Source organism: Nyctereutes procyonoides, unplaced genomic scaffold (genome assembly GCF_905146905.1).
Source record: "Nyctereutes procyonoides isolate TBG_1078 unplaced genomic scaffold, NYPRO_anot_genome, whole genome shotgun sequence".
Lineage (NCBI taxonomy): Eukaryota > Metazoa > Chordata > Mammalia > Carnivora > Canidae > Nyctereutes > Nyctereutes procyonoides.
Window position 1 is genome coordinate 28108904 of NW_026575122.1, and position 107067 is coordinate 28215970.

A 107067-nucleotide genomic window follows, 5' to 3' on the forward strand; every position below is an offset into this window, starting at 1 on the left:
GATGGGGGATCCCTGGGTGGCTCAGCAGTTTAGCACCTGCCTTTGGTCCAGGGCACGATCCTGGAATCCCGGGATCGAGTTCCACGTCAGGCTCCTAGCATGGAGCCTGCTTTTCCCTCCTCCTGTGTCTCTGCCTCTCTCTCTCTCTCTCTCTCTCTCTCTCTCTCCCTCTATGTCTATCAAAAATAAATAAATAAATCTTTTAAAAAATGAAAAGAAAAATAAATTCTAGGATGGGGTTTTTCTGTTTCCCAGGAAATATACCATTGGGATTGTGACAGGAATTGGATTGAATTGGTAGATCACTTTGCGAGTATTGTGAGTCCATGAACACAGGATAGCTTTCATTTCTTTTAGTAATGTTTTGTAGCTTTTCAGTGTGTAAGTCCTGTGCTTCCTTGATTAAGTTCATTCCTTAGTATTTTATTCTTTTCGATGTCACTGTAGATGGAATTATTTTTTTGATTTTTTTTTTTTTAGTTTTTCATTTGCTAGTGTGTAGAAAGACAAATGATTTTTGTGTCTTGATTTTGTATCCTATAATTTTGCTGACTTCGTGTATTAACTCTTTTTTGTGTGTGGATTCTTTAAGTTTTTCCACATATAAGATCAGGTCATCATGAATCAAGATAGCTTTACTTCCTCTATAATACAGATTTATTTTTCTTGCCTAATTACTTTGGTTAGGACTTTCAGTCCTGTGTTGAAGTAGAATTGGCAACTTGTTCTTTACGGTAAGGCAAAACACTTTCAGTCTTTCACCACTGACTATGGTATTAGTTGCAGCTAAAAGAATAAATGATAATTTGTTCTTTTTTTCCTCACCAATATAGAATGATTGGTAAACCTTAAAGTTTAAAAGATTAGAGGACATTTTTCAAACCTGTTCTCCCCCAACCCCTCTCCTAAGTCAACCTCAATAATTCTGTTTGTTTCCTTAAATATCTCTTTAAAGCAGATTATATTATATACAATAGCATGTTTTGATGTATCCTATTTAAGGCTAGATGACAACACTTATTTTCCAACTTGTACCCACACGAAGTAAAATTTGGATCATCCCAAGTAAATGGAAGTAAACCAACCCACTTGCTTCCTCACACTTTTATCACAAAGTATTTATTGAACAAAAATAATATAACAGTAAAATTGATACATATATGAAAGTGAATGAAGATATGCACTCATAGAAAAGAGGTGTACAAAGAAAACAACGTTTAGGTTATAGTTCTATAAAACCTTAGCCATAGCAGTTTAACACTGATCAAGCAGACATATAAAAAGGGAAAAAAGTTATTTAATATGTCCTTTGAAACCTATTTTCTGACTAAAATAATCGTTAAAACACACAGAGAATGAGGCAGAGCTAGAAGGGTTATACTTTAGTATCTCCAGTTCTATATTTGTGTCATGATAAGTTTTTTGATCCATAAAAATCATGGCGTTTTTCCATTTTTAATAAACAGCTAGAATGTATGTTAATCATACATTCTATCATACATGTATTCTATCATTACATGTATTTCAAGGAAGGAAATACAAGGATCAGATTTAGAGTCATTTGGGCATTTCTAATCATATACATTTTGGGTTGAGATTTTTGGACATTGATTAACTGGCATTGGTTTCTCTGTAAGAATCTTACATTTGGGGTATATTCTTCTCTTACATTTTTTTTTTTTTTAATGTTCTATCTTTACCTGTTTTTTTCTACCTTACAGTTTTGGGCCAGAAGTTACAGCTAGGTATGGGAAACAGAACCGGACTAAGCACCAATCATTGTTTTACCTTTAATGAGCTGTGTGGCCTTAGGCAACTTCCAGTTGCCTTATCTGGAAACTGTGGTGAAACCTTTTAACGTTTCACGTCAGGTAAATATCAGTTCCCTGGACCAGCTCTTTTGAGTACAGAATTAGCCTTAGCTTATGAGGGAGTGACAGTAGTGTCTGGATTTTATAATTTACTTTATATTCCAATTATGTTAGAGATGTATATACATCCCCATACACAGAATTGAAAATCTCAAGATTTTAAGGATAACAGTTCCTAGATTTTTTGAAAATTTAAGAAATATGTTTTTATAAGCTTTATTTTTTTACCCTTTTTCATAATCTTGTCATTTAACCCTTACTTTGGAGTCATTCAGCCACATTTCAGATTGCCTTGTTACTCTTATATTTGAGGATGATAATCTGATCTTGAAAGCCCTGGGCACTTTCCAGTTCTCTTCACATTAGAACTTTCATGCTTCATGTACAGAACAATGCCTTAGAGTGGCACCTGCTGTTTCTGTTATCACTGCTCTACCCTACACAAAAGAATTTACTGCTGAAAAAAAAAAAAAAAGAATTTACTGCTGAGTGCTCCAGGTTGTTAGTTCAGTTCTACAATGAGATTCCTGAAGAATTTTATATTTTCTTATATCCAATTTCCTTCATTCTCACCATAAACTTTAGTAATACATAAGCAGTGTATCCTACCTCTCAGTTTCCACAAATAAGGCTATGCTTTATACACCTGAAGCTACCTGGTGTTACAAAATTCTTGCATTCATCACCAGTCTGTGAGCCTCTTCAAAGCATAAGATGTTTACATGTTAAGAGTTCTAGGGTTTTAGAGCAACCCTAACTTACAACGATACAGGAAATGTATCGGGTGTGATTATGGAAAACTGAGAGAAGCACAAGTAATTTTTTGAAATAAGAACATGCTTACATAGGAGATATTCCAAGGGCATGGTAGAGTGATAGATTTCCATCTCAGGTTTTTGTTTGGGAGGAGCCTAAAAGATTCTAAACTACTTGGTGGCTAGGCTTTCAAAGTTCGTTCTTTAAAAAATGCACTTTAGAACATTTTCTTTTATGAATGTTTATTTTCTAGATATGGCTTAGTTTCTTTTATAAAAACATTAAATTGAACATTTGCTGAATTTCAGTTCAAAAGAGGTTCTAAGGCAATTCTTTTACAATTGAAAGCGAAAAAGAAAAATGAATATGCTTTCATATTGCCTACTTATGAAAAATAACGATTCTACTAGAGAGCTGTTTGATACTAATTTGTCTTTCAAACATTTTCTCTTAATACTAAAAAATATATAAACCATTTACATAAAACTAAATGCAAAGGAAGGCACAGCTGGTTATAGTGTCTATAAGCATAGTTCAGCATATGCGGAATTAGAGAAAATAAAGCTTCACATCCTTATTAGTTACACTGAAAACCATTAAGAAAAGTTCTTCACTGTCAACAGTGTTCAGTACTTAAGAGATAAGAGAATATAAAAACAAAAACATTAAAAATCACTTAATGCCAAACAGATCTTCATATATACTTGAATATAAAAAAAGTTTTAAAAATGCTAACATAAATCTAGACCATCCATGTTGTGAAAAGTGCAAACCAAATTAACAGAGGGTTTCACAACGTCCTTCTCATGACACAGGTAAACTAGCCCATGGGGACAAATTTTATTTTCATCAGTTAATAAGTCTTTAATTGTGGGCAGATGTCATCAGGATTTCTGAGAGTTCGAAGAAAGCAGTACTGGAGAAGCAGCTCTATCCAGACTGGGGATTGGCACTGGCATGTGGCCGTTAAGCAGTGTTGGAAACTGTAAGGGAACAGAAGATTTTTTTAAATTATTATTGCAGACCCATTGGGATAAACTTGAGTTCTTTACATTCTGAAACAGAGCATAGCTAGGACTATTTTTACAGAATGAGATCAAGATTACATACAGCAAAAAAGGGATAAGGCCCAGAAAATGTCCCTGTTTTATATGCCTAGGCCACTAGAAAAAAAAAATGTATACATGGTGCTAAAGCATGTTCTAATACTCCTTTTAAAAGGCTTCAAGCTACTTAGGATGCTGATTTGCCTTAAAGTAATTTTAAAAACCGCAGACAACTGACTCTGCTGATTCACGTGTAAAATTTCTAATACTGTATTTTGAAAATGGCCCTTGTTTTTCCAGAGTACTATAAAGATGCTTTCTCAGTAACTGTTAAAAATGAATGTTTTACCTTAAAAGATCTGGAAAGCGGAGGGGCAAGATGGCGGAAGAGCAGGGTCCCCAAATCACCTGTCCCCACCAAATTACCTAGATAACCTTCAAACCATCCTGAAAATCTACGAATTCGGCCTGAGATGTAAAGAGAGACCAGCTGGAAGGCTACAGTGAGAAGAGTCTGCGCTTCTATCAAGGTAGGAAGACGGGGAAAAAGAAATAAAGGAACAAAAGGCCTCCGAGGGGGAGGGGCCCCGCGAGGAGCCGGGCTGAGGCCGGGGCGAGTGTCCCCAGGACAGGAGAGCCCCGTCCCGGAGAAGCAGGAGATGCACCAACCTTCCCGGGCGGGCGGAAAGGGGCTCGCAGGGAGTTAGAGCAGGACCCAGGAGAGCGGGGATGCCCTCGGGCTCCCTGGGACACTAACAGACACCTGCGAGCGCAGGGGAGTGCGCCGAGCTCCCTAAGGGCTGCGACCGGAGCAGCTCGGAGGGCTCGGGAGCGGCTCCAGGGAGGGAGCTGCAGGGCGGGAGCGCGAATCCAACAGCGCAGGCCCCGGAGCACAGGGCGCCGGGACACAGCCCAGGATCCGGCCTCCCCCTGGGACAGGCAGAGGCCGGGAGGGCCCAGGACAGCAAGGACGCTCCTGCCCCAAGCCGAGCAGATCAGCGGCCCCGCCCCGGAGCCTCCAGGCCCTGTAGACGGAGAACCGAGAGCCCGAGCCCCGTAGTTCCTGCGGAGGCTAAATCCAGGCTTCCAGAGTTGCCATAGCAACTGCGGCTGATCCTCCTGGGGCCCCACGGGGTAAACAACCCCCGCTGAGCCCGGCAGCAGGCAGGGGCAGAGCAGCTCCCCCAAGTGCTAACACCTGAAAATCAGCACAGCAGGCCCCTCCCCCAGAAGACCAGCTGGACGGACCAGTGATACTCCCCCGTGTTCCAATACAACTTGTTTTTGGCCACTCTGCACTGAGCAAAATGACTAGAAGGAAAACCTCACCTCAAAAGAAAGAATCAGAAACAGCCCTCTCTCCCACAGAGTTACAAAATCTGGATTACACTTCAATGTCAGAAAGCCAATTCAGAAGCACCATTATACAGCTACTGGTGGCTCTAGAAAAAAGCATTAAGGATTCACGAGACTTCATGACTGCAGAATTTAGATCCAATCAGGCAGAAATTAAAAATCAATTGAATGAGATGCAATCCAAACTAGAAGTCCTAACGACGAGGGTTAACGAGGTGGAAGAACGAGTGAGTGACATAGAAGACAAGTTAATGGCAAAGAGGGAAACTGAGGAAAAAAGAGACAATCAATTAAGGGACCATGAAAACAGATTAAGGCAAATAAATGACAGTCTAAGGAAGAAAAACCTACGTTTAATTGGGGTTCCCGAGGGCGCCGAAAGGGCCAGAGGGCCAGAATATGTATTTGAACAAATCCTAGCTGAAAACTTTCCCAATCTGGGAAGGGAAACAGGCATTCAGATCCAGGAAATAGAGAGATCCCCCCCTAAAATCAATAAAAACCGTTCAACACCTCGACATCTAATAGTGAAGCTTGCAAATTCCAAAGATAAAGAGAAGATCCTTAAAGCAGCAAGAGACAAGAAGTCCCTGACTTTCATGGGGAGGAATATTAGGGTAACAGCAGACCTCTCCACAGAGACCTGGCAGGCCAGAAAGGGCTGGCAGGATATATTCAGGGTCCTAAATGAGAAGAACATGCAACCAAGAATACTTTATCCAGCAAGGCTCTCATTCAAAATGGAAGGAGAGATAAAGAGCTTCCAAGACAGGCAGGAACTGAAAGAATATGTGACCTCCAAACCAGCTCTGCAAGAAATTTTAAGGGGGACTCTTAAAACTCCCCTTTAAGAAGAAGTTCAGTGGAACAATCCACAAAAACAAGGACTAAATAGATATCATGATGACACTAAACTCATATCTGTCAATAGTAACTCTGAACGTGAATGGGCTTAATGACCCCATCAAAAGGCGCAGGGTTTCAGACTGGATAAAAAAGCAGGACCCATCTATTTGCTGTCTACAAGAGACTCATTTTAGACAGAAGGACACCTACAACCTGAAAATAAAAGGTTGGAGAACCATTTACCATTCAAATGGTTCTCAAAATATACCCTAAAAACTATAGAACACTTCTGAAAGAAATTGAGGAAGACACAAAGAGATGGAAAAATATTCCATGCTCATGGATTGGCAGAATTAATATTGTGAAAATGTCAATGTTACCCAGGGCAATTTACACGTATAATGCAATCCCTATCAAAATACCATGGACTTTCTTCAGAGACTTAGAACAAATTATTTTAAGATTTGTGTGGAATCAGAAAAGACCCCAAACAGCCAGGGGAATTTTAAAAAAGAAAACCATATCTGGGGGCATCACAATGCCAGATTTCAGGTTGTACTACAAAGCTGTGTTCATCAAGACAGTGTGGTACTGGCACAAAAACAGACATATAGATCAATGGAACAGAACAGAGAACCCAGAAGTGGACCCTGAACTTTATGGTCAACTAATATACGATAAAGGAGGAAAGACGATCCACTGGAAGAAAGACAGTCTCTTCAATAAATGGTGCTGGGAAAATTGGACATCCACATGCAGAAGAATGAAACTGGACCACTCTCTTGCACCATACACAAAGATAAACTCAAAATAGATGAAAGATCTAAATGTGAGACAAGATCCCATCAAAATCCCAGAGGAGAACTCAGGCAACACCCTTTTTGAACTTGGCCACAGTAACCGGAGAAGGACAAACAGTGTATGTTCTCATTCATTTGGGGAATATGAATAATAGTGAAAGGGAATATAAGGGAAGGGAGAAGAAATGTGTGAGAAATATCAGAAAGGGAGACAGAACATAAAGACTTCTAACTCTGGGAAATGAACTAGGGGTGGTGGAGGGGGAGGAGGGCGGGGGGTGGGGGTGAATGGGTGACGGGCACTGAGGGGTACACTTGACGGGATGAGCACTGGGTGTTATTCTGTATGTTGGTAAATTGAACACCAATAAAAATTAATTTATAAAAAAAATAAATAAAAGTACACTGTATAAGAAAAAAAAAAGATCTGGAAAGCAAGAATATATTTTGGAACTGAGGAAGTATTTTTTAATTACATGATAAATAATATCAAACTTCATAGATCACCCTTAAGTAACAAAACAGAGTAAAGTTAATTTCCATATTGTTGGTAACTAAGATGATAAATAGGATAACTCTCGGGTCTAAGAGAAATACCACTGCTACACTCCCAACTGAGTAAGAATAATTAAGGGCCTCCTTTTAATATATTATATTCACAACTAGATTTTCGTTGTCTAGATGATAGGTGTCAAAATGATCTCCTGGGCTATCTTCTAGTTAAATTTCTGTTTATTCTGGAAAAGTTAATATTAAATTTCAACACTAAATATCAAACTATAGAGCCTAGCACAAGTTAGAAGTACATTAAATATAAAATGTATATTTTCAAACTATTTCAATAACCTAATGTCTAGTGCCTTACAGTTTATCAATGGTTGTCATTTCAGTTGGTATTTAGGAGCCTGTAAAGTAAATTTGGTCATCTCCATTTTATAGGAGAGAAAACAGAGTTCAAATAAGTTTGGATTGGTTAGAGACTAGTAAGTAGTAAAGCCAAGTTTTAAACTCTGAAAGATACTGCGCTTTTGTACCAAACTGTCCAACTTGTTTTTGGCAGGGCTTGCTGTGGGTGTGCTCTTTAAATACGATTTCAGTTTCTTTGAGGGTCACTGGCATATTCAAGGCTTTTGTTTCTTTTCTGACACTTTGGAATTTTAGCTGCTTGTAGAATTTTATCCGTTTCAACTGGGTTATCAAATCTGTTTGCATACTGTTCATTAACAATATATTAAGATCCATGCTCCTAATTACTATCCCCATTGACTTAAGAGTGAACTCAGGATGAAGAACAGGCTTTGAATTTTCATTCTCTTATTTGCAATCTTTTTCTTTTTGTTTTTTTGTCCATCTTATTGGTGTTTTCAAAAGAATCACCTTTAGATTTTGTTAATACTACTGTTTTTAAAAAGTATATTCTTGATGTCTGCCCTCTGCTCTTTATTTCTATACAAGCAGTTGTAGTTTGTCTTTGGCTTTTCTGGCATGTTTCATCTTTATTGACTCCCCACGTCCAATTGTTTCAGTTGCAACATTCCTCCCAAACTTCTGTTCCCAGCTTCCTTTCTCCTATATTGGCCTCAGCAATCCTATCCTGCATGTCAGAAATCCCCATCAATGCATCTTCACCAAAAACCTGTTATTCCATGTTCACTCTTAAGTCAGTGAGAGTGGTGATAGGTATATGACCCTAAACTTGAATCAGGGCTCTGCCACTTAATGTCGTGTGGTCTGGGGTAAATTGAGCAACATCTCTGAGCCTTAGTTTCCTTATCTTTTATTTTTTTTAAAAGATTTTATTTATTTATTCATGAGAGACAGAGAGAGAGGCAGAGGGAGAAGCAGGCTGCATGCAAGGAACCCCATATGGCACTCGATCCTGGGACTCTGGGATCATGCCCTGAGCCAAAGGCAGACGCTCAACCGTGGAGCCACCCAGGCGTCCCTGTTAGCCTAATATTGACCAGAAATCTTTCTGATACTAGTAATTAAGGCTTTGAAGAGTCAGAAGTTAAACATGGGTTTTCAACTGTAAGGGGTGTAGTCAACTACCTCCATATTGTTCAAGGATCAGCTGTATTTGAGAAGCCATGAAAAGTGCTTTGGAAATGCTATGAGTGAGAGCTAATGTATTCTAGACATTGTTCAATCTTTTAATCACATAAGTCTTTTGCCTCTTCCTAATCTCCTCAAATCAAACTAAAGTCTCAATTTTACCTCTGGAATGTCTTTTAAATATATTCCTATTTCTACTATTCTAGAAGATGATTTTCCCCTCAGTATTCGCAGTAGTATAAATATTCCTCATATCTTCTGCACCCTACACTTCCTCCTTTCTCTTCAGTCCTTCTTCCACACTGGGATCAACAATATCTTCCTAAAATAGAGATTTTAGGGGTGCCTGGGTGGCTCAGTTGATTAAGCATCTGCCTTCTGCTCAGGTCGTGATCTCAGAGTCCTGGGATCAAGCCCTGGGTCAGCCTCCCTGCTGGCACAGGAGCCTGCTTCTCTCCCTCTACCTTCCCCCGTCCATCACCTCCCTTATCTTCTCTTTCTCAAAAATCTTTAAAACAAAAACCAAAACAGATATTATTATACTATTTATCTCCAGCTAAGAAAGTTTTCCATGGTTATCAATTAAGAGAATACGGTGGACATACTATTCAAGGCTCACAGGTGCTTTTCTAATCACCCAGTCCCTTCCTGAACAGACTGTGTACCTGCATATCCAAATCATGTACATTATCTAGAAGGTGCTTTTCTCTCTGCCAAAATCCTGTCTTATTGTCTCAGCTCAGGTGCCAGTTCTTCCCTGGAGCCTTCATCTAGTCCCCAGCTAGAAAACTATACCCTATTGGGTTCCTATAATGTTTTGCTTATAGATCAATTAGTTCCATATTGTATATTTCCCTACAATCCCTGGTAACAGCACTGCAAATATTTTCTGGGTTAGATTCGAACTACAACACCCAGAAAACATTTTCAATTGAAGACTTAATTCTGCCTTGTTTCAAGATGATATCTGTACTGATGCCAAATTTCATCAAAATTGGTTTCAAAAATGGAACAGACATCTTGTAGATAAGCTCAAAATGCCAAATTGTTCAGACCAATCTCATTTTTAAATATACCTCTTCCAGAAAGGCCAATACCTTTTCTTTCCTTACCTTAAAACAGGAAATTTGCCAAACATCATTTAACACTTATTGTAGCCCAAGTGTACTTCTTTTCGTCCTCCAATACATATACAGTATATATGAAAGGTTTATTTTTGAATAAAATTAATAGTTTATAAAAGGGGCACTGCTGATAATCTGAATTTCAAATGTTCCTCTTACTATGTTTTAAAAAACTGCTAATTTCAAGTTCTTTCACAACTACTCTTATAGGAAGAGTAATAGTCTTAAAAGTACAAAGTTTTTCTTTAGTTTTATGGACCCAGTCACATAAAGAGGGCAGAAGGCCCTGCCAACGATCTAAACATGATTGTATTCCCCATTCCTACCTCCCATTTATGGTTTTTGAATGGCTCTGGTAATCGGTACATTTTGTGAAATTAAAAAATGCAGCAATTTCTTCTGCAGAATTCCAGTTATAAATTAGGAACCATTGGTCTGCTATGGTTCTCATAGTGGATTCCTGGAGCAGCAGCATCACTAGGATCTTGAAAAGATGTCATAATCAGGCCACGTCCCACACCTACCTTCTAAATCAGAAACTCTGGGGTTGGGGCCCAGCAAAATCTTTTTAAACATACCACCCAAGCTGATTCTGTTGCACATTAATCTTCAAGAGCCACTAGTCTACAACAGTGACTGAAGAGAAAGGGGTACGTGGATCCAACACCCAGAGCTCCGAATAGCCTGCAAATGTGTGGAAATGCTATGTTCACCAGCCACTGCTACTGCTAGAAGTGATGGGCTGGAAGAGGCTTAGCATCTAGGGCAAGGGATCCCAAAGAACTCCCTAACAACAGTTCCCTCCATGGCTTCCCTGGAGATCCCCAAGGCCTGACCAGTCAGTGGAAGAATTCCCAGTAAGAGGGGCAGTGAGAATCCATTCATTACTGACAAATACCCAGAGAACCCTACAGAGGCCTTGCTAGAGTCTAGGACCAGAGTACTATTGCAGTCCCTGTGTCCATAGAGCTTACCCTACACATGCTCTACTCAGCAGCTCTGATGCCGAAGTACTGCTGCTCCAATCTGAATACCTGGAGGAAATAAGGTCTTTCAGCTCTCCACCAAAACACTACTAATCTAGAACTTTCCCAGTACTACATTTGTTCACTGGTTCTAGTTTGTTTCCCTGCTTGAGTTCAGAGGGCTAAGAATCCACATGTTGGCTGTGTTTGACCATAGCTCAGTTTTCTTGTGATGATAGGCCAGGAGAGAAACCTGATTACCTAGAGACGTACAGTCATATCCTACCTCAACCTTACTAGGAAACCAGAGAAGCAAGGTAGCAATCAAAACCTCTTTAGCTCCACCCTTCTTCCGAGACCCTAAATCCCAGCATGTATAGCTCCTGGCAGGGAGGACAAACAAAATGACCAACTCAAAAACACAGATACCTGATCTTTTTAACACTTAAGTCAGACATTTCTTACTCTCTTTAACCCTTATACCAAATGTGGGGCTCAAACTCCTGACCCTGTGATCAAGAATCCCATGCTTTACAAACTGAGCCGGCCTGGTGTCCCAATTTCTTGGTGAATTCTTAGGTATCTGCTCAGTGGTAACTACTAAGCATCATTTGTGTGCCACACAATATGCCAGACATGGGGTGGGGAGGGCACCATAATAAACAAGATGCAGTTCTGGCCCCTTGGGGGCCCACAGTCTAGTGGGGGAGATTGCCAGGTGAACAGGCAATCATAACACAGAGTGGTCAGTGCTAGATGCAACAGGAGCAAAAGAACTACAACTAGCTTGGGTGAGCCGCACTGGGGGGCAGGCTAGAGTTTGAGGGGGTTTTCACTTACCCCAGCTTTGCTTCACCCCTGTCCCTAGGACCGTTTCTATTCTTCTCTTAGTAATCTCTTTGTGAAGAACAGTCTTAGAGTCTCAAGGAGGAAATACTGATTACCACATGATCGCAGGCAGTGCTATCGCAAGATTCTAGTGTATGAATGAATAATAAGTGTGTCTACCTAGTAACGGGACTTGTGCAAGATAAAACAGCTAAGACTTAGTTTTTAACCAAATGCTCCTTTCTTACGATGGAACAAGGAAAACTTGATTATGGTTCACGGGATTATACAGATAGCTTTTCTGTTAACAGCGTGGAGACATGCCTTACTGTTTTTCAGTCTATTTCAAGTGATGTCAGTATGTGGCTTAATTCTTTTAAAGTCCCTTTTCCTTAATAAATTTCCAGTTTTCATAGTCCATGAAAATACCCAAATACTTCAAGAATTAATTGTTCTATTTGTGGATATCTGACATGATGTGCCACCTCTGCCTCAGTGAAAATGTCTGCTGTTGAAGGCTGGCTTTTGCAGCCTCATGCACTCCCTTTGGAAGCTTACCATTTTAACCAAACGTAGGGCAGAACTCTTGTTACCTTTGCAGGATTTACTGGGGAAACATCCCTTAGAAGCTTGATGTTTAAACGTTGATTTCTAAATGCTCACCTGGAACAGCGTGTTTGGCCCTTGCAACCGGGCAGGACTCAGTGGAGCAACGGGACTAAGGCTGCTCCAGAAATGTATGCTGGACAGCAGTGGACTCGGGGTCAGGAGCAATCCATTTGGTGTCTGGGAAAGAAAGCACACACACAGATTGTGATAAAGGTGTCACCTGACTCTGGCCCTGATCAGCAATGTGGCCAGGCACTAGCCATGAACCAAGAAACAAGCCTTCCCGTTTTAGGAAAATCTGACAACGTTATTTCTGCAAGGCTGCACACAGTTGAATTTTCTTCAGTGCTATTGTATTAGCAATTTCATAAAGGAGAAGAGTATGGACGAGTTACCTTCCCTAAATAGTCTAGTTATAAGACTCAAGTTCAGAGCAACTTTTGTCCAGATGGTTTCTTCAATTTGTTTCCCTTCCCACATTAAACAAGATCTAGTGTATACAAAATGAGATTCCATGAAGGGGCTTTATTAATTTTTTTAATCTATATTTTCCTACAGTGGACATCCATTACAAATACATTTTTAAAAGGGCCTCTCAAGCTTCACTTTTGTGGGTATCAATGGCCCTTTAAGATTTTAGGATCTGTTGTTAAAATACCCTGTTAGCAGCTTCTTCAAAAGTTCTGAACTGGGTTTTCCAGATTGCACTCCGGATGTGGGGCTGATGAGAATTCATCTCCCTGGCAATGATTTGGAAGAGGAAAAAATTCTTTGTTAGATTGCGTGTAAAGCCAAAACTGTGGGGTTTCCCAGGAGAGCGCCAAGGACTGCCTTTGCTTGCACACACACAGCAGGGGTCCTGGCCTGCAAGCTAGCTAGAGCACAGAAGAAACAACTTGCTCCAGCTGGTATGTCTGCATGGCTTTTATTCTCAGCTGAGGCAAACTCCCTGGCCCATGGTGGTTTTGCACCTTTGCTGACTAGAAGCCCCCTCAGTGGTTTTGTGATGTCAATAAGGTGCTTTGTGTAAGAAGAACCACAGCACAGGCGCCAGCATTGCAGATTGCATCACGCTGGATGCTGAAGTGTTATTTTTTCCTAGAATTGGCCTCAGCAGCTTCGTTAATTATCAAGAACTCTTGGCATAAACCTAAGTTGAAAGGTCTGCTCTGTTCAGCGAAAAGGAGACAAACATCCAAAGGTTCTCAAACTGTGAAGGTGCTGAAAGGTAAACTGATTTATACCAAGTCATTTGAGTCGTTGGTTCCACAGCATTTCCTACACATGAAATGACCTATGAGGTTACTAGGATAAATACATGTTTGGGATAAGCTTCCCACTTCTAATCCAAGGCAGTTTCACAAAGATACCGGGCCATCTGGGCTGATGACTACGACCTAATGGTTCAGCACGGGCTCTGTCAGGGTTCCGATCTCACAACCACCACTCCTGACCTGCGTGACCTCTCTATCCCTCAGTTTCCAAAGCTATAAAATGGGAAAGATGAAATAAGCTCTTCATACGTGTCCGGCACAGAGCAAATGCTCCAGAAATGTTCAAGTGTACCCGGCCTCCTTAGTGAATCTCCTGTGTTCATGGGAGAAATCCTCAGTGTCTAACCCAGAAGTACTCAGCATTTTGAGACCAGTCAGGTCAGCCGGTACCGTCAAAGCTCCTCTCATTCATATTAGGTCAAGTCCACAAGCCCAGGTCATGAGAGAACTACCGTGTTTGCACATTACTCCAGAATCAGATTCTAACCACAGCACGCCACATTAACATTCAAAAACCACGGTGCTCAGGGTCTCCCACTTTACCTGCCAACGGGGAGGTCCCAAAGCTCTTAAGAGACCTAAGTCTTAAAAAAAAAAAAAAGAGACCTAAGTCTTCTAGACTACAAAACATCTTTCTCTTATTCATGGCCATAAATAAACATCCCCTCCTTTTTCATCCTGTGAGCAATACATGAAGTGTAGAATTTTTATTTTAGTCTAAAATATGTACCCAGGTCTGGATGTGAGATGTTTGCACATCTGTTTCTAAGGGATACAGGATGTACTCAGAATACAGTAGTCCTCTGTTTTGCATGTTTAATACATTTGGAATATCTTTTATAATATATGCAAATAAATACTGTGAAGTGATTTCATTCGCTCTCCTCCCTCCCGTCTCTGTTCTCCCTGAAGATCCTGTGGCTGTAAAGAAAACTATTTGGTTGCTCTGTTAAGGAATGTCCCTATTCATGCCCACCCTGGGTAGTCCGCAGTAAAGTGTGTTTTCAGGGCCTCTTTCCGCAAGCTCCTAGAGTCAGGCAAGGGGGGCTGAGCCTAAGGGCTGGAGGCTAAAGAAAGAAGCCACAAGCAAAATGCATGCTTCCTCTGCCTTCACCAAAAAATATTTTAGCAAATGGGCCATTTTGAACGGCAGACCGGGAGTTCCTGATCATCAGCTGCAGGGAAAGGAGATGCCCTAGGACCCGAGGCAAAGGACAGTGATGTTCAAGGGGAAAGACCTTCCGACCAGGATCTCATTTCATCCCTTTCAACTCAGATCTTCCACACAATACAGAGTCGCCTACAAAGCTGCCTGTTTGAGCTAAACCTGGTGAGCTGGCATTGCCCAGACATGCCCCTCCGAGTGCCCTGGTTCATGGCCCTCTGCCTCGGCCAGGCCCTCAGACCCCCTCCTCCTCCCTCCTCTGCCTACCTCTGCCCATCAAAACTTGACCTCCCAAAGGAGACTCCTCTGCTTTTCTTTCAAAATATGACATTTCTCCTCTTCCTGAATCTTTATAACACTTTATAACCACTTTCTTCCTTCACATTTTCTGCCTCCTAGCATGGTACTTTGCATATTCTTATTATACCTCTTTCTGTCACCTTTAAGGTACCTTGCTCATCTTTATTCCTCCTACAGTATCAAGTTTCTAAATACGTGATGAGTTGAAGCAAGCTGGGGTTCTAGGTACATTCCCTCACATGCCACCTGTTGGACGTGTCCACTTGGAATGCCCCACATGTTCAAACTGGAACTTCTCCCTTTCTTTCCAAATCTAGGGTTTCTTACGATTCCTCCATTTCTATCAACAATACCACCTGTTTTTCCACTCGAGAAATACTGGCTGAGTGCATGGTATCAGGTGCCAGAAATACAATGATCAAACAAGACATGATCCCTGGACTCACAGCCCTGTCTCCAACCCAGCATCCTAGTCCCTGAGATGCAGAATGCCTTCCCACTTGCTACCACCTCTGGACACGGCCTGTGGATCCTTCTTGGAACCGACTCTCTTATGCCCCCCTCTCTTTCCATTCCTGCTGCATTCACGGCCCTAACACCTTAGAAATGGCATTCAATAAATGCCACCTAAACCAGCCCACATACCTCTGGTCTCTCTTCCAATCTGTTCTGAGCACCACCACCAAATCAGTCACCCTAAGATACTGTGTTTCTTGAAATTCTTTCAGTTTCAGGGGGAAAAATTCCTTAGCCACAATTCTAGGTTCCCCGATAACCTGACATCATATGCTGCTTAATTTCTCTCTATGAACCCTCCTACTTTGCTTCTAGGTCCTGAACACTATAGGATTCCAACCTACAAGTTCTTTAGCACTCATTCCAGAACTTCCCTGACCACCTAGCCCATACTTCCCTGGGCTAGATCTGTTCCATAGGTGATCTCATCCATTTCCATGATTTTAAGCACGCTTCCGTGTTAGTGACTCCCTAACTTTATCTCCAGTCCCAAACTCCTTAGCCACAGCTCTAGCTGGATGTTTGCTCCTTCATGTCCTACAGGCTTCTCGAACTCGACATGGCCCAAAATGAACTTGTAACCAACCTTTCACCAGGAGCTTATTCTTCCTCCCTCATATTCAGCTCCCAGCTCTCCCCTACCACCTTCACACTTGGTTCAGTCACCAGGTCCTGTGTCTCTCAGATCTGTCTCCTGGGACCACCTCCCACTGCCACCACCTCAGATCTAGATCCTCTTTGTCTTTCATCTGGAATATAACAGTATCCTGACTGGTTCCAGCCTCACCTCAACCCAATCTCCGTCATCAGGTTGATTTCTAAAAGAACTCTATGTCATTCAGCCCCATCTCCCACCCTTTCACCTTTGGAATTTATCCTCCCCACCCCTCACTGAATTACTGTCCTGCCCCTAATATACTAAGCTATTTCACATCTTTGTGGCTTGGCTCAAGCTGCTCCTCTGGCTACAATGCCCTGCTCACCCTATGTGCCAGATGGACTGCTACTGATCCGTCAACACCCGACCCAAGTGTGAACATGCCTCCCATGAAGCCCTCTCAACATCCTTTCCCAGCCCCAGCAAAATTAATGCCTTCCTCCTTAGTATTTCTTTTGTACTGATTTGGGATAGCATATTAAACAATTTAAGGCAAGTTATGAGCTCCTAATGATCAGAGACTGACTAACTCATGTCCGTATCCCCAGCTCCAAGCACAGCAGCTTACATGTAATAGGTGCTCAGTTCTCATGAACTAAATGATCTTTGCCCTCTTCTTTTCCTGATGTGAGCTTCTCTGCACTATGTGTTTGACTCTTGCCCCGTGCTCCTGGGTGTCTGTATGCCTTTTCTTGGCTAGGTCCTACGGTCTTGAAAATAGGCGCTATATAGACTTCTGAAATTCTTGCAATGATTTGTAAATACTACTTGATAATTACCTGTTGAAAGATATTAGTAGAAATTTTTGTTTTTCTTGATTTAAAACCCCAGCAAGCTATTAGTTTCCTATCAAGTCTGAGTTCCTTATCTAGTTTTCAGGGACCTCTGCAATTTCACATCCCCCCCCTAAGTTATATTCCCCACATTCCTCACCTACCAGACAGCAAGCTATAAGCTCATGAGAGCAGGAACTATCTTGCCCGCCTCTGTATACCCCACAATCACTAGCAAACAGGAGGTGGTTAACAGTTATCTCCCGAATGAACAAATGAACATAGTAACCATTTACTGACTAAAAAGGATGTGCATGAGCCGCTCAACCGGAAGTACTTGCAGATTGATTTGGTAATTTGAGATAGTAGTTAAGTCTTTCTCAGGCTTTAGAAAATAAAAGAGAGGAAATCAGGATGTCAGTTTAATATTTTGTTGTACCAACAGACATCACAAATCTCAGTCTCTCGTGGACGCCAACAGAACCCATGACAGTGCTGTTTTGGGGTTAGAAACAAATCCTCAAACAAAAGACAACTATCTCTGGAGGCTTCTGGAGCTGGCCAAATTCAAATAAAATCATCGATTTTAACCCTTAGCCTCTCTCTCCTTGGGAAGCCCTGGACCATTCAGGGCTGAGGACCATGCTCTATGGTCTGCCCAAGGCCCAAGCCCTCCATTAAAGCATCCAGCTTTCCTATGCTCTCCCCTCCTCTGTTTTAGGCCGGTCTCCTGAGGTTATACCCGCACTCTCTCCCCACCTCATGTCCAGGTCCCTCCTCCCCTCAGCCCAGCCATACCACCCTCAGTCCCACTGAGCACAGCCACCCGAAATTCCCCGAGTGCAGGTTCAAAACCCCAGGGCCGGCCTGAGCTGCTCGCCTGAGACCACAGCACTGGCATGGGTTCAGAGATGGTGAAACAGGCTCACCCGCACCCAGAAGGCAGACACGGGAATCAGAGTTGGCCCCAGTCTGGCTTGAGGCCTCCCTAAACCTGACCAGTAAACACAAAGGAGGCCGCGGGAGGGAGATCCTCAGATGGCCCACCCTGGCCCACTTCTCCAGTTGCTTCTCTCAGCTGCTTCAGGAACCGCTGTTTCTGAGCCACTTCTTGAGCGGCCCCCAGTCACAGGATGGTTTTGTTTGATCAGAAGATGCCTGAGAAACCCCTCCATGCTCATTCGGGCCGGTAACTGAGCCCCGAAGCCCTCCCGGCCGGGGCGGCACCCTCAGTACCACCAGCTCACAAGCCTGATGGACACGGGCTCTTTGGGCCACAGTTTGGGAGCAGCCACAGAGGGGAGAACGGCCAAGAGCTGCCCTCGCTTGTTGGGCCGACTCCACGGACGGCTGCGATCAGGGACAACCAGGTGTTTTCCTGCCAATGACATTTTACTGAAGAGCATGGATTCTGGAACAGACGAGCTGGGTTCAGATTTGCCTCTACCCGCTGTTAGCTGTGTGCCTGAGCTGCTCTGCCTCAGCGCCTCGTGGACCTCAGTGGGCCATAACCGTGTGGACTTGGTGGCCCGCGTGAAGAGTAACGGAAGGGGCGCGAGCGACCGGCAGGCGGGAACCCCTACGACGCCGCGGCCCCTCAGGAGCCCCCGCCTCTCGGCCCCAGCATCACCCCGCGACGTTAACAGCGCAGGGCAGCGGCTCCGAGGACGAGCATCCACGGCCACACGCCCCGGGCCGCGGCCCGAGCCACCACCCGCAGGGACGGGAGTCGGCCCGCCAGCGCCCGCCCCGGAGCAGCGGCTTCCCATCGCCTTTGGAGGGAAAGGCCGCCTTCTCGTGGGCGCTCGTAACCCTGGAGAACTTCTAATCCCGCGGGCCAGCCTGCTCTCCTCTCCGTACAGGGACCCGGGTTTTCTCAGGGTAGCGCCGCTCTTCCTGGGGAGCCCGGGGGGAGCCTTCCGCTTCTTGCCGGAGACTGCAGGGCAGCGCAGACCCACGCCGACGGCGGCAGTGGCAGGATCAACCTCGACCTCCTTAGCAGAAGCAAAGGGCCACTCCTCAAGTGCCCCCAGAGAGGACCCCGTCATAAAAATTCCCTTGAGCCCAGGGACGCCTGGGCAGCTGGGTTGGTCAAGTGTCAGCATCTTGATCTCAGCTCAGGGTCGTGAGATGGAGCCGCACGTCAGGCTCAGCGCTCGGCGTGAAGCCTGCTTAAGATTATCTCTCTGCCCCTCCATCTCCCTCTCTCACCCCCTCTAAAATAAATAAATAAATAAATAAATAAATAAATAAATAAATAAATAAATAAATCAGTCCTAAAGCCCAAATGCCTTCATGAAATGTCACTTGGCCTGCTCGACCTTCCCTGGGAAACTACTGTTTGCACCTGCTTTGATGGCCAGGGCGCATGGTGGCTTTCAGCCACTAGAAGCAGGAAACCAGTGAGGCGTTGCACCGTAGCCACTACCCCGAACCTTTTCTCCTGTGGACGCCCTGGTCTGGGGATGGAAAAGTAATTTCCCTTCACAGTCACACTGTGACTTTGGCCTACGGGCCCTGAGATGACCTTCTGTAGGACAGAGGAGGTGGCTTTGCGTGCTCTTTCCTGCCTTTCTGCTCTGCCACCGAGTCAGGGTGCCTCCCCCGTGCAGGGCCGGCTCTTACCTGTGCGGTGAAGAAGGCTGGGGTGAGGGATCCCGAGGGGAGAGCTGGGCTGTTGAGGGCGATAGAGCCGATGTCGGTGCCGGACAGCACCAGCGGGGGTGCAGAGATTTCCAAGCCTTTAGGTTTTTTGGCCTTTGGGGAAGAGATGGAGACCTGGTCTTGGAGCCCGATGACAGGTTCAAGGGCTCTAGGGAATCGGAGTCATGGCAGGCGGCCTCCAGGAAGAGGCTTCTGTGTTCAGCAGGGAGGGGCGAGCTGGGGGACAGGGACGGGGACCGAGACGAGGAGGGCGAGGTGGACGAAATGCTGGCGGCATTTGGCAACATTAAGGAGGAGACCTTGGCTGAGGCCGGCGAGGCCAGGAAGGCCTCCGAGGTGGAGGGCAGGGGCACCACGGGCCTGCTGCTGTGCTTGTCGGTTTTATTGGTCACAAACCTGATGACAGTCCTCACTTCTTCCACGGGAGGGCTGTCTTCCGGCGGCTCCTCCAGCTTTTCCGTCTTGATGGCCTTGAAGGATTCAGGTGGGTTCTGCAGGGAATTAATGGTGAAGGACGAGTACAGGCCTGAGTGGATGTATTCGTTGCGGCTTGTGCTCTTGAGGGCTGACAGCCCATGTCTGGGGGCCTCCCGGCCCTCGGGGGACGCCTTGCAGTCGCTGTCCTGCAGCAGAAGGCTCTCCCGGCTGATCTCCATCGCGTGGGGGTCCATTTTCAGGATCTCCGGGAAAGAGACAAACTTGTACACAAACTTCTGTCCAATCACCTTTTTGATGATGTTCTGCGAACAGAGGAGGAAACAGTGAAAAGATGAGTGCAGCAGGGAGGGGGGACACACTTGTCGCCAGGGGATGGGGGGGGCATCCACTGGCAGGAGCCGCAGGAGGAGGCCTCAGCCTGGCCTGGCAGCCCTGCTGGTGGCGCCGATGGTGAGTCTCCGTCGTCATCGGTGACGTAGGGTCATCGCGCCTAATAACCAACGCCGAGCGGTCACCCTTCGCCGTGCCCATACCACGTGGCCGGCCGTGCCCTGCATCATCTCACATCATCTGCACGGCGACCAATCTGAAAGGGAAGGTACCACGGCCGCCTCCACGCTAGATTAGGAGACTCCCTCTGAAAACTTAAGAAAAATCAGCTGAGAGCGCTTGACTAAGGCTGGGAAGCCGCGTGGCAGGTGCACGACACAGGCCGCCCTGGCTCAGCCCCCCGTGGTGCTTAGGCCTTGACCCGCCTCTGGGGCCTGTGAGGGTTCCACGAAATAATAACAGGAAAGCATTCTGGAAGCTGGATCGCTTCACAGAAATGTTATTATCAGCAGCCACCACAATGTTTTCTTAAGTCGTGAAACCTTTTCTCCCCCTTTTTAATTTTCTGCCAAGAAAGCCACTGGAGGGAAAAACAACTTGTCTCCTTTTAAGATTTACATCACTCCTGCAGGATTTTCGGTTGCTGGTATCGAACTCTGTCTCTTCAGGCTATGGCCCCAGCCCTCACACGGTAGGACGGAAATGAACACCACTAATCACTGCGAAAGTTTCCGAACCCCTTTGGGAGAATGGACTTCGTATGAAAGACTGTCAACTGCCCCTGAGGTTTGTTTCATCGGAACATCAGCAAGTATCTATCAGATGTTTGTGGGGTACAAAGGAGCTGGCGGCGGCGCCATCCTGTGGGGAAGGGACTCAGGATGTTTCCTTGCAAACAGACCTGGGTATCAGTGTAAAGAAAAACAAAAACAAAAAAAGTCACTTAGGGGAGAACTTTAGAACCCCTGTTGGGCACTTACTGGATACCAGGTGCTGTGCGCCAGCTCTGATCTGTTCTCATACTCACCCGTCCTGGAGGGTGGGGGGCGTCACCTACGACCTGAGCTCAGCAAGCTCAGAGATGGGGACTGAGCATCAAGAACCACCAAGATGTTCTCATTCTGAAGCTTTTTCAGATTTCCACAAAAAATTTAGGCGGAGAGCGCCGAAGAACCCCTTAGTTGGGGTGAAATTTCAAAATGGAAACGCAACTGACACGTCACACCGCATCAGTTTCAGGCGTTCCGCGTAAGATCACAAGTCGAGTTAACATACGTCACCGCGCCTAGTTTAACGTTTTCCCCCTTGTGATGAGTACTTTTAGGCTCTACGACTCTCTTAGCAACTCTCCAATATACCACAGAGGCTAAATGTAATTAAATTTTGATGTTCCTTTTGTGATCGTGGTTCAGCTCATAAACCTAAGCATATTATGTTTTTGCCTCCCCCTTGTTACCTTACAGCATGCCCACGTGCACGCTTCCTCCTTAAACAGATCATCAAATCCCAGAGGTGACTTTACCCAGCAGTCAGGAGGGGAGGGCACGGTTACTATGCCCCTGAGGTTTCTGAGCAGGAGTCCCTCAGGAGGGACACACGACGTCCCCATCTAGCACCGGAAATCCCAGTACCGCAAATCCTGGAGAACCTTTGCTCAGCACCAGCACACGGGAGGCTCCCACCCCTGAGCACATTAGGTGCAACACTGAACAGTTGTAGGGCCCGGCATCCTGGTGCTGGGGCCCGCGATTTAACCCACTGAGTGCCATTTACCCCCACCTGACCGCAACTGCACACTCATCACTAGCAAAGCCAAAAACCGCTTACAAACTCAGGAGTTCCACCTCAGCCTCCTTGGCAGCCTCTGTGGGCACCCACCGGGCATGGATAGACAACAGGCCTGGGGGAAGTCCACTCCTGGCACAACGGGGCTAAATAAAGGGTCACTGGTGCTGCCCCACGCAGGGCAGGTTCTTAGTCATATTTCTGGTTTTCGTTAATATTTCTCTCTCTACGTAAAAACCTTATTTTTGTCTTCAGCCAGTTTGGACATCTATCAAAACGGACCGAATGATTAGATCAATAAATAATTAAGAAGTAAATGATAAAATTCATTATTATAAATTTATAAAAAGTACAAGTTTTTAATTTTTATAAATTTGTAAATAAGTAAAAATTGAAAAATAAATAATTACACAGAAGAAAAGTGAAACTGTATGGTCTCAATCATTTCTCCAGGCACTTCTTGTAAAGTTTCTTTTCTTTTTAAAGATTTTATTTATTTGACAGAGAGCACAGGCAGGAGGAGCAGCAGGCAGAGGGAGAGGGAGAAGCAGGCTCCCTGCTGAGTGGGGAGCCCGATGTGGGACTTGATCCCAGGACCCTGGGATCATGACCTGAGCCAAAGACCCCATAAAGTTTCTTTTAAAACCTCTAATTTTAACCTTTAATTTTATTTTGGGTATTCAGAATATAATGTCCAAGCAGGGGCTATATGCATAAGCAAACCAAGGAGTAATTTGGGGCTGTGATAAAAATAACAAAAAGGCCCCTCCCTCCTGAAAAAGTGACTGGGAATTGAAAAGTCGTCTCAAAGAGCAGGGCTTTGATGTGTTCACATAAAGAAGGGGCACCTGGGTGCCTTGAGCAGTGGATTTCTGCTCAGGTCATGATCTCAGGGCCGTGAGATCAAGCCTCGCATCAGGCTCCACACTCCAATTGGACTCTGCCTCTCCCTCTCCCTCCACTCCTCCCCTGGCTCACCTGTGTGCTCTCGCTCTCTCAAATAAGTAAATAAATAAAATCTTAAAAAAAAAAAAAAGAACATGAGGAAGAACTTACATGACTATCAACTGACAGATGAACAAAATGTGGTATATTCAAACCATAGGCTATCATCCAGCCATAAAAAGGAAGGACATACAGACACATGCAACTGCGTGGATGCAACTTGAATGCCTTGTGTTAAGTGAAAGAAAGGCCATGTACGTGACTGATTCCATTTCTATAAAATGTCCAGAATAGACAAACCTATAGAGACAAGAGAGTCATTTCCTAGGATTTGGAGGTGCTGTGGGAGGATGACACTAAAAAGTAAGGGTTTGGGAGGAAGGGTAGGAAAATGTCCTAAAATTTACTGTGGTTTTGGATGCACCACTCTGGAAATATACTCAAAGCCACTAATTGTGTACCTCCCATGAGTCAATGGGATGGTCTGTGAATTATATACCTCAATGAAGCTGTTTAAAAAAAAAAAAAAAAGAACATGAGGAATCTTCTTCCTCCCCCATCTTTACTGAGATATAATTGACATATAACATCATGAAGTTTGGGCCGCCTGGGTGGCTCAGTGGTTGAGCATCTGCCTTTGGCTCGGCATGATCCCAGGGTCTTGGGATCGAGTCCTGCCTCGGGCTCGCCATGGGGAGCCTGCTTCTCCCTCTGCCTGTCTCTCTGCTTCTCTCTGTGCGTCTCTCATGAATAAATAAAATCTTTAAAACAAAACATCATTAGTTATAGATGTACAATATGAAGATTTGATGCATGTGTACACTGCGAAATATTTACCACCGTAAGATTAGTTAACACACCCATCACCTCATGTAATTACTATTTTGCGGTGGCGGCGGCGGCCCCATTTATGGTCTACTCTCTCGGCAGCTGACAAGTGCACAGTACGGTATTAACACAGTCACTGTCCATGCCTCGCCTCTCCAGGACGGACTCATTCTGTGGCTGGAAGTTCCTACCTTTGGCCAGCACCTCCTCATTTCCCTGCCCCTCAGCCCCCCGCAACCACCACTCTATCCTCTCTGTAGGAGTTCTGCTTTTTTATTTATTTTTTAAAATTTTACTTCTTTATTCATGAGATCCCGGGACCTGGGCCGAAGGCAGCCGCTCAACCGCGAAAGTCCGCGTCCCAGGTGCCCCAGATTTCTGCTTTTCTAGATCCCACAAGTGAAATCATTCAGTGTTCGTCTTTCCCTTATTGCACTTCGCAGAAGGCTCTCAGGGTCTACCCGACGTGCTTGCGGGCCTCAGTGGAGGGCGCAGGTGGCGAGGCTGCAAGCCTCCTCGGGGTACACCGGGGCCTCGGCCACGGACCTTGCGCTCGGCTTCGGCCGGGGGGCCCGGCAGGGCTTTCTGGGGACAGGTCCCAGGGCCGAGGATGGAGAGGACTCCGGGAGCTGACCGCGAGGAGGAAGGAGCCTTTGGAAAGAACCGGGCCGGGCCCTGCTGGTGTGGTCCAGCAGGAGAAATGGGGCAGATGTGGCTCCCTGGACAAGCTGGACCCTCCAGGACCGAGGCTGGGCATAGAGGGGGTGCAAGGTGCCAGGCGGACCCCGGTCTCCGTGTCCCCGAAGGCAGGTTCCCTCCCAGGTCTGCCCCTCCGGGGGCTCGCGGAGGACACCCAGGTAGTAGCTGCTGAGCACGTGTCACGGCTCAGGCTGTGGCCCAAGAACCCGACCACCGTTCCCTCACTTAATGCTCTGAGAGGCGGGAACTAGCATGATCGGCGCCTGGGAGCCAGGCAGACTGAGGCGCGGAGGGCGCACGTCCCCTGCGTCCACAAGCTGGCACGGGTGGCCTGGTCCCAGGGCCCCGCCGGGATGGAGGGGCCGCCCAGGCACAGGAGCGCCGGGCCAGGCTCTCCCCATGAAAGGCGACCAAGGATTTACAGAAAGTCCGCGTCTTCACCCCTTCCTCCCAGCCCCGCAACGGTGTGTCGCTTCCAGTCACCTGGTGGCCTGACCCTGCTGCATGTGTCCCCGAGCTCAGGGACTTCGCCAGCAGGGCTTCTGACAACAGCCGTGCACGTCTGCCTCCCTCCACATGCGGCTCGGTCTCCCTATTCGTTCTGTCCCACCACGAGTGTGTCACTCCCAGGGTGGCCTCCTGGGACACCTCGCCAAGGGTCCCGGCAGCAGGGACGGGGGCTCCTGAGGGAGGGACCTGCCGACACCACAGCTGGGGCCCGCACTGCCACCTCCAGGCTAGTGCCCGGGGATCACAGGGGCCCAAGGGTCCGCGGACGGCGGGGCACCTCTCCCCCGGCTCAGGGCTGCCACTTACCCGGACACGTTGCAGGCATTACCGGTGAAAACAGGGGTGCCAAAAAAAAAAAAAGAAAACAGGGGTGCCCGCGGGTGTGTGTACAGCTGTGTGCACACATCCGGCTCCTTCTCGGGCCGCGGGGCAGAAACAAGGGGCCACGGAGCAGTGCACCCGGAGTGGGTCTCCTGGCTACGGGAGCCCTCGACTCGCAGGGCCGGGCAACGGTGGGCTGCTCGGGGAACGCCATTTACCTCCTGGGTGCCCACGTTGTTCGGGTACCCCAGGCGAGCTGCATGTCTGCAGGACCCTCACCGTAAGGAGCCCCGACCCAGGCCGGAGAGCCGAGGCTCTGCCGGAGACGCCGTCCTCCTGGCCCCAGCCCGGCGCGCCTCCACCTGAATGTGTCCCGGGGCAAAACTGCATGCGCTCCCTTGTTGGCACTGCCAAGCTGAAAACCCCAGGACGGCCCGACGGCCAGAGGCAGAAGCCTACAACCCCCTCCTCCCGGGAGGGCTTAACAGCCTGGATTTCCCTTGCCCGCGTGCGGACTCCGCAAAATTGGTGCTGCGTGCCTTGGCTCTGCCCTGGCACCCCAATTTTGATGTAAGGTCACGCACTGGACTTCCCAGCACTCAGGCTTCTTACCGCAGCTGCCGTCTCTCCGCAGGCTGCTCCCGGGCCCGGCAGGAGCCCCTGGCCAGCTGGATAGGCGCCCTCGCCTTCCCCCCACGTGAGGCCTTCCAGGGACTGCAGGACTCCTGCCCTCCGATTTTGCAACCCCCCTTTCTGGTTCTCAGAACTGAGAAACGTCAGGAAAGGTGGTGGAGGAGCGCCTTCCTCACAGCCCAACCCATTCCCCACCCAGGGGCCGCGGCAGGGGCAGCGCGGGGCTGCAGAGGACAGGGTGGTGCAGACCCTTCCATAAATACCCACTTGACTCTTTCACGAAGGCTGCCACTGGGATTAGGAGGGATGGTTCTAGAGCCAACTGCCTGAGTTCCACTGCCACTCCCATCTCTGGGCGGCCACGTGCCTCAGTTTCCCCATCTATGAAATGGGGACTGGTCTACCACCTGCCTCATGGGATTGAATGAGGTAATCCATATAAAGCTGACAGCAGCATACCTGAGACAGCCACACATGACGAGCCCACAATACACAGCAGGAGTATTATTATTATTATTATTATTATTATTACTACTACTACTACTACTACTGCTACTTCTTTTATTATCCCATCTAAGTAAAAACAAAACCACACACAAAATCCACTCTCTAGGGGCGCCTGGGTGGCTCAGTGGCTGAGCATCTGCTTTCAGCTCAGGCCGTGATCCCTTCTGGGATCGAGTCCCACATCGGGGTCCCCACAGGGAGCCTGCTTCTCCCTCTGCCTCCATGTCTGCCTCTCTCTGTGTGTCTCTCATGAATAAATAAAATCTTTAAAAAAAAATCCACCCTCTAGCCACTCCAGAGACAAATGAGTAGTCAACATCAAACCTCCTAGAGACTGTGCTTATCTCTGCTTCTTTGTCCGCAGTCCTGGGAACCAAGCTGGGGCGTATGGCAGACAGAATCACATCTGGTTTATATATCTCGACCAACGAGGGAAACATGATGTTTTATTTAGTTGGGTTCAGCCAAAAAATAGACACCAGGCGTTCAGTATATCACGCCTCGCATGGCGAGCGCCTGCCATGTGCCTTGAAGGACACCTCACACACTCCGATTAATTCAGGGCTCGGGGAGCGGGGGACCAGCCCCAGGGGCAGCAGACATGAAATCTGGGTGTCCCACCCAGAAGGCCACGGCGGCTTTATCAGGAAGGCGGCAAGTGCAGGGGACACTACCCAGACCCCCAGCTGATCCCCTCCACTCCCCCTGGCCTCGCAGGGCAGGAAGGGAAGCAGGCAACGCAGGCTGCTGGCCCTGGGCGCCTGTCACCAAGATCCCTGGGCAGGAGAGGACGGATGGACCTGCTTTGAGCACATTCATCTCACCGTGGTAGAGACTCTAACGTGAAAGGAACCTGTGGCCAGAAGGGGCCAAGGAAAGAAGCCAACGTTTCTGAGCGCCTACAGTGTGCTATGCTTGCACAGCCACCTGCGGGCAAGACGAGCTCTGGGAACCCATTCTAAAGATGAAGAAGTCAAGGCTGCTGATGGGGAGGTTAGACCCAACTTCCTGTGCCACGGGGTTGGTTACATAACGGGAGGGCCTTACAGTGGAAGACCACGTAGCTATTTTAGAGGACAATATATCGCTAATATTGCCCCATGCCTTAAAAAGAACATCACCTGCACTCATGGAATGCTTCTGTTATTTTAGCAGAATAACTATATATGTAACTATGTATGTATAATATATATATAATATATATATTAAATAAAAGAAGAAAAAGTTAATCTCCAAAGATGTATAATAAAACTTAAAGATGGTAGGATTGCCAGTGATTGGTAATATTTTTCACCTGTCTGCATCTTCACGTTAAATAGTGTGCATTTGGGATCCCTGGGTGGCGCAGCGGTTTCGCGCCTGCCTTTGGTCCAGGGCGCGATCCTGGAGACCCGGGATCGAATCCCACATCAGGCTCCCGGTGCATGGAGCCTGCTTCTCCCTCTGCCTGTGTCTCTGCCTCTCTCTCTCTCTCTCTCTCTCTCTCTCTCTATCATAAATAAATTTAATAAATAAATAAATAGCGTGCATTTAATATGCACTGGTTGTCAAAATAAGCCCCCTGCCCCACTTTTCTCCCTCTTTTCAAAAAAGAAGCAGGCTCTAAAAAGCTCAGTAGTCCAACACCCCACAGCTTGTAACTGGTGAAGCCAAGGCTTAAACCAGTTCTCTGGAGAGAGCCAGGCCGGGAGCGCTGTCACTCCCCCCACCCCTCCCCTGCCCGCCCAGAAGCAGTTGCTGTTGGTGCACAGGCTGCTGTTCGACTCCAGCGGCCAGGACCACAGGCTTCGCATTCCAGAGCCATCATGAGCCAACTGCGGAGAGCCCGGGAAAACCAGCTTTGTGCTCAGGAAGCAAGGTCCTTGCTCAGGAACCATCTCCAGCTCCTCCGAGGAGACTGGCCTTCCCTCAGGTCTATTCTGTGCCTGGAAATAGAACTGCCTCTGTCTACCCCCAGGGCAGAGGAGGTGCCAGGTTTGCTGGGTCACCCTGCATGATGCTCCAGGGGCCCGGGGCAGACCCACTGCAGCAGACCAGACATCAAGAGCCCACCTTGAATTGGGTGACATTCGGGAGATAAGGGTGACTGGCAAACAGCAGGAACTGGCAGCCACATACACAGCCTGCTCGTGGCCCCTGCTGAGCCTCGGACGTGCTCCTAGGGGAGCACGGGGAGCACTGCACAGCATCTCTGAGTGTCCACAGGCCTGAGCCTGGATGGGCCAGATGTTAAACGGAACCAGCACTGTGTGAACTGACCTAGGTTCGCATCCCAGTTTCTCTCCTTCCTCTGACCTTGGGAAGGGTATTGACCTTCTACAGGCCTTGGTTTGCTCACCTCTAAAAGCAGAACAAAAATGCTGCACGGGGTAATTTTTTTTCCCCAAAAAATCAATATATGTCAGTGCCGTACTCATACAGATCCTCAAAACATAACCTCTCACCCAGGGCAACGCCACTTAGCCAGCAATGATCTAATTACATGGCATCCCCACTATACCACTGTCTGCTCGTTGTGGTCTGCCTTCCAATAATCTAAATTCTTTCTTAAAAAAAAAAAAAGACTGCATATTTTAAGCAATCTCTACACCCAGCATGGGGCTTGAACTTATGACCCTGAGATCAAGAGCTGCACGTTCCACTGACTGAGCCAGTCAGGCACCCCTCAAATAATCTAAATTCCTTCTATGGGTGCCTCGCTTTATAGCTTCCCGAGGGCTTACAGGTTAGCCCACGTAATCCCTACAACACTCTGATACCCATTTTACAGATGAGGGATGAAGTGCCAGGCTTAGTTCACAAACTAGTAAGTAGCAGAGGCGAGTCTCCGGGCCATGGTTCCCAGCCAACACCCTTGCTTCGGCTCCTCATTTTGGGTTCCCGTCCAGACCACTGTCTGACTCACTCTTTCCTGACACAAAACCTGACTGTCCTCTCTCCAAAGTTAGAACAAGTACTCACTGTAGGAGTCATGCTCCCAGTCCCTCCTCTGCAACAAGCAAGCATTCTTTCAACAACGTTTCAGACGCTCTCGTATGGAAGGCTCCTTGCTAGGCTCTGAGGAACAGAAAAGGAAGTGAATCCGGCCCCTGTCCTGGAAACATGGGACTGCTGCCGATATCTGCGCCCTCTCATTCCCTGCCATCAAACCCAAGGGGACATGGAGCCCCTGGGGCCACACTGAGCTCTGCTACAAACCTGTTGTGGGCAGGCCCACCTCGCACCTGCCACCCTAAGAAGCAGCTTTGAAAGGACCCCCCACCCCCATCAACGGGAGCTGCCTCTCCCTGGGACTGTCTGTGCCCTGCCTGTAGTGAGTTGTACAGTATGCACCCCCCGCCCCCAAATTCATTTCCTCCCAGAGACTCAGAAGATGACTTTATTTAGAAACAGCATCTTGGCACATGTGGTCAGTTAAGGATGTCGGGATGGAATCATCACGGAATTCAGGTGGGATGAAATCCGATGCCCAGAGTCCTCAGGACCAGAAGAAAAGGAAGAGGGCACAGGAGGAGGGAAGTGACAGCGGGGGCTGCCGGGGAAGGCAGGGAGGGGGGCATGCTCCCCGAGAGCCTTCAAAGGGAGCATGGCCCAGCGGACGCCCGGACTTTGGACTCCTGGCCTCCAGGACCGGGAGAGGATAGCTGCTGTTGCTCTGAGCCGCGGGCTTGTGGTGCTGGTACAGCAGCCCTAGGAGGCGACTGGCTCCTGTGTCGGGGAGGGGGCAGCGAGGCCGGCGCGGCTTAGCCACCCGCGCAGCCACAGGCGCGGCGCCGAGCAGGTGAAGCCGGGCGTCCTCCGTCTGAAGCTGAAGTTTGCACCGTGCACTCTTGCACACGCACACACCCACACCCCGCTTCCAACTTCTAAGAATAACGTGCTGCCAGTAAAGAGCTCCAACTCGGCCTTAGAATTGGCTGCCTCCCGGGGGAGGTTTCTTTGTGGTTTGGGGGTTGCCATCGCTTTATTCCCCAGCACGGCTGCCGCAGTGGGAACCCCCTGCCTTCCGCGCCCGGCGCCCTGGAAGGCTCCCAGCCCGAGCCGGGGCAACCGCGCCATCCACAAGGCCTGCAGGCCCGGGAGCCCGTGGCCCCCAACCAGGGACCCCAGCATTCTTCGCCCTCTCTGGGCCCTGGCTGCTCCTCCTGGACTGAGGCTCTGCTCTCCCCGCCGGCTCCCTTTCAACACTCGAGGGTATTTTTACGAGAGGCCTCTGGGTGCAAACCTGTTCCCCGCTCCTGCTTGGCGCGTGCCCTGCGGGCAGGGGGCGGGCGAGCCTTGGGCAGGGCCGCCGGCACCCTCTCACCCCGCCTCCGCCACCGGTTTTCTTGAAAATCCACCCCCACTTCAGTCCGCACTTGCTGAAGCCAGACATGCGGGGTCCTTCTGGGGTCCCTCGCAGCACTGACGCTCCCAGAGGACCGACTTCCTTCCATGCCGCAGAGAAACTCATCAGCTGGGTTCATGCTCGTCCAACCCGGGGCCATGCTCGTCCAACCCGGGGCCACCCCTCATTTATTTGGCACCACTGCATGCCAGGGGGTGTGCGGAACTGGGAACGGTAAGGAGGACGGGCCCTCGACCCGCGGCGCTCGCACACGGAGGCAGGCGAAGCGGGGAATGGGGGGAGCGCCCAGGGGAGGCCGAGGTGTGAGGAGACGCCAGGAGGGCGGCCAGCGGCCGGGCCCAGACCGTGGCAGGGGCTTTGGAATCTCTCCAGGAGGCTGCAGGAGGCTGGGCCGGCACAGGCGGAGGGGTGCAGAGGGGTGCAGAGGGGTGCCCGGCCCGGGCCTGTGGGAAGGGGGTGGGCACTTCTGGGGCTGCCAGAGGCCCACTGGGCTCAGAGCAGGCCGCCAGCAGCTCTTCCGTTGTCATTTTGAACACCCGGGGTTGGTCTCCTCTCTCTGCCTGCCCTTGGGGTGATAATCAGCAATATTAGGAATGGGGGATTCAAGTTTGGCCCCAAGGCTCTGTAGCTGGGCGATCCGCCCCCCTTCACTACCCTGAGCACAGGCCACGGGGTCAGAAAGCTTGCTGCTTCCCAGGGGCTCCGTCCTGGACCCGCTACTGAACCTCCCTGAACCCCCGTATCCGACCTCTACTATGGGCCCATCAGCAGCTATGACGACAGGCGTTTCACGTGTCAGAAAATGAGTCAATAAATGTAAAAATATCTAGCACGGCACTGGCCCAAGATGAATCCTCCCTACAAGTGAGCTTCCTCTCCTTCTGTCACAAAGTGGGGGGTAGGAGCGGAGGTAAAGGGTTGTGAGAGCCCAACAGGAGGTGGGGGAGGAGGAGGCCGCCCAGAGGAGCAGCTGGGCTGGTAGGTGGGTGGTGGGCGGCATGATGCGAATGTCGGGTTTTGTCAGTTTGTCTACACAACCACTGAATTTTCCCGCAGCTAGAAGCTGCCCAGAAGCAGGAACACTCATGCCGGCAACCAGTGTGGGCTTGGGCAACAGCCTGACGTAAGTGCCTTTGGCTAGGCCGCCGGAGCTTTGGCAGCTGAGGGCCGAGCCCAGCAGCCCCATCCACACAGTGCTGAAGGTACTCCCAAGACTCTGGGTGTTTCTTAGCAACTGTCCTATTTGGGGGAACACTGAGTAACACCGCAAAGCTAGCAAAATGGAAGCATGTGCAAGATAGTCAGCACCCCCCCCGAGTGACACGCCGTGCCCCCCTCCAGCCTGGCCCCGCCGACGCCAGCTGCTAAGTCCCGGGGCCCTGCGACCAGACCTGGAAGCTCTTCACGAGGCAGTCAGCTACGCCCAGGTCACTAGGCAGCTTCCAGGAAGGCCCTGGTGTTCCCCTCAGCCCCCAAGCAAAGGTGCAGTTGCCATCTGTTGTACTACAGACCATATGAGCAGCTGACATGACAGAAAGGGGGAAAAAAAAAAAAAGACACCTAACAAACACACCAGACCCTTCACCCTCAGATCCAGGGCTGGGCACCGGGGGGCAGCGTCGAGGTACAAAAGGCTTCTGAACAGAGCCCAGGATGGATGGGTCTCTCGCAGACTTTCACAACCAACAAAAGTCTTCTAGAAATTTCCAGGATGCAAAGGCTGGCTGGACTTTTGTTCCTTTTCCACTCCGACAGAGAATAATACATCACTTTATCTTCGTAAAATTTATTTTGGGGAGTTGGTGAACTCAGCCGGGGCCAGGCATCTTGGCCCAGGCAGGCCATCTCAGATACGAATTACCACGAACACTCTCCTGTCGTGATTGCACGCCCCATTTAAAATGAATTATCCAATTAAGTTAAGAAGGTGACGCGGTCTACTTCCAGGAACTCGCTGCCAATGATTCTGTCTTGACGGTGCGCCCCTGAACCTCTTCCAATTAAGCAAAGACTGTTCGGGACATTGTGAGGATAAGCGGGGATGTTGCTGTGGAGACCGGAGGATTTTTCATCATATCGCCATCGCAATCTCCTGATGAGAAGGGAGCTGGCAAAGCTTCCAGCCTCCCCCCGGGATGAATGCTCCCCGCCAACAACAACAAGGACAAAAGCTCTGTTGGACGGAAAAGGACGGGGATTACGTCAGCTTGCAGGTCTCCTGCAGCTAGCTGGGAGTCTGTGGCTGCAGCTTTCTCGGGGAGCTGCCCGCATGCAGGTCACAGCGGCCCCCCTCAACCCCGGCCCAGGCCCAGGGAGGGCCTGCACACCCCGACCTGAAGGTGCCACAGGGCCAGCCCAGAGACATGGGTGTGTGCTAACCCGGCCCCAAAGATCAGAGCCTGAAAGGCCCGGGTGGGGACCAGAGCAGGACCCCGTCAGGGCCAAGGGCAGGGGGCCATAGTTTTATTTCTAAAATGCAAATCTGACCACAGCACCCTCCTGCTTCCAGCCCCGGCCACAAAGTTCCAACTTTTTCCCTGACGCGCTCTGTGCCCCGTTTCCCACTCTTCCCACCCCACGTTCCCCCTTATTCCCTGGAGAGCCCTGGAAACTACCCTCTGGGGAAACCAAAAGGCAAACTCTCATGCCTCTGCCTTCCTGCCTTAGGCACATGCTGTTCCTTTTGTCAGTGTATCTTTTCCCAACTTGATTCAGGCTGGTAAACCCAGTCTCATCGCTGCAGACCAGGGCAGGTGTCTTGACCTCTGGGGCCCCGCTCTCTGCCTTTACTCCCCTCCTGCCCTATCCTGGAGGATGCTGCTATCACAGCCAGGCTGGCACTCTGTTGTCACTGCCTGGCATGTCTGTCTCCCCAACCAGCCACTGAGCCATCTGAGGGGCAAGGGGTAGGTCTTCAAATGTATGGCTGAACCAGGGAAGAGAAAAAGCAGAGATGAAAAAATGTCTACGAGAGCTGGGTGTGTAACTAAAAACCTCCCAGAAGCTCCTCAAGAAGTAGATCCCAGCAGTGCATCATGCCCCTCACGCTTGGACCCCTGGATACAGGCAGTGCACAGGGCCACTCATGGGCACGCTCTGGGCTTTGACCCCCCTTCTCCTCTCCCTCCAAGATGAGAGGTTTAAGAACCAGGTCTGTCTGAGTTGTTAAGGAGTGAAAAAGAGTCATCGATCTCGTTAACAAAGCAGATCTCTGAAAGATACCCTTACTACTGCATCAAGGTGTGAAGGGACTTTCTGGAAGACTCAGTTTAACCCCAAGAAAAATAAAAACAAACTGTACTCCCAAAATTCCAACCATCAGAACTACAACAAACAAAGCCATGTCCTGGGATGTACAGTGAGACTGGGGGCAACAAGCTGGCTGGGGAGCAAGATCTTGAACTGTCCAGGCACGAACTGGCTCTGCCTTCTGTGCTTCTGGGCTCAGACAGCGGCTCCTCCCTCCATCTGCATGTTTCCAAGCTGACCCGGGACCTTCAGTCTATGCCCAAGGAATGAAACATGCTGCGTCCTGGCCTGAGCAGCACTCCTTTCTTGGAATCCTACCTGGGTTTGCCCAGCAGCCCTCTCAAAAGCTGTCAGCAGGGGAAGCAGGTCTTTGCCAGCATTTCAGTGCAAACCCTTGACCCTCCAAGCCTTCCCTAAAGGCATGTGTGATGGCAATCCCCAGAAACACAGCAGGGGAAGGAACGCCAGAGGTCTCCTACCAAGGCCACCGCTAAGCCAGAATCAGAGCTATCAAGGTGGGCTTTTCTTCTCACCCAGGTCCTCTATTAGAGTCGCTCGCCCTTCCAGAGTGGGGAGCCACTGAATGCCCAAAGACCCTGACGACTCCTTCCAAGGCCAAACTCAACTTCTTCATCTTTGCTTCCACCCCAGGGACCTAGCACCGTGCCTGGCACGTGGCAGGCCCTTCATGATGGACCTGTCATAAAATCTAGCTTCACACCCGCTACGGAGTCTAGCTGCTGTCCATGTCACACAGTTTTCCTCCAGAAAGTGTGGCAATAAGCCATCATCTCCAAGGATCTCCCTTTGTAGTTTTGAAAATCTAAATGAAAGCCTAGCAGTATCTGAAACAGAGGCACATATGACAAATCGAAATATGTCCCCCAAACAGGAATGTTGAAGTCCTAACCTCCCACCCCATACCCCAGACATAACTGAGTCCAGAGGAGGTTATCAGGGTGGTCCCTAATCCAGTGGAACTGGATGTGTCCTCAGAGGAGGGAAATTCTGACACAGAGATACAGAGGAGGAGCATCATGTGACAATACAGGCAGAGACTGGAGCAATGCAGGTGGAAGGTGAAGGACACCAAGGATGAACAACCCCCACCAGAGGCTCGGAGGAGGCCAGGAAGGATCTACCCAGAGTCTCAGAGGGAGCATGGCCCTGCTGACACATCGGGCTCAGACTTCTGGCCTCCACATCTGTGAGATGATGCATTTCTGTTGCTCTAAGCCACACACTTTGTGGTTGTGACAGCCCTCAGTCACTAATACTATACCAGGCAATGAGATTTTGATTCCAAGTTTAGCATCATCTAATGTCACCTTTCATTATAAAAGTGATTTGTATTTGGGGAGTGTCCACTTCATTATGCTACCCAATGGCTTTCATTTCACATTTGTCAAGTGAGAGACTCCTAGGTGCCAGAGCAACAAAAGTGGGTGAACCAGAAGACCACAGTGAAGACAGTTTTGTGGGGCTACATAAACAGGCCACTGCAGCGCAATGCAGGGAGCTGCACAGACACAGCTAATAGAAGGGACGAGCACTGCGTGTGTCCTTAACAGGTGCCTGGCACCATGCTGAGCACCCCAAACACATGCTCACATGTAATCCTCACCCACCCCCTGAAGAGGGAAGGTGCTTTTACCATGCTTCCCTTCCCCATGGCGGTGCAGACACTCAGAGGCTGAGGGACCCTGGACTCCAGTCCAGAGAGCACTGAGTGCAAAGCCCTGGCTGGCTGGCTGCTCAGGGGGTGCAGGGAGGTCTGACACCTGCTCCAGGTGGGGGCACACAGAGAAGGGTGCCCCTCAGAGGAGCAAGGAAGCATCATTTAAATATGAAAGCACCTTAGTCATTGAGTTTCCAAACAGCCTACATATATTAAGATAGGCAGCTGGGTAAAGAACCTGCAGTCACCCATTCTCCGTCACTGAAACACATGATGGCAAAGCACTCCCAGCAGCTCATATGTGAGGGGAGCTGTTAAACCCAGCATCTGACTTCACCCCACTTCTGGGTGTCCTTGTGTGGGAAGGTGGCACACAGGTCCCAATTTCCTTCTTCAAAGCTGTCTGAATTTTTCAAATTGGTGATGAGGAAAATATCATCTGAGTCAAGCCTCTGGCTAATACTTCATAGCACCTACTGTATTTTGAGCACTGTTCTCAGAACTGACCATGTGTGAACTCAGCTAACCCCCACCACCGCCCCATGGTGCAGGCTCTACTGTTATACCCATTTTAGGAAGGAAGCCGAGACCAAGAAGGATGGGGCAAAGCACTCACAGTCATGGAGCTGGATTAAAACCCAGAAGTGTAGCCTAGAGTTCATGCTGTTAACCAACTTGCTATGATGATGGGTGGGGGCTGGGGGGGTAGATTTTTGGAGGAATGATGATTAAAATGTCTCAGCCCCAAGCAGATACAATTAGCCTATACACTATTCTGTTCTGATGCCTTCTACAAAGTACTGCACACGTTTTCCAATTTTTTTCCCCTCTGCCCATGTCTAATATTCTGGAATGAGTTAAAAATATAACATACTACAACAACAACAAAAATTATATTCTCATGCTTGTCTACTCTGGCAGGAAAACTTCCTTATCAGGACACACCAAGGACGTGCAGTTTCAGCCAAGAGTGAAGAGATGATGGTGAGCACTGGACAGAAAAGCCAATGGGAGAGAAGAATGAGCTGTCCAGGTAGGGAGTCACCACATCTATGCCACATGCAGGCTCTGGATCAGTGTCCTTAGAGGATGGGAGACACGGGGGTTGGACAGATGGACAGGAGGGAGGGTGGAAGAGGGGGCTGAGGAGAACTCTGGAAGGTAGAGAGGGTCACACCGAGAACCAGGGGGCTGTGAGGACCGCCTATGGAGCAGGATGGGGTGCATCAAAGAGTGTCCACATGGCCAGGAGCTTCACATTCACAGACTCCTCTATCTGCCTCTCAGGTTAGAGACCAAACCATATGAGCTGTCATTTTTATGGGTCAAAATGGTCAGATGATGGCAGCTTCTTATGGTTCGATGTATACACGCAGTCACAGGGTTACACTGGCACAGTTGAAAGAAGTGTTCATCATGAGGGCTCCATCACTGAAGCACATGACTCTGGATTTCAGCTCAGGTCACAATCTCAGAGTGGCGGGATCAAGCCCCACTTTGGGCTCTACACTTAGCAGGGAGTCTGCTTAGGATTCCCTCTCTCCCTCTCCCTATGCCCCTCCCCCTGTTTGCATGCTTTCTCTCTCTCTCTCTCTCTCTCTCTCAAAAATAAGTAAATGCAATGTTAAAAAAAATGTTTATCGTGAAATGTAAAATTTACCATAATTTTTGTAGCCTTTGCCATTTTTCTTCCTCCCCTCCTCCCCTCCCGCCTTTCCTTCTTCCCCTCCCTAGACTCTCCTTCATCCTCTGCCCCTCTCCCTTCCTCCCTTTGAATTTGAAACTCTATCCAGAGTCTAATGATCAAACTTACTCATCACCTGAGAGTATTTCATAAGGAAGAGTCAAATGCCTGTGTGCACAAGTATCATGGGCACGCCCACATATATTGTGTACACACGTGTCCCGTGCACACACACATATATATGGCATATACTCACATGTATACTGTGTACACATGGGTGTACTGTGTGTGCATGCACACTACATACAGGCTCACATATACTGTGTGCACACACATGCATACTGGCTGCCTGTATGTGTTATGCACACACATATAGTGTGTATATGTGCACGTATACTGTATACATGTACATTGTGCACAGGTGTGTGTACACTGCACACATGTAGGGTGTGTGTACGTGGAGTACACACATGCACAGCGTGTCCATGCACACGTGTACTGTGTACATGTGAGTGTACTGTGGACACGTGGAAGGACGGACAGGAAGCATCTTCCCCTGGTGGCCCAGCCCGCGCGACCTGCCGGACAGGAGCTGCTCCTGCCCTCACTGTGGGCACCGCTGGCCGCTCAGAGGTCATGTGGCCAAACCCCAAGCTCCGCGCCGGCGGGGAGGAAAGGGCCAAGTGGGCGAGGAGGCCACCTGGCCACGGGGACCCGGGGCGGGGCCGGGCGGGGGTGCAGCACGGCTTCGCGGGTCCCAAGTGCCACCGTGGCGCTGCCCGGCCGCCTACCCGGAACCCAAGCGTTCAGGGAGCAAGGGGCTCGAACGGCCCAGAAGGCAGGGCCTTGACTAAGAGCAGAAACTAGTGGTGGGAGGCTCGAGGGCCTCCCTCGGCGTTAGTTACTGGAGTGACAGGTCGGACGCTAAGATCTAGAAAGTCTGTGTGTCCTGCGGCGGGACGCAGGCGGGCCTCGGGGCTGCAGGTGCGGGCAGCTGGCTCCTCCAAGCCCCCGTCCTCATGCCGCAGGCCTGCCGGGCAGTGCTGCCGGGGGCCTGAGGGCACTGCCAGGCTAGAAACGTAGGAAGTCTGCCCAAGGGCGGGCAGGTGCGGACTACACAGCAAGGGGAGCCAGTTGCAGCCCATCTCCCTTCGCGCTGAACACACAGGATCCTCAGTGCCCACACCCAGGTCACAGGAAGAGGTCGAACCGAGTCACAGATCTCAGGCGGGCTCCTTATCTTTGACGCCTTGATTTAAAAACAATGACTTTTTTTTTCTTTATTTTTTTATTTTTTTACTTTTTTTTTTCTTTAGTCTCAAAGCCAGGCTTTTAGGCAACCTGCCAACAGGCAAGAGGACTGTTTTCCTTCGGAGCCCTCCCCCCCCTATTCCCATTGTGTAACTTAGAACCTGGAGGGAGAATGCAAGACAATAAACCATCTGCAAGTCTCTCGCACTGCAATTTGCAAGAAGTGTTTTTTGCTTCTTCATAGGACTCTGCATTAAGCCAGGACTAATGAATTGCTACAGTAAAGGAAATTACCTTTAACATTTCAATGACATAATCATATGTAATTACGATCACATAAAGGAACACTTTATAATTAATGATGTCTCCACTTCCTGAAATGTGTAATCCCTCTGTCTTGAATTCCAAAGAGGTTGGCACAAAGGCAGGCACTAAACATAGATCGGGAACTAATATTTAAATCAGCTTTTAATTCACCTTTCAATATGAACAGCAAACCCAGAACAAAAGCTTACTCCTATTGGCGCTCCAGGTCTCTATGTCCAAGAGGCTAGCTACACAGCAACAACAGATCCACACGGAGACGGCCAAAATCACGGGCCCAAAATGATTACCTCTAAACAGCAATGATTTTGCCCTAGCAGGCACGTTAACTGCTTTTCCAGAAAGGCATTAAAACTCACCCCAACTGTCCTTGCTTGGCAACTGTGCCGCATTACCACTTAACAAAGCACATGGACTCCTCTCGGTGACTTAAAAAGGAAAAACCACTTTTCTTTTAATTAGGGAAGTTTCCCACAGAGGGACAAACCTCCGGGGTGGCTACAAGCATCGTTCTAAGTACTGGACACATTTCATCTTCATCACGACCTTTGTCACCATCCCAACGACATGGTACTACTGGGATCCCCCCGCCACTTGTAGAGATGAGGACGCCCCGCGAGGCCCTGCGCTGTTGAGTGACTTGCCCAAGCCACCTCATTCCCAGGAGAGACCTCTGAGTGATCTACGAACCAGTTGGGTTGCACAGACTTCCTGGATCATAACATTTGTCCTGTCGCTCCAGCAAGTAAGGATGAGGGAGGCCCTAGAGCTTCCCTAACACTAATTTCTGCTGTTAGCCAAGGTCTGCAGCAGTTATAAGGGAACACGCGAAGGGAACAAAATTTTACCCATAGGAACACCCAAAGGGCTTCCAGGGAAAAAAAAAAATCCCTACAGCATGGCTTTCCCTCCACCAGGAAAACCTGCATAAATTGCCTCCATCTGACGTTCCTACGTTGCTTCACGGTCCACGACTATCTGCTCTGGTCGGGGAGATGTGCGGGTGGCGCCCCCACCCCAGACCGGCTCCCGGAGGATCGAGGCTTTACCTTGTCATAATAGTATCGAAGGGCTCTGCTCAGCTTATCGTAGTTCATGTTCGTTTTGTTCTTCCGGAGGCCCCACAGTTTGGCCACTTCTTCTGCTTTGAGGAGCTTGAATTCACCATCGTTGGAGGTCCAGCAGATCAGGTGCTCGTGTTTCTGGTCCAGTAGCAACTGCAACAGGAACTGCCACAGTGTGATTGCACTCTCCATACCTGGGGGAAGGAGGCCAGGGCATCAGCACAGGCGGCGCGGGGACCCCCGCCCCCCCCCCCACTCTGAGCCCAGCAGTCGCTTTCGCCTCCACCCCGCAGGCCCCTCCGACTCAGGGGCCTTCTGGAGGCATCTTTGTCAACAGCCACGATGCTGAGATACAGGGAAGCCCGTGAGCCCCGGAGTGCCCCCCCACCCCGCCCCAGGGCACCAGGACACACTTGAGGACCAGCCGCCTCCCAACCCCGGTGCCTGTGCCCACGCATCCCACCAACTCCTTGGCCCTCAACGCTGGAGCCCACGCTGGGCGCATCGGGGCAGCAGGGGTCCCTTGGTCAGCATGACTACGTGAGGCCCAGGGAAGGGTGTCTGTCGACATTGCTCTGTGTCCTCCCAGGACTTTGAAACCAAGCACAGCACCCAAAGGTCGTAGGGGCCCAGCTGACAAAGGTTTGTGAACTGAAGGGCCGCCACTGCCACCTGACAAGCCCCTTCGCTTCCCTGGACATTTGTCCTGCTGCAGGTCGAACCCACAGCCACATCTGCTTATATGGGAAAAAGCACTTTTCCCTGCTGTGAGACAATTAGGAGATACTCTCTTTTCCTTTGTCTCTGGTGTGGGCTTTGTAAGTGCTCTTCCTTCTGTCTAAATGCTGTTCCCTAGCCCTGGAGCCTGGCAAACGCCCAGTTCTCATGGAGCCTTCTTTAAGAGATTTCTCCCCCTCCCCCAGGCAGTTCCTTATCTTCAGGCATTTGAGGACTTCCACAGCAATGGGTACTGATTCTTTTTTTTTTCTTAAGATTTTATTTATTTATTCATGAGACACACACACACACACACACACACACAGAGAGGCAGAGAGGCACAGACACAGGTGGAGGGAGAAGCAGGCTCCCTGCCTGATGCGGGACTCAATCCCAGGACCCCAGGATCACGCCCTGAGCTGCAGGCAGATGCTCAACCACTGAGCCACCCAGGTGCCCCCAATGGGTACTGATTCATCTACTACTACTAACACACCTATTTTATCAACAGTCATTAAATTAGTAGGCGAAGGGGACTAAGGAGGGCACTTAGCATGATCCGCATTGAGTGATGCACGCAACTGCTGAATCACTGTACTGTACACCTAAAACTAATATAACACCGCATGTTAACTACAGTGGAACTGAAATAAAATTTAAAAAATAAAAATAAATCTTGTCAACTAAGGGGAAAAAAAAGAACATCCATCACATTAGGAAAGAGTAGGCGGTTGGGTTGGTGTCGAAAGCTTCACCTCAGGTCACCCGTCACGGTTGGACACATGACGTGCCCTGGCCTTTACTCGGGGCAGGAGGGGCATGAGATCCCAGCGCTGGGTTGAGGAGGTCGGGGATGACCAGAGGGTGGAAGACTGGCTTCTTCTGGCTGGAGCAAGCTTCAGGGGCAAGCTGTGAGTGGGGGTGAGCCAGAGAGAACCAAGGCTCCCCCACCAACGACAACAACAGGACACCCTGGAGGCGAGGTGCAGAGATCTAGGTGCAGGACTCCCGGACAGCTGGGAGCCAGAGTAACTTACTTGGACGACCCCCTTGTACCAATATTTGTGTCAATGCCTCACCACCTCTCAGGCACTCTTCTTACAAGGGGCAGCTCTGGGACTGACAGGCTGTTTTCCTCCCACACGGGAGACGATGTGAACACACCCAGCCGTCCGACAAGCATCCACGTACTTACTCCTCTTCACTTGTTTAGCCAAAAGCACACATTTTTATTATTTCTCTAAGCAACCATGGGCTATTTATTAAAGGAAAGCAGATTAGGAATGTTCTCCAAAAACCCATAAGGCAGTTTATTTATAGCTCTTTCGATCTTCGCCACGATGGCCCTCGGGGCTGTAAGACAGTCCCTCACTTCGCTGGTAGATGCAAAGGGCCCTGCCTCCCCTGAGCCTTGGCGCCCGCGGGGACAGGCCGCGGCTCGCAGGCCTGCTTCTTAATATGAACCACCCTTCCGATTATTTGTGGATGAGCCACAGACTTGCTTCTCGTCATTGGCACTAACAATTGCTAACAGTTGTCTCAAATTTTTTGGTGTTTTTTTGGCCAATGCTTCAGACAGTCAGCTTGAACACATCTTTGAAACTTTAAGCAGATGCTCAGGGGAACCTGCTCCGGAGGACGGAAGGCTGGGGCGCCCGGGTGGCTCAGTGGTTGAGCGTCTGCCTCTGGCTCAGGGCGTGACCCCGGGGTCCTGGGACCAAGTCCCGCATCGCTCTCGCTGCGTGGAGCCTGCTTCTCCCTCTGCCTGTGTGTCTGCCTCTCTCTGTCTCATGAGTAAATAAAATCTAAAAAAAAAAAAAACAAATACAAAAAACCCTCACAAAGGACAGAAAGCTGCCAGTGGGTTTGGAGGCCTGGAGGGAAGGGACTGCTGGACAAAGCGGTCAGCCACCTGCACGTGAACCAACTCAAACTGTCATGTTCCACACGGGATGACAGAAACCTATTTGTGTATTTGAATGTGCTTCACACTTCCTGCTTCTACCAACCAGGCCTCCCTGGACCCTCTCGTGCTTCCTGGGATCCCAGTTCATGGCGCTCCAACCCCAAGACTTGGAACCATGTTCTCTGGCCATGACTTCAGAGGATGAGATGCCCTCAGTCTTCCACCCCTTCTCCGGTTCACGTGTCCAGGCAGCAGTGCACAGAGGGGGTGCAGTGCTTTCTTCCCACCCCACAGAAATCTGGGCTTGACCACCTGATTCATTCAGCCAATGCAACGTTCCGTAGAAGCGATAACGGTGCTGATTCTGAGCCAAGGTCTAAGAGGCTCCACATGCTTGCACTTTTCCTCTTGTGCCCCTGTCACCGCTGGGAGGCTGCTGCCCCAAAATGAGACATGTGGAGCCAATGTGAACTCAACCCAAAGCCTGGACCCCACAGTGTAAGGCAGGCAGCGTCCCTGAAGCCCACCACAAGAAACGTGTCTGGTATGCCAACGACTCGTGGGCAGTTTGTGAAGTGGCACCCTTGCAACAAAAGTTGACTAGGACAATGTCCAATGTATTTGCTTTAAAAAATTCTCTCTTTTGGGGGGTGCCAATATCTTTACACCGTAGGGCTTACATTCACAATCATGAGGCACATCCAGGCATGAAAACACATGTTGCACGATGTAACGTGTGGGGAGTGTTGCGTGAGTGGCCGACCAGATCTTTACTTCGAGGGCCACCAGCAGGCCAAGGGACAACCTGGGTGCTATGGCCATGGGCTAAGAGAAAGGTGGCAGGAAGGAAGGAGAGAAGGAAAGACAAGGGAGATGCAAAAGGGCAGAGGCACCAATGGTGGTGGTGGGGACCTGCCTCAGGAGTCCCCCAGATTTCTGGGATAGAGAAACTCAGCCAAAGGAAGGCACAGAGCTGTGAACTGGGAATCACAGAGCTACACCCTAGCCCCCAGCTGGGTGGACCCTGGAACGTTCCCCTCCTTCCCCCTCACGACTCCCACATCGAAGTGTCACAGTCATGCTACCACTGGGGACCAGAGAATTCCTTAAGAAGTGTGACTGTCACCACTCTGGGGGAGGGGACCAGGGGATCAAGCCCCCCTGCCTAAAGCACAGCAAACCCTGTGCTGGGTCCTCACTCTCCCATTCCCCAGCTCTGCTGGCCACTCCTTCACCCTCACTGGTCTTCCCGTTTCCACGGTTGTAGAGCACACGAATCTCCACTGTTGTAAATCCCAGCTACACGCTCCCCAGAGGCGAGTCCCAGAGACCTCGCCCTGGGAGTTTACAGTCACACTTACAAACTCGTCACCCCCTTCTGCACTGGGCAGAGCTAATTCTGGGATGCAGCGGGGGGGGGGGGGGGCAACGGGGCTGCAGACCCGCCCACGCCTCGGACCACAGCCCTCCAGGTGATTAAAATGCATGAGTACATGTGGGCAACGGAGGCCACCAGCTGACGTCACAGCTCTGGTTCTCTCCATTCAAGGGCACTCACTGTGCTTCTTTTAGTTCCAATCTTAATTTATTTTAATTATGATTAAATGCAGTTAATCATCATTTACACAGTTGTCTCCACATACAATTATGCTTCACATTCTATCACCTCTCTGCCTGCTGCAAATCTTCCCCCTCTGGGTCGCTGGAAAACATTCTAACGTCATGACTGGGAAGCGTGCCCTTCCAACGATGACCAATACCAAACACATTCGCCAATTCCTCCAAATGACTATGTCTATCACCAGGAAAAAGCCTTAAAATGAATTCTTTTCTTAATTCTTTGACACCTAGAATCTTTAATGAAATGTTAGGTGTTAAAATGCAGGTGCGATGAAGTCCAACACATCTGGCTACCATTATAAGGAACATGGGTAATTCAGACACCAGGCCGTGGCTCATATTAAGCAAAAAGTTCAAGAAAGTTTTGATACCCGAGATTTACGTTTGACATGCTTTTATGCAAATGGAGACTTGCTTTGAGTTAAAAATATTTCATCAGCCTAACCTCCTGAGGCCACTTCCCCACAATTCCCTGTTTAAAACACAAAGAATACGTGAAAGAAATTGCTACAAATCTTTTAAAAAGATTCCCCAAATCAAACTTTTAAATAGAAAATGCTTCTCTTTCCCCTTCCCCCCGCCCAGACCTTATTTTGAACGTATACAGTTTTATCCGGTTTCGTAATGCCATTTTTTAATGCAAAAATCAACCTCTGCACTTTTACATTTAGGAGGATCGGTCCCCTTCTGAAGGCATCATCGCTCTTACAAGAAGAGGCGCCCCTCAGCATGAAACACCCTCCGTCCCGCCACCTGCGCAGTCTCTCCTGGAGCAAGCCAAAGAGGACAGTCACACCCTGGCCAGACCCACCTCCAGGCCACTCCAGAGAACAAGGCCACCTGCTGGTTGTCCCAGCTCCCCTCCTCCTTTGTCATTTACAGCCCAGATCTCACCACACTGGAGTTTCATTCGATATTTAAAACAGTTTGTCCAATTTGAATAACACCCATGCTTCCTTTTAAAGGAGTGAGAGGAAAAAAAATAGGTGCCCCGTGTCGACAAACCATTTTCATTAAAAATTTTTACAGTGTTCACCCTTCAACATAAATACAACTGGATATAAACTTCTCAAGGTTTGAGATTCTTATATAGTGAAAAAATGAAGTTTGTGAGTTAGATTCCTCTCGTGTCCCATTCAAATTGATGATTTTACACATGACACATCTTGTTGGACGATGTCCGCATCCACGGCGAGGGGGTGGCAATGACTGAGCCGTGTAAGCCCTTTTGAGTAAGATGTGTTTACAGCACTAGGCCCTATAAAGATTCCGTTCTCTCCCCACTTGTTTCAACTTTTTTTTTTTTTTTGAGTGTCCACTTTATGCCAAGACACCATGGGGGGGTATTTGGGAGACACCAGTGAAGAGACATGGCCTCTGTCCATAAGGAGCTCGCGTTCTGGGGGCAGAGGACAGGCCAGAGGCCCCCACCACAGGACTGTCAGGAGCACAGCACTAGGGAGAAACCTAGGGAGCCGGGCAGCAGGGGGAGCCTGGGGAGGGGGTGCATGAGCACAGGATCATCAAGGGGACAAAGATTCCCTGTTAAAACCCCATTTCCTTGGGCAGCCCCGGTGGCCCAGCAGTTTAGCGCCGACTTCAGCCCAGGGCGTGATCCTGGAGACCCAGGATCGAGTCCCACGTCGGGCTCCCTCCATGGAGCCTGCTTCTCCCTCTGCCTGGGTCTCTGCCTCTATCTCCTCTCTGTGTATTCTCGTGAATAAATAAATAAAATCTTTAAAAATTAAAAAAAAATAATAAAACCCCATTTCCAAAACAGGCAAAGTCATTGCTCTCACACAGACCTCAAAACGAAGATGCGGTAAAGATTTTATTTAACCCACTAAGCAAGGAGGGAACGAGGCAGGCCTTCTACACTAATTTCAAAATATCCAAATGACAGAAGCATTTACAGATGGGAAATTCCGCAAGGAGCCCACCTGCGGGCCCAGGGCAGCCATGGGAGCCCCGCCCTGGGATTTGCATGTCTACAGACAAGGGCTACCTTGTGTACCCATAATTCACAGAATTGTAAAGCAGCTTGCCTAAAATCAGAAAGTCCAGGGGCTGTGCCCAGCTCATCATTCTCTACAACTCGCAGCAGTGAGAGAGGAGCCCTTCTGTTCTGGAAGATTACAGGCAGTAAGGGCAGGCCAGGGCCAGCCTCTCTGGGTCCCAAGGCAAGGGCTGGTCCTCTGGCTGTGGGATTTTGGGTATGTTCGTTAGCCTTTCTGTACCCCATACTCCTCAGAAGTCAAATGGGGATGGTGACCATAAAGGACCTCTCTTACAAGGCTGTTGTAAGGATTGTTCCCATTACTGATAATGCACTGGAACTACACCTGCTACACAGTGGTATTTGAACCTTTACCATTATTTTTTAAGCAACAAAGAAACTTCTTTGTAGAGCATGCTGTCAGGTTATCTGGCTTTCACCTCGCTCAAAGGCATCGTTTATTTGTTTATGTTTTTTATTTTTTAAATATTTTATTTATTTATTCATGAGAGACACGGAGAGTGAGGCAGAGACGACAGAGAGGGAGAAGCAGGCTCCCTTCAGGGAGCCCCATGCAGGACTAGATCCTGGGACTCTGGGCTCATTCCCTGAGCCCAAGGCAGATAGATGCTCAACCACTGAGCCACGAGGTGTCCCTCAAAGGCCTCATTTAGATATTGTAACACCTTGGTTTTTTGTTCATTAGGCAATGACCCCAGTGAAGTCAGTGGAATCCGGGAAGAATTTTCAGCTGTTTGGTGACTGTTTATAAAGTGATTTGAAATAATGCTTATATTTGTTTTTTTAGACTATCATCATAAATGAAAGGGCACTTTTTTTTTTTTTTTTTTGGTAATTCTGAGAGAACTCAGATCCCTGGGCGTATATTTACTGATTCTAACTTAAGAAACACTGGTTCAAAATGCTTAGCCTGAGGGCTGCAAGCTGCTGTGAGCCCACAGGTGCCCACACCTCCCTTGGGGCCAATTCCGCCCCACTGTTTCGTGCTCCTGGAGGGTGTAGGGCAGGGAGCCACGTAGATGAAAGCCATTGGATCAGAAAAAGAGAAGTGTTCTAAAGCGACGACCCAAGGGACATCTGTGACAACATGCTCACGACCGCACGTGACAGAGCCCACACAGGTACCCTCCCCCAGGCAGGTCAGGGCAACGGATGCAGAGTTGAGGTGGGGGGCGGAGGTGGCCCACAGGGAGAGGGCCTGTCTTCTGGGCCGGACGGGGAGGGACACCGAAGTACATTACTTTCCACCCTCATTCTGTGTCTTCAACTTGCCTGTTTTTAAAGAAGGCAGATACCACCCTAGATTGACTCTTGAGTCTAGACGGAGCCGCACAGAGGAGGATGCTACAGGCTGGACACAGTGAGCCCCCTCATTACCCCGGTGCCCTCCTCCACCTACTTGGCAGCCACCTGGCCACGGGGCACGACTTCAGCATCTCAACCTCCCCCCTCAAGTCCAGGCACTAGGCACCAATCTCCAGCACACTAGCTCACCTGGGGCATACTTCCTCTGGCCAATGGGGGGGGGGGTGTCTAACGAACACCTTGCAAAAAGAAGTGAAAGCTACTCCCTCCCCAGGGTTGGGAAGGACCAACACTCACAAGCAGGCAAGAGCAGTAAGATGCAGTAATCATCCTGATACCAAATCTAGTAGCTCAAACCATAAGCATGATGGGCAGGGCCGAGAAGACCAAAAGGCCACCCAGATCCTCCCCCATGAAAGCAACTCACACGCACACATGGGTGTGAACACGGTCATGCCAGGAATCTCTTCAGCATTTATCATGGCCTGCCTCACAGCATTAGTCACTCACTCATTCATCTGTCTTTTCTAATTCTAAGAACAGTCTTACTTTGTCTTCTCTGCACACAGTGGCTACCTTTATTAAGCCCTCACCATATATCAAGGCACTTTCCCTGTATTGTCTCATTTAATTCCAACATCTCTATGAGTTCAATACATTTATCACCTCCACTTTGTAGATGAGAAAATTGAGGACCAGTTGTGGAAGGAAGAGCAGCCCCAGCCCCACCCCCAGCCCCAAACAGTGTACTCTGTGTGCAGTCAACACACCAGTGCTAACTGTTGGTCACCACCCCGCGATAAGAGGAGTACAGAAATTGAGGATAAGTGTATAGAGACTTCTACTGCAACTTGTCATGATCACTATATCCACATATGTGATCAGTGTGGGCTCATCTTATTGGCACAAGCTGTTCACTGGTTAGAATCGTGAAGTAGGGCCATGCGAAAATGGGTGATATTCAAGGTTTTTCCACAGTAACCCAAAAGTCTACAAAAACCTAGAATTCACTGATTTCATTAAAAGTTTTAACTATGACTTTTTAGGAACAATTGTGGGAACTGGCAACTAACCAAGGAGTGAAGACGGATATTCAGATGCAGCAATACTTGTTTTTAGGTGAAAGTGAAAAAAATTAATACGAGTTTGTGGAAATGGGTTTCAAAGATCTCTTTCCTAGTGCCATCAGCACACTTCTGTGAGACTGGCTTCTCTTCAGAGTAATTGAAACAAAACACAGAAATAGTTTATATACATCATCTCCTGCAAGCAGCATTATTGTATCCAACCGAGATTAAATTCATTAGTCAGTGAGAAACAAACTCTTTCTCCATTAAAAGTGAAGTGTTGATAAATACAGTGTTTGTTTAAAGTGTGCTTCTAGGCATTTAACACAGGGGATCTCCAGTTCACTTACAACCGTTTTATTTGGTTAAAATTACTACATGGCAAAAAGTTACCAGTATTAATAATGATCTTCTATATCAATGGCCTTTGTGTGCACTTTCACTGACTATACCATTTTTTAAAATTATTTTTCTCATTACACTTACTCTAATTGTATTTACTGAAATGTCATTTCACACACGTAAGAATCAATAATTAAAAATTGGGCTGATATTTCGTTGTCTTTGTTCGTTGTTTTTCTTGCACTTCCCAAATTATCAGTCCACAGTGTCTCGGAAATCTTAAAAACCAGTCCTTTCCACTTATGGCTTGAGAGGTACTGGTCCCAAAGGCTGGCTCAGTGAGTGCCAACCTCGGTTTTGCTTGCTGACATACCCCCAGCTTAGCTGAGTGACAAGTCACCCCAGACAGCCAACGAACATTGGTCCCGTGAATGAATGAATGAATGAATGAATGAATAAATGAATGAATAAAACTGAGGTTAGCACATGCCACAGCCTGTGCTGAAACTGCTGTGATACCGCCTGGGGCATGCACCAGAATTAGGATCAGGCTCCTTAGAGGAGGCTTTCTAGAGGGGTGAGCCTGAGCGTTTGGCCTCCTAACTAAAGGGTGGGTAAGATTTCAAAGGGGCCAGAGGAGACAGGCAGATGTCCCCACAGTAGGCAAGGGAGCTACCCCGAAAGCCAAAGCAAGAATCCGGCTGGGGGGCTGGGGGCCCGGGGCGGAAAGGAAATGCACCTGCAGCCGCCCCAGAGGCCCCCCTCCCCCACCCCCCAGCCTCCCCCCCACCCCCGCACTTGAACCTGAATATCAGAGGTCACCCAGGAGCAGGGGTCATGCGCTCCCTTAAGCTCCACCAGGCCTCCAGCCGGGCTGACAGAGGACCTAGCTCTACCCCCACCTGCCCGCGCACAGGGCACCTGGATCCCGCGCCCCAAGGCCAACGCGCAGCCCATCAACAGCGTTAAGCGGGTGCTCCAGGGCCATCTCTCGGCCGCCTGGGGTCCTGGTGATCTGGGATTTCTGATTTGGAGGGGGTGGCACACAGAGGGTCTCTCCAAACTGCTCAGGCCTCAAGCCCCACAAAACCCAGACGCGCCCGGGCCGGTCCTTCCCGCGCTCCCGCCGCGGCCTGGGCGCCTCCTGGGGAGCGGGCAACCCTCCCGTCCGCCACGCGGTGGCGCCAGACCTCGGGCCGCGGCCGCGCACACGGGCCGCCGCGGGCGGCTCGCTGCCCCTCGGAGAAGGCGGGAGCGGGGAGGGCCGCTGTGGTTCTGCTGCTGGCAGCCCGACCCTTCTCTCCGCGGGGTCCTGGCTGCGGCGGGACTCGCAGGGGACGGAATTATTTGATTTTTTCCCTAAAGCTTAGCGATGGTGGGAACCAAAGAAAGTGGCCAGCTTCAAAAACCCGTTTTAGCCAGACATTAGAGGGCCCCCCGGAAAGGAGAAAAGGACCCAGGTAAGAGGCAAAGCAGGTGCTCGCGGAGGGGTGTCTCGTGCTAGCACTTGGACGCTAGAGGCAAGGGGATGGCTGTTAACACCCTGGTGACCACCGGAGTTCTCTCCTTCTCCCCTGCTCCTGATAGAGCAGCACCTACTAGGCGTCTATACCCCATTATGTTACCAGTGCCCGGGACAAAGGGCAGAAGCCACTTCATTATAGAAAACCAAACCTGACTACTTAAGTCTAGGAATTGGAAAACAACAATTTGGGTTCTTTGAGACCAGCAGTAACTCTGCACAGCATACCTTTAAGGCATCAAGTGAACAAGGAGAACCTTGAAGTCTTACTATTTTTATGAGGTGGAATAAAGATTAAGTTTACTTTAAAAAAAATTTTAAAGATCTTATTTATTTATTCATGAGAGACACACAGACAGAGGCAGAGGGAGAAGCAGACCCCCTGCGGGGAGCCTGATGAGGGACCCACTGAACCACCCAGGCATCCCTAAATTTATTTCCAAAAGACATTTTAGTTATCATCAACTGCCACATGTAAGAAAAAAAAAAAGCCAATCTGTGAGGCCAAGTCCCTCAAAGCGCTTTTTACTTATTAACAATGGTTTGTATTCGCATTCACTCTGCGAGTGTCTACGGATTGTCCATGTTTAAAGGGCAGGGTGAACAGGCAGCGGGAAAGCAGCCATTGCTCAGTCTACTTAGTTACTCTTTATAATAAGTGGGCGATGTTCTTCTGCAAGTACAGCTTTACAAATAACTCTTCCATCTGAGCAAAGACACTGGGGGTCGGGGTAAACTAGAGGCAACTTGATTGGTTCATCGGTGACTTTTCCACGGGTGAATCTGCTTTGGAAAAGTAAATGGATGGCTACATTCCCTCTGTCTGGGATAGCATGTTTGAGCCACTCTACTTCATCCCACATCTATAAGCCCTTTCCCACCCCACCCCACCATTATACAGCCCTGCCCCATCACACCCCACATTTTCAGACAGACCTGCATTGAAATGGAAAGGGGCCTATTATCCCTCTAGGCTGCCTCCCTCCCGGCACCTCTGTGCCCCCTAAATTGGCAACGTCCCCAAATTTCCTACTGGTCCTGGTACAGAGTTTGTTCTCTTGGGGCCTGACAAGGAAACCATAACCAATCAATCCAGAGGGTTAATAAACAATTGTTTGGCCCAGGAGCACACACTTATTTCTCTGTACCTCAAAGAGGCAAGTCCACTTGAGTGGGAGGGTGTCTGGGAAAAGCTCAGCACAGCGCCCTGGCCAATACGAGCCTTCAGCAAGGCTTACTGTTGCCTTCATCCACGCCTTCTACGGAGCCTTGACAAGGCTCCCACCAGTGCAGCTGCTTAGTGTTAGCATCATCACACGGGGTCACCCAGCAATTCCAACAAGGCACCTGGCAGGCAGGCAACAGGTGCTCTCCCAAAAGGTGTGTAGTGACTCTCAATTTCTTTGAATCTCAACTTCTTTACCCTTAAGGTGGGTGAGACTCTTCTATAATGTGCTGGTGAGCCCCAAACATAGAATGACCTTATTGTTCTTTTTATCTCAGGAGAAAGATGGACTTGTCCACTTGTCCAGTGTCTTCTGACCCGCGTGATCCCTGCCTTGCCCCACATGGCTTGTCAGGTAGCCACACAAACAGAGGATGTGCTCCGTGGTCTCAAACATACACATCTCCATTTCATCTCTTCTTTGAAAAACATCACACACGATTTTATTGGGCAGTAAAGGGAACACAAACCTGCTAGATCAAAGCAATCAACTGGTCACCCAGCCTTCCCCAGAAGAGGCCCAGAAGAGGTTCATCATAGCCACTCGGTTAACCACATCCACCTCCCTCATATATCAACATGCCCAGGAAAACCAATTTAGAAATCCTGGGCACTGCAGGGAACATCTTTTCAGGTAACCAATTGTATTTAAAAAGCAGACCACGTCTTTAAAGATGAGCAGGGCTATCAAAATCAGAAGCTCCTACAACCTGAGACGGTCCCCAGGTCCCCCTGGGGAAGCACAGGCTCTCCTGACATTGTCTTTTCTTTAAACAGAGGGGTGGCTCCCTTCCAGACATTTCTGTACTAAACCCCCACCATTCACTTTCTTTGCAATTGTTTCTGGTGCCCCTGTTTTGTGCGCATGTCTTGATTCTGGCCCGAAGCACGTCCTCCTCCAGCTCTCATACTTGCTAACAGTCAGCTTCCTCTTCTGCAGGTTGCAGGCAGGAAGGTGGAAAATGGGCCACAGGAAACCTGGCCTCCTACATCTGTCCCACTTTGTGATTGCAGCTCTGGTTTCATTTTGCTTTGTGTGTCAGCTCTGTTTTAACCCTCACCACGACGGCCAAGCTCTGCGTTCTGGAAGAACACTGCTATTCTTACGGCCCAAGAAAACTCATGGAGGCTTTTGTTTCCTCCCCAGAATAATTAACCCTATGACTTCAACAGGGAAAAAAACACTAAGCAAATTCTCCTTCGACAGTAGCCATTTGGATCAAAAGCATATGGAACTAGAAGCACGATTCATTAGATGGGAGAAAGCCACCAGTAAATCCCCGATGAAAATCAAGACTATTTAATGGTACTGTACACACAAGTTAGATCAACTGGATTACCAGGGGCCCAAGGCTCCCTGATGAAGTTTACCTCGTGAGCTTTTGACAAATAACGTATGGAAAGAAGCTACACTCATACCTCATTATAACCTCTTTCATTATGACACTGTTTCAAATTATATGTCTTACTTTTTTTTTTAATTTATTCATGAGAGACACACAGAGAGAGGCAGAGACACAGGCAGAGGGAGAAGCAGGCTCCCCGCGGGGAGCCTGATGTAGGACTCGATCCCGGGACCCCGGGGTCAAGCCCCTAGCCGAAGGCAGACACTCAACCCCTAGCCACCCCAGCATCCCTCAAATTGTATCTCTTAACAGTTATCACCATTAGGTTGAACTATATGAAATTGTTTTCATGGGTCAAAAGCAGCGAAATACAACCTCATAGAGTCAACTTAAGCATATAATCACATACATAGAATAGACACACACATGGGCGTGCACACACACTCACATCCCCAGGGCCCTATTGTAAAGGAATTGTGAGGTATAGCCTCCCTGACCAGCAGTACTGAGATTCCATGGAATTCTCAAGAAAAGGGCTAATATCGCACCCCCCCCCCAAATCTGTTACTTCTTTAAACAGCAGCTTTTCTTTTTTAATGCCAACAGTTGATGAGCATTTATTATGTACCTGGCATTGTGCTCAGTGCTCTGCATACATCTAAATTTAATACTCCATGGGGAAGTCATGACTTCAAAAGGTGAAATAAGATCTTCGTGGCCACAGGAGTAACAGGGACACACAGAGACTCCTATCCAAGGCCATCTGGCTCCAAAGGCCAGGTCCTTAATCACCACACATAGTTCCTCCAGCAGAGGCTTCATGTCTTGTATGCCCACCTCGCTGCTGCTGAGAGAGAGGCCTCCTACTTGGTGCAGAGGCCACATTCCCACTACGAATCGAATCAGGAAATTTCCCTGCCCATTGCTGACTTTGCCTCATCTGTGACTCCAGTTATTCCAATTGGCTCTGTTTTAAGACAGACACTTTGAACCCATGCCACCATCATTTCTTTTTTAAACCAATTTCCCTTTTAAAAACATCTGTATGTTGGTTTAGACACGCTCCAGGTTCATTCAACGCTAAAGAACCGAGACTGGCCCTTGATTATGAAAGACAAGACAGGAGGAGCTGTCCCTTCTGTCACCGCAGAACGAGAGGATGAAAGTCAAGAAGAGAAATGTGAGGGCTCTCGCCTGGCACCAGACACAGGGTGCAAAACCCACACGCGCGCCTCCCCACAGTTTCACAGGAACACCAGACCTGAGAGCAGGGACAGGCCGGGAACCCCTGTAAAACTGCACAACAGTAGATTGTGGGGCACCGATGGAGCTCAAACTTATTCCTTTAAAAACAAGCACCTTTGGGGAAGCCCTGTTTCAGGTTCCAAGAAAACCACATTTGGGATTTTGTGGAGGACCCTGACAAGAGCGCCGAAACACAGCGCTGTCTTGAGTTCAGTACAACTCACTTAAAATCTTGCCAACCGTCCTCACATGGGAGCTCCCACTTCATGAGCTCCCTGATTCCCAGTGGGTATTTTTCCTCCCATACTATCCTCAATTCTTCTACTTCATAGGCCTTTACACGGAAAATCTTTTATCTCAACGTTTGTACTGTTCATATTTTAAAAACTCAATCCCCCGCATAAGTTGGAAATGGGAACATAAATTCCATCGCAGCTGTGGAGGCTGCACGATCTCAGGCAGGGATGTCAACTTCTCTCCATTCCAACTTCTTTACCTATAAAACGTGCATCCCCCTCCATACACGAGCGCTATCAAAGTGAAAGACTCTGTATGATTATTTTGAAATTTAAAAAATCCAAGTCGTCCTTCCTTTTGGTCGATGCACTGTACAAACGGTCTCTTAAAACAGGAATGGAACAATGCCTTCAGCTTCGAATAAAACCTTAATGGAGATATTTTTTAAATCTCTGGTCATCTTACCATCAGGAAATGTTTGTTTGCTCACTTTGTTATGATAGTTTCACAAAAATCAAAAATAAAGGAAATCTTATGTACTGCTTCCACTAGAACGAAACCATCATCTTTCAGATAAACTTGAAAGCTTTTCTGGGCTGAATAATAAGCTGGTGAGGGCCAAAAAGTCTATACCCAGCATAGTAAGAAAATTTCTACATGATACAAAATGATGGTGGATTTTCCACATCCAGAAACTAAAACATTTCCTGCCAGAGCATCCTCCAAAACCCTTCTATTGTGTTGAAACTGTAAAATCTTTCTAAATCAGGACTTCCTCCTATTATGCTTGAGAGGCGTCTTTCTGGGAAGGGTAGATCCAAGGCACAAGGTAGGAATTCCCGCAGCACCACCCAGTGGAAACATTAGAAAAAAAAAACTGCAACTGCAAGATAAAATACGGTTTGGTCAAAGAAAATTCACATTTTAGCTCTTCTAATTAAAAGTCTGGACACTGCTCTTTTCCGCCAGGGGCAACCAGCAGTTGGTTCAAACCAGTGCCCTTCTTTCTCGGGCCTCATTGAATGCCACCCGGCCTGAGCATCACCAGCATTGGTGTCCCTGTCCTTGTCCCTGTCCCGCATGGGCATACACACTGAGCGGACACCATGGGGGGGGGGGAGGAAGGAGGCCCGGGTGGGGTCAGGTGTGGGCTGCGACACCATCTCTTCCTCTCAGAAGGATTCCCGAGGGACCCTGAGGACCGGGAAATCTGCACAGCTGTGCTCAGCATCCTGGCCCTGCTGCAGCTTTGGGCACTTCCTGACACCACGCTAACCAGCTGTGCACCTTCCTGGCCTGGCTGCACCCGGTCTGGGCCACCTCCAACACATCAGCCCTGCAGCCCTGGGTCCACCCACGGAGAGGTACGGAGCCCTTCCTCGTGGCCCCCTAGCTCCTGTCCCTCCAAACCCCTCTCCAGTAGGACCACTGCTTCGGCTCCCCTGGCCCACCAAAGCCCCCACTGGTGGTCCCATGGCCTGTCCATAGGTGGCTCAGTCTCCCCACCTCGTTTCCTATCATTGGGACATGCCTCTCTTCACCAGTGGTGAGGATCAATAGAAATCGAAAGATTTCTCATCAGGCCACGGATCTTAAGGACCCTCCTCCGTCCAGCCTTCCTTCACAGCTCTAATGATGGCCTGGAGAGGGACAGAAGTCATGGTCCTCCCAGGGAAACTTGTCTTTCCTACACCACTTCATGTAATAAAGTATTAGTTCTTCAATCATTTCTGGATGGTTAAGTCGCCAAAGAAAACCATCCCCAACATCAGCACTCCTGGCAAAGTCAGCTTTCTCTCCTCCTGGAATAAATCTACTGAAACCACCTTAGAGGTCTTTTTTTTAAAAGAGTACGACAGAAAATGATCCTGGTTAGCTGATCTCGGGTACTCTTTAGGAGTATACAGTCAGTGTTAAAATCTTGTAACAGAGCATTTTGGAGCTGATAATTTGCAAATGGCTCATAGTATTATAAACCTGTTCCTTTTTTTGAAATTGAACATATGTCAAAATGGGGTGGCTCCCAGAAAGGTCAAGATTCTGCTGGATTATATGGACATTAGCTTGTGTTTGTGTTTGGGTCGTACCCAATACAGAACAGTTGCAAACTGTAGGAGTTTAGGAGTTTACTGGTCACTTGTGACATCTTCAGAGATTGTCGAGGAGCACAAAGTGCCGCCTTGCTTGGGCAGTGGGCTATACAAGGAAATGCACTCCTCGGGGCTTCTCCGTCCTGTGGGCACCTCAGCTGCGCCGCCTTCCTTCCTTTCTCTCAGCAACACTCTTCCCCGGTTTAGGAAATGCAAATGCAAGGCATCAACATTTTTACATAATCTGGTATGATAATATATTCACTTTGCAAGGAATCTATAAAAAAACAGTGACTCTGCAGTCTTCCAAATGTCATCACCTGCTCATGTGGTGGACACCTGTGGGGGATTTCAGCTGCCTCTCACATCGTGAAGGTACACTGTCCCTTTTATGGTTTTACAGTCTCCACATGCATATGTTTCCCTCACATTTTTGCACCTTTTGCTACATATGGTGATTATGGTACCAAATGCGGGGTTTCATCTAAACTTAAACAACTTCTAATAAAGTTCTTTTTAACAGGAAGCAAAAATATCATGGCGTTAGGATAGAGTGGCACACACCAGGCCTCTCATTTTCCACCAAAAGTCTATTTAAAATTGAGCCGGTCTTGTGGACGAACTACAGTAAGTGGAGCACATTTAAAATATCTTGGTGCTCGTGTTGAGTACAGTTACTTCTAAGAAAACTGTTGCAAAAATAGAGAGTGATTTCAAAACTCTCCCAATGCCTTATATTTTAAACCTATTTATTATCCCCCACGTGCACTGAATGAATGAACAGAAGAACTGTAAAATGGTGATCAAGTGGAAGACGGATGCTTTATTCATTTGTGTCCGGCTACTGTGCACACCTATGTCCTCCAAGAGGTCCACAACAGCACGTGACGGAAGAGAGGGCCAACGTACCAACAGCCACCAAACATCAGATACACACCCCAAAACGTCCTTGTGGCCCTTACTTCCCGTTCAGGAATCTGCCACCACTAACTCGTCTTGGCCCTTTACTGAACTGTCATGTACAACCTAATACTATCCTCTTGCAATAATTGTTTCACGAGACTGTATTAACTGCAAAAAACAACAACAACAACAGCCGGGGCACCTGGGTGGCTCAGCGGTTGAGTATCTGCCTTTGGCTCAGATGGTGATCCTGGGGCCCTGGGATCAAATCCTGCATCAGGCTCCTTCAGGGAGGCTGCTTCTCCCTCTGCCTGTGTCTCTGCCTCTCTCTGTGTGTGTCTCTCATGAATAAATAAATAGAATCTTTAAAAAAAAAAAAAAACAGCCACATCCCACTTTAGACAATCTTTCCCCCTTGCCAAAGAAAGTCACCCTTTCTACATTTTCATCATCTAGAGCATGTATGATCGATCCCCTGTGTCAAAGTCTTAAAGTTTCTACTTTCCTGAAGACAAATTAGGTCTTAATATTTAGGTTAAGAGAGAGAGAGAGAGAGAGAGAGAGAGAGAGAGAAAAGCAAAGGATGTGGCAAAGACTGAGGACGCTGTTCTTGTGGTTCAGCTCTGATTTAAATCAAAGCAGGGCGACGCTTTTATTTAAGAGCAGTGACGATGAGCTTTGGAGAACCCCAGTGTACTTGGGACATTTGCTGGATTCAAGGCATCTTCTAACAGATATACGTTTGTCATAAAAATAATTCACTTTAAGAACATGTTAGCACTCTTCAAAATTGCTCAATTTATCCAAGTATTATAAATGCAGAACCGAGGATTAGCACTAGAGCATCCCAAAGAAATTAATTAAGCAAAATCAGGGACTATCGAGTGGCTGACTGATGTTTTTGCCTCGATGATCAAAGATGCATTTGGCCCATCGACAGGTGCTCCTGGCCTCCGCTAGAGGCTCAGCACAGATGTGATGACATGGCTGTGCCTGGGGTTTGGTCAGTTCCAATCCTGGACTCAGAATGTCACTTGGAGAATCTGGATATGTTTGTTCTAAGATACTTTTAAAAAGAAAAAATGAAATAAAAATAAAAAGCAATGTTCTCCACCCAACACCTTCTGGTCTAAGCGATCAGTTTCTCGGGCTTGGAACACAGGCAGAGAGACATTAGCAGAAATAACTTCCCTACCAACGCTCATGGGTTATAGATTCCAGGAGATTTCAAGATGCAAAAAACTACATGAGAACGTCGAGGCACTGCACCCACGTACACGCGCTTCCAAATAATACTAAAAGGTTTGCTCCCTTCCTTATACACTCTTAATGTGACTTGCTGACAATAGGAATCTCTGCTTTCTCCTCTCCTAGAAATTATACATTTTTAAAAAAATCCAAGTCATCTTTGGAGTTCTCACAGCGAAATAATGGTTCTTTTGCATGAGAAGTTTAAGCAAATGTTCCCTTATGTTCCCATCCTCTGTACAGAATTAGGGCTCAAATCCTACATGAGAACAGTGGCTCTGGACGTAGGAGGGGCAAAAAATGAGATCATATTGTCTCACTCTTCGACTCAAGCATCTCTCGTTGCCTACATATGTGGAACCCATAACCCTCCCACACACACACCTCTCTCAATGCTTATCTTCTTCACTTTCAAATGAACTTACACAACCAGGGCTTCTAGTTTAACCTCTAAAAGAGAACCTTCCAAACTCCAAGAAGGAGATAGTGAGGAGTCTGCATTTCCAGTTCACAGAGTATTAACCAGAGAAGTCCTCTTCTGATCGGTGTTAGGAAACTGATCAAAAAAAAAAAAAAAAAAGGAAACTGATCAAACCTATATCCCTTTTCTCACTTAATCGAACATTCTGGTCTTCCTGGACTTTAGTATCAGATGATTCTGAGGATGATGAGAACGTACAGGTGCAGACCCTGTAAGAGCACCCTTGCTGTTAATTCTTACAGAGAATTCCTGAGCAACTCCTGGATAAATGCTGGGGCTTATTTTGTTGTTGTTCTCATCCCTGCCCTCTGACAGTTAAATGCAGGGAGAAAAATCTGCTTCATCACACATTCTGGTTATTTGAGGGTTGACTATCTACAAACTGCTCCTTGGAAAAGCCCAGCAGAATTCACCACTGATCCAGCCAGCCCTCCTTCACCAGGAACACAATGGGTCCTGGTCATTCATCCTTCCAAATACATGGGCAGACTCTTTGGTTATTCTCAAAAATCAATCAGAAACATCATTCATGAATTACAAAAAGTCACAGACAAAAAGCTACACACAGGTTTTTAGGGTAATTGAAGGAAGACTTTGAGCTGCAAATATTATGGAACTCAGCCCCAAAGAACTATGAGAACTTGGTCGATAGAAGTCTCAATGAGAGACTAATGATAGTTGCTGTAGAATGAGCAGTTTCAACACGGAAAGAATTTTACATCAAAAGCCTCTTAAGCTGCACTGACCTATGAGTGACTTCACTGCTAACCAGCCCCTTCCAGTATAAACCTGGGAGCAACAACACGGCTGAACTGTGTCATCCTGGATATTAACAACCTTGTTTCTGTACATCTACTGTGCCTGCAAGTCTGGACAAAAATTCTGGAAAGGGATATATCCTCTATAGAGGCTCTTCTGGGCTGTTGCTAGGATTTAACTGAGAGACCGGCCTCTATTAATCCAAGTAATTCACCCCTAGGAGAGGGCTGGATTTATGTGTAGCAATGAAGTGCTTGATCAGGTCCGATGGCAGGTTTTTCCCCCTTTGGATTGTTTATAATTTACTGAATGCCAGGTACTGGACAATGTGCTGGGATAAATGCGAGGATGGGAAAAACAGAGCAGGCCCAGAGGAAGCTTCTGGCCCCAGGGCCGCAACAGACGGGAAACACATCATGACGCCTCCCTGGGCAGGTACCTCTTGCTCTCCTAACCTAATGGATTCAAAGGTTTGGTAAAGGCTTTGGATACCAGGGGAGGCCACACTAGCAAATCCACTTGGTTCCTGAATTTGGGATAATGAGTATTAATGATTAAGGAGGGACACCAGCCCCACCTCCAGAAATGGAGATCTCAAACTGGTTAGTACCTGTGTTTGGGTCATGGGGATTTGGAGAGGGACAAAGTGCTGAGGAAATCTGTAAATAAATATGGAAGGACTCTGAAGACCAAGACAGCTGAGTGGATGATGATGGGAACGCCAGCCTGGGGGCCCTGGAGCATGGCCACAAGCTGGCAAAGTGCAGTGAGAACAATCCATGGGCGTGGGGGCAGGGAAGGGAATTCCCAGGAGAAAGAACAGCATTTGGAAAGGCCCAGGAGCCTAAGGACACAGGACGTGCGTGAAGAAGGGAAGAACAGCCAGGGTGCCAGCCCGAACCACAGTGTGCAGCCTACATTAAGGATTTTGGCCTTTACCCCGGCAGAAGCCCCTGGGAGATGTTAAGGTGGGACATGGTCAGACCTGTGTTTAAAGGATCACTCTAGCCTGTGTGTAGACAAGGGACTGCCAGAGGGAATGAGGACCCCCCCCAGACACAGTGGAGGATGGAGAGCATTTCAAAGACTCTAGGAAGGGGGCGCCTGGGTGGCTCAGTGGTTGAATGTCTTCTTTCCACTCAGGTCATGATCTGGGGTCCTGGGATCGAGTCCCGCATCAGGCTCCCAGCAGGGAGCCTACTCATGTCTCTGCCTCTCTCTCTCTCTCTCTCTCTCTCTCTCTCTCTCTCATAAATAAAGAAAAACTTTAAAAAAATAGACCATAGGACGGAAGGAACAGGGACTGAACCTGGTGATCCAAATCTTATGTAGGCCTACTGAGCATCCAACCCAGAGACCGTCACTAGTGTCCCCAAGGACAAGGCGATGTGGGCCTTATTAGAAATGAGTGATGCTTGTCACAAACCTTAAACATAGGAGGAAAATGAAGCACAGCCGCTAATACCAACCTTCCCTCGAGCGTTCCTTACTCAACAAGGGGCCAGGATGGGATCGAAGGGGCAATTTATAGGGAAGCCCTTTGCCCACCACCAGATATTTTGCTTAAATCACTGTGTATGCCTGCAAGTTGGCTGTTTGGGGATGGCAGCAAAAATTCACATCACGTTTTTTACCACTCTTAGAAGAAAAATTCCTTACTCCAAAAAAGTAGTACAACAGAACTTTTTACACTTCCATCACTTTACCATCCATCCAGAGAAACTGAGGTGTGGGAAGATTAAGAGCTAGCACCTCAACACGACTGGTTTTAAAGGAATCTGCTCTTCCCTGCAGCCCACATATTCCTTTCGGTTAGCTTATGTGGTAGTAAATAATGTAGAAGGGATTTTTCCCCCTCCTATCATATTGCAGAGGAAATCCACACATTCTAATGATTTATTTTTAACCAAATAGATTAAATAAAAATAGTGCAGTATTTTATCAAGGTGTTCTGGGGTTTAATGACCTATATGGTAGAATCATGAAACTGCCATAATAAAAAGAAATAGCTAGGGAATGCTTCAAGGTGATGGAAATACTTTCTATTTGAAGGTAAGGGGTGGGGATTCCATGGGCATATACAAAAACACTGAGGATCTGTCCATTTCCATGTATGAAATTATACCTCAGTTAAAAAAAAGACATCAAGGATCGCAGATTCCTTTTTCTATTGCTTGGAGTAAAGGATTCCTGACCTCAGTCTAAGAGAAGGCATTAGAGAAGGGTATTTTATTCCTACCCCATCCTCTCCATACTTATACATGGAAAATTAGCAATTATTCTTATAAATGGTAGCTTTAAAAATACTAATGAGACCATGTGCTTTAAAGAGCATCTTTTTAGAGCAGGTAGGTAAGTAAATTAATTTTAGCCCAATTCAAATTAGAGTATATTAGTAAAACCATCATCTTAATTTCTTTAAAAATATACAAGTCTCAAAGACAAATTATAAAATAATTCCCTTTAATTCTTAGAATAATTTAATAATCACTTTCTGGGAAATGCAAACTAAAATACATAATTGATGAGTTAATAATTCCTAGTAGCAATGCAAACCAAATTACAATTTATTGAAATGACCAATTCAAGGTTTATTTTTAAACTGCTGGCACATAGGTTAAGTTTCCAGTAATGGCTGGAAGGCCATTTTTATTTTGGTTATAGGTAGGAGTCAAATTTCTACAAAGAATAGGACTTAAAAGACTGAATGATCTACCATTTTAGAAGGCCTTTAGGATTCATTCACAGAAGGTTACATACACACACACACACACACACACACACACTAATAACTCAATATACTGGGGCTGCACTTTAAGTGGCAAAACCAGAGTTTTGTGCCACAAAACCATGGTCTCTCTGCCGAGGTTTCAACCAAAACACTGGATGATCTTAATTCAAATTAGCCATGGGCAATAGTCGTTTTAAGCTGAAAACCCATTGAAAACATCAGTTTCAAAGTTTGGAAACTCTCCGGATATAAAATGAAACAGTAATAACTAAGAATTGTCACAACGTACAAGAAGCACCTTCCTTCCCCCTTATAGTTTAAGTTCCAGGTATATTTTCAGTTTAACCTAGCTTCTCTTTTTCATCATCTAACATTCTATTTTGATGTGTAGTGCCCTGGACTTCCTGTTACTACATCTTGATACTCTCCTGCAAATCATGACTCATTGTTAAATCATAGAGAAACTCATCAAAATCGCAAATTTCACAGCACATATGAATTCAGCCTTCTAAGAGGTCAGCATTCTTAGAACATTACTTTGAGCCACAGAGAAAAACACTGAACAAGTCCATGTAAAAATTATGTCAATCCTCTGTTGAGTCAACACATTTATTAGATCAATAAATGCATGCTCTATGTGCAGCAATTTTGGTTTTGGTACTAGTTATGAAAACATGTTACATGATATGTTAAGTAAAAATAAGTGACAAAACAAAGTATAGTGTGACTCCAATGAAAAGTTTTATGTATGTGTGCATGTGTGTGTGTGTGTGTACACACCCACACACACCCCCCCCACACACACACACACATTTTAGAAGACTGAAAAAACATACACCAAAATGTTAACAGTGGGATTATGGGAGATGTTTATATTTTTCTTCGTGGTTTTCTGAATCTTCCTAACATAATACACATTAATATTTTTTCAAAACAGACATAAAACCTACCTAACCTTTAGAAAATACCGTCATGCTAGTGCGATCTCAAAGATGTTATAAATCAGTTTACAAAGACAAAGGGGAATTATGGATAAGTAGGACATAAAAAGCTCTCGCCTGAAACCTACAGAAAAGTCTGACAGCACGTGGGGATCTTTCATTCAAATGACCCAGGCCTCTCGGTGTGTATGTTGGTGTGTATGTCTCAGTGCAAGCCCTTAGCAAGGGGCAGAAGCCAGCTGCCTGCAGCCCAGGACGCAGCCAAAACAGAGAGCCCATTTCTTTTAAAGTTTAATGAGGAACCCCAGGTCTGGGGAACATGTCGATGTCTGAATCATTCTCTAGGACTGGAAAGTAGCAAAGCCATTAATTCATAAGCAGTAATTTGCCATTAGTGAAAAAAAACCCTCTGGAAGTCACATTCTTGGATAATTTTCTTCTTCTTCTTCTTCTTCTTCTTCTTCTTTCTTCTTCTTCTTCTTCTTCTTCTTCTTCTTTTAGTGTTTTGGGTTTGTCAATCGATAATGGTTTGGATCCACATTGGTTTTTTGCATCAGATCGGAGAAAAAACATAATTGGGTAGCATAGAACACACAAAACCCAGTATCTGACAACTAAGAAAGGAATATTTTAATTTATATGCACTGACTGGAAGGATTTTAAAACCCATTTCAGGAAAAGATTCAAGTTCCAAAAAGTTATTACAAATATAAATTTCAAAATATGATCTCAGAGTTACATTTACTGCATACTGACAGTTTTGAATTATTAATTTTTTAAATAAGAAGAGGAGGAGGTCTTTAATAAATGTTTTAGGAAATTTCAAAATTCAAATAGGGTTGGAAAAAAATAAGAATCACTGCTCTCCCCATCTGGGCTACTGCCATTCTGGTCTAAAAAGCATTAGTACCAAGCAAGTGAGGTTCTGAGATGGTCTAATTCAGCTCAAAAAGGTAAACCATCACAATTCATCATGTAAATGTCATTCTATTGCATATTACGGACCAAAAAGAGAGCAAGGGAGACAAAACTCATGCACATTGTGTTACATCCATAGCAGAAAAGTACAACTGACAATTCGTAAACATCCTATTCATTGACTTGATGCAGGTAAGAGAGTCATCATCATCACAGTTAATGTAAATGAGAGTTCCTCAGCGTGGGCACTACTGACATTTGTGGCTGGAAAATTATTGGGGGGGGGGTTGTTCTGTACATTGCTGGATGGGTAGCAGCATGCCTAACCCTCTACTGACTAGATGCCTAGGACACCCTGTCTGGTTATGACAACCAAAATGTCTCCAGATATTGCCAAAGGTCACCTGGGTGGCAAAATTATTCCAGAAAGTCTGTTTATCCAGACTGGTTTATAGTTCACTCAAAGGGGCCTCTCTTGAAATTTGGAGAGAGTTTTCTTATCTATTTGTTCTAAGTGCTATTATCCTACTCACAGCTTTCAATGCAACAATTTATTGAGCATCTACTCTGTGCTAGGCACTGTGTTTGGGACATCCTGTCCTCATGTCCACTGACTCACACCCTGGTTGGGCTGTTTTTAGGACATGCTTTGCCACCAGAAGAGAAATACCAACACCTCAAAAAACCCTCCAGAGTATGTCCTCAAGCAGCATGTCTTTGTCAATAAAGGAATGCCACAGGTCCAATCAAGTTCCTTAAAATCCTTTACCCCTTTAAGCAACTCTACACATTTCCAACATTTAAAGGTTTAGAGAGAGAGAGAGAGAGGGCTATAAGACCTTTGCTATATTTGGCATGGAAAGACCATCAGGGGTTTTTGCAGGCAGGATCATTACTGGAAACTCTAAAAACACTTATGGACAGTCTTCTTCACTGTCTGACCCACAAGCCCTCCTAACACAATTTGTAATTTTATAATCCCCATAAATTGAAACTCATAACTGACCTATCCCAAATAAATGTGTGCCACAGACAGAGAAAAAGGGAGAGAGATCAGAGGGTATTTTGTTTGGCAGTAAAGCAATAAGGCTCAGAAATCGATTTGAGCTCATTAACATATGCCTGGATCACGTTTGGTTTCTCACCTCTTCTGGCTCCCCAACCCCCACCCCCCACTCCCGGGCCCCCTCCAACAAAGACACAGGCACAGATGAGAGAGAATGGGGATGACTGAGCTGCCCGGGCAATAGAAACTTCACACACGGGATCCCTGGGTGGCGCAGCGGTTTGGCGCCTGCCTTTGGCCCAGGGCTTGATCCTGGAGACCCGGGATCAATCCCACGTCCGGCTCCCGGTGCATGGAGCCTGCTTCTCCCTCTGCCTATGTCTCTGCCTCTCTCTCTCTCTCTCTTCTCTCTCTCCATGTGACTATCATAAATAAATAAAAATAAAAAAAAGAAACTTCACACACACACACACACACACACCTCACACCCTACACGCAACTGGGGAAGAAAAACCTGTAAGTCTGAAACCCAAAATGGCCAAAGGGACTTCAAAGTTCTCAAGATGCTGCCCTGAAAAAGGTTGTGGGGCAGCTGCACCTCTAAGTCAATAAAGCCGTAACCGCTCTCCCCGTGCAGCGCAGGGCTCCCCCGGCTGACAGTGGCTGCACAAAACCCCTCCTGTGCCGAGCAGCGGAAACTCCTAATGAGATTAGTTGGTGTGTGTGCAGACATTACTTAGCAGTGACTAAAGGGGCTCTCTCTTCCTGCAGCAGCCAGTGGAAAATTCAGGGAACTTTTTCCCCCTGCAGCAGCAGAATCCCTGTAACCCTCTCCCCAGCCAACTCCAACAACAACTCGGCCTCCCCCAGCCCCCCTCCGGCTGGGGTGCTGGGGGTAGTTAAGGACCGGCCAGGGGCTTCCAAAAGCGGCAGGGGAGGAGGGGGCCGGCGGGGAAGGGGCGGGGGACCCCTCGAACACTACAAAGGAAACTGTAAAAGGCACAAATACATAAACCTGAGAAGGAGCAAACCAGTTTCTTTGTGAGCTCCTCTAGTGAGTCATTTTCAAGATGCTGTCTGCTGCCAGTTTCAAAGCGGAAGCGCATGGCAATTAGTCTTGCCGTTTCCAGACAAGCCAGAAACTCTCCCGACACTCGTTTTTTTTTTTTCTAAAAAGCCCCTTTTGCAGTTTCTGAAATAACATTTCTTACTCCCACCCCCACCCGCCACCTAAATGCAGCTTGTCCTCAGGATGATTCGGCTCAGAAAATATAACAAAACGGAGACCTCTTTCTTTTTCTTTTTTTTTCTTTCTTTCTTTCTTTTTTTTTTTTTTTTTTTTGAAGTCTCCAAAATTTTAATTCCTCCTCCCAAAAGTTACAGTAGCGTTACAGGCCAACATCCAGTTGCAAGCTGAAGCTCCCCTTCCTAAGGAGCCGGGGGCTCCAAGCCCATCTCTCCCGCGCGGTCCTCCGCCGAAACCGTGTCCAGTGAGGACACGGCTGGTTGTTAAAGGTCCACCTGGGCGCGCGCCCCGGACGATGACCCGGGCGGGGGTCACCTGCCGGACCACCAGGGACGCGGCCCCCGGCCCCGCGTCTTCGCTCCCCACGCCCGCTGCGAGCCCCTCCTCCCCTGCCGTCTCCCCGGGTCGGAGCATCGGTGCCCACTGCCCCCCCGGGGAGCCCCGGCCGCAGCCCGCTCGGCGGCCGTCCCCCCCAGGCACGCAGCCCGCCCCGCCGCCGCCGCTGCGGGGACCCCGAGCCGCCCCGCGCCGTCGCCCCCGCGCGCCCCCTGCTCCCCTCCCGGCCGCAGCGCGGGGCTCCCGCGGGCCGGCGGGGCGGGCGCTGGAGCATCCCGGGGGCCCCCCGCCCGGGGCCGCAGCGCACCCCGCGGCGCCCCCAGCCCCACCCCCACCCGCACCCAGCCAAAGAAAAGAAAGAAAAAGCACCCCGACGGAACTTTGCAACTGTCGGAGCAACAGGCTGAAGCCCTGCTACCTACCCAGATGTGGGGGAGCTCTCAAGATCCTTCTTCGGGGGAATTTCTAGGAGGAACCGGGCGAAAGCCCCCGACTTTCCATGCTGACAGGCGTCTGCAGACGGTCTGTTGCTCTTGTAACGAGATCCTGATTTTTCCCCCTTTTTTTTTCTTTCTCTCGCTCCTCTTTTTTTTTTTTTTCCTCTGGTGTGTGTGTGAGAGCAGGAAGTTGGAGCAGTCAGGCCGAGCCGGCTCACTTCCTTTACTGCATTATTCCCCAGGCGGTGTGCAGTCTGTGTAAACAGGCTTTTCCGCCCCGCGCCGCGCGCCCCGGCCGCGGCTGTGCGCCGGGACTGGCCGCCGAGGCCCGCGCATACTCCGCCGCCCGCGCCCCGCGCGCTCGCCCCGCCGCGCGCCCCGCTTCCTGCTCGGCCACCCCAGGGGAGGAGCCTCCCGACCCTCTGCGGCTCCGGGCGGCCGCAGCCCCTCCCCGAGGCGTGGGGACTGCTCGGCCAGAAGCCCCGAGAAGCGGGCCTCCTCCCCCCCACCCCCGGGGCGCGGGTGGGGACCCCGGGCGGCGGCGGCGGCGGACCCGGGGTCCCTCTGGACCCTGGGGGTCCCGGCGCCGGGCACCGCGGTGGGGTCGTGCCTTTGCCCAGTTTGGCCCGGGCGGGAAGGCCCGAAGCGGGGAGGCCGCCGGACTTGCCGCTTTTCCTGATGCTGGGTTGGCCGGACTGCGGGGCAGTGGGGCGCGGGGAGTGGGGCCCGGGGGAGGCGGCTCCAGGCAAAGGGCTGCTTTTAGCGCGGATGGGGACGTGGTTGCTTAGGGCGAGAGGCTGGCTGTGCAGAGAAGGAGGCACGGGCTCTGTCTGGGGATGGACACAGTTCCTGTCTGGGATTTTAAAAAAAGAGAGAGAGAGAAAAAAAAAAAAGCCAGAGCCCAAGTAGGGGGCCCACTTGGGGGAAAAGAATGAGGAGCCTTAAGCGGGAAGCCGGGACTCGCCGGGAAGAGACCTCTCGGGCGGCTCGCTCTGGCCTACCAGGGCCCGACCTCTGCTGCGGGCCGGGGAGCCCCGGGGGGACGCGGGCAGCCGCCGTGGGCCGAACCAGGGAGGCTCCAGGGGGAGGCCGGGGTCGCGGGGCAGGACCTGACGCCGCAGCGTCCCCGGGGGCGCCCCCCGCCCCCCCCCGGAGCTCTGGGGCCAGGCTGTCGCTGGAGCCCTTCCTCCCCTTGCCCCGCGGCGAGGGGGCCTGCATCGCAACCCCAGCTGCTCGCCCCGCGGAGCCCGCCGCCCCGGTGCCTCCGCGCGTCGCCTGGAGGACCAGCGGCTCCCCAACTGGCGTGTGCGCCAGCCTCCCGCGGGGCTTGTGGAAGAACTGGCTGCCCCGGCCTCACCTGCCCGAGCACCTGAGGCGGCAGATCTGGGGCTGCTCTCGGGCCCGGTTTACAGTTCGAACCAGCTGGGGAGCGTTTTGAGGACTACTGGCCTCTACACACGACCCACGCTGATCAATCAGATTCCCTGCGGGGACGCTACGCGCTCCCCCACTTTGCTGCTCATTTCTGCCATCTTTTCTAAAGATGACTTGCTTAGGAGTCTCTCCCGTCTACCGGCTGTGGGGCTGCTGAAGGCCAGGCACCGTCTTTCCCTCAAGCTTGTACCGGCGGCTCTCCACCCCTAAGTGCCCATCAGGGCACCTGAGTCCCTTCAGAGCATTGGCTTCCTGGCTGGTGCGGATGGTTGGCGGAGAGGGCCCGAGGCGGGGAGAACGTGAGGCAGGAGCCGCGGGGGCAGGATAGGAGAGCGGAGGAGGAGGACAAGGTATGGGGAAGAGAACTACTTATCAACCCCTGATTTTCTGCAGCTAACTTTCCACTTTAGGGATTATCATTGTAATCCCTCGCTGGTTCCCTTGTCACTCGAGTTGGCTCACTCCGTGTCCCCGTGTGATCCAGTTATCCGTGGACCGAAGGGGGGGGGAGGGGAATATAATATAGCCTTGGGGGGGGGGTAAAAAAAAAATCCCGCACTCACAATTAAGAACAACACCTTTCTGCTTTGTTTTAAAAAGTGCATGCCAAAACCCAACACAAGCCTATTTTAAACCAGGGGCTTTCATGATTTTCCGTGTATTTTTTTCCACAATAAATCTCTGTCGAATCCTAATCTGTATGAGAGAAAAGGTGTACATGTTTTCATCAGGCAGTTTGATTGTTTTGAGGAAACACTTCCTGTTGAAGGCACTCCTGAAATATTTATGGGCAGCCCTAGGGCTTCTCTGGCCAAGTGAAGGCCTCTTAAGTTTTCCTGGTGTTTCAGATCGTCCACACCACTCCTCCCAGCTCTCCGTGTGAATGAGTAATTCAGGGCTGACTCTGCTCTTCCTCTAGGCACAGGGAATAACTTTTACTTTTCGGTGTCTCCAGCTTCTGCCCTTTGCAATCTAAGGGAAAACCGCAGTCTTAGCTTGGACTGCTAAGACATATGCCAGAGACCTGATGGCTTAAGAAACAGACCTTCATTTCTCACAGTTCTGGGGGATGGGAAGTCCAAGACCACGGTGCCAGCAGATGCGGTGCTTGGTGAGAGCCCTCTTCCCAGCATGGTCCCCTCTTGCTGTGTTCCGCCATGGCCTTTTCTCAGTACCTGCATGTGGGGAGAGAGAGAGGAAGCAAACCCTCTGGTGTCTCTTCTCCTAAGAACACTAATCCCACATGGGAGCTCCAGCCTCATGACTTCATCTAAACCCAATGACCTCCCAAAGCCCCAGGCTCCTAATACCATCACATTGGAGGTCAGGGCTTCAGTGTTCCATTTTCGGGAGACACGAACTTTAAGTCCATAACAATTGCTGTTTGTTTTCATGCTTTCCATGCTTTCCTGCCCACTATCAACAAGTAGCCAAGCGGTGTGGCATTTAGTGTTACACGACCCACCCTCTTCTTGTAAAACAAACAGGAGTTAACACTATATATAGGTTAGGAGTAAGATTTCTTTAGGAGCCCTTTTGAGCAAGTAACAAGGCCCAGGGTCATTCATTCCCACTGGCCAAGAGAGTATCAGGCTCTCTCAGCTTTGATAAGAAGAGCTGAGATCTCAACAGAGATGGCAGTGAGCAGTGTGATATGTTGGAGGGCCAGTGAGGAGGGCCAGCCCAACCAAACCCTACGGATAAAAAGTAGAAGAGGGCTGGGTCTCCAGAAGAAAACAGAAGCCCTGGTTCCAGGAGAAGGGATGTATTAGTCAGCTTTTGCTGGGATAATGCAATGTAACAAACAACCCCAAGACTCAGTGACAGCAAACGGGTCTAGGTTAGCTGGATTCTGGTCTGTTTCACACATTTTCATTCTGGAACCTGGGCTAAAGGAATAGATTCTACTGGAGATGTATGGTTCTCTAGGAAGGCAGGAGCTCAAGAGAGGTGCATGAAGACACACGAGGCCTCTTAAAACCTCTGGTTAGGACTCTCACACCCTCACTTTGACTTACAATCCATTGGGGGGCAAGCAAGTTATATGGCCAAGTCTAAAGTCAGTGGGACTAGGAGAAGGGCAGGGTGGGAGAGAATTCTGAACAAATAATACAGTCTACCACAAGAAAAAATGGATGCCGGATGTACAAAAAGAGCAAATCTGTCAGGTCCTTCATAATTTAACATTTCACAATGTATAACAGAATGGGATGCTATGAAAAGTTTTAAAAAATACAGATGGATGAGAAAGCATAATTAGGGCAAGAGGTAAAAAATGAGTTTTAGAAAATATCATCTAAAATATTCTAGGATAGGGACACCTGGTGGCTCAGCGGTTGGGTGGTTGCCTTTGGCTCAGGTCGTGATCCCGGGATCCGGGATCGAGTCCCACATCGGGCTCCCTGTGGGGAGCCTGCTTCTCCCTCTGCCTGTGTTTCTGCCTCTCTCTCTCATGAATAAAATCTTTTTAAAAAATAAAATATTCTAGAATATAGCAGAACAAATCATATATAAAACTTATGAATCGATGGTATTAAACATGAATTGATAAATTTTGGAAAAAACTCAACAGTGGTTTGCCAACACTACTTTGAAGCCTGTGTCAATTATGGAGGAATATGGCTAGGAGCCAGGAACGGAGAGCCAAAGCCTGATGGGAAGGCAGCTCACTCAGGTGGAAAGTATACATTTGGAATCAGGAATTTTGGGATCCAGTCCCATACCTGACTTGTTCTAGCTATGTGACTTGACTAAGACTCTCACCTTCTTTGAACTTACATGAGCATCAGTTTTTACTGATTTTTACAGTAAATGCCAATTTTCCATTAAAACAATATGTGTTATAGACTAAGATTCAAAGATTTTCATGAACTTCATTTGAAAAAGTACTTAAAAGAATTTTATAGATGTGTAGGCAGGACCTCTGTGGCCTGCATTCCTCCTTTTGTGTCCTTAGAGGTTTTCAGTAGAGACATTTGAGAAGTATTGATTTGGACCATCTTTTTGCATTCGGACTGGCCACCCATTGGCAAGAGGTTGGCAAGTTATAGCCCATAGGGTCTGCTGCCTATTTCTGTAGGACTTTCAAGTGAAGAAGAATTGACTTCTGTTAAAAGTTTTAATTGTGGTAAAAAAAAAAAACACATAAAACTTACCATCTTAATCTTTTTTTTTTTCCTTCTGAAGTGGTACATGCAACTCCCACTAATATTTCACTGCTCAAAGAGAGTCATCTGGCCAAGTGTAACATCAATGGGATGGATAATGCTTCTACGGGGAGAGCATGGTGAGGAGGAGCTCGTGGGAAAGGATGATGAATGTTTTTACGTTAATATAACCTACCCAATAATTATTCAAAGCTATGAGTTTTTATTCAATCACCCTTCCACTGTCACAAGTGTTCAAAGCTTTCTCCACTCCTTCTGACTCCAAGACTTCTAATCCCATACTTTTCCTATTGATGACTTTGCAAATCATTTCACTGAAAAAAAAAATAAAAACAATCAGAAGAGAAGTCCCAAGTGATCCCCCCTGCCTGCCCACCTACATTTGTAGCCATATATTTACCTCCCCTTGTAGCCATAGACGTTAACTTTCCATACTCCCACTTAGGGCTGACCTCTTCATTTGTCTACTACATTGTATTGCCTCTACCTACTCAAATTCATGGTCCCAGCTATTCTTTTCTCACTCAGTCAGTTTCTACTCTGTACTGGATTGTTCCCATCAGCATGCCAATATGTTGTATCTTTTCCATCTTTTTTTTTCTTTTTCAATTTTTTTTAAGTATCCTATTTGTTTATTCATGAGAGACACACAGAGAGAGGCAGAGACACAGGCAGAGGGAGAAGCAGGCTCCCTGCAAGGAACCTGATGCGGGACTCGATCCCAGAACCCTGGGATCACGACCTGAGCCAAAGGCAGACAACCACTGAGCCACCCAGGTGTCTCATATATTTTCAATCTTAAAAAACAAAACAAAATACCTTGACCTCATTCCCCACCTTGTGATACTTCTCGATTTTGATTTCTCATCTTTGAGAGGGTGGTTTATGCATGCTGTCAGTATGCTCTCCTTTCTAATTCTCTCCTGAACCCACTACCCTATCAATATTTGTCACCTCAATGTCCTTAGGCCAATAGCTGGTTCTTCCTTGAGCTATCAGCAGCCTGGAAATAATTTCTCCACTTGCCATTTAGAACAGCACACATACCCGGTTTTCATTCTCTTTCTCTGACCATCCCTTCCCAGTGTTTTGTGCTCTCTTTCCCATTTCCCTGACTCCCATGTGGTGGAGTACTTTAGGAAGCAGTTGAGTTTTCCTTTCCTTTTTTTTTTTTTTTTAAATATTTTATTTATTTATTTGAGAGAGAGAGAGAGTGAGCTAGAGAGAGAACATGAGAAGGGGCAGAGGGAGAGGGAGAAGCAGACTCCCCACTGAGCAGGGAGCCCAAGTTGGGGCTCCATCCCAGAACCCTGGGGTCATGACCTGAGCTGAAGGCAGATGCTGCACCAGCTGAGCCACCCAGGTGATTCTTACTCATTTTCAAGTACACAGTGTGATAGTGCCTAGTGTGTTCCCATTGTGACATAATCAATGTCTGAAACCTTTTCATCTTGCAAACCTGAAACTGTAGACCCATTAAACATAGCTTCTCGTTCCCCCTAGCCCCTGGCAACCATCATTGTACATTCGGTTTCTATGAAGTTGACTACTTTAGATACCTCATGGAAGTGGAGTCATACAGTATTTACCTTTTTGTGACTGGCTTATTTCACTTAGCATAACGTCCTCAGGGTTCAGCATTTATATCATGTGATAGGATTTCCTTCCTTTTCAAGGCTGGATAATATTCCCTTGTACATAGAGAGTGCTTTTCTTAAAACCATTATCTGTTGAAGGATATTGGGGTTGCTCCCACCACTTGGCTATCATGAATAATAAAAATTTACATTTTTAACTATTAAAAACAAATCAAAGGAGGAATAATATTTTATAACATGAAAGAATTATATGAAATTCACATTTCAGTGTCCATAAACAAAGTTCTCTTAGAATACAGCCCTGCTCATTCACTTTTGTATTATTAAGCTGCTTTTGCACTACCATGGCATAGTTGAATAGTTGTGACAGACCGTGAGGTCTATCAAACTGGAAATATTTACTTTCTGACTCCTTGCAGAAGAGTTTGTCAATGCCTGGCATAGGCCATCTGAGACAAAGGAGATTCTGCTCTGTTTTTTGGTTTGGTTTGAATTGCATTTTCTCCCTTGTTCCAGAAAAGGGCCCTTCCTTGCCACATTGGTAAAAATCTAGGTGACTTTAACACACTCTACATCCAGGAACTTCATCTTCCAAGGAAACGAAGTCATTGTGCTTCATTTAATTCTTCTTATTTGTCTTCTGATGGGTGGAGAATAGCTGGCTTACACTGTCCCGGCCTCTGAGACAGTCTTCCTAGTCTCTGACCAGACCTGAGCCCTTCTTCCTGTTGGTTCTCAGCCCTGGTTACACATTAAAACCATATGTACTGGGGCCTCCCCGCTGAGAATCTGAGGTTGAGCCTAGGATCCATAGTTCTCCACTCAGGCAACGTCTCTCCTCGTGAAACCCTTGTCAGTGTCCTCCTCAGCCCTTGTGGTCAGCTCAGACGCTGTCTTCTTTGAGAAGTCTTCCAAGATCCACCAGATGAAGTACATGGGCCATTTCTCTTAAACTCCCAGATCACCGTGTTTGAACTTTATGGCTCAGCATTATTTATCCGACTGTTGCTCCCCTCCACATTCTATCTCTAGATCACCAACGCCTGCCAAAAAATGCTAAATGGCCATTGTTGAATCAATCAGTTCGTCAATAATAATTTTTTTGAGATACCATAAAATTTTGTAAGTAATGTTGGACAGTACTGAGATGTGAACAATTACCAGGGGGAAAAACAATCACTGGCTTCTGGAGGGCATTAAAACAGATTCCAAGCCTCAGATTTTTTCATTTGAAAACTGACTGAAATTCACTAACACTGGAACTTCCATACTCAGCCCCAAATTTACACTCTACCAGTAGAGTGGAAGGGAGGATAAAACATGGTGTTAGGATGTCACAACACCACACTATGAGTCATGGCTGTAATTTCCAGGATGAGTAGAGCGAGACACTGTCCTGACCAGCTGCTGCTCAAAATCACTTCCTACGTAATAGAAATAGGATGTCCCGAGAGATGCAAATAGTCTTGGGTCTTTTCCTTTACAGTGATGCCCAGAGTTCCTGTGTAAACAACTGCTTTGGATTTTAAATGCGCAGATCAAGAAAATGGGGCATTTTCTCTCTTGCTTTGATCCTAGGTGTTGCACAGGACTCTGCAAGAAGACAGTTAGTGGAGCCCAGGAGGCACCTGGTGGGTAGGACATCACGCTGGGCATTAATGGCCAAGATAGGTAAGCGGCTATTCAGGGGGTTTCAAAACTAACTCCTTCATGGTAGAAACAGCTAAGAGGTTGATTATCACCTTTTAAAAATCCCTGAAACTCAAAAGAGAATAGTAATTTGAGAGCCGCAAAGGAAGGCCTGGGGCCACAGAGAGGCTTGCCAGAGATAATAGTAGAGTAGGAGTCTTCAGAGCAAGAAGTTCCTGGGCCAAGCACAATGACTTCAATCCCTTCTCATGGGCCTGTTCGCATGGATGGATAGGCTTTGTCTCCAGAGGCTAGAGACCAGCGAGAGTTTTGATGCAAAATCAGAATAAATGAAATTGTTTCACGTGAAGCTGCAGGATGTTCCAAAACCAAGCACTTCCTCCCGTGGGAGCCCAGCACAGAGATGGGGAGAGGGCGTTTCCCCCACAGTGGCATCGAACCTGGCACTCCTTGCCCTCATGAGGAAGCCCTGGAACAAGGAAGCCAGAGAAGAAAGAACATGAGCAAACAGGCTCCTCAGACATAGGGGGACACCCCGATTCCCTCCTGTTTCTATATGGAAGGATCTCCAGTGGGAAAGAGAGAGGGAAGGTCTCTGACAGGGCCTTATGTGTGTCCTCATGTGTGTGACGAGGCACTACATGTAACCCAAAGGTGGAGGAGAAGAAAAACACCATTGTGCAGGCTGCTGGCAGGAGCCAGGCACCATGGTTTGAAGGTAAAAGAAGCTCGATGATGTCAGGCTGTTGAATGAGCTTTAAATTAACCAGCTTCTGTAGGGCCTTGTGAGGGTTCTGAGGACAGATGCTAGAGTGAAACGAAGGGGAGTAGCATCTCCTCCCTGGAAAAGGTCAGTCAATACTCTTAACGAGGGGTGAGAGTTGATAACACTACATTCATCCCCCTTCGGCCAGCCCCATGGCAACATATATTTGTTGAATAAATGCCATGGATACTCAAGGAGGAAAAACTATTATTAGAGAATATATGTAATGCCTCAGTCCAAAAAGTGCCATTGAAGAGACGAATCAACTGGTCTCGAATAGAGTGAATCCTGTTTTATGTCTGATACAACCTGAGGCGTAGAGATATTAAGCGACCTAGTTCAAGGTCACACAGTAAACTATGGGCTGCTGTTAAAATCCAGGTTTTCGGGACCCCTGGGTGGCTCAGCGGTTGAGCATCTACCTTGGGCTCAGGGTATGATCCCGGGATCCCAGAATTGAATCCCACGTCGGGCTCCCCGTGGGGAGCCTGCTTCTCCCTCTGCCTGTGTCTCTGCCTCTCTCTGTGTGTCTCTCATGAATAAATAAATAAAATCTTTTAAAAATAATAATAAAATCCAGGTTTTCTGGCCAAAAATCTAACTCCTTTCCACAAATCTTTGCTGTGTGACAACAGAGGACCCCAGTTCATAAAGAAAAAGAGCACAGGAGGGAGGGGCAGAGAAACCACCGGGAGCCAAGGTTCTCCCACCAACTTGTCTTTCCCCCTTCCCTAGATTCAGCCTCTGCCCCTGGAAATCGGTGCACTGAGGGCGTTGCACCTGAAAGTGTCGCACATGCTTCCCAGCTTGTTAGCTCACCATCGCCATCTCAGCGACTCCAAGCGATTCTTCTTGGGGAGCCCATGCCCAGAATCTGCTCAGGGAAAGGTGGGGGCGTTTCAATCTGCCCCTAGAGCCGCGGGCTGAGACCGTTCCCTCCAGCCTACAGGAGGACACGGAGTTGGCATCTGAACCTGATGCACACATGTATGGACTTGAAACAGGTCTCAAAAAGCAGGTTCTTTTCACCTTTTTCGAAACTTTTACTGTATGACACATGTGATATTGATATTTTCCATCCTTTTTGTTTAGGAGATGTCGGTTGTCGCCCACCAATTTGATTTTATGACCCATTGATCAGTGTGAGACACACACAGAGAGTTTGGAAAGCTGGGAGTTGAGAGGACGGGGCGGAGCAGGACAGGATCACAGAGGTCAGGGAGGGCAGCCAGGGGCCAAGGGCGAGCATGTGGCCACCTACGTGTGAGTCTGTGTCCTTCTAAACATCTCCTCTCACCTTCTCGTTGTCTTCCCTCCCACCAAGCACCTTCCCACCTCTGTCAGGAAGGCAACTTCCACAAGTGCAATATTGCAAGGGTACTTGTAGGTGGGCGGGGAGATGGGGCAACTGAGTGATGGGCTTGAAGGAAGACGCGTGATGCGATGAGTGCCGGGTGTTAGACGCAACCACCAAATTGTTGAACCCTACATCTGACACAAGTGATGTTCTATATGTTGGCTGATTGCATTTAAGTTAAAAAAATAAATAAATAAATAAATTCAGTGGCTTGCAACTGAATAAATAAATAGTCCTTTTAAATGCCCTAGCTTGGCTTCTCGCTGGTTAATCAGTTGCTCAGTCAACGAGTTTCTCGAGGAGTACTCACTTGTGGACATCGCAAGCTGCCATTCTTATTGTGGGACATGTGATATTTTAAGGGGGTGGCACATGGCATGGTCAGGGGTTCACCAGGTAAAGGCTGACTTAGCTAGTGGTCTGTGGATAGTATCACCTTGGTGATGGTCCGAGCTTGCGCTGGCAGGTAGAGAAGTGGGCCTTATGCTTCTGAACGTGGCCCTTCGGTCTTGGACCTCACCACACAGGGCTTCACAGATAGCGCTGATATTATTACCAAATGACCTTACTTAGGCAGTTACAGAGATAGCCCAACAAACCTGATAGAAGGCATTTGTCATTCATCTTTAAATTTCCATCCTATTCTCCAACTACACCACCTAAAGTGTGCCACTATTTTTGTGGGTCCCTAATTTACACATTGCCAGGACAATAATATTGCATTGTGTTTTCTATGTAAAAAGCCACAGTTGGTTCAAGGCAAACAATTAAAATACGCCACAAGTTTTAGAACTAGCTTTTAGCATTTGTTCAATTTATAATATATTCAGAACCTCAGAGAATAGTCATGGTCTATGGCTCCCTCAACTCTGAGAGCCCCACCCCCAGTGAGGACCAGATTTTTGGTGACACAATTTTCTGGGTATACCTGCAAGTGAATTCACCTATAATAGAGAACATTCCTTTCTCAGAATGATTGAAATGCTTGCCTCTTCTGCCCAGAGGACCCCCTCGGTAACCAGAAAGCCAAATTAACATTTGAGACTTGGTTGCTTGGTGATCAACAATAAAAGCACCAGGAAGTGAATATCTTGTCATAGTAAGTACTCTCTGGTAACCAGAAAATACCCATTCCCCGCATACATTGTCCCAGACTCTACATTCTGCTGGACAGTCAGGCCAAAGATGGCCTTTCTCTCTGTGCTCTTCTTGACCACATGATGTTCAGACTGAATGTTCTTTCTTCAGACACTAAACTCCAGTCAAGAGCTGTTCTAGGAGACCTTGAAGATGTCTGTGTTCTTCCCATCACATGTAGAGTTCATTTGTTTAGTTTAATTTTCCAAGTGAAATCTTACTTCCAAGCCCCAAGTCAAATCTCCCTGTAGGCACCACATACTCCCAACGTGACATGGTACAAAGAAGACATGGTGCCTGACCTGGGGGATTTACCAAGCTAAAATGGTAGGTTAAACCAAGAAATCTGTCCTAATCAGATAAACTGGATGTAGTGTGGTTTGGTGGAGAGAGCCCTGGATTCAACAGCTTCCAGCCCTGTCATGTGATTTGGGGAAAACACCTGGCCTCCTGTCTTGAAAATAGTGGGCCAGAGGTGGGAGGTGGTTCAGAAAACTTCTCATGCTTGGGACTCAGTCATTCATTCATCAGATATGATTAGTGCCTCTTATGTGCCAGGGGCTGTGCCACAACTAAATGGCAAGATGAGTAAGATATGAATCCTGCCTTCAAGGGACTTCCAATCTATAGCTTCTAGCTCTAAAATTTCATGCTTCAAAGTACGATGACAATCAGAGAGATTTATTAGCACTGGGGTAGATTGACCAGCTTAGTAAGGCCACGTGCTATTTGGAAAGGGCTCCCACAGTGGATTAGATGGTTCTGGATTCAAATTTGGTCCCATGACCTTGAACAAGTTCCTTTATCCCTTTCAGTTCCATTTCTTCTTCTATAGAATAGGTGTAACAAGATTTACTTTGAAGCATTGGGAGGAATAGAGCTAAGATACACAAAGTACCCCCCACATAGTGAACATTCAATGAACCATTTCTCCCAGTTTCACTCTTGACCCTCAACATCCATTCTCCATCCAGGGAGCCAGATGATTTTTTAATTGATCTTAAACATGTAAATGGTATCCTATCACTTAGAACCCTCCTATGTACCATCCAGGTGTGTAGGTTCTGGGCTCCGTATATGGGGGCCCTACAGGGCCCTGCATGATCTGGCCTCTGCCTCCCTCTACCCCTCACCACTCCTTCCAAGAGACCACATGCATCCTCTCTGCTTTCTCAAATATGGTTAAGTTTACCTCAGGGCCTTTGCTCTTTTCATTTCCCAAAGAATTATTGGCTCCTCAATAATCAGATTTCAGCTTAAAACTCATAAGGTCAAAGAGGCCTCTTGTGGCCATATACCCCTCAGTCCAGTCACCTCTATCACATTTTCCTGTTTCGTTTTTGTAACACCAGCCCCAAATCCTCTTATTTGCTTCCTAGAGTATTGTCTGCTCCATGTCCCTCAAGAATATAAATTCCCCAGGGGTAGATTCCCTGTTTTATTCACTGTATCCCTAAAACAGAATCAATGCCTGGCCCATAATAGGCACTCAATAAGTAGTTTTTTAATTTAGGGTGTTGTAATTATTACCTTTATCATTGATGGCTGCAATTTATCTGAGAATCTTTATTCCTCTGATAATGTCTGAATCTTGAGCTGGAAGAGGAACTAGATTTATGCCTGAAACACAAGGTTGAGGAGGACTAATGAGAAACTCAATAATCAAGAGAAAGGAGAGTGTGAGCCTGGGGGGAGAGGGGCTTACAAGGCAATGATGAGACTGTTGGATCCTTTTTCTTAAGATTTTATTTATTTGTTCATGAGAGACAGAGAGAGAGAGAAGTAGAGACACAGGAAGAGGGAGAAGCAGGCTCCACGCAGGGAGCCCGATGTGGGACTTAATCCTGGGTCTCCAGGATCACGCCCTGGGCTGAGGGTGACCCTAAACCTCTGGGCCAGCCGGGCTGCCCGAGACTGTTGAATTTTAAGCTAATAGGCCTTAATGCTAGGCCTAATTTTACCACAAGCTACCCCAATCCTTAACTCTTCAGGGCTTAGTTTCTTCATATGTATAATAAAGAAAAGTTTAGAACCAACTGGCCTGAAAAGGTCTCCAACTGTGTGCCTTTGGGACAGGGCCTTCTGTGGGAGCCCAGAAAAGTACTTGTGTGAGATGCTACAGAAAAGCAGCTAAGAGGAGAGTGGTGAGTGGAAGCCTCCTGGTGCGTACCCACTCAGATGCACTGCACTGCCAGCCCTTCCCTCGGGGCTTGCTTCCCAGACAGGGCCTGGCACAAGGCAATGGCTCACAAGGTATTGACTGAGTGAATGAATGGGGCCACAGAGAGAGAGAGAACTGACAACTCAGTGACTCAGAAGGAAGGACCACTGAGTCATCATGCCACTTCCTGTCTTGCTCAGTGTCCTCCAAGCCAAGTCCTAAGGGGGTCGGAAGGTGGCAAAGAGTTTTAGCTCTCATGAGTCCACATGCAACAGCACCCCACAAAAAAGGCCCTCGGGGTCAAGGGTGTGGGGGGCAGGGGAGGGAACAAAATGGTCACTTAACCTTTGAGTTCCTAGCAACAAACCCTAACATACGACTGAAAGATCATATAGCCTGATTCCTTTTTCAGAGCAATCAAGTCATTTTCTAGAATGTCAGCTATAAAAGGGGCTGTCTCAGCTATCTAGTCTTGTGTAACAAAGCACCACTAAGTTGATTAAAGCAATAGCCATTTTATTTGTTCACAGTTCTGTGGGTCAGCGATTTTGGCTGGGCTCAGCAGAGCGGTTCCACTATGCTCTTGCATGGGATCACTCCTGTAACTATGTTCATCCAGCGACTTAACCGGGGTTGGGTGGTCTAACTCCACGTCTGCTGGTTGCTGTTGGCTTCTGGCTGAGCCTTTCTCTCCACATGATCTCATCTTCAAGGAGGCTGGTCTGGGCCTGTTCGCGTGGCTGCAGCATCATTCCAAGAGGGTGGTAGCAGGCACCGCAATTGTGGGACCCAGGAAATTTAACAAAATCCCCTACCCCTGGACAAGCAGAGCAGGACTGACTCTATTTTGTGCTTTACCCACCTTGTGCTGACCTGCTTATTACTTAGGGCACTTCCCTACCCTAGTCAAGTCCAGGGCACACCCTAACCGGAAATCCAGCTCAGTGGACCAGCATGACTGTGCAACTTTCTGCATATCCCATTGGCCACTGGCCCCTATAAAGTTGCTAAGCCTCTTAGTCTCGGGGTCCAAGTCCCTGCTCCGCTGTGTCAGGTATACTTGGACCCAAGCTCGAGCTTGTACATAAACCCTCGTGTGTTTGCATCGGTGTCGGCTCCTCGGTGGTTTCTCAGATTCGTGATCTTGGGCACAACAGCAAGGCCTCTTAATGCTTAGACCCAAACACAGTGTCACTTGTACTCCATTCTATTAGTCAGACCAAGTCACAGCACTAGCCCAGGTTCAAGGGGAAGCAAAATAGGTGCTACCTCCCAATAGGAGAGGGAGCAAGCTTACACTACAAGGGAGACAAACATGTAGGGATGGAAGAAATTGTGGTCATCTCTGCTAACAGCCTACTGCAGAAGCCTTGAGGCTCATGCGGGCCCTCATCATACACACACAGGTTAGGTGACTTGGTCAACTTCAGAGAGTTAGTGGCATATGCGGGATGGGAACTTGCATCTCAGTCCAGTGTTCCACACCTTCAAGGATCTCTTCCATTTGCAGCCTTATCTTCTTTATCCAAACCTACTGACAGAACCAGTCTCCAGAAGCACCCCACTTCTCAGCCTTCCCACTTTGGATTTGCAGACCAACCCAGTGACAGATTGAGTAACACAGTCCTGTTTCCAAGGCTACAACTGCATGAGTTCCATGGGTCTCCTTGATAGCAATGGAGATTCCAGTCCATCTTCTAGTCCCCGGGGAGCTGGTCAGGCCCCAAGCTATAGGTAGATTTGACAACAAAAGCTCATTTCACTGGGCTCCGTTACAGTCATTTAATGAAATAGAACTTTGTAGTTACAGTTTTCAAAGCAATATGTCCCCAGAATATCTTGGAAAGGTAGTAAACCAATCTGTTAGACACAATATGACTATCAAGAAATTAAAAAAAAATAAAATAAATGTAAAAAAAGAAATAGTTCACCAGAATAGCTTCTGAAAATGAAAGCTGAGGGAATAATCATCATCTAATATTTATTGAGCTTTAACTCCCTCCAAGCACTGGCTCAGCATTTACACGGACCAGCTCATTCATTCTCACAACGACTACATGATGGAGGTATTGCCACCCCTGTTCATAAAACTGCTCTCTTCAATAACACCTTTGTCACCAAATCCAAGGTCTTATTTATAGCCTTTAGCTTTTTCAACTCTGCATGATTTGAAAATACTTATCTATTCCACACAGTCGTTCTGTTGGGTGACAAGACCTGGTCTAGGTGCAGGTGTTAATCACAGTAAACCAGTCAAAAACATTTCTTGCCCTCGCAGACCTTGTCTGGTGAGATGATCGGCACTGAATAAGCAGCAGTCTGCAGGATTGGTGTTATAAAGAGGGAGGTGTGTGGGCGCCTGGGTGGCTCCATGGTTAAGCGTCTGACTCTTGGTTTTGGCTCAGGGTCCCGGGACTGAGCCCTGGGTTGGGCTCTGTGCTCAGTGAGGAGTGGGCTTAAGGTTCCCTCTCCCTCTGCCCCTCCCACTCATGCTCTTTCTCTCTCAAATAAATAAACCAATCTTAAAAAAAGGGGGGGATATGGGGAAGCCCTCTAAAAGGTGAGTCTTTCCTCCTTTGGTTTCTAGGAATTGAAATTGTCCAGATTTTAGTTCCTACTTACCACTCCATCGTTGCTTCCTTTTCTTCCACAGGACCCTTCAGGCCCAGCATTCTCCAGGGACCTGTCCTCACAGCTCTTTCTTTCCTCTCATTCCATTGCTGAAGCTCCTAGTCCTGCTTCTGCCTTCAGGCCTGCTCCACCCCAGGTTTGGATCGTGTCTTTTTCCCTCCCAGTTCCTTGTGGTTCCCTATGCTTCCCCGGGAGCCCTCCTGTAACCAGTGGCTTCAACCCCTGCCAAGGATTCCTGAACCCCACCTCCGGCCACATCCCGGTCCCAGCTCTGTGTGGGGCACTGAGACCCGCACATCCAGGATCACCAGGTCCATTCATACCCCCTTGTTGATACTTTTCTCTCTGCTTCCATCAACCCTTGCCTCTCCAGCAGGCCAGAAACCCCATTCACCCTCAGGGCACAGGGCTGCACCCTGCAGGTGGTGCAACCGATGGATGCACCCTCCTTCCACTGACCTCGACTCTTTCTCCACCCCTCCCTCCTTCCCCACCTATCACCTTCTAGAATCCTTAGCTTTGTCTGGGGCTGCCTCTGCCACACTGTGTGCTCCCAAAAGGCAGAGACCAGGTCCCGTAAGTCTTGCACAGCCGAAAATGCCCAAATGCCATTTATTGAGCTATTGAATTCAATTTGGACTTAGGAAAGTTTTTCAATTCCCCAGTTGAAATCGATGCTTTTGAAATGAGACCACAAGTCCTTCAGCATTTCTGTAGGGTTAGCTGAGTGTGCCTGTCTCAGTCACAAGACTGCAGGCAAACAAGCTCTTTGCTGACACTGCTCCTCCATTTTATTTGTCTTTTATCCACCAATACCCTCCACTGGGAAACATATAATGAAAAAGTTTGTGGTCCAGAGTCATTTTGCTACACTGGCCCATCCTTGGCCAAATGGTCATTCATTACTTATTTAACAAGTACTAATTGAGTGCCTTCTTTGTGCCAGGCATTGTTCAAGGCGAAATGCTGCCCTCAAGAAATTTAGATTCTAATGAAGGACATGGACGATAAACAAGCAAATAAATAACAAGAAAACATCAGATTGGTAGGTGCTACAAAAGGAATAAACGGGGTGATAATATAGAATGTCAGGGGCTCCCTGGTGGCTCAGTTGGTTAAGCGTCGCCTTTGCTCAGGTGATAATCCCAGGGTCCTGGGCTCGGGCTCCCTGCTCAGCGAGGAGTCTGCTTCTCCCTCTCCCCTCCCCCCTGCTCCTGCACATGCGCTCTCTCCCTCCCTCTCAAATAAACACATAATTTTTAAAAATCTAAAAAAAAGAATGTCAGAAGGAGGGATGCCATTTTAGCAGGCATGATAGAAGGAACCAGGCACAAAGTTGCAGAAGGAACTCCAGGAGGAGAACAGAAAGGGTAACAAACCCAATGCAGGAAAAAAAAAAAGAGAGAGAGAGACCACGGGCATACCTGCGAAATAGAGAGGAGTGCAAATGTGCATTGGGTGGAATGAACATTGGAAGAAGACAGCAGTGGAGAGGTAAGCCGGGGCCAGGGCAGGTGGAGTCCTGCAGGCACGCAGGGACTTCTGGTTTTATTAAGAGCCAAATAAGGAGCTCTTAAAGGATTTTATACACAGGAGAGACAAGATCTGATTGATTTTGTTAAAATGGGTCTCTGAAAAGAATGCACAGAGGGTGGAGTGAGGGCCGCAGAACCAGTTCCAGGATTGTTGCCATGGGCCCGGCAAGTTCGCTGGTGGCTTAGAGCAGGTGCTGGCTTGGGAAGGGGGACAAGACAGCTCCCGTAAGCACCTGGCTCCATCTGGTCAGTTCTCGGTACTGCCCTGGACCCTCCATCCAGCCGGGAGGGTGCTCCAGGGTGCTGTCCAACCAAAGCACCCATGCGTGGCGGCGGAGAAACACCTGGAGTCGGCTGATAGCCCACATCCTCTGGTCTCTGTCTCCTCGGCCTCTGGCCTTCTGGCTCAGCCTCCTCATCCCGCCCCCCCAGCAAGGAAGCCCTGCCTCTGGGCCAGCCCTCCAGAGGAGCCCAGAGAGCTTGGCAGGGCCCGGGCCCGGACGCCGAGGCACCTGCGGAAGCCAGCAGGTGCAGGTAGCGCAGTGGACGGCTCCCGCCTCCCTGGGAGCCCAGCTCCCTTTCCCCTTTTTATTTATTTATTCATGAGAGACACACAGAGAGAGGCAGAGACACAGGCAGAGGGAGGCGCAGGCTCCCTGCAGGGAGCCCGACGCGGTACTCCATCCCAGGACCCCAGGATCATGCCCTGAGCCGAAGGTGACGCTCAACCACTGGCTCCCCACGTGCCCGTTTCCTTCTGGATCTACTCTCAGACTACCTAAATGCTTCGTTGTTGCCCTTGCTAAAACACAGGTTGTTAGGTTGCTTTGCCCTGCAAAAGAGAAGAAATCAAAGGCAGTGGAAGTGAAGTGGCGAGCCGGGGCAAGGGGCTGTGGCCTGCCCACCTGGCCTGCCTACTTCCTCACCTGCTGCCTCGCCCGGCCCCTCACACTCCTGCCTGGCCCAGCCCGCCTTCCTCCCACACATCTGGGGCTCTCCCCTGCTTACCTAACTTCTCCTTCAGGTCTCTGCCTTAATATCACTTCCCTCTAGAAGCTGTCCCTAAGGGCTGCCTGCCAGTCTACGTTAGAGCCCCTGATTAAGTGCATTCAAAGCACCTGGGACTTTTTCTTCATAGGATTCACAGTAATTGTAATTACACACTTACCCAGCAGGGTGGAAACATATGCACCGTGGCTCAGGGTTCTCTAAATGATGAGCTAAATTTTTGTATTTGTCCAAGTGGTCTCATTTGCTCCCACTCCTGCTGATGGTGGGGTGGGGTGTGGGGGGAGGACTTCAACTTGCCAATGAAATGTAACAGCCTCTTCCAGTTTCAAACCATCTGGTTAACTCAAGGTTGGAAGTTGCTGGCCTTGGGTACTCTCGGGCCACCATGGGCTACCACTGCTTCCATGTAAACAGTTTGGGGGTCAGCTCCATCCTCCAGGCCTTGATGGTAAGGCCACGTCTTAGGCTTGCTGGGGCAAGCCCCCAGCCTGGCATTCTGAGCCGTCTTGGGAGCATGTCATGAGGAACTTCTATACCCCCTACGTGCCACCCACAGGCTGAGAGGAAGTGGGAAGCAATCTCAGGCCACTCTCTATGGAAACATGCTCAACACCGTTTCGAGTCCACTGTGGCTGCCCCATGGTTTACGAGGTGCCCAGACAGAGAATTTCCTCTATTAACCAAGTAGAAGGCAGAGCCCAGTCTCCTGTGACCTGACTCCCCCCTCGGCCACCTGGACTGTTCTGCATCCTTGCCCTGACATTGGCTCAGGGACCAGAGTCTCTCTCTTCCTCCACTGTCCTGCTGGTGGGGCAGGATCCTCCCTTTCCTTCTAGTCTTGGGGGGCCTCTGGAAGCTGTGATGTGGTCTCTGGATTATGCATGGCTCACACTGAATAAAGCCCATGACCCAGGTTGGCCTCTCTGTAGTAAGAGCAAGCTTTAGAAATGAACCACCAGTTTCCCCCTGGCCGCCACACCCTTTACACTTTTTCTTTCTCCCATAAAGTTTTAGGATTACTTTCTTGTGGATTTAGAAACCAAGTCTGATTCCCACAGCTGAGCAGTGGGAATCTTTTTTATCTTCTTTTTCCAAACTCGTGTTCAACCTTACTGAATCCACCCATTTGTGGGAAGGGACTACATGGTTTTCAGGACTAGCACCTCAGCTTAATGTCTTTAAAAAATAACTTCTTATTAAGTAGTTTATGTGAGTTTTTGCTGAAGGCCTACCTACCTCTATAATCTCTTTTGCAGGGATCCCTGGGTGGCTCAGCGGTTTAGCGCCTGCCTTTGGCCCAGGATCGAGTCCCACGTCGGGCTCCCACGTCGGGCTCCCGGCATGGAGCCTGCTTCTCCCTCCTCCTGTGTCTCTGCATCTCTCTCTCTCTCTCTGTGTGTCTATCATGAATGAATGAATGAATGAATGAATGAATGAATAAATAAATAAATAAATAAATCTTCAAAAAAAATATAATCTCTTTTGCTCAGTACTGTTCCTTGTGGCTAACACACATGTGATTAACATAGATTTTGTTGCATGATTTAAGCCAGTTGATAGAACTTGATAATAATGATGTCAAAATTGTCAGGGACCGTCGAGATCATTTAGTCCAATTCTTTTATTTCAGGAGAAGAAACCTAAGGGCAGAGTGATTAAACACACTGTTCAAAGTCACACAGATACCGGCCAGTGTGGATCTTGAAACTTTCATTGTTCTACCCCCAATTTATCACTGTTTCCCAAATCAGCCAGCTGCCTTCACATGGCATTTCATTTGCCCGTGTGTCCTAAACCTGAACTATGTGGTTGCATAGAAAACTAGTTGCCTCGATAGGATGGTTTACAGAATTTCTTTCCCCTTCTCCTTGTCTTCCTCTAGCCTGTGTGGATATGTCATTTTCAAAATGGAAAGAGTTCATTTTTTCATGATTACCAAAGTTCAAACATTCTCGTAATAAAAAACTGTAAGAAAATGTTTACATTTGTGTTTCTAGCATTTAACATAGTGCAAGCAAACACTGAATTTGTGCTGAGTATTAACGAAGAAAATAAAAAGTCATGCATAGTTGTGCTACCCAGAAATAATTATTCAGTATATGTGCTTTCTCTATGTCATGTATAATAAAAGCAGGATTAGATATACATTTTTCTCTTGCCAGATTCCTTAAACAAATACAGCAGAACATATCCAAATAATAAGTAGTGGTCCATTCAAGGGGGTCACCTGGAGAGGTGATATTCTTATTTGTGTGATGTTATTGTTGTTCCAAGATTGTTGCTGATTATTTTATTCTCAGAATGAACAAATATTTATCCTTTGATGGATTTTATTTGGAATAGGAATATCATTGGAATAAAGGCGGAAAAACTGGGTGTTACTGTTTTGGATAAAAAGCAAGATGTGAATATAAAATAAGATTGACATTTGCCATGTGTATGCTCATAAGTTGCTTTGAAAATTAGCCCCCACAAGGAGTCCCAAAATGTTTCTGGCAGGGGCATCACAGGAAAAGGTGCACACCTTCCAAGGGGACCACTTAGAAAGTAATGATTTGCATGTGAATGTAAAAATTCCTGTAGATGGGTTTTAAATAAGGCAATCGTTTTGCTTCATAGTAATATTTTGTACAAGATCAGACTCATAGAAAACTGTCGTAGGGAATTTAGCTTGATAAGATTATTTTGTTTGGTTTTCAAGTAAACATTTTTAAGTCTTGCATGATCTGGGCTGGAGGCAATCAAGCTGGCTGCAGCGAGCTTTCTCCAGTGCCCCCTTTGAATTTGTTCATTATTGCTTTGCTTCTCTTCTCAATGTCTGTCTTTAATTTTCTGGTCCTTAGTAACAATCCATAAGAGGGGTGAGCCTCTTATATACTTCTGCACTTCTAGAATACATATTATCAGAGCAAAAATGCATCCTGGCTTCACTTGAGGAGGCCCAAATGTCTCCAGGGGCCAGATTGGTCACATAGAGTGAGTGAGGAGGGTATCTGTAAGAAAACAGTGCCAGCCTGATGACAGTAGGGGAATGACTGGCAGCCTCAGTGTTGGAAGGCAGTTGGGAATGGTGGGGATTGGGAAAGTCAAAGAACACATACCCATGCAAAGGAGGCTAACTTTTACCCCAGGGGAATGAACTCAAGATGATTAGAACTTCTGATCTTTCCTTTGGACAGGCTGGAACTCTGGGTTTTTATCTTACTTCTCTTGATTTTTAAGTGTCAACAAATAAAACAAACATACTAGAGAGGCAGAGGAGTATAAATGGCCAAGAACTTGAATTCTGGAGCCAGGCTGCTTGGGTTCAAATTCCACCTCTGCCTATTGATTAACTGTGCCACTTTAGGCAGGTTACTCAACCTCTCTGTGCCTTGGTTCCCTCATCTGTAAAATGAGGACAGTCATATAGTACCAATCTGGTAGGCCTGAGGTGAATAACTTGAGTTATACATATATGCACATGCCTGGTCTATAGTTAGTGCTACAGAAATGTTAGCTCTTGTTATTTAAAATGAGAAGTCGTTGTGTGGGCTAAATAAAACATGTCTGCTGGCTGAATTCAGCCCATAGATTTCCAACCCGGGCGTTATGGTCTAGAAACAGGAAAGAGAGCTCTTGGTAACCTAAGACAGTTTGTATAAAATCATACTCAGTATCTCAGCATACTCCAAAGCACATCAAGAGTTTAAAATAGGCTGTAAAAGTCAATCTGACCCTTAGTAACTCTACAAATTTCTGATGAGCACGGTGGTCACTGAGCTGATCCATGTGGGAGCGGGGGAGTGGCTTTCCATTTCACCTGGGCCAGCCTCCAGGGGTAGGCAGGCTGAGTTGTTAACATATTCTTTCTTTCTTCTTTCTTTTTCTTCTTTCTTTCTTTCTTTCTTTCTTTCTTTCTTTCTTTCTTTCTTTCTTTCTTTCTTTCTTTCTTCTTTTCTTTCTTTCTTCTTCCTTCCTTCCTTTCTCTTTTTCTTTCTTTCTCTTTTTCTTTCTTTCTTCTTTCTTTCTTCCTTTCTTTCTTTTCTTTCTTCCTTCCTTCCTTCCTTCCTTCCTTTCTCTTTTCTTTCTTTCTTTCTTTCTTTCTCTCTCTCTCTCTTTCTTTCTCTCCCTTCCTTCCTTCCTTCCTTCCTTCCTTCCTTCCTTCCTTCCTTCCTTCCTTCCTTCCTTCCTTCTTTTTTTATTCATGAGAGACACAGAGAGAGAGGCAGAGACACAGACAGAGAAAGAAGCAGGCTGTCTGTGGGGAGCCCAATGCGGGACTCGATCCCAGGACCCCGGGATCATGCCCTGAGCCGAAGGCAGATGCTCAACGCTTAACCACCTAGGCATCCGAGTTGTTAACACAGTGAATGAAACACCGCCATACTGATCTATAAACAGATGCTTTCCTAGCCGACCCCATCATGACTGGTCTAGCCCAGCCACCCCAGCCTCCCCCAGTGACCCCTGGCCCTCCCACTCTGCCTCTGCTCCGTGACATCTGTTCTGATTGGTTAGTGTCCACTCCATACCGATTGTTAAATATCTTGCTTATCATCCCTGCAATTGGGTGCAGTGAACCAAATAAATTGCTGATTCAACCGTGAAAAGGTTTGTCTTTCAAAAATCTGTTATTTAACCTCCTTAAGCCTTAGTATTCTCGTCTGTAAAATAGGGATAATATTAGTGACTATCTCGTGTTACGATAAATGAGACAATCCATGTAAAGTGCTTAGCAGTGCCTGGCACATGCCAACCCTCTCTCCATAAATGCTAGCTGTCATTGGTGTTAATTTAGGTTGTATACCACTAGGTGAAGGGCATGCCTCGAATCTCCTGTAGCCTCAGGAAGGCTTAATCTTGTTCAGATAGGCTTGTTATTCAAGACCTATGGATTTACAGTTATATATAACTCTAACTGTATATAGTTATATTTTATTAATTATTGTAAATTATAGAAGCATAGAAACACATTATAATTTCAACAATAAAGAAAATGGAAGGAAAACCTAACATCTCACCAATCTAGAACACCAGCTTCGAAATAGCATGTTTAAATAGAATTATGTAAGAAAAAATTTCAAATGAATCAAGTACAATTTGACATCTTTCTGTCATTTGGCCAGATTAACAACCCCGTGAGGTCGAGGTCATGTTCATCTTGGTTACCGCTGTCTCCAGCACCTACAGAGTGCATGTTATGATTGGCACTCAATAATTATTTATTGAATGAGTGCACAAATGCTGAATGCATGAGGAAGGAGGAAAAAGCAGGCATAGGACATGAGAGCCCAGGGGAGACCCAGGCTTCGTGTTTGCTAACCAGGAGCTGGCTGGCAGGGACCATGGATCAGAATTCAGGGTCTGGGAAGGTAGAGTGGAGAAGAAAAATGGGGAGTCAAGGTCCAGGAGTGTACTGGGGGACAGAACAAAACAGATCTCAAGGTCCAATGAGAATAGTATCCTCAGCATTGAGGTGGAAACTCAGAACCAAGTGTTCTTGCTTGGCTGGTTGTTTTTGAGACCCCTAGCCCCACCCCCTGCTCAGGCATCTGCTGACCTTGAGTGAGGTGGACCCGATTCCACAGGCAGGGAAACCCCTATCGGGCTAGGTGGGAAACAGGTCACCCATAGATAGCTGGGCCATCTCTCCCCTGGTTCATCATCCTTAACATAATTCCCTGCTTGTTCCAGCTCCCTCTCCTACCCAGCCTTTACCAGAACGTCCTTTCCCCACTCTTGCTTCTACCCTGCCGTGGGAATTAAGGCTCTGTCAGTGGAGCCTATGAGGACTTTAGGCTCAGGTCAGCTTAAGACTGAGAGACCCTTGCAACAAGTCTCTCTGGGAGCTGATCCCAATTTAGAGCAACTGGCCTTGCGTTGTTGGTTTCTAGAGATGAGGAACTATGGTTAGTATATCCTGCTATTCAGGGCTGTTATACAGCTGGTAGGCACTGGCACAGCCATAGTGGTTATTAAAACATTGAAATACACTCAGGCACCTGGGTGGCTTAGTGGTTGAGCATTTGCCTTCAGCTCAGGTCATGATCCCTGGGGTCCTGGGATTGAATTCCGCTTATGGCTCCCCACAGGGAGCCTGCTTCTCCCTCTGCTTTTCCCTCTGCCTATGTCTCTGCCTCTCTCCGTGTGTTGCTCATGAATAAATAAATAACATCTTAAAAAAAAACATGAAATACACTCAGCAGCTGGAAGGTTAACGCTGGGCACAGAAATGGAGGACCCTCCAACAGAATGTCCAGCAAGTTCTCCAAGAACCAATGCCTTGCTGTGAAACGTTCTGAAAACCACCACTGATTGTCCTTAAAATACAAACCAATCCTTAGCACCTTAGTATATAAATAAATGAATACATGCATGCATGCATGAATGAATGAATGAATGAACAGATGAAAATGGACATAAATTTGTGTTGCCTGAATGAGTTTTCCGTGTCAACCGTTTTCTGAAAAGTCAGGTATCCCTTCCACGCAGCAGAGCATCCTTAATATATCTTAATCAATGTTCTAAACTGGTTTCAGAAGTCAAGGTCACCCTCTTGCTTGTAACTAGGCTTTTATAGAACAGGCTTCCATCATCCGTCTGGGGCAATTGTCAGAAAAGCTCTCCTATTGTGAGTAACACATCCAGAGCACAGGCCGTATTTTGCTTTACATACTTAAGTGAAAAATTGGTCCCTTGCTGAACATAATGGAAGTCATTTGTTCTGGAAAAAGCAATTCAGAAAGAGATATCACCTAAAAAGCTAGAGCAGTCCACTCAGAACTCTCTCCTCTGCTGGGCCGTGAAAGATTCTCGGGAGTAAGCGCTGTTTTTCGAGGGGTAAGAAGTGTTTTAATTTCCCATAATGGCCTCATCTAGGAAGTCAGTCTATTCACCGTAACAATTTGCTCCTGCAGCGTGTGACTGGCCCCATCCGAGAAGTAATGGATGTTCCTTTTAGTGCCCGGAGGCCTATACTGAAACCAGTTTGGAAGTGGTTTCCACAATTCCTAGCCAGAGTTAAAAGCATTTCAATCAGTGGGGAGAGTGGAAAGCAACTCCTTGCAATTCAGAGGTTGTCCTTTAGAAGACTCTCTCAAGCCTCTGGCAAAGATCTGGTAACATTTTTTCTATGGGTCACCCATCTCTGCAGCTTGAGGCCAAGGGAAGCCATTTTGGTTTCCTCTCTAAGGACCAGGAAGAGGGGGAGGGGCTTCCCCCAAAGCCACTCTCTCTTTTTCATTTTGGCTCTTTTCTTTCAGATTTAACCATGGAATTACTTCTCCCTGCTAGAACTGTGGTTTCTCATAACTCAGTCCTCAAACCAGAGAGCTGTGTGGCAGCAGACATTCTTGAAGAAACTTCTTCTGAGCCCTAGTGGGTAGAAGAGAGCAAAAAACGGTGGGAGAGGGAAACATTGTAGCCCTCACTAGAGGGGGAATAGATCTTTTCTCACACCCCTTCATGAGTGAGTTTCTCCCGGCACATCTCTGACCAAATTGGGAGGGCCGAACCCAATCTCTTGCCTTGTTGTGGGAAGCAGAGATTTGGCCACTTTCAGCTTTTGTTCAAAGCCTCCTAAAAAGGAGCCGCCCTGTCCCACCCGGGACTTCAGGGAAGCCTGTGCCCTCCCCAGAAATGACAAATGGAAAAGACAGAACGGACTCCAGCCAGGCCAGGATACAGTCTCTGGAAAGAGGTTGTTTTTGTCTCCAATGCCATAGAAAACACATCCTCTTAACTTATTAAGTAGGGAAACAGCACAATCACACACGCTGGAGGTTACCAAGGTGAACAGAATCCAAGATTAAAATCTGCCAACCCAGTGGTGCGTGGAAGCATGGAAGGCCCAAAGAGGAAATCTAGTTCACTGTTGGTAAATTTTTTTGGATGCTGTTTATGTTTGAACTTTTCTCTGTTTTCCTGTAGAAACTTCCGTACCCTCTTCCTGTGTCCCTACAAAAGGCCTGGACAATGCAGTCCCAGCACCACTGTAGGACATGGGCAGGGCCCCACCTTCCTCCTTCCTGCAGGGATATCCTTTCCTATAGAAGAGGTAAGAATGTAAGGTTCATGTGAAAATGTTATTATATTCCTTATCTCAGTCATTTCGTGATTTGCTGTTTGGCCACAGTAAGTCAGCCTGGCCACATTCACAATAGAGGTGGCCTCAGTTCCTAGTTTTGGCTCGTGCTGTTTTCTCAGCTGAAGAGGGCAAACGGCTGTTAAAAATGCTGCTTGTTTTCCAGGATCTTATCAAGAGTTCATGTCTAAGGCCAGAAAGAGAAGGGAGGGCTCCGTTTTTTAATTTTTTTTTCTCTCTCCTCATTGTTTCCAACTGATTTGGCAGGAAATGGGAGTCCTCTACCTGTCCCTCTCGGGAGTAAAATTGATTTGATTCCATTTTTCAGATGTATCCGCTACCACCAGGAGTTGGGGACAATTCTGCTCACCCCAAAGCAAATGTGTCCTGCATTTACACAAATGACATCTTTCAAAATGGGAAATGAGTCCAACGTAAATGGGGAGCTTTGGGATTGGTGATTTCCGTAAATTGCCTCAGAGAATCTCAGCTTTGTTGTACCTTCTCATTCACCCCTTTGTAAAGTGCCTTTGGGGGGCTGTGGACTTTGGCTGACTTCAACGTGTGTGTGTGTGTGTGTGTGTGTGTGTGTGTGTGTGTGTAGCATCATTGGCATAGACACTCAGAGAATAAAAATCCTTCCCACAGAGTTTCACATGAATTAGGACAGCTCACATTAACAGCTGCCTGAGAGCATATATCATAGATGGGCAATGCAGAGCTCAGGAGAAGGTGAGTCAGTTTCTCAAGAATTATAGTGTGTCTTTGGGTAACCCAGTATTTTCCATTTAACCCAGCTCAGCCAATTCAGTCAACTTGGACAAGAATCAAGGCCCATCTAGATGCTTCATTTCATATAAAATCAACCTCAGATGATTGTATTTTGAGAGGCTCGGTTGTTTTATTGTCTATAGACAAAGTTTAAACATAGGAATTATATAAACCACAGTATTCCATAAACAGAAGGATCTTTCCTTTCAATGTCAGTGCTTTGCTTTGGAGCTAAGACGTAGAGTTACTGTGGACAGTTACTAGATGGAATCAGGAAACAATTCGTTCTTAACTACCCTCAAGAGCACAAGAACCTGAAAAAGCTATTTGATTTTGCTCTACGGGGGTCTTGATTTTCCCAGGCTGCCTCATCCTCACTATAGGACCCTGCCCCTGATTGAAGAGGCTCTGCCCCCACCCAGTCTTATCATGGAACTTTATGGCTCTTCTGCTGCATGAGGATATTTGCAGTCAGGGAGAAACTCTCCAGACTCTTTCCTCCTGTGGAAACTACTCCTGTAGTTTCAAGAATTGGTGACCCACAGAGTAGCTTTGCTCCTCCACCTCCTTAGCTATTTGATCAGAGCTATACTCACCCCTAGTGCTCAGCTGGGGGTACCCAACTGCTATTTCAGACACAAAAGTTCAATAGCTCTACCAAGAGCCATCCCAGATAGTTTTTCCACCCAAGTAAGACAACGAACTTTAGATCAGCCTCTAAGGGATTACATTTGTGAGAGAAAAATATTTGACATCCTTGTATTGTATGAACCAATGCTTTCCCTCAATCCCAACATTTCCTTTCTCTCCTTGGTGCTTCCCCCATGCCCCTAACTCCCTTTGAAGCAGTTGGGCAATTCTGTGCTGACTGCCTCAGAGAAAGGATGTTACAATGGAAAACAGCCGGGAAAAGACTCTTCCTGACTTTTGAGTTTCAAAAGCTTAGGCCATTAGGGAAATGGAAAAGACCCATAGAAAGGACAAAACATTTGGCAGCAATGTCATGAGTGAGAACAAAATGCCTCGCCAGCCCTACTCCTATAGTTTCAAGAATTGGAGAGTGTCAGAAGGAAGAGAAAAAACTGGTGAAGTCTGGGACAAGAGGGCCAGATCCGAAGGGGCCACATGCACATTAGCGGAAACAGCATCCACAGACCACCTGTAATCTACTCACACGACCCTCTGCTTCACCCATGCCCAGGGGCTAGACTGGTTGCCATCCGGTGAGGATTTCTTACTGACTCTTTAGCAGGAATAACAGTTGTCTGTGGCCTCAACTTGGCTATGATGTCACAGTTGGACTTATCCCATATGACCAACACAAAAAACAATATCTCAGGACACTTGTAGGCCCCCAACAAGGATGGTGGGGCCCTTGGGCACTTGGCATGGTTTTGCAGGAAAAATCCCTATGTCTACAATTGAAAGCTGAATGGAACCAGTTCAAGATTTTCCTTGAACAAAAATCATAGTTAAGCCTCACCTCTATCCAAGGTCTCCTAATTATATGCTACCTCTAGCCTTCTCAAGGGAACTGCATTGCTCTTACATTTTGAACATCTTTGAACTGTTTCCCACAGAGCTGGTCCAGTGGTCTACTTGGATGATTCTACCATGTGTTGCATTCCTGGCCTCTGACCAAAACTCGACCTTGATCTTGATCTTGGGTAATTGCCTGGTTTTCCAGGTTCTAATGCTTCTCATTGCAGCACTCTGCCCTCCCCAGCTCCCAAGACAGGAGGGTTTGTAGAGCCTTCATCTTTCCAACTATACTAAGGTGCCAATTCCAACACACAAGCCACCCTGCTTCCCAAGGGCTCATCAATCACATACCTAGACGTTCCCTAACTACAAAGATACTCAACCTCTGCTCTGCTCCATCTTCACAAAGATACTCAACCTCTGCTCCATCTTCTCCAAGATGGAGTGAGTTACAGATAAAATGGAGTCTTCAGGACCACACCCTGAGGTATAAGAAGGTGGAGGCTGTGCTTGGGATGAGTCAAGGTATTAGGTCAATAGAACCAGGTTGAGTCAGTGGCTTATCTGGATGGTTTCTCATCAACATGAGAAACCCTTCTTCACTTCTTCACTCTCTTTCCTCCCATGTGACTCATGTCAATACACCATCCTGAGGACAACCCCACTCTCCTCTTCACTTGGGGAAGCATAGTAGGATAGCTCCAGACCCTAAGCAAAGGCTTCTCCTTTAGTCTAGAGGTAAGATCCCAAGGGTCATGAAGTGGCCCCGAGAGGAAAGTGCCAATGGCTGAGGTTTTAAACTGGAGGAGGGATAGAGGGACACCAAGTAAGTCCTCAATGCTAAAGTTCTCAGATCATGTCTACACTGAAAGATCACAATGAGAAACATAGAAGTGTCATTTCTGATTTATGGCACATACATAATTTCATCTTTGCATTTTTCCCTTGCCCTTCCTGCTTTACAGAGGTGTTGTGAGGCCTGATGTGTTCTACAGGTCTCAGATAAAAATTATTATAGAAGTACAAGAATGAGCACCATCACTGACACTAAGTAGCCTGAAGTCAAATGAGTATTAAGTCATTTAAAGGTTAAAGGTCAAGGTATGTTAGTGTGTGTTTCAAAGGTTACCACTGTCTGGGGGTAAGAAATGCTTCATTAAAGGTGATCTTTTTCATGGTGAAATTATAAAAGCATTCAGAGTAAAAAAAAAAAAAAAAAGAAAAAAGAAATGTAAAGAAGCCAACATCAAGGGATTATTATGAGTAAGCATGAAAGCAGATTAGTTAGCAAAAACAAAGCAGGTCCTCAACCAAGGTGACAGCATGACAGATTTTTATGTAAGATTTTCAGACCAAGTCTATTAAAAGAACTGTTAGCTCTGTGAGTGTTCATCATAGTGTCATTTCTCTGGATTTAATACTAGCTGAAACTAATGGGGCATGGGAAGGGGTGAAAAGTTTTTTTTAAAACAGAGATTTTTGGTAAATTATGGTAGCTAGGGGTTTGTGGTTGAGAGTGGGGAATACTTTAGAGTATTTCTCCTACCAAGTGCTCTAGCAATCATATCCATCTTAGGAGGTTCACTGCCTGACTTCTAATCTTTGGTGACCTTGGGGCATTATGTAAGACTTTTGTGCCTCAGTTTCCTCATTTGTGAAAAGGAAATAGTGAAAACCCTTCTAGGGTTGGTGTGAAGAAAAATGAGTTAACATAGGAAAAGCACTGGCACATGGAAAGTACTTCTAAAGAGTTTACTATCATTATGATGAATATCATCATAAGGACCCAGGGAAGAGAACATTGAGAAGAAAAGACACCAAGTGGAAGGAGAGTGGATCTGCCATGAAGGTTTTCTTCAACAGGTTTCACATATTCCTAAAGGCTTTTTACCCTATTCCACCTCATCTGAAGCCATTCTCAAAATAATATCTGACCAGTAGAACCAGACTGTTCTAAGCATAGTCAAGCCTTGTCTTTAGCCCAGTATTTTGAAGTAACGTTAGATACAACAGCATCATTTGGCCCTTCTCTCCTAGTTGTCACAGCATTTTAGAATATGGAAAGTAGATGGTTAGTAGTGATGTTCATCAATTATTTTTAGCTCCCTTCCTGCTGGGTGCATGATGGGATTATATAGTTCTGGCCCCCCTGGGGCATTGGACGGGGTCAAGTGGCTAGTTTTGGCCAGCAAGTTGAGAAAGGCCATGAAATGGGTCACTTCCAGGCTGAAGCATTTACTAGTCAATGCAAGACCTAACAGTCCTCTCCTTCCCTCTGGCTTGGAAGCCAGCAATGCTGGAGATGGTGACTGTCCATCTGCCTACATCCCTCAGTGACTCTGATAAATGATGAAGAGAACCACCAGTGCCACCCCCTGCCAACCAATCACAGGTAGCATAAGTAAGCATAAGTAAAAAATAAACTTCCATTGTTGAAAGCCACCATTTAGGGGGTTATTTGTTATTGCAGCATAACCCAATCTCCGGTGACTGATTCAGGTATCTTTAGCGTCAAAATTTACTTGCACACTAAACAGTGAAGTACAATAGTAAAAGTCCATCTTGACTACTGTCCCCAGGTAAATCTTTGTAAAAGACCTCTTGTGTTATGAGATTCATCCTTTGGCCTGGTATAAGATCCCAGCTCCTTGGCTCTGCTCCTCTTAATCCAACTTTCTGTCCCACAGCTTCAGTAAAGAAGCCTTCTTCTCAAATTAGACTGCACTCCTTGCCATGGACCTTCAACAAACCTGATTTATTCCTACCACCCAGAATACTCATGTTGTTTGCCTAACAAGAGCAGCAATAACTACTATCCTTTACCTATTTATTTATTTATTTATTTATTTAATATTTTATTTATTTATTCATTAAAGACACACACACACACAGAGGCAGAGACAGAGGCAGAGGGAGAAGCAGGCTCCATGCAGGGAGCCCGATGTGGGACTCGATCCCAGGTGTCCAGGATCACGCCCTGGGCTGAAAGCAGCACTAAACCACTGAGACACCCAGGCTGCCCTCCTTTGCCTATTTAAATCAAATCCTTTGATTGTAATTTGTACTATGTCTCCAGATAGCAGTGGAGAAATGACTGTGAAACTTTAGAACATGATTATTGTGTTCATTATCATTAGCAAACATAGATCGACACGTAAAATATAAAAGGGCCACACAAGGACCAATGACAGCAACCTGAAATGGACCAAGGGTCACAGTGTACAACTGAGCACCTGGCACATCAGTATGGATATTATCTATTGGCCATGGTGTCACACCCAGGACTTTATCCTGCAGCTGCACTATTATGACAAGTGTACAAAATTGCACTTCTGAGACGTTCACTGCACAATGTTTATCATGGTGAGAAACTGAGGAAGCCTCAGTGGCTGCCAATATGTCACTGATTAAATAATTATCATAGTTCCGTAAACGGATAGGCTGGGCAAGTGTTAAAAGGAATGAAGTGGAATAAAATGTGTTGACATAGATCAGCATGATACATGGTTGTGTAAAAAAAAAAAAAGCAACTTGAAGAAATATTTTATGTTGCTAAATATATTTTATGTTTGTAAAATCTCTGGAAGGATCTTCACTAAGCTGATAGCAGTGGCTAAGTCTATGGGGTAGGATTGCTGGGGTGGAGCGAGGAACTCTTCCTGGACCTCTTACGAGAAGCCTTTTACTCTCCTTTTACTAGCCTTCGTTGAGCACTTACTACGTGGCGGGATGCCACTACGTTCATCTGATAGTCTGCATAAACCATTGTGATTTTTATTATCCTTTCCCAATGAACAAGAAAACTGAAGGACAGAGAAGTGAAGGAATGTGCCCAGAGCTAGTAGGTGTCAAGATTGGAATTTGAACCCATGTGGTTTAGCTACATGATGTGTGTTCTTAATCAGTACAGTCAAAATAAATAATAACAATTTTGGGAGAGCACCTAGGTGGCTGAGTCAGTTGAGCATCCGACTCTTGGTTTTTGATGCAGGTCACGACTGCAGGGTCATGAGATCAAGCCCTGTGTCAGGCTCTGTGGTCAGTGGGGAGTCTGCTTGCGATTCTCTCCCTCTCCCTCTGCCCCTCCCCCATGCACACTTACATGCTTGCTCTCTCTCAGATAAATAAATCTTGGGGATCCCTGGGTGGCGCAGCGGTTTGGCGCCTGCCTTTGTCCCAGGGCGTGATCCTGGAGACCCGGGATCGAATCCCACGTCGGGCTCCCGGTGCATGGAGCCTGCTTCTCCCTCTGCCTATGTCTCTGCCTCTCTCTCTCTCTCTCTCTCTGTGTGTGACTATGATAAATAAATAAAAAAAATAAAAATAATAATAATGATTATTTAAGTCTGTTCTCCCTTCAGGGAAATTTTCACTTCTGTGACGCCACCTCTGATCACATCAGGCTGTTCATTCATTCAGCAAACATTTAGTAAATGTGTGGTTCAAAGGGCCTATTTCAGATACTGCAAAGTATACGAGTCAAAGAACTCACAACCCTTGCAGCTCAAGAGCTTACGGGGAAGATAAAGAGAGCTTGAAAACTGGAGTGGGGGTTGTGACGAGGTCCTATGTATTCAGAGAAAAGGGGAGAAACTTCCAGCTCTGGGAAGCAGAGTCAAGCCTGAAGGCTTAAGGCCTTCCCGGGGAGCCACTTGCTGGTTTGGCTGCAGAGAGAGGGAGTAACAGACAAGGCTGTAGGCCGTGGAGGGGGGGCGGGGCGAGGCCGGCCTGCTGAGGGCTGGGGGCCCTGTGGCAGAAGGCGAGATCCCATGAGAAAATTGTTTTATTAGGCCAGTGATGTGGTTAGAAGAGCAACCTAATGATATCAGTAAGTATTTATTAAGGGCTAGACAGATGCCAAGTATTTTTACATAAACTACCTCATTTCATCTTCAAAACAACCTTAAGGGGGAAGATATTGACACGTTCCCACTTTTACAGGGACCTGAAATAACCACCTCCTCAAGCAGCACAGCGTGGAAGTAAGCCCAAGCAGTGTGGGTGTGAAGTTTGTGTCTTTAGCTCTTTCTTTCTTTCTTTCTTTCTTTCTTTCTTTCTTTCTTTCTTTTTTCTTTCTTTCTTTCTTTCTCTTTCATTCTTTCTTTTTAAAGATTTATTTCTTTATTTTAGAGACAGAGAGAGCAGTGGAGGGATAGAGGCAAAGGGAGAGAGAGTCCCAAGCAGACTCCCCATGGAGCACAGAACTCAGCGCAGGGCTCAAGCTCACACCCCTCAGACCATGACCTGAGCTGAAATCAAGAGTCCAATACTTAACTGACTGAGCCACCCAAGCGTGCACCCCAAAAGCATGCTATTTCTCTAATGCATGCAACATATAAACACCCATGTGCACACATATCCTGTAAAAGGGCTTGAGTTAATAATTTCTGACATTGTCATTCTCTGATTGCATAGGGAGATCTTGATAATAACTAAAGTAATACACTACACTGTGTGACACTTCATAGCTTTACACTCACTGCAGAGAGCCATTCTAGCTTTGACCTTTAGAACAAACTCCTGAGGCAGATAGAGCAAGTACTACCTTTCACAGAGAAGACAGCTTAGGTGAGCTGGAGCACCCAAAGTCACAGAGCTCCTAAGCACTAGAATTTGGGTTCCAATCTAGGTGTTCAAGTCTGGTGCTTTTATTATTTTAAGATGAAGAAAATTCCATGATTCCTTCTGACCATGCGCTCTTAAAAGCACAACCTAACCTTCACATTAAACTGAGCTTCTGAGAATCTCACAGTTTCTGAAATTGTGTTCATCTTTTTCAGCATCAAAAGGGGCGGGCGAGTAGGACGAAACTTGTGTTCAAGGCAGATAAGCATTAGCACAGTTAACGGGTGCATCGGAGCCAGAGCGATGAGGAGCCGGAGCGCGGACCCTGGTGGGTGCTGCCCACAGCGTTACGTTAGGCTCTAGCTGCCTGCACCTTCACTCCTGGGGCGCATTAATTTTGGTGCCCTTGCATTCATCCATAAACACTTTGATGTGGACAGACTTGGGTATGAAATCACACTCTCTGACTCACTTCTACTTCAAAGAAAACTAATTATGAATGAACTCACCAAGTATGTCCAAAAACTGGAAATCATTGACAATTCCCCCGCTAACTTTTGCAAGAAATCCTTCTGGATATGATTACATGAAATACTGTTTGTGGAAGTATCTAGCACAGTGCCAGGCCCACACTGGTCTTTCAGTAACCGATTCATTTCTGAGCAACACCCTGGGGCAGGCTTTGTTCTGGGTGCTGGGAATAGAGCAGTGAACAAAACAGGTGAGGCCCCTGTCCCCACGAGCCTAGCTGGGGAAGATGGAGAACGAATGAGTAAATAAACAAGAAGGTGTATCAGGTATTGAAAAGGGCTATAAAGAAGATGAAACAGTAAACAGGCTGTGAAGGACGTTAGAGACGGCAGCCAGAAAAGGTCTCAGTGACAACATGTCTTTCTCATAAGGGCCAAGCCATCCTGATGGCTGTAGGAATTTGGGCAGCAGCACCCATGGGCGTAGCCTGTGAGGGATTGAAAGAAGGTAATGGGGCTGGAATGTGGTTACAAGGGAGAGGACGAAGACAGAATTCTAGAATGGAGGTGGTAGCCAGGTTATGGAAGGTTGTCATGAGTTGCAGAACGGAGTGTGGGTTATCTCCCAGGTGTGAGTGGGGTGGTTAAGGTGGAATGGCTTGATCTGTCATCCTGGTAAGGGCTGACTGTAGCTGTTGGGTGGAAAATGGAAGAGAGCTCAGGCTCTCTCATGTCTGAGCTCAGGCTGCTATCACAGAGCACCATAGACCGCGTGTCTTCAACAACAGACCTTTGTTCTTACAGTTCTGGGGGCTGGAAAGTCCAAGATCCAAGTGGCAGCGGATTCAGTTCTTGGTGGCCCACTTTCCGGCTTGCAGACCTGTCTTGCAGGGTCCTCACATAACCACACAGAGAGTGAGCTATGGTCTCTCTGCCTCTTCTAATAAGGATGTTAATCCCACTCGAGGGCTCCACCTCCATGGCCTCATCTAACCCTGGTCACTTCCCAAAGGCCCCATCTCCAAACACCATCACCCTGGGGGTGAGGGCTTCAATGTGTACCTTTTGGGGAGACAAACAGCCCATACCAGGGCAGGTAGAAGTGAGAGGCAGCTGCTGGGAGTCTGGGTAAGAGGTAGGGGACCCAGACCAGAATGGGCAAAAGTAGGTGGAAATACTAGATCCTACTAGATCCACTTGTCCTTTGGAGTCGGATCCCATGGGGCAGACCCTAAATAAACGTTTCCGCATGGGGCTACTTTACTTCCTCTCCTCCCCACATCCCTTGCAAGTGCCCTACTTCATTTCATTTGTTGAGTTTGGGCATAAGATATTTCTTAGGTAATTTACGTCTTTTTTTTTTTTTAACCCACAGATGATAACTGTATCCAAAGACAAGTCAATTCTAGTCAATCCAACAAAACTTTTTTGAGCATTGAAAACATACAACCTCTTCACATCAGATGCTTTTCCTACTCATTTCAGTTCAACAGTGGGTTGTGATTGGCAGTTCTGAGCTGGGCACCATCTTTGGTTCTGGAAGTTCAGATGAAAAAAGAACGGATATCTAGCCCTCGGCAGTGTCACGGTTCAATACGGAGAAATATGAGCAAGGAAATAAAACACGATACAGGACACAAGTGGAACCCAGACACCTATAAGATATGGGACATTCAAACAGTGCAGGGGGCAGAGGGCAAAACTCAGGGAGAGGAGCAGAAGCAAGCTTCTGGCCTGAGTGTCAGGGAAGGACATTCTCCGGTGGACAAGGAGGGTGTCCTGGGTCAGGGAACAGCACAGGCAGATGTATGTGGAGGCGAAACAGCAGGGTTTATTTGGGGGAACCACAGGCCCCTCCATATTGCTGGAGCTAACATAATAACAGAGGGAGACAGGCTGTCAATGTAGGTAGGCCTGGATCACGGAGGGCCTCCTGTATTACAATGAACCAGCCCGTACTATATTCTGTTAGTGATGGGGAGTCAGAAAAAATGCTTCACACGGGGAGACACCATCAGACTGCATTCAACACCATACCCTCGCCAAGTGTATCTAACACGCACATCACGCACACATCATTGGAGAATATTCGCAAAGGTGTGTGAATGAGAGACTTGAAAAACATGTGGCTTCAAGGAAATTATATAATTTGGAAAGGGCAGAGAAGGAGGAGAGGAAAAATTTCAGCGGCTCAAGGAGAGATTCTCGGCCCCTTTCCAGCCCCTGGGACAAGCCCGGCGCGGGAAAAGCAGCCTGTCTGTTATGTCTGCAGGCGTCTGGGGCGAGCTCTGCTCCTCCACAAAACGGGCCAATTCATGCAGGATGTCAAGATGAGAGGTGTCCATTTTCCAGGGGCTGCGAGGCCAATTCCAGTTGCAGCGAGAAAGTGACAGGAGCCGGGGGGCCCAGCTGTGCCAAGGTACACATTTCTAGTGGGCACACCATTAAGGCATCTAGTAAAAAATCCTAATTGTGCTCAGAGGACTTTCATAGACCTTGGCAGCCTGGACACGGCTATGGAATGTGCAGCTTCCAGGCCTGTCTGGGAGCGGTGCCTCACAGCATCTCCGAGGGTCTCGAGAGGTGGCACAACGATCCGCACCAGTGCACAAGATCAGAAGTAACTTGAATTCCACTTTGATATCTTTTTCTAAGGTGCCACATAAAACTCAGGAAAGGGGGCGCTGCGAGGTGCAGCCTCGAGAGGTTGGCATCACTGCCATTCCCACTGTGCAGAATGAACCAGGAATGTCAAGGTTTCAACACGGAAAAATCCCCCTGAGGCTTCCAAATGTTGTTGTTGGCTTTGGGGCTTGCTTAGAGAGACCGTAGGGCTGCCACCTTGGTCTTTGTACTGGGTCGAGAGACACAACCGGCTCATGCGTAGACCATGGCTAGGAAATGAGTGGGTATTGTTACGTTATTTGGAATGAAAGTACTTGAATATTCTCTATGGTTGGCTGCTATAAAAATCTTACAAATCTGCATTGCCCAATAGGATAGCAGCTAGCCCCATTGCACTTCGAACTTAAACTTGGGTGTCCCACATTTCATGTTCTCAACAACCATATGTGGCTAAAGTCTGTTCCACTGAACAGTGCAGACTAAGAACATTTCCATTGTGGTGGAAAGTTCTACTGGACAGCGCTGTTTTAGATACTAGCTTCGTGGTGCTTTTTTCTCAGGCTGTAGGCTCTGACTGCTGCTTCGTATATGCTTGTGATGAGAGCAATAATTACATTAATAGTAATGATGACGATGGTTCATTCACACTGTCGGGCTCTCACTCTACTGGCCCTGTGCTAGAGTCTTTCCATGGCTGCCATGTTAATCCACTGAGAAGTCAATTTTTTGTTCTCATTGCTTCCCCCTCCCCCACTCCCTATCCCAAAATCCAAGAGGAAAGCGGCCATCGGCCCCCACTTGAGGAGAGATTGGTGTTGCAGAGAGCCAAAAGCCAACGTTGACTGAAGACCACATATCTGTTTGTCTTTTGCAAGAAAGCTAAGCTTGTGGGTGAGATCCTGCAAGGTTTCCTGGAAGAGGAGAGGAGGGAAGGGAGGAAAAAGTGGGAGAGAGGGAGAGTGAGGCAATGTCCCCAGACTGAAAAGAGGATGAAGGTCAGAAAGTCCTTTTTGGTGGTGGAAACAAAGCTCCGCTTCCTGGAGCTAGGCTACAGGTAATATTCCTAGAGAGGAATGGCTGGCTGTGTCTCCAGGGAGGCTGGACCCAGGCCCTAGGTTCCCAGCCCTTGCAAGTATGACACAAAAACCCTGGGATCACTGAGCTTTAAGGGACACCCAGCTGGACCATGACTGGTCCATACGGTGCCTCTGGGCTTACTAGAAAGACACTCTCTCCCTCTTCTAGAATAATCTATTGTAACATTAGTATGTTACTGATATGGGCTGAATTGTTCCCCCTACCATTTACGTGTTGAAGCCCTAACCTCAGTACCTGAGAATGTCTATATCCGGAGACAGGGCCTTTAAAGAGTGATAGAGTTAAAATGAGGCCATGAGTGGGACCTCATCCGATCTGACTGATGTCCTTATAAGAACAGGAAATTCAGACACCCAAAAAGACAAAAGGAACCCACATGCACAGGAAGACCATGAGCCAGAGCAGCAAGGGGGTGGCCATTGGCAAGCCAAGGAAAGAGACCCCAGAGACAGCCAACACTGCCAGACCTTGATCTTGAACTTCCAGCCTCCAGAACTGTGAGAAAATAAATTTCTGTTGTTTAAGCCACCCAGCTCATGGTACGTTGTTATGGCAGCCCAAGCTGACCAAGACAATTACTGTGCAGTCTGAACAGCTCTCCCTGGTTAGGCTTTCCAGAACCTTACCTCCAGCTGGGCTGCAGGCTTGACTGCGTGCTCACGCACTGAGACTCTTCTGTACATGTACACACTATACACC

At 47.5% G+C, this 107067-nt stretch overlaps 1 protein-coding gene across 1 annotated transcript; it reads right to left on the reverse strand.

Annotated features, from left to right (window-relative positions):
• Nucleotides 1–1101: 1101 nt before the first annotated feature.
• On the reverse strand, nucleotides 1102–67988 carry ELK3 (ETS transcription factor ELK3). Its single transcript, XM_055336487.1, is given in 6 exon segments — nucleotides 1102–3610; nucleotides 12311–12433; nucleotides 19568–19707; nucleotides 19710–20346; nucleotides 40186–40394; nucleotides 67831–67988. Coding segments are annotated over 5 exon segments (1206 nt in total). The 5' UTR covers nucleotides 40393–40394; nucleotides 67831–67988; the 3' UTR covers nucleotides 1102–3511.
• Nucleotides 67989–107067: the final 39079 nt, after the last annotated feature.